The sequence below is a fragment of the Oncorhynchus mykiss genome, chromosome 4 (assembly GCF_057628025.1).
Source record: "Oncorhynchus mykiss isolate SJ-2025 chromosome 4, ASM5762802v1, whole genome shotgun sequence".
NCBI classification, from domain to species: Eukaryota; Metazoa; Chordata; class Actinopteri; order Salmoniformes; family Salmonidae; genus Oncorhynchus; species Oncorhynchus mykiss.
In genome coordinates this window covers 50,082,836-50,227,014 of record NC_143025.1, presented here as the reverse complement: position 1 = coordinate 50,227,014, position 144,179 = coordinate 50,082,836, and the positions used below count along the sequence as shown (strand labels likewise).

At 42.7% G+C, this 144,179-nt stretch overlaps 1 protein-coding gene across 25 annotated transcripts; it reads left to right on the top strand.

The window, feature by feature from the left end:
* Window positions 1-24,458: 24,458 nt before the first annotated feature.
* On the top strand, window positions 24,459-122,292 carry LOC110521963 (ephrin type-B receptor 3). 25 transcript variants are annotated; one of them, XR_016495311.1, is made up of 16 exons: window positions 24,459-25,095; window positions 75,152-75,216; window positions 78,939-79,644; window positions 84,509-84,664; window positions 86,516-86,851; window positions 90,620-90,744; window positions 92,259-92,421; window positions 94,518-94,626; window positions 96,126-96,178; window positions 96,872-97,501; window positions 98,955-99,202; window positions 99,990-100,205; window positions 101,767-101,916; window positions 102,317-102,516; window positions 107,762-107,917; window positions 118,217-122,292. XR_016495311.1 is itself a non-coding variant. In XM_021599978.3 (16 exons), the coding sequence occupies exons 1-16, from the start codon at window positions 25,032-25,034 to the stop codon at window positions 118,323-118,325; spliced, it is 2,979 nt and encodes a 992-aa protein (XP_021455653.1). In that variant the 5' UTR covers window positions 24,459-25,031; the 3' UTR covers window positions 118,326-122,292. The 25 variants fall into 25 exon arrangements, 22 of the variants coding, with proteins under 22 accessions (XP_021455653.1, XP_036831365.2, XP_021455652.1 ...); XR_016495310.1 differs by having other exon boundaries at window positions 96,872-97,417; window positions 118,217-118,568; XM_021599978.3 differs by having other exon boundaries at window positions 97,295-97,417.
* Window positions 122,293-144,179: the final 21,887 nt, after the last annotated feature.

Here is a 144,179-nt window from a genome sequence, read left to right as displayed (position 1 = left end):
AATGGCCTCTCTGAAGAGCTCAGTGAATTTCAACGTGGCACCATCATAGGATGCCAGCTTTCCAACAAGCCAGCTCGGCAAATTTCTGCCCTGCTAGAACTACCCCGGTAAACTGTAAGTGCTGTTAAAGTGAAGTGGAAACGTCTAGGAGCAACAACGGCTCAGCTGTGAAGTAGTAGGCCACACAAGCTCGCAGAACAGGACCGCCGAGTGCTGAAGCATGTAGCGCATAAAAATCGCTTCTCCTCGGTTGCAACACTCACTACCGAGTTCCAAACTGCCTCTGGACTTTAATGAAATGGATTTCCATGGCTGAGCAGCCGCACACAAGCCTAAGATCACCATGCGCAATGCCAAGCATCGGCTTGAGTGGTGAAAACGTTGCTGCATTGGACTGTGGAGCAGTGGAAATGCGTTCTCTGGAGTGTTGAATCACACTTCACGATCTTGCAGTCCGACGGACGAATCTGCGTTTAGTGGATGCCATGAGAACGCTATCTGCCGCAATGCATAGTGCACACAGTAAAGTTTGGTGGTGGAGGTATAATGGTCTGGGGCTGTTTTTCAGGGTTCAGGCTAGGCCCCTTAGTTCTAGTGAAGGGAAATCTTAACGGTACAGCATACAATGACATTCTAGACAATTCTGTGCTTCCAACTTTGTGGCAACAGTTTGGGGATGGCCCTTTCCTGTTTCAGCATGACAATGCCCGTGCGCACAAAGCAAGCTCCATACAGAAATGGTTTGTTTGGATTGGTGTGGAAGACCTTGACTTGCCTGCACAGAGCCATGACCTCAATCCCATCGAACACCATTGGGATGAATTGTAACACCAACTGTGAGCCAGGTCTAATCGTCCAACATCAGTGCCTGACATCACTAATGCTCTTGTGGCTGAATGGAAGCAAGTCCCCCCAGCAATGTTCCAATATCTAGTGGAAAGCCTTCCCAGAAAAGTGGAGGCTGTTATAGCAGCAAAGGGAGGACCAACTCCATATTAATGCGCATGAGGAGGTGGTGTCCACATACTCTTGGTCATGTAGTGCATGTTTCCCGTTATAAATCAGACCAATTGTGAAACTGTGCGCCCGTGAACGAGCATTATAACTCCACCTGAAAAACGCCCATCATTCACCTTTCATGCTGTCAATAATACCCTTATTTGCTGTATACTTTGGGAATATTGGAATTTGGCCAAGACGGTATCTAAGGAAATAGCAATGCATGGCAAACTTGATCAAATGTCTTTGGAGGGGTTGGCAGAATGTTTTCTTTTGCGGTGACATTTGCTGTATCTGACCTTGTCTGACAGACAAAAACAATTGCACATTGTTGTGGACCTGTAAACAGATTGTTTGAATTCAATAATGTTTAGCATTTCCTTTTTCCCGAACCTAAATATGCTGCAAATTCTGAAACATTGTTAACTCAAATTATATTTTTAACTAGCCTACAGTAGGCCTATTTAAAGTGGTAGCCTACACACCTTAATAATGCAAAAGATCAACTACCTTTTTGACGGTATGTTATAATCCATGCTCCCTTTCAAAAGCAATCACTTTAAATTATAATACCCAATAGGCACAATGAGAGATGAGCATGGACATTTGTTGTATGGTTACTTCGGGAATATGAACTCATCATGGCCAGAAAAAGTGATGAATTTATTCTGAAATGGTTATGATACTGTATATGTATTATGTTTATAAATTAAATATTGTATACTCAAGAAAGTTGACATTACTGTTTTCAGATGCAGTAGCCTACAAACGTCAATGTTAAGGTAAACTGTCTGTTCTACCGTTAAACTGCGCTTCAGATGGCGTCAAATACAGCAAAGGACTTGAAATAGCTTATCTACAGTATTTACTACAGTGAAGTGGGTCCAATTAAATGAGAGATGGGGCTATCCTAACTTGTAGGCCTATTGGCTATTTCGTGAATTTAAGACCATGACAGTCAGAAAAGGTGAGGAATGTATTCTGCAATGATCATGGAAATTGAATAAATAATAGGAAATATTCATTTAAAATGCAATGATAAAATACATTTATTTTTGTTACTCTTAGCTACCCAACACCTCTCCTCCGGACCGTACCCCTCCCACTCCACGAGGTACTGAAGGTACCGTTGTGGAATGGGTAAGGGATGTAGCTTACCTCTGGGCAGGTGTCTAGGAGCCTTACACTGGGCACACACCGAGTAGGAGGAAACATAAACCCTCACGTCCCGAGCCAAGGTGGGCCACCAATACATCCCAGATAGACAGCCCACCGTCCGACCGATCCCTGGATGACCAGAGGAGGGTGACATGATGGCCCAATAGATCAACTGGTCACGGACAGCAGATGGAAAGTACTGAAGTCTGACGGGACACTGGGAGGAGCGGGCTCAGTTTGCAACGCCCGCTCAATGTCTGCATCAACTCCCACACGAGCGGCGCTACCAGGCAGGAGGCTGTGAGAATGGGAGTCTGATCCATTGGCCGCTCCTCTGTGTCATACAGCCGGGACAGTGCATCTGCCTTAACATTCTGTGAACCTGGTCTGTGGGACAGGGTAAACACAAAACGTGTAAAGAACATGGCCCACCTTGCCTGACAAGGATTCAGTCTCCTAGCTGCCCGGATGTACTCCAGGGTGCTGTGGTCAGTCCGGGTGTTTAGCCCCCTCAAGCCAATGCCCCCACACCTTCAAAGCCTTAACCACAACCAACAGCTCCCGGTCCCCCACATCATAGTCCGCTCTGCCGGGCTGAGCTTCTTCGAGAAGAAAGCACAGGGGAGGAGCTTCGGTGGCATGCCCAAGCGCAGAGAGAGGACTGCTCCGATCCCAGCTTCTGACGCGTCCACCTCCACTATGAATGCCAAAGAGGGATCAGGATGGGCCAGCATGGGAGCCGAGGTAAACAGAGCTCTCAGCTGCCCAAAAGCCCTGTCCATCTCAACCGACTGCTGCAGACGTACAGGACCCCCCTTCAGCAGCGAGGTAATGGGAGCAGCCACCTGGCCAAAACCCCGGATAAATCTCCGTTATTAATTGGCAAAAACCCTAAAACCCAATTACGCATGGCTGCTATGCGGTCACTCTCCATCTCCACCCCTGATGTGGAAATGCGATACCTTAGGAAGGAGTTGGACTGTTGAGAGAACGGGCATTTCTCAGCCTTGACGTACAGGTCATGCTCCAACAGTCGTCCAAGTACCTTGCGCACTAGGGACACATGCTCGGCGCGTGTAGCGGAGTAAATCAGAATGTCATCGATATACACCACTGCCCGTGCAGGTCCCTGAAAATCTTGTCTAAGAAGGATTGGAAGACTGATGGAACATTTATCAACCCGTACGGCATGACAAGGTACTCATAATGCCCTGAGGTGGTACTAAACGCCGTCTTCCACTCGTCTCCCTCTCAGATACGCACCAGATTGTACGCACTCCTGAGATCCAGTTTAGTGAAGAAGCGCACCCCGTGCATTGACTCAAACGTCATGATTTGATTGAGACCTCTATAATCAATGCACGGGCGCAGACCTCCATCATACACAAAAAATAAACTTGAGGAGTCCGGTGAAGTGGAGGACCGAATGTACCCCTGACGCAGGGATTCGGAGACATATGTCTCCATAGCCACCATCTCCGCTTGCGACAGGGGATACACATGACTCCTGGGAAGTACAGCGTCTACCAGGAGATTTATCGCACAATCCCCCCGTCGATGAGGGGGTAATTGAGTCGCCTTCTTCTTACAGAAGGTGAGTGCCAAATTGGGGGAATGCGCACGGTGGAGACCTGGTCTGGACTTTCCACCGTGGTAGCACCAACGGAAATCCCGAGCACTCTCGCGACCACCCCGTGAGAACCCTCTGTTCCCAGGAAATGGTTGGGTTATGACGAGCCAACCAGGGAAGCCCTAGTACCACAGGAAACGCAGGAGAGTCAATGAGAAAGAGACTGATTCTCTCATCGTGACCCCCCTGCGTCTCCATGGCCAGGGGGATGGTGGCCTCCCTGATTAGCCCACACCCTATTGGTCGACTATCCAGAGCGTGAACCAGAAAAGGTCTATCCACAGGAATAATGGGAATCCCTAAACTAAGTGCTAACGCTCTGTCATTAAAATTCCCAGCTGCGCCTGAATCGACGAGCCCCTTATGCTGGGAATGCGGGGAGAACTCAGAGAAACAAACAGGTACAAACAGGTGGACAACAGAGGACTCTGGATGAGGGTGGTGCATACTCACCTGGGGTGACGTCAGAGTGCCCTGCCTGCTGCCTCGACTCCCAGAGGGACCAACCCGGCACGACCAGTAGTGTGCCCTCTGCGGCCACAGATGGTGCACGTGAAGGCCCCTCCTCCAGCCTCTCTACACGCAGCCCCTCCCAACTCCATGGGCACCGGAGCGGGAGTGCTGGGAGATGGAACCGACAGAGCCCCCTCAGGACGTCCACAGATGACCAGCAGGTTATCCAACCGGATGGACATATCCACCAGTTGGTCAAAGGTGGTGGTGGCATCCTTGAAGGTCAACTCCCGTCGGACGTCCTCACATAAGCTGCATCGATAGTGGTCGATGAGGGCCCTGTCGTTCCATCCTGCTCTGGCGGCCAAGGTCCAGAACTCCAGTGCTAAATCCTGTGCGCTCCTCGTCCCCTGCCTCAAATGGAAGAGTATTTCACCCGCCGCTCTACCTTCGGGCGGATGGTCAAAGACGGGTAAACAGTTAAACTCCTCGAAGTGGTCCAATGCCATGTCTTCCTCTCCGCACACGGCTTTTGCCCACTCCAGATCTCTCCCCGAGAGGCAATAGACGAGGGCGGATACTCTCTCCCTACCTGAGGGAGCTCGGTGAACAGTGGCCAGGTATAGGTCCAGTTGTAAAAGGAACCCTTGGCACTGTGCTGCTGTCCCATCATACTCCCTGGGAAGGGAGAGACGTATTCCACTGGAGCTCGATCCGGACGGGACGGGTAGAGATAACCCCGGTTGAGCTGGTCGAGGCGCTGGAGAGACCTCCTGTCTCTCCCAGTGGTCCATGGTCTGGACAACGCGATCCATCATGGCATCGAGATGATATAGCATAGCTGCGTGTTCCTGGACGAGTTCCTCGACTCCGGGGTACCTGCTCCTGCTGACTCCATGGTAGGTGTAGGATTCTTTTAGGATTTTGTATTGGAGGTGAAGTCAGGAGAGCAGAGTGTAGTGAACAGGTGCACTTTTCATTCCAGTCAAAATGACAGCACAAAGTAACATAAAATATGCCCAAAGCACAGAACATAGACAAAAAGTAATGCTCGTAACAATATCCACAATATCATAGACACGTAACACAAACAATCCTACACAAAGACATGATGGGGAACAGAGGAATAAATACATATGAATTCATTGGGGAATGAAAACCAGGTGTGCAGAGAACAAGAGAAAACAAATGGATACATGAAAAATGGAGTGGCGATGGCTAGAATGCCGGTGACGTCGACCGCCGAACGCCGCCCAAACAAGGAGTGGAGCCAACTTCGTCGGAAGTCGTGACACTACCTGTTTTTTTTTGTTATGAATAAGAGTGTCGTCATATATTCCTGCACAGGGTATATTCTGGTACTAGGCTACTTTTGTCTTCTTGCAATGCAACACCTTAACCACTAGAAATTGTGCGTACGCATGGTCTAAAATTTGCGGGAGGATAAGCACATTCTCACGTAGAGTTCAGTTTTTATAAATTCCAACTTTGCATGAAAAGTGGCGCACTCAGAATTGTTGTTGAAGGAGGTGGGCCTACAACCAAACATTCTGAATAAATCATATAAATAAATAAAGTTAGTGTGGGGAGCAATAAACTTGTGTGAGAAACAATACTTGTGCATTTCATATCTAGCATATAGTCATCATTATTGTACTTTTGGAATGGTTTTAGAATGATTTACTAAACTGTTCTCTTTTCCTGGATATCTATGCACTTGACGGTTTACACTTTAAATTAGCATCCCCAGAGGTGGGTAGATATACAGAAAGACGGATGGACTACCCTGGTGTAAATACAGTACAAAACAAGTTGGTCCGATTACAAAGATTGGGTCATATTGTTTTATTAACCCATTTACTCTGTTTGTGTAAAAAGAAAGTTTACTTTACTTTTGAACAGTTGTTTTTGTTGAAAATGCACATTAATCATAATTTCTGTCAATGTATCCGATTTAACTAGCCAACAAATGTTTAGGTATTAAGAAGCTAATAAGTTATAACAAAGTTATTATTATCATAGTTAACTGATATGATAACACATGATATGATATTGATTATGGTTGCTCTCTTTTCTGATACCAGAGGTATCAACAGATACAACAGATTGGCTGTCGTTGATGTTGGTGAGAGATTGTGTGTGCATAGCCTCCAGCAGAACTAGTTTCACTCCCACACCCAAATATTGAAGATATCATCAATGATGATACTGTAGGTGTACTGTAGGTTCATGTTGGATCTTTTAGACGAAGCACGACTTTGTCTGAAAACAACATTAGTCTTTCTTTCAAACGCTCCAGACTTATCCTGATGTATTTTGGCTGTGCACTTGTACCAATATATTTAGAGGTGCTATCTTTAATAGGTACTATTAGGGGAAAATCTGATAACTTTCCCACAATGAAGATTCCCGGAATCAGGAGGGAATAAACCAGGATTTATGTAAAATTTTGCAACGCTAGGTACTATTCAATCATCATATTGTCACGACTTCTGCCGAAGTCGTTGCCTTTCCTTCTTCGGGTGGTGCTCGGCGGTCGACGAGCACCGCCCGAGTGGAATTTCAGGAGTGGAAATGGAGAGCGACCGCATTACAGCCGTGCGTAATTGGCCGACTCCAACCACGGTAAAGGAGGTGCAGCGTTTTTTAGTGTTTTCCAATTACTACCGGAGGTTTATCTGGGGTTTTGGTCAGATTGCTGCTCCCATTACCTCACTGCTAATGGGGGGCCCGGTGCGCTTGCAATGGTCAGCAGAGGCGAACAGGGCTTTTGGACACCTGAAGACTCTGTTACCTCGGTACCTGTGTTGGCTCATCCGGATCCCTCTTTGCCATTCATAGTGGAGGTGGACGCATCCGAAGCTGGGATAGGAGCAGTGCTCTCTCAGCGTTCGGATGTGCCACTGAAGCTTCGCCCCTGCGCTTTCTTTTCGAAGAAGCTCAGCACGGCAGAGCGAAACTATGATGTGGGGGACCGGGAGCTGTTAGCTGTCGTAAAAGCCTTGAAGGCGTGGAGGCATTGGCTTGAGGGGGCTAAACACCCTTTTCTCATCTGGACTGACCACCGCAATCTGGAGTACATCCGGCAGACGAAGAGACTGAATCCTCGCCAGGCAAGGTGGGCCATGTTTTTCCCTCGTTTTTTGTTTACTCTTTCTTACAGACCAGGCTCCCAGAACGTCAAGGCAGATGCATTGGCTTGAGGGGGCTAAACACCCTTTTCTCATCTGGACTGACCACCGCAATCTGGAGTACATCCGGCAGACGAAGAGACTGAATCCTCGCCAGGCAAGGTGGGCCATGTTTTTCCCTCGTTTTTTGTTTACTCTTTCTTACAGACCAGGCTCCCAGAACGTCAAGGCAGATGCATTGGCTTGAGGGGGCTAAACACCCTTTTCTCATCTGGACTGACCACCGCAATCTGGAGTACATCCGGCAGACGAAGAGACTGAATCCTCGCCAGGCAAGGTGGGCCATGTTTTTCCCTCGTTTTTTGTTTACTCTTTCTTACAGACCAGGCTCCCAGAACGTCAAGGCAGATGCATTGTCTCGGCTGTATGACACAGAGGAGCGGTCCATGGATCCCACTCCTATACTCCCAGCTTCGTGTTTGGTGGCGCCAGTAGTGTGGGAGCTGGACACGGACATTGAGCGGGCGTCACGTGCAGAGCCCTCTCCCCCTGATTGTCCAGCCGTTCGTCTGTATCTTCCGTCTGCTGTCCTCGACCGATTGATCTATTGGGCTCACACGTCACCATCCTCTGGTCATCCTGGGATAGGTCGGACGATGCACTGTCTTGATGGGAGGTACTGGTGGCCCACTTTAGCTAAGGACGTGAGGATTTATGTTTCCTCCTGTTCGGTGTGTGCCCAGTGCACGGCTCCTAGACAACTGCCCAGAGGTAAGCTACAACCTTTACCCGTTCCTCTACGGCCGTGGTCGCACCTGTCGGTGGATTTTTTGACTGATCTTCCACCTTCACAGGGTTACACCACGATCGGTTTTCGAAGTCCTGTCGTGTCCTCCCTTTGCCCGGTCTCCCTACGGCCTTACAAACTGCAGAGGCCCTGTTTACCCACGTTTTCCGGGACTATGGGGTGCCTGAGGATATAGTGTCTGATCGGGGTCCCCAGTTCACATCAAGGGTCTGGAAGGCGTTCATGGAACGTCTGGGGATCTCGGTTAATCTTACCTCAGGTTTTCACCCCGAGAGTAATGGGCAGGTGGAGAGATTTAACCAGGATGTGGGTAGGTTTCTGCGGTCCTATTGCCAGGACCGGCCGGGGGAGTGGGCGAAGTTCGTGCCCTGGGCCATCTCAGATGGCCCAGAACTCGCTACGTCACTTCTCCACTAACCTTACTCATTTTCAATGTGTATTAGGGTATCAGCCGGTTCTGGCTCCTTGGCATCAGAGTCAGACCGAGGCTCCTGCAGTGGACAATTGGTTTCGGCGCGCTGAGGAAACCTGGGAGGCAGCCCACGTCCACCTTCAGCGCGCCACAAGGCGGCCCCTTTGTTCGCACCAGGAGACAGGGTCTGGCTCTCGAACCGAAACCTGCCCCTCCGCCTGCTCTGCCGGAAGCTGGGTCCGCGGTTTGTTGGGCCGTTCTCCTGAGGAGAGGTATTGAGGTATTTTATAGGTTACAACTAACCACTAATTACCATATTAACCCCTTGTTCCATGTGCCTCTCCTCAGGCGTGGCTGGCCCGCTCCAGGAGGCTGAAGTGCGTGATGTTCCTCCGCCTCCTCTAGACATCAAGGTGGTCCCGGCGTACTCTGTTCGATCCATTTTGAATTCGAGACGTCGGGCGAGGGGCCTTCAGTACCTCATGGACTGGGAGGGGTACGGGCCGGAAGAGAGATGATGGGTTCCGGTGGAGGATGTGTTAGATCCTTCCATGTTAAAAGAATTCCACTGTCTCCATCCGGATCGCCCTGCACCTCGCCCTCCGGGTCGTCCCCGAGGCCGGTGTCGACGCGCGGCTGGAGCCGTAAGTCAGAGGGGGGTACTGTCACGACTTCTGCCGAAGTCGTTGCCTCTCCTTGTTCGGGCGGTGCTCGGCGGTCGACGTCACCGGTCTTCTAGCCATCATCGATCCATCTTTCATTTTCCATTGGTTTTGTCTTGTCTTCCCACACACCTGTTTTCAATCCCATCCATTACCTGTTGTGTATTTAACCATCTGTTTCCCCTCATGTCTTTGTCAGAGATTGTTTATTGTCAGTGTAGTGTTATTTGTATAGATGCGGGATGGGTCTTCGTACCATTATTTGTTTATATTCATTTTTTTCTTATTAGTGTTATGGAGCATGTTACTTGGACATTTATTAAAAGACTCCATTTTACACTCTGTTTGACTCTCCTGCGCCTGACTTCTTTGCCACCTATACACACATCTCTGACACATATAGTTTTCCCCTGTTCAGGCTGAAAATCAAATCAAATCAAATTTTATTTGTCACATACACATGGTTAGCAGATGTTAATGCGAGTGTAGCGAAATGCTTGTGCTTCTAGTTCCGACAATGCAGTAATAACCAACAAGTAATCTAGCTAACAATTCCAAAACTACTACCTTATAGACACAAGTGTAAGGGGATAAAGAATATGTACATAAAGATATATGAATGAGTGATGGTACAGAGCGGCATAGGCAAGATACAGTAGATGGTATTGAGTGCAGTAAATACATATGAGATGAGTATGTAAACAAAGTGGCATAGTTAAAGTGGCTAGTGATACATGTATTACATAAAGATGCAGTAGATGATATAGAGTACAGTATATACATATACATATGAGATGAATAATGTAGGGTATGTAACATATTAGGTAGCATTGTTTAAAGTGGCTAGTGATATATTTTACATAATTTCCCATCAATTCCCATTATTAAAGTGGCTGGAGTTGAGTCAGTGTGTTGGCAGCAGCCACTCAATGTTAGTGGTGGCTGTTTAACAGTCTGATGGCCTTGAGATAGAAGCTGTTTTTCAGTCTCTCGGTCCCAGCTTTGATGCACCTGTACTGACCTCGCCTTCTGGATGATAGCGGGGTGAACAGGCAGTGGCTCGGGTGGTTGTTGTCCTTGATGATCTTTATGGCCTTCCTGTGACATCGGGTGGTGTAGGTGTCCTGGAGGGCAGGTAGTTTGCCCCCGGTGATGCGTTGTGCAGACCTCACTACCCTCTGGAGAGCCTTACGGTTGTGGGCAAAGCAGTTGCCGTACCAGGCGGTGATACAGCCCGACAGGATGCTCTCGATTGTGCATCTGTAGACGTTTGTGAGTGCTTTAGGTGACAAGCCGAATTTCTTCAGCCTCCTGAGGTTGAAGAGGCGCTGCTGCGCCTTCTTCACGATGCTGTCTGTGTGGGTGGACCAATTCAGTTTGTCTGTGATGTGTACGCCGAGGAACTTAAAACTTACTACCCTCTCCACTACTGTTCCATCAATGTGGATAGGGGGGTGTTCCCTCTGCTGTTTCCTGAAGTCCACAATCATCTCCTTAGTTTTGTTGACATTGAGTGTGAGGTTATTTTCCTGACACCACACTCCGAGGGCCCTCACCTCCTCCCTGTAGGCCGTCTCGTCGTTGTTGGTAATCAAGCCTACCACTGTTGTGTCGTCCGCAAACTTGATGATTGAGTTGGAGGCGTGCGTGGCCACGCAGTCGTGGGTGAATAGGGAGTGCAGGAGAGGGCTCAGAACGCACCCTTGTGGGGCCCCAGTGTTGAGGATCTGCGGGTGGAAATGTTGTTGCCTACCCTCACCACCTGGGGGCGGCCGGTCAGGAAGTCCAGTACCCAGTTGCACAGGGCGGGGGTCGAGACCCAGGTTCTCGAGCTTGATGACGAGCTTGGAGGGCACTATGGTGTTAAATGCCGAGCTGTAGTCGATGAACAGCATTCTCACATAGGTATTCCTCTTGTCCAGATGGGTTAGGGCAGTGTGCAGTGTGGTTGAGATTGCATCGTCTGTGGACCTATTTGGGCGGTAAGCAAATTGTAGTGGGTCTAGGGTGTCAGGTAGGATGGAGGTGATATGGTCCTTAACTAGTCTCTCAAAGCACTTCATGATGACGGAAGTGAGTGCTACGGGGCGGTAGTCGTTTAGCTCAGTTACCTTAGCTTTCTTGGGAACAGGAACAATGGTGGCCCTCTTGAAGCATGTGGGAACAACAGACTGGGATAGGGATTGATTGAATATGTCCGTAAACACACCAGCCAGCTGGTCTGCGCATGCTCTGAGGGCGCGGCTGGGGATGCCGTCTTGGCCTGCAGCCTTGCGAGGGTTGACACGTTTAAATGTTTTCCTCACGTCGGCTGCAGTGAAGGAGAGTCTGCATGTTTTAGTTGCCGGCCGTGTCAGTGGCACTGTATTGTCCTCAAAGCAGGCAAAAAAGTTATTTAGTCTGCCTGGGAGCAAGACATCCTGGTCCGTGAAGGGGCTGGTTTTCTTTTTTGTAATCTGTGATTGACTGTAGACCCTGCCACATACCTCTTGTGTCTGAGCCGTTGAATTGAGATTCTACTTTGTCTCTATACTGACGCTTAGCTTGTTTGATTGCCTTGCGGAGGGAATAGTTACACTGTTTGTATTCGGTCATGTTTCCGGTCACCTTGCCCTGATTAAAAGCAGTGGTTCGGGCTTTCAGTTTCACGCGAATGCTGCCATTAATCCACGGTTTCTGGTTTGGGAATGTTTTAATCGTTGCTATGGGAACGACATCTTCAACGCACGTTCTAATGAACTCACACACCGAATCAGCGTATTCGTCAATGTTGTTGTCTCACGCAATACGAAACATATCCCAGTCCACATGATGGAAGCAGTCTTGGAGTGTGGAGTCAGATTGGTCGGACCAGCGTTGAACAGACCTCAGCGCGGGAGCTTCTTGTTTTAGTTTCTGTCTGTAGGCAGGGATCAACAAAATTGAGTCGTGGTCAGCTTTTCCGAAATGAGGGCGGGGCAGGGCCTTATATGCGTCGCGGAAGTTAGAATAGCAGTGATCCAAGGTTTTCCAGCCCTGGTTGCGCAATCGATATGCTGATAAAATTTAGGGAGTCTTGTTTTCAGATTAGCCTTGTTAAAATCCCCAGCTACAATGAGTGCAGCCTCCGGATAAATGGATTCCAGTTTGCAAAGAGTAAAATAAAGTTTGTTCAGAGCCATCGATGTGTCTGCTTGGGGGGGAATATACACGGCTGTGATTATAATCGAAGAGAATTCCCTTGGTAGATACTGCGGTCGACATTTGATTGTGAGGCATTCTAATGTTATGATCACACCACGTCACGTTAACCATGAAGCATACGCCCCCGCCCCTCTTCTTACCAGAAAGATGTTTGTTTCTGTCTGCGCGATGCGTGGAGAAACCAGCTGGCTGCACCGATTCCGATAGCGTCTCTCCAGTGAGCCATGTTTCCGTGAAGCAAAGAACGTTACAGTCTCTGATGTCCCTCTGGAATGCTACCCTTGCTCGGATTTCATCAACCTTGTTGTCAAGAGACTGGACATTTCTTCTCGCCTTCTCTGGAGTCTGACCAGAAGACCGCTCCGTTTCCCCCTTTTACGAAGTCGTTTTTTTGGGTCGCCGGCTGGGATCCATTCCATTGTCCTGGGTGAAAGGCAGAACACAGGATCCGCTTCGCGAAAGTCATATTCTTGGTCGTACTGATGGTGAGTTGACGCTGCTCTTATGTTCAGTAGTTCTTCTCGACTGTATGTAATGAAACCTAAGATGACCTGGGGTACCAATGTAAGAAATAACACGTAAAAAAACAAAAAACTCACTTCCCATCCCTTAGTGCAATAGTATAACACAGAAATAGTGAATGAACTTCCCTTGTACTTATGACTGGCTTTACCTGTAGTGTGTCGGTGCTAAACATGATAACTACTTCTTATAGGGAGTTCTGTATATCCTGTCTGGTAGACTAAGATGATGAGGACACACTCATGCAAACACACACCTTTCCCAATATCTCCAGGTGTCCGAACAGTTTCACTGCTGACCACATAATACGTCATCCAGCATCTAGGTTTTCCATTATGTGTAATACTGGGTCAGGATATGGGTGGTTTGATCATATACAGAGGGTAACAGCAGGGAAGCCATGTTGAGAAAGTAGCTCTGCTCAAATTCAAACCATGCACTTTTGTGGTTTGGTGCATCGTTGTGACGACTGTAGGGGTTCTACAGTATTGAGGTATTTCTGAAAAACCTTTTGATGACTCCCATCACCCCCTGACCTAACTAATAACACCCAGACACAGAAAATCACACAACACACCTCAATTCAATGCATTCAATGCCATTTTACGTCCAAAACACTTATCGACCACAATGACTTCACTTTTCTATAATGCAGTAATAATGGAGTGATAACCATACCATCACAATTCCTTTGATGCATTTCGAAATGGTATTGAATTCCCTCTGGCCTCCTTAAGAAGCTATTTCCCCAGCGGGATGAGAGAGTTGTTGACATTGACCTCCCGTGACCTACAGTAGAGAGAGCATTGCCACCGTGCCGCGGCTACCGTGGTCTCTCGGGGGTAAAAAACTGCTGTGAGATTGTGTCTGCAGCTGGACATATGGAGATCACAGGAGGTCACATGTGGAGGTCAAAGGTCAGCCCAGGAGCCTGGGTAAAGGGAAGTGGAGAGGACTGCGAGGAAGAGGATGCTCTGTTGACGTTTTGTTTGGACACTTTGAACAATGTTATCTATCATGCTGTTGGTCTGCAGCCAGTAATTATTTATTCAACCTTTGATATCGGTCAAGTGACGAGTGGAGCTGCATCCAAACCTGCCCAGCAACCAGTTGGAATTTCACCTCAGAAATCTTCGACAGTGTTGGAGTTGTTTCCACGAAACAGTGGTTATTAAGTTTAGATTAGATGTTTTTCTCAGGTGTTCGACATTGTGTGAAGTAATAGACTCGTGAATGATGGAAACATTGAGGGATATTTATGAATCAAGAAACGATTGTGTTGGCACCGAGCAAACGTAAGATATTTCAAACACGGTTAAGGATGTTAACCCGGAATATACATCTGAAACTAAAGGCAGGCAGGCATACCACGGGAGCAGGGAATAGATCATACTTTGAGAGACCGTGCATTTACAATGCCAAATTCACACAAACTCCCCATCAGTACAAAGGGGCAGTCCAGTCAAAAACATAATTTACTGTTTTTTCCAAAGATATTTCCACATTAATATATTTTTGGAAAATGCGCCTGGAATTTCAGCCTGTTCAGGTGGGATGGAGTTTTTGGCCCACAGCATGACATCACAATCAGATCTGACTATTCTGACCAATGACCAGCCATCTTCATTTGTATATGCATCCTCCTACTTTGAAGGGGTAAGTGGAGTATGCTTTAGAGTTTAGACAATCGTATCTGCAAAACAGGGCTGTGTATGTAAATATATTTTTTAAATGATCAACACGCCCACACGATCAGACTGCACATTTCAATGGAAAAAGAAGGCTCAGGGAAATAAATTATAAAAAATACAATTTTTATGAAACACAGTGATTTATTGGACATACGGTAATGATTTAAAAATACATTGAAAAAGACTGCATGGAGAAAAAAAAGATTAATGGAGAAAGATTAATGGATAAAGAGTCTCTGAAGCGTAGAGTACCATTTCTACTAGCCAAGCAACCTGCCTTACCCTCCCAGCCACTCGAGACAGGCCAGCCCTAATACTGTTAATAATACGCTCTGAAAGAGATGGAGGGAGAGAGAAAGATGGAGAGTGAGTGATTTAAGGAGGAAGAGTTTGATAGTGTCTGAGAAAGTGAGGGTGTGTGTGTGTGTGTGTGTGTGTGTGTGTGTGTGTGTGTGTGTGTGTGTGTGTGTGTGTGTGTGCGTGTGTGTGTGTACTTGTCTGTCTGTTAAGTAGTGTCAGACTGGGAGACACTTAGAGATTGTGTACGAGAGAGATTGAATGGATCAGTGAAAGTGAATGATAGCATGTGTGGTGTATATGTGTCTTGGGAAGAGAGTTAGAGAGTAATAGAATCAATCATATCGCTATCCTCTCCTAGGGTAGGTCGTGAGTATTTTGAGGGGTGATTCAGCAGAGGGAGTTGGTGGGGGCAGAAAGGAGATGCTGATTTACGGTGGGGAATAGTGGGGGTGGGAGGAGGTTGGTCCAGCGAGACAAGGAGTGGGGCCTCTGTGATTCAGCCCTAAGTGCCTGGCTGCTGGGGGAGACCCAGGGATTAGACGCCCCGTGAAACGCTCACTGTCCCTCTCTCCCTTTTTCTCTCCCCTTCCTCAGACTAAAATTCAGGCTCAAAGTCTCTCTGAGATTTTCCAGAACCCCCGCCCCCACCCGCCGCCCAACACACACTAACCCACACACCCACACACATGAGCCCAACCAAGCCACTCCTTATGTTCTGAGAGGAAAGCGATCCACTCACATCCACATCGTATTAGTGCTGCCATTAAACAGTCCAGGCTGACCGAGGGAGGGGAAAGCGGAGTTGGGAGGAATGGGGTTTCTGGGATTGGAAGGGGAAGGTTGAAGGCAAGAGACTGGAAGGAGTGGAGGTGGAGATGTTGGAGGGGTTTTGAGGGGGAGCGTGTAAGCTTGAAAAATTTCCATATGGCAAAAAAATGTCTGCCACTTTACTTATTGAGTTTCTAATGCACACCAGGTGCGGGGGTGGCATTCTTGGCGGAGTCACTCGGCAGACCCCTTTACAAAGAGGTTAATATCGCTGCTTTACGAAAAACAGACCCTTTAAAATAAACTATTATATAACCTTGGCTATATATCGTTTCACTGTTGCCATTCATAGCCCCAAAAAAACTGAGTCAACGTGGACCCAAATAACAACACAAATCTTTAAAAAAACAGCTAGAAAAATAAACCTGACTATAATAGTTTTCGTAAAACCGACTGAAGTTGTAAAGTTCAGGGCGACCGATTTATTAAGTCGGACTTTCCGTTCATACAAACAGCCCTCTGGAGTATGGGTTTATACGCAACCCATATTTATGGTTTAAGACACTTATTTATTTACGTCAGCAAGAATTCAAGTTCAGGCCTCCCCAGTAAGAGTTTTAATCCTTGTAATCATGGGCAGAGTGCACAGAGTCTTTGCACTGATCTATAGGATTCCTTTAAGGGCACAACATATTCACTCTTTGAGACTTTCCAACAACAGGCCATACTTTTAAAGAGCCCACTTACACCCAAAGTATTTCTCTCTCTGGTCCCTATAGTAGTCTCTACCCCCCTTCCCATAGTCTTATCCCCTTTCCCACAGGCAAGGTTAGCGTTCGAGATGTAAACGTGAACAACACCGGTGGTAACAGTGAACCAGCTATCCCCTCCTTTGCCCCCTAATGAAGACCAGGAGACTCAAGGCTAGCAATATGGTTTTGGCTACAACTGAGACAATCTCCTTTTAAAGCCTCTACAGATCCTCTTACGCAAGTCCCAAGCAGTTATAAACAGATATTCTTTCAAAGAGACGTTGTAGTTTATTGGAAGTCATTGTGGAATTCAGACATATGAACAAATTGTTTGTGTTTTATAACATATAAAATATTCCTAGCCTACAGATCAGACTGCATTAGCTACAGTTGTCAATACCGTTTCTCTTTAATGTTACAGTGTAACATTGTTTTCTTTGTGTCCAAAGCTCTCCAAAACAAAAGGCACAATCAGATGAATTTCTGCTCTTCCATTGTCATTCCAATGAATTCTGCAATATGTAACTTTTTTGGTGACCTGACCAAATTCACACAGAAATGTGAGTTATAGATCTGTAATTTTCATTGAAAGAACATCTAAGAAGTGGTAGAGCTGTTGTATGTGCGCTATTACTATGCTTCTTGTTCTTAAGTTTAGTTTTTGCAGCTTTCAGTTTTGGTTTTGTACACCAGCTTCAAACGGATAATTTTTAAATATATTTTTACCCCCTTTTTCGTCATATCCAAATGGTAGTTACTGTCTTATCCAATCGTTGCAACTCCTGTACGAACTCGGGAGAGGCGAAGGTCGAAAGCTGTGCGTCCTCCAAAGCACAAGCCTGCCAAGCCACACTGCTTCTTGACACAATGCACACTTAACCCGGAAGCCAGCCCACCAATGTGTCGGAGGAAACACCATACACCTGGCTGCCGTGTCAGCGTGCATGTGCCCGGCCCACCACAGGAGTTGCTAGATTGCGATGCGACAAAGACATCCCAGCTGGTCAAACCCTCCCCAAACCCGGATAACACTGGGCCAATTGTGAATCACCTCATGGGTCTCCCGGTTGCGGTCGGCTGCAACACACTCCGGTATCGAACCAGGATCTGTAGCTAGCACTGCGTTGCTGTGCCTTACACCGCTGCACCACTCGGGAGGCCATTGTATTTTACGATTATAACATGTCACATTGTCCGATGCTTCCAAATTAAAATATTGATATGAACCTGGCCAGATTGTTTGATTTGCTTCAGTTCTGTAATCACATTCTGCAATTGGCTTGCGAGGCTATGTCAACTGCAGCGGTGTATTTGATCTGCGCATGTGCCACCAGCACAAGCCTCACTCTATGCTTATGCACGAGTGAAGTGAGTTTGGAAAAACTGAAAGTTTTCATCTTAGAAATAGTTTTCACATACAAACGTTATATGTCCAAACTCAGAATCAAATAGGCTTCCACAAAATAATATGGTTGCTGTGGTAGAACATTTATTTTGATTGGCAATTTTGTGCATTTATCATTATTAGGAAATCGTTCTTATTGCACAGCATGTAGGCTAAATGTTTAAATCAAACTATAATATTAATCTGACTATTCTCAATAATCATATTATTGTGTGCATACTTATTGTCAGCCGTGTTCCTATTGGTCAGTCATAGAGATCGGCTCGTAACACGCCACACACTACACGATAAAGGCAAAATAATTCTGACACTGCTAGAACTTTGTTTGAGCTTACGACCGACCGCACGTATCGGTACTTCATCTGCAGACTTTATACCCTGTCACACTGAACGAGCCAAGATGTCCAACAATTGTTTACGACCTAAGAATTTGCCCATGACCTAGAAATGTAGTCTGGGACTGCAAAATTGTGGCATAAGACGGTTAAAATCGTATAGTCTGCAAAGGCCTTCGTGTAAAATATATTTCACAGCGGTTTAGATGATACAATGATTCTCTACACTATACTTGCTTGTTTAGTCACATAAACTGAACTATCTGAGTTTTGCAAACAGGAAATGGCAGAGCAATTTCTGCGTAGTGCACCTATAATTATACATATCCATTGGTTCTTGAAGAATATAACTTTTTTATTGATATAATTTATGCATGAGTTTAGGACAAGTGTTTTATTATATCAGAAGACAAAATGGTTGTTGCACTATTTGATATGTTTTCTGTCTTTATGAGTCATTCTATACAAACAATCCAGAGTTTCAAAACATTTCTTAAAAACTATCAAGTTGACCGTATAAACTGTCAGTCTTTGTAACCATAGCTCTGTTTATGAGAATGGTCAAAATTCCAGTCCCGTCCCTCAGCTTTACCAAATCAAGTAGCGGGATGCTTTTGGGCTGAAACACAAACTTCTGATTGTGACTTTAAAATTACGTGACTTAAAATTATTACTCAAGAAAGCACTGGGACAAGGTTGCCATAATTAGGAAACATAGCCAACAGCTACACAAATAAATACATTTACTTTGGAGTAAAACATTATTTTACAATATAGCAAACAATTTAAATTTAACAACCTCTCCCTCAACGTGATCAAGACAAAGGAGATGATTGTGGACTACCAACAAACTAACATGGTCCAAACACACCAAGACAGTTGTGAAGAGGGCACGGTAATGCCTATTCCCCCTCAGGAGACTGAAAGAATTTGGCATGGGTCCTCAGATACTCAAAATATTATACAGCTGTACCATCGAGAGCCTGGTATGGCAACTGCTTGGCCTGTGACCGCAAGGTAATACAGAGGGTGGTGTGTATGGCCTATTACATAGCTAGGGCCAAGCTCCCTGCAATCCAGGACCTCTTTACCAGGTGGTGTCAGAGGAAGGCCCAAAAAATTGCCAAATACTAGTCATAGACTGTTCTCTCTGTTACCGCATGGCAAGCGGTACCGGAGTGCCAAGTCTAGGTCCAAAAGGCTTCTTAACAGCTTCTACCCCCAGGCCATAAGACTCCTGAACAGCTAATCAAATGGCTACCTGGACTATTTGCATTGCCCCTACCTCCCCACTCCCATTTTTACGCTGCTGTTACTCTCTGTTTATTATCCATGCATAGTCACTTTACCTCTACCTACAGTACATGTACATATTACCTAGACTAACCGGTGCCCCCTAACATTGACTCTGTACCGGTACCACCTGTCTTGAAGGAGTTCCCACATATGCTGAGGACTTGTTGGCTGCGTTTCCTTCACTCTGCTGTCCAACATATCCCAAACCATTTAAATTGGGTTGAGGTCAGGTGAATGTGGAGGCCAGGTCATCTGATGCACCACTCCATCACTCCCCGTCTTGGTCAAATAGCCCTTACACAGCCCGGAGGTGTGTTGGGTCATTGTCCTGTTGAAAAAGAAATGATAGTCCCACTAAGCGCAAACCAGATGGGATGGCGTATCACTGCAGAATGCTATGGTAGCCATGCTGGTTACGTGTGTCTTGAATTCTAAATAAATCACTGGCAGTGTCACCAGCAATGCACCCCCATACCATCACACCTCCTCCTCCACGCTTCATGGTGGGAACCACACATGCAGAAATAATCCATTCACCTACTCTGTGTCTCACAAAGTCACGGGGTTGGAACCAAACATCTCAAATTTGGACTCATCAGACCAAAGGACAGATTTCCACCAGCCTATTGTCCGTTGCTCGTGTTTCTTGGACCAAGCGAGTCTCTTATTATTATTGATGTCCTTTAGTAGTGGTGTCTTTGCAGCAATTTGACCATGAATGCCTGATTCACGCAGTCTCATCTGAACAGTTGATGTTCAGATGTGTCTGTTTCATGAACTCTGTGAAGCATTTAATTTGGACCGATATTTCTGAAGCTGGTAACTCTAATGAACTTATCCTTTGCAGCAGAGGTAACTCTGGGTCTTCCTGTCCTGTGGCAGTCCTCATGAGATCCAGTTTCATCATAGTGCTTGATGGTTTTTGTGGCTGCACTTCAAAGTTCTTGAAATGTTCTGCATTGACTGACCTTCATGTCTTAAATTAATGATGGGCTGTTCTTTCTCTTTGCTTATTTGAGCTGTTCTTGCCTTATGAGCTGTTCTTGCCACATTTGAATTTCACCAAATAGGGCCATCTTCTGTATACCAACCCTACCCAGTCACAACACAACTGGTTGGCTCAAATGAATTAATTCCACAAATTAACTTTTAACAAGTGAATGTCCGACCTAAGAAATGTTAATTGAAATGCATTCCAGGTGACTACCTCATGAACCTGGTTGAGAGTTTGCAAGCTGTCATCAAGGCAAAGGGTGGCTTCTTTGACAACCTCAAATATAAATTATATTTAGATTTATTTAACACTTTTGTGGTTACTACATGATTCCATATGTGTTGTGTCATAGTTTTGATGTCTTCACTATTATTCTACATTGTAGAAAATAGTAAAATAAAGAAAAACCCATAAATGAGTAGGTGTGTCCAAACTTTTGACTGGTACTGTAGGTAAAAAGAAAATATATAAGAGCAAGCTTTTTTTTCTTCATGATTTTGATCCCAGAGAGAGATGTAGTAGATGGTATAGAATACAGTATTTACTGTACATATGAGATGAGTAGTGTAGGGTATGTAAACATTATATAAAGTGGCATTGTTTAAAGCGACCAAAAAGTATGACTACAATGACTAGCCTACTACACTTCATGTTTCACCACAAAACTCAATACAAAAGTTGTATCAATCAACTCAATCTAATCAAGTGAAAAAGCTCTAGGAGATGCTGTAAAATCAACTGGCGTACAGAACAGTCAGTTGAGCCAGACTTTGGTGTTCTCCAAGCTATTCTTAACTCCTGACGGAGGTGTGACAGTGGACACCTGAGGAACGGAGAGTAACCCCTGATATTTGGAGTGCTTAACCCCAGTGTCAATAAAAACACTGAGACATCAAACACTGCAGCGAGCCCAGCCAGCGACCATACAGACAACAACACTCTGCCTTACTTTGATCTTCGACCCTTACACCTCTCAGGAACAACAAGCTCTCACAGTCTCACTGCAGAATTAGAAGTTTTTACATGTTTCTCCAAACGTCAAATTTTGAAGTTGCTCCACGGGTTAAGGTTTTGGATTGGGTTATAACATTAAGTTTAGGCACTCTTTTCAAATGGTTAAGGTAAGGGTTAAGGTTTGGGATAGGATTAAAAAAACATTTTTTTTAAATGAGTGTCCACCACTTGGATCAAACATTCAACCAGTCATGGGATTACGCTAATCCGACACCCCGTCCACAATGCTTTATCAAAACCCAAGCCTACTTGATGGTAATAGTGCTGCTCACTGTTGCCCCTGGTGGCCAGTTTTGAAGGCATTTCTCAACATCATCAGGACATGGATAGACATCCAATTTCGAAGTTCACTCTTGAGCGATCTGCCTGCTCAGGAAATGACAGTCAAGCCTTGCTTGGGCCTTCAGCTGTGCACTCAGTCTCAAGAGACGAGCTGAATTTCGACTTCAATTCACACGCTTTTTGTTTAAATACCAAACATATAATTAGCTAATTATATTTTATTTGCTTGATCTAGGCTACAGTAACTGGTCAACAATCAAGATAATCCCTATCTATTTTGAGTGACCAGCCATAGCTGATAGGTCTACTCCATGTTGGACATTTTTCTCATCTGTATTTATTTATTTTCTTAGATATTATACAAACTGTAAAGCCAAATCATGAATATATTATTGGCCATTCTATTTTCTAGTATCTTTATTGAGCCTATTTTTTTATTATTATTGTGAAAACAATCCAATGCCTCTCAAAACTATTGGGAAAATGTCAATCAATACCATTTTGGTATTGCAAAAAGCTAGCAACAATAGGCTTCATGAGATAAACTTAATATCTCAACCTAATTTATGTATACATGGTTAGTGAAGTAGGCTATTAGTTTTGCATAACTTTGAAGAACTGCCACTCCGGTACAAAATGTAAGTCTTAGTCCAGTTAACATTGGCTTTATCCTCCATTCTTGTCTCCACTGACACCGGGCCATTATCAAGACCCTGCGGCGGCGTTCCTGGGTTAGAGGAAGCCGGAGAAGACGAGGCAAGGGCCAGATCTGGAACCAAGTTTTGGGATGGAGAGGAAACCACCCTTGTGAAGCCATTACTCTCGCTCCTGAAGTCATCACTGAAATATATATTTTTTAAATACATAAATATATATATAAGGCTTTTTTATCTACTTGAGTGGTGTAGACCTATCTCATTTCGGCCTTAATCATTTCCGATATGGCCTATGTCTCAAAAACAAACTAGGCCTATGGATTTGTTTTTTTATGGATTTTTTCCCATGATAATATCTTACTGCTAAATAATAGTTACGCATATATAAATAGAAGGTCTAACATGCAATAAATCAATGTAAAATTTTGCTAACTTTAGGCTCCTCGAATAAAATAGTATTAGTAGTCGTTCAAGGAACTTTCCTATATTGAGGGGCAGGAGGAGTTACATCCGCAGTTGTGCACCATTTTTGGACCGCTAAAATGTAATTTTAATCAAAGCATTCTCAAGCACAATAAAATGTTATTGCAGAGGCTAGACATAGGTCTATGGTTAACTTTAACACCTTAACTTCCGTTTTGCATGCATTTAATGTATCAGGCTACCACTCGAAGTAGTGTATTTCATAATTATGAACAAACGTATTAATAACAAAATACAATTTAGATTTTTTTTCTTCTCTAATTCGAAGACAGAAGGGCTCATCATTGGCATTGGCATAATGTTCAACTATTTTGTATAGGTTATTGTTACCTATTAATGAAAATGAATGACACAATTATGCAATAAAAGCACCTTAAACGCTGTAAATTTGAGGCAACGGCACTAAAAGATACTCATCCCAGATTGCTATTTTCTTTGGTTTTCAAAAGAAAGAGAAACCTCTATTCCAGGTTTATTGAAGAAGAAGAAAAATCGCCATGTGCTCATTGTCATAGCCTACTGACTGTTCTTCAAATGTGCCTTCTCAATATGCCAATGAAGATTAGAGGCTAAAGCAACAATAGTGATTCACTAAACTATACGGTACAGTTTGTAAGCTTTTTAGATGTCTTCATATTAATTTACAACAGAACTGGAGTTTTCATCCATGTGCTTCAAGTGTGTAGCCTAATTATTGTTCTCAGTAAACTACAGCGAATCAAAATGCAACTTTTTGTTTTATATTCCGCATATTATAATTTGTATTTCTTCAGAAACCGAGATTCTGAAAGTGTAGGTCTGTACACTGGGTGCGAATTGCACACAATTATACTTACAGAAAATCCCAGTGTTCATTGGGCTTAGCATTTTGATAACACACAATGTCCATTGAAAACCCTGAATATTCGACTCTGTTTTAGACACATAATTGTTGCAAAAGCTGAAAATTATTTCATCAAAAAGAAAATAATCAGATACTCCGTAGTGTTGCATTAAATCGACCACTATAACATGAGTATCCCGCAGGGGGCGCTCTGTCCGCGCTGAAACGCCTGATCTGGGATTCCGAGAAAGGCAGTGGCCCTGGAGCATCAGTTTAACAAGCTGGTTGTGGGGGTGTGACCGTATAAGAGACTGACAGCTGCTTTAACTGTAACCCCTCCTCCTACTCTCTCTCTCTCTCTCTCTCTTCTCTCTTCTCTCTCTCTCTCTCTCTCTCTCTCTCTCTCTCTCTCTCTCTCTCTCTCTCTCTCTCTCTCTCTCTCTCTCTCTCTCTCTCTCTCTCTCTCTCTCTCTCTCTCTCTCTCTCTCTCTCTCTCTCTCTCTCTCTCTCTCTCTCTCTCTCTCTCTCTCTTCTCTCTCTCTCTCTCTCTCTCTCTCTCTCTCTCTCTCTCTCTCTCTCTCTCTCTCTCTCTCTCTCTCTCTCTCTCTCTCTCTCTCTCTCTCTCTCTCTCTCTCTCTCTTCTCTCTCTCTCTCTCTCTCTCTCTCTCTCTCTCTCTCTCTCTCTCTCTCTCTCTCTCTCTCTCTCTCTCTCTCTCTACACACCGAGCGGAGTATAAGCTTTCTCCAGCCACGCCGATAATTCGCTCAGGGACATTTCTACAATATATTAACCAAGGTTTTCGGGAAAAACACTTGATCATATAAACGGGTAGGCTAAACTACAGACATAGCTGGACTGCATTATGGTATTAATACAAGAAGTGTGGAAATATCAAACGTCTTGACTTCAAAAAGTATTTGGATTATTCCCGACGGACCCGGTGAAACGGATTTACATTTCCCTGCGTAATCATAACAGCAAACATAATCGGGATATTTACTGAATGGTTGTTGGGATTGACAAATGCGAAGTTCACGGGTTGAACAACTTTTGCCCTTTCCCGTTTCTTGCATAAACCCATTGAAAATTATTGAAAAGGAGAGGGCTCCTAGATTGCACAAAGCTTCTCATACCTCCTTCATATTGATATTTATCTTGTTGGTTGGGTTTGGGTGCCAGACGCGGTTAGACTGGGTGCGTGGAGCTTCGGAACACCGAATTGTAATTCCTCCCTCCCTCTCTCCCCTGGGTTTATGTCCGGACTGACCGCTTTATGACAATGGATTACTTTCTGGTTTTATGCAGCCTCTTGCTTGCCATGGCGTCAGCTGTTGAAGGTAAGACACATTCATATTTTTTGTGGTTTATTATTGTTTATGATTTTCGTTAAGACCCTGTTCGCCCTGGGTTTTAACGCCGAAGCTCTCATGAGGTCCGCCAATGGGCTACAGCAGTGCGCATTGGTAGTAGCCGAATCAGAGTAACACAAGTTTATCCCTCGTCGACCTATAACTCTCTTATTTATATTTTAGCATTTTAAACGATTTATTTTTATCAGGCTCTGAGAGAACATTTTGAACAGATATGAACTCGCTTCCACAGATAGCTTTGCGCAACGGCAGACAACCCCAAACAACCCCAAGCCGATATTCAATACACATTTGTAATGCTCAACAGTCGTATCATTTCAAGAATTGTTGTGTATTTTTCCGCTTAAGATCACTCATTCTTCTTGATGCTTGCTTTTTCATTCTTACCCTAAGGATATTAGCGCAACACTAGCCTATATCTCAACAGGGAGTCGGAGATCTATGTAGGTTGCAGCTCCGCGGGTATGCAGCGCAATTGGTGCCCCAGACATTAAAATGTATTCTGGTATTTTGGAAGGTTCATCATTGCATAAAATAGTGGATCAGTTTGACAAGAAGCCTATCAAGTAATTACGTTTTTAGCAGATTTGGCTTTCAAACCATTACATCAAGGTGTAGCCTAAATGTAGCTATATTTGCTATTGAATTATGATTAATTGCAAGCCAAGCGTTTGAGTCATTGTAAATTGGGATAATACACTATTTGTCTACACAATTACTGTGAAATATATTTTAATTTCATTCGTTAATATGTAGAGCAATTTTAGCGAAAGTAGTACACTTTTTCTGTCAAGCAGCAAACATATGAAAACAAAAAGCTTTTTATTGCCTAACAGTGGACCATTTATTCATTGGTGTAGAATGGGGAAACAGATCTGGCACACAGTGGGTTTGAATGGGCCTACAGTTTGTAGGCTATTGCCGTAGCAAGGCGGCTTGTAGGCTACCCGGCTGGCATGTGTTACTGTTGCCACTATAAAAGTAGGACAGTGTGCCATAGTTTTTACTAAATGGCGCTCTCCCACAGCTTTCTTGTCTACTTTCATGACTTGTCAATACATTTTCAACTCCTTTGAATTTACACTGATAAAATAAGCTTTCTACGGTGTTGAACTTCGATTATACTTGAGAGTGAAACCGAATAGCATGCACTGTTTTATGATTCTTGGGATTATTTGATTACGAGCGAGCCTTGACCCAATTTCAGATCGTAATATAAAATTACATTATAATTGTGCGGGATTATAACATTATCATATTTAGACAGTGTTTTAAACAATCGGTTGTTCTGTTGTATTCAAAGTCGTCCTTTGAAGTTGTGGTAAAGTGAAGTAGGCTATAGCGTGGGTCAAAATAATGTAGGCCTACACGGTTTATCTGATAAACGTTGTTGTTTCATTGGTGCCCGCAATCATTCTGCATAAAGTAGACTATAGACCAATTTATGTCAAAAAGAAGCGGTAAATTATGAATTGGTTGGTATGTGCACTGAAATCCACATATTCACCCAGCCTATGTAGACTATATTAGGCCTGATATTACACTGATACGAGGTAGCATTCAAGATATGCCTAGTGGGAAGCACTCATTTTGAGTGGTGTGTCAGGCTATATAACGGCACCGAAATGATGGGTGCAGCTTTTGAAATCAAATGTTCAAATCAAATTGTATTAGTCACATGCGCCGAATTCGCAGGTATTCACCTTACTGTGAAATGCTTACTTACGAGCCCCTAACCAACAATGCAGTTAAAAAAAAATACAGATAAGAATAAGAGATAAAGTAACAAGTAATTAAAAGAACAACAGTAAAATAACAATAGTGAGACTATATACAAGGGGGTACCGGCAGAGGTAATATGTACATTTAGGTAAAGTTATTCAAGTGACTATGCATAGATGGTAACAACAGAGAGTAGCAGTGGTGTAAAAGAGGGGAGCAATGCAAATAGTCATTTTTTGGCTGAAGTTGATGTATGTCGTTAGAACAACCTATTTCCACCATAAGTGCTGCCATACATTTCTCTTCGCTGACCTGGTTCTGGGTTTAGCTAAGCGTTTAAAATGGGCAGGTGATTTATGACATGCGCTGGAGACTTTTCTGAGAGGGAGCATACTATATGGGGATTTCGGGAGAAGCGACCGCCCGGGGAACAATACACGACCACACGGAGCGTCTGGTCTGACCAGGAACTATAAACGAGAGAATGCCCATATTTTACCCAATTTACAGCAGCTACTAACAACGGACAAGTTAAAAGTAACATTGCACCGTTTTGGAGAAAACTTTTCCCATAGCCTATTGAAAAGAAAACACCTTTAGAATTTTTGCATTATAGGTCATGTTTTTTCGTATGCTCAGCATCCACGTTCACGATTCCGTTGAATATGTTAAATTATTCATGAAACATATTCCTGATTAATTAAATAATTTGATACCCCCATAGGTCTATTGTGTGACCTAATTCTGGACACATGAACTACGCCTAAACATCATAGTGTGACCATGTGACTTAATCTTTTGCTTAGCAAAAATGAACCATGGATATTGTGGCAATAGCCTAGTATTCTAGGCCTATTGGGCGTTTTTACGCACTATGGTTGGCTTTAAAATTGCCTTGACTTCAAGTTAATGTTGTTTGTAGTTGTTTGAAATGTTGTACTTGAAATACTTTGAAAACAAAGCCAAAGTCTCATCTTGTTAAAGCCTCACGAGGCCTACTGTACTGTACATGGCTACATAGATAAAGTGGCCAACAACCGGGAGTTGTTTGAATGAAGCACTGTGGCTATCGGTTTTCTCAGAGCTCCATCGGAGACATAACTTGTCCCGATGACATTTTAGTGCACTGGGGGATTCGTTAATCTCTTTCCCCATTGTAAATTATGTTTATGATAGAGGTTTAAGATAGAGGCAGAAGCAGATATGTTAGCGGTGCACACAGCACACACAACAACATCTATCACGATTCGCAGGCAATCTGGAACCGCGTTTACCCACTTTGACGTGTATTTAATTTCACTTATAGGTCCCATCCTTCACTTTGCAGCCTATTGTTTTTCTAGGGAAAGGATAATCATTTTCAATTCAAGCACGTTGAACTTCGTTTTTCCATTAGCCCACCCTCCCTCCTCAGTTCATGAATTCCCAGACAGTGCATAAACTAACCTCATAGCACCAGTGTTTTGAAAGCCGTGCAATTGACTGGGACAGGCTTGATTTACCATTGTCGCTGCTTGCACGTTTGTAGATTGGCCTACAGGTGCAAACCGTATCAAGTTTATTTTGTATGGATTTCCCCCAACTAAAGTGCTGATTATTTGCTTTGATGAGTTTTTCACCATATTTAGCCCATGCCCATGGCATAATCGTTCTGTCTCGTAGCGTTGCTATTTATGTTTGGTTGTGGTGTGCGTCAATCGGCGGCGAGCCTCGTACACACCAGCTTGTGCTTTTATGCTGGGCCCAAGATCACACCTCTGCAGGCCTAATTTCCTGTCCTTAATTTGCAGTTGGCGAATCTCTCACTCTTTCTCTCTCTCAAATCAATTCAAAGTCTCTCTCTCTCTCTCTCTCTCTCTCTCTCTCTCTCAGCCAGGTTTAATCCTTCTCTCTTCAATGTGCCTAGAAGGCTCTTCATCAGCATTATTATTGCTTGACCCATTTTGTTCGGCACACTTGTTCTGTGTTAAATAAGGGAAGCCTTACCCAGCTTTTTTTAGAACATGCTATTCTGTTTGAATGAACTAGGATTTTTGTTAACTTTTTACTGACCCTGTAGTGCGTCCAGAGAGATCCATTTCTGAGCGCCCACCTCAGAGAATCCATGTTACATAGGCCAATGCATTCAAAGGCAAATGCTCATCAAACGTCGTTAGGGATCATAATGGGCATTATTGAATGGACAAAATAAATGATTAGGACTAAGGTTAAAAACTGTTATAACCAAATCCTCTTAGGGGCCGAGGGGGAAATTGGACGGCAGAATTTGTAAAACAATTCACAATAAGCCGCAACTAGCACTTTCAATATGGCTTGACTTTGCGTTAATACTTTGAAAAAACTGTTGTAGGCCATGGTGGCCTAAGAAAATGCCTCTTGGGTTGCATGCTGTGGTGAACTATTGTAGGTAATAATTGTTTAAACTTCCCTATAGCCAGAGTGTCGCAATCGATGTGGCTATATTGATTTAGGACAACCGCGCCGCTTAGGCCTTTAACCGGATAATCAAGAGAGTGATGCAAGATATTGGCTTCCTTCCTATTGTCTGTGAACCAAATGGCTGCGACTTTTGACCAGTTGAATATCCCTGGCCTTACAATCTATTGGAGGGCAGGTCTTTATTGCAGAGTAGTCCACAGGATGAAACGTTGAAGTGCACCAATTAAGGCAATTTCTTAACAGGCGGTTGGAATCAAATGGTCTGGCGGATAGAGGGGATGAGTGTGCCAATCTAATTGCCACGTAGGCCACTCTGCGTGAGCGAGACAGCACGATGGCGATGAGCGCATATAGGCTTTTACATTTTGCATGATTTTTGACTTTTTGAATTACATGGGTGAAAATATATTTGAATAATTTCAGTTTTTAGTATAGAATGATTGATTACAAAAAGCCTAGTTTATTTATGAAGTCTAGGGTTTTCATAAATTGATAGCATTAAGGTTTATTAATATACAGTTATGGTCTCTGTTTTCCATTCCGTGAATTATAGTTGTAGCCTATTTTATGATCTAATTTTGTTTATTGAACGTGTTCTTTTCATGTAGAGTTTGGCCATTATTAAAAATACAGTACTCTGTTGTTAGAGTATTATTAATGCATAACAAATAATTGTGTAGGTATATTTTTCCATGTGAATGTTTTTTTTCTGTCAAGAATAATATGAAATATTATCAAATTCAAATTCAAATTCAAAAGCAATGTAATTAAGTAAACAATTTAATCCAAATTTGTTGGATTTTAGAGTAATTGAGCACTTATAATCTAAGGCAATAATATTAGGAATGATAGTGGTGATGATGATACTTATAATAGTAGTATAATTATTGTAAAACTACAATGTTATGATTCCATCATTATAATCTAATTTATTCTCACAATTGTCAAATCATGATTCAGCCTGGAATTGTGAATCAATTGTGACTTTACAACTGTCAAATCCTCCATAAGAGAAGAATGACAACTGGAAAACAGTGGCATCTTCCACACTGACACGGTATAGGTTAGATAGGGCCCCATTGAGTTGAAGGTCACATGCTAAGGAGAGGCCATGTTGAACAGATGTTCAGTGTCTTTGGTTCAGATTGGCGTAAGGAGCTCAGATGGGGTTTGGTTGGTGGGGGGCTGTGGCTGTGCAGCGAGAGAGAGAGCTGACAGGCTTATTGATGCTATGGGACTCAGGAGTGCTTATGTGAATGGTCACATCCCACTGGGAACAGACGTCAATTCAACATCTATTCCACGTTGGTTCAAAATTGTTTCAGCCAGTGGGATGTGAATGCTGATGGTACGGTCACGTAGCACATGAACGTTTGCTCACATATCCATATACAACATTTGCACACCAGGAACTTCTATGTCATAGAAGAAAACTAGGTGACGTTTTTGGATGGACAATATGGACAGTGGGTCTATTAGGGTTTTGGATGCCATAAAGACAGAATATTCTGGGTGGATTTATTGTGCTGTGAAGTGAATGGCTGGCTAATTAACGTATAAGTGGTTGGTTGCAGACCTTCGTGTGTGTTTGTGTGTGTGTGTGTGCTTATGGAGATCCCCCTTTCTTCCTCTAAAGGGCTGTCCTGCAGCTGATGAAGGGTCTTGTCGAATAGAAGGTCTTTGACACCCGCTCCTGAGAGCGTGGGGAGCAAATGTGTGGGCCTGCCCACTGCCAAATTCCCACTGGTGCAGCCAGCCGAGCGGAACGAGGGAGAGGAGGGAGACAAAAAAAGATGGGGATTGAAAGAAAGAGAAGAAGAGAGAGAGAGAGAGAGAGGGGACTTGCACTCCGCCTGGAGAGAGCGAGATGGGTGGCTGTGGCACGGCTTTAGGGCCATGTCTTATATCACAGTGCCAACTGCCGAAGCCAACAGAGACAGCTCAAGCCACCTAAACAAAGTCACATGATGGCAGCTGGCGTTAGGGTAGTAGCGCCACTCCTTTACCTCTTTAGTCACTGTCAAAGTCAGAAGGTGCTTTCCAATCTGACGTCTAGAATAAGGAATCGTGTCGTCTATATTTCGTGACATTTCTATCTGCATCGTTCCACAACGTTTGCCTGCTGAACGTGGCTCTGTTAGGCCCCAGTGTGTTTTCTTCTGCTGCAACTGAGGACCTACGCCTTTTGACCTTCTGTCGGTTCGAAACAACGAAGTCACTGCATCTTAACCAAGCCAGTATTTTTATTCAGTAACAATGGCTTCCCAAACAAAATCAAACCTTTGGGGCCATGCTTGTTTGAATAAAAATGGAATTAAGGATGAAAAAGGAAACAAGTGGTGATGTGTATTTATTGTACAGGGAAATATGCATGCACAGCCACTCATGCCTGTCGACACACATAAACACTCATGCAAGGATACAAACAGACAAGCCAATAGCGCTGAAGGGTGCTTGAGCATCACTCGACGCCAGCTAGCAGTTCAGGGCCAATGTGCTATTCACATGTAGGTCGGGGGCGCTCGGGGGAGAAGACGAACACACTTTATGAGCATGCCATGGTCATTACTCTGCCGAGAGTCACTTGACGAGAGCCGAGCTGACTTCTCCTTCTGCAATGCACAGTGGTTTGATCCGTTTCAGCCCCCCCCCCCCCCCCCCCCCCACATTTTTTACGAGCTACAGGCTCTTGTAGCCAATTTTGCTGATAGAGCAGAAAGGGATCTTTGATATTTGTCTTTTCAAAAACACAGTCACATCTGTCCGCCGTTCCAAAATTGAGTGCCTGGAGGAAAAAGCTATCACCTGGTTTCAGCTTCGCAAGTCTTGTTAAAATGTAAGAGAAAGAAGAAAAGGGGCCAACTCTAAGATATTTTTAACATATTGAAATAGTTTAATGTAAGCTTTAGCTCCAGACACTTGGTTGTATTTTGGATACATTTTTAAAGACTGGCCACACATTTAGCTACTTTTCAAAATGACTGCCATAAAGAGAAGGTGTGATGATAGGGGATCATGGAGGCACTGACTGAAGTCGTGGTTAGTGCGCTAGGTGTGAACGTCCACTTTGATTAATGGAACTAGATGTGTGAAGCGAGTGTGCATTGTGTGTGAATGGTGGTGTGTGTTCAATGTGCCTGTGTGTCTTCATGGCGTGGGAGTCGAGAGTTACAGTTGGCACTAAAACTCCATCCGAGTTAAAACACCCAGCTCCACCTGCTCCCAATCTACACTTCAAACAACACACACTGCTAAAAGGAAGCTTCTTCTCATGAATGGGTGCAGACTTTACCATACCCCCTATTACCACTTACCAATGTTGACAGTACTCACTCTTAATGACTTAAGCAGGGTTTCTCAACGTGATGCAGCTTGCATAGAATGTACGATAGTCGAGAGTGACTGTCACACCCTGGCCATAGAGAGGCCTTTTATTCTCTATTTTGGTTAGGCCAGGGTGTGACTAGGGTGGGCATTCTATGTCCTTTTTCTTTGTTTTTGTATTTCTTTGTTTTTGGCCGGGTATGGTTCTCAATCAGGGACAGCTGTCTGTCGTTTTCTCTGATTGAGAACCATACTTAGGAAGCTCTTGCCCACATGGGTTTTGTGGGTAGTTGCTTTCTGTTTTTGTGTCTGCACCAGACAGAACTGTTTCGGTTGTTCTCTTTGTTGTTTTGTTAATCAGTGTTCAGTTCCATTATTAAAATGACGAACACGTACCACGCTGCGCTTTGGTCCTCACCTTCTTCCACCATTGGCCGTTACAGTGACGATAATCCTCACACTCCCCACTATGACCTCCTGAAGGTTTTGTCTGTGGGAAGAGTTCCGCTAACCTTTGCATTGAATGCTAAAGACGGGGCATTGAACGTTCAATGCCCTATGCTCTTTTAAATACATGAATAAGCATACCAAGTTAGGGGACAAAGACAAAAATGCAGTGAGGCATCTTTCGTCTTTACGTGCATCCGGTGCACTAAAAGACGAAATGCCTTGGTGTTGAGTTGAGGCAGACATTGTTTTACTGCCTAGCCAATCTGACACTTCTCCATTTGGGGAGATGGGACTGAGGGAGCTGTGAAGTGTGTGTGTTTCTCTGACTGTTTGGTCTTTGTCTCTGAGTGTGTGTGTGTGTGACCATAGTGTATTTTCCAGTGGTGGAAAAAGTACTCAATTGTCATACCAGAGTAAAAGTATAGATACGTTAATAGAAAGTTACTCAAGTAAAAGTCAGTCAGTAAAATACTACTTGAGTAAAAGTCTAAAAGTATTTTGTTTTAAATATACTTGATTATCAAAAGTAAATGTAATTCTAAAAATATTCTTAATTAAGTATCAAAAGTAAAAGTATAAATCATTTCAAATTCCTTATTTTAAGCAAAGCAGACGGCACCCTTTTCTTGTTTTTAAAATTTAAGAATAGCCAGGAGCGCACTCCAACACTCAGACATTAGTTACAAAAGATGCATTTGTGTTTAGTGAGTGCGCCAGAACATACGCAGTAGGGATGACGTAGTGTTCTCTTGATAAGTGCGTAGATTTCACTATTTTTCTTTTCTGCTAAGCATTCAAAATGTAACTAGCACTTTGGGTTGCCAGGGAAAAATTTATGGAATAAAACGTGCAATATTTTCTTTAGGAATGTAGTGAAGTAAAAGTAGTCAAAAATGTAAATAGTAAAGTAAAGTACCCAAAAAAACGACTTAAGTAAAAATAATTTACACCACTGGTATTTTCAGTGGCGGAAGCCCCTGTGCGGGGCACAGAGTGCTGTCCCCCACGGGGCTATTGAGAGAACATTATCTATTATAGGGGAATGAGATGCTTTATGGAAAGGGGGATGGATACCTAGTCAGTTGTCCAACTGAATGTATTCAACTGAAATGTGTCTTCTGCATTTATCCCAACCACTCTGAATCGGAGAGGTGCGGGGGGCTGCCTAAATCGACATCCACGTCTTTGGTGCCCGGTGAACAGTGGGTTAACCACCTTGCTCAGGGGTAGAACCACAGATTTTTACCTTTATGCAATCCAAGGCAATAGGTTTAATATATAAATCTAAGGACCCCCATCTGTAGTTGGGCTTCCGAGTGGCACAGCAGTCTAAGGCACTGCATGTCACCCTGGTTCGATCCTGGGCTGGATCACAACCGGCTGTGGGAGTCCACAGGGTAATGCACAATTGGCCCAGCGTCATCCGGGTTTGTCCGGGGTAGGTCGTCATTGTAAAATACAATTTATTTCTTAACCGACTTGCCTAGTTGAATAAAGGTTAAATAAAAATAGCCTTATAGGAGATGTCTTGTCATTGTGATTTGTTTATATATTCATGTTTCCTCTGTAGATTGTTTATCTACAGCAAGCTTTAATCATGTAGCGAATGAGTGTCCTTGTCAAGTGTTTGTGAAGATATATTTTTGAAGGATTCAATCTTGGCGTACCATTTGAAATAATTACATTTCTGAGCGTGTTTTGATCAAACCTGATGTGACTTTTATTATTATCATTGGCAGATGTTCTAATACCTGCAAGGGGTTTGAAACATGCAGACAGTTGAAAGACCCCTGCTGGACCCACTGGAATATGGTGCTTGATGAGATGGAGATAGACATAGACAGTAGAGAGAGTGATAAAAACACGATATCTACTTTTATCTAGTTAAGATGAAACCATATGGTGACTAAACCACCACACCAGCTCACAGATATGGTGTATCAAAGCCTTTTGATCTATAGGCATGGGTCCAGCAGATAGCTACATCTGCAAAGTGACATATCTCAGCCAGGCAGTGAGAGTGTTCACCCAGAGCAGCCCTTTTCTACAGGGATTATCCACAAACCCCCTGCCTTGCGAGAAGCCTCCCATACTGGGTGCGAGATGTATGATTGCAGGGTTGAGCTTCGCGCTCTGGTTCTCCGCTGAGCCGCAGTCGAAGGCTTATCAGTTACTGAAGCTGAACCTGAACCGAGAGAGAGAAAGAGAGCAACAGAGAAATAAAGAGAGTGAGAGAGAGGCAGAGAGAAAGCCACTTGGTTCAGTGTTGGCAAGACAGTTAATTTAAAAAGGTGTTGAAAGTGTTGACAATGCGGGACAGTGTGACCCATGTGAGATTTGGGGGGAGCTGTGGTAAAATGAATGAGGAAGAGGGGGTGAGGAAGGAAAGGTAAAGGGGGTGGAAGGTGGTGGTGGTGGGCTCTGGGAAGGTGTGAGCATCAGAGAAGGGAGATTGTATTTCCTACCTTGGACCAGTGTTACATATCTACTATATCCTCTCATCTTCAATTAGACTAGCTTAATCCAGTTTTTACCTGGGAAGAAAGATCCAGATTTCTTTCTTTCTTTCTTTCTTTCTTTCTTTCTTTCTTTCTTTCTTTCTTTCTTTCTTTCTTTCTTTCTTTCTTTCTTTCTTTCTTTCTTTCCCTCTCTCCATTTCTCTTTCTCTCTCTCACTCACCACCCAGGTTACCAGATGAAAAGTATGGGCTGTGATGCAGGCTGGAAGGAATCCGCGGTTGTTTTTAATGAATCTGACAAAGCAACCAAGTGCCGATCAATGGCAACATTGTGCCACAAGACAGCATCTCTGACCATGTCTGAGAGACAGAGACACTGCAAGAGAGATAGAAGGAGAGAAATAGATAGAGAGACTGCAAGATAATCAGCTGTGTAGTGCTAGGGCAAAAATTCAAATGGCATTGTTTGCTTTTGCTCAACCGTTTATGAGATTATACTGTCCAATAACTTTTATTGTCGCTTAATTCCAGGAACTATAGGGCTGTATATCTTCTGTGATGATTTAGCGCGTGAACAGAACTCCACGGGTTTATCCACGGGCAGCCGTTTAGGCCCTGAGTTTGTAACTGGGTAGACAGAGTGGCGCTGTGGTTTGCCAAAGAGGAAGACCGAAAGGTTCACCGGTCCTCATTCAAACAGGTCGATTTTTAAACAAACCGGAGACAATGCCTCCCGTTCTCTCCTCTGTTTACTTTCTCTTTCTTCACCTCCGTCACTCTTTCATTTTGTCCTTTCCCACCCTTTACTGTACCCCTGATTCCCATCCTTTAATAGTTTGGTTCTAATTGTAGTAATATTTTCCCTTCCCGTTATCTGCCAGCCTTGTGATATAGAAATCCCAAAAGCTAGGAGACAGGGATATTAACTGCCCCATGGTCCTTTGATGTGTCCACTTGTTGATAAGGGCTGAAAGTCAGATGACTCACTTCCTCTATTGAAGTGGAAAGAGGAGTCTGCGGTTCTCTGCCTCGTTCTGTGACATTGTTTCCCATGAACACGAAATGATGGCGACTGTATGCAAAAAATGCAGTTTGAGTTCAAGCACCGACACTTACATGACATGTTTGCAATGGCATTCTCTTTCAACCTGTCCCCATCGCCCTTGGCTTCTCCAAGAACAGGTTCCTCAGTTGTCAGACATCACAAAAAGAGAGATTAGTACAAATGGAGGAAAACACACAAGGTTTTCAATGGGCTGTAATTCAATCTGTTGCTGTAGGGTGTCAGAGGGTGCCTAAGTGCGAGGCACGTGAGGTGTAGCAGGTTTTCAATACCCGGTAGAATGGTGAATAGTGTGAAAACAATCACCAGGGACAGGAAAGCGAGCAGGAACACACAGCAGAGTCAAATAACCCCCGACCAGATGGGAATGGTCAGTGAACAAGGGGGTTGATGTTTATACCATTGGTGTCAGAAGACGGATCTGAAAACATTAACCCCAAAGACACTTTTGCCCTCTCTGAATCCCTATGGGACCGGGGGCTAAAAGTGTGGTGATGATTAGAGATTCAATTTAGCTCTCCATCAATCAATGCTGGAGGGAGGAAGGTGAGTGCTGTTGATAGCCCAGCCTCTTAATACCAGACTGGGTTGGTCTCTTGGGAGTAGGCGTTTTTTCTGCTTTGCTAATTAAGCGGCAAAGCTGCCACTGCACTTACTTATTAATGAATCTTCGCTTCGATCGTTGCTGGAGACCGCGAGGTAACTCGACTCTAAACCCTAATTAGTCCATCACTAATGGCTGAGTTTCTCGACGATCCATACATTCTAAACATCTACCGTCAGCCGGAACATGCCATCGCACTTCTGACCTTTACTTCTGGTCTTGTGTTGCTTGTTTGAGAGCAAATTTGAGAATTTTACCCTCATGGAACTTTATTTCCATCTGGACACCCATATTGAATGGAGTCGTATGCAGGTACTTTTTGAGTAGGTACTTTAATTTAGTTTAAGCTACAGTATTTAATCCCCTCTCCCAGATCCTCCTCTTAGTGTGCTTGGTGTCATTTGACTACAAACCTCAAGAGAGATCAAATGGATGAGGTGTCACACCCTTTGATTTCCTCCACAGCATAAGTGCTAACAGGGAAAGTCAGGATGTGGCACAAACATTCTCCCATCTCATTTCCACACTTTGTTTGTGATGCTCATTCATAGACGAGCAGGTTGAAAAAATCATGCACCCCTGACAATGCGGGTCAATAAGATGTCACACGCACAAACCACGTCAGTCAACCAAAACTTTACCCCCACGCAGACTAGCTAAGTTTGCCTAGTTTTGGTGGTGGTGGTGACATCACTGCTCAGGGACAGTGAGTGCGTCCGTCTATCCATCGCAGCCTTGTATGGTGTGGCTTTTAGAGCTATAAACGCAGGTTCTGAGTCAGATTTACAGGCCCCTGTGCTTTGGGCCTCAATATTTCATCCCCACTCTTAGTGGTTCTTTGTGGTTCAGGGTCAGGTCTAGTCTACGTCCCAAATGCCACCATGTTCCCTATATAGTGCACTACATTTGACAAGACCCCAACAGAAAGTAGTGCCCTACATGGAGAATAGGGTGCCATTTGGGAAGCTACCTATGACTAATCAGGCAGGGGTTGATCCACGCCCTGTGGTCTGGACTGACTCGGCCAGTCCCAAACGAACCCCACGTAACCCAGACCATCAAGAGCTCTCATATATATGTTTTCGTGTGTGTGTCTAAGGTAGATGGCAACTACAGTATGTGTGTGTTCATTGAATTAGGTTGCATATTTTGTCTGGCATATAGGTAGGTATAGTACATTTAGAATACTTTATTTGAGTTAACCAGGCAAGTCACATTGAGATGAACATCTCTGTTTCAAGAAAGCAGTCTTGTATTTGAATAGCCAATTCATTTATAGCCAATTCATTTGTCATAGTTCTTATAGCTCTCAGCTGTGGTCACAGAAATAGCTGAAAGCTATAACTGAATGATGAGGCAAGTCATCAGAATATGATCTTTATTAATTTGCCTGTTGGCTTTGCCATGGGCAGTGTTTTGGGGTCACAGTGAGGCAGAAGGGTAAAATATTGGAAGTCAACATTATAGCATGAAACTCACTGCCGATAGACTGCCGATAGACTTTGTATCACAGTGGGAGGCCGTTCCTTTTCTTGAAAGACTCAGTAGCAACAAACCTACCGATTCTACTTGTAGAATCGCAATGTTTGTCAGTGGCCAACCACTTGACTTTGAGCCAATTAGAGAGCATGAACCCCCACATGGGGGAGCTAACAAAAAAAGGATAATCGGGCATTTTCTCCATATAGCCATGGGATGATCCAGTCTCACTTCATATGCAATGAAGGTAGCCAAGTGCACAGATACAATGATACAATGCACACAATACTAAATACTTCCCTCAAGCTTATTGACCACTGTAGCTATTATTGACATTATAATTAAGTCACAATGGATTAGCTAGTTTCCATGAAACAGCTGCCTGTGTTAGCTGCCGGGTTAGTGCAGTGTCCTTAGCTAGCTAGCTAGGTTGTTCTAGCTAGCAAATATGCTAACGTTAGCTAGCTAGCTAAATATTTGGCTATGGGCTGGCACTGGCAGTAATATATTAGTAGTAGTATATACTGTACATATGAGATGAGTAATGTGAGATATGTAAACATTCTTCAAGTGGCGTTAATAAAGTGACTAGTGTTACGTTTATTTAAAGTGGCCAATGATATCAAGTCTGTAGGTAGGCAGCTACCTCTCTGTGCTAGTGGAGGCTGTTTATCAATCTGATGGCCTTGAAATAGAAGCTGTTGTTTAATCTCTCTGTCCCAGCTTTGATGCACCTGTACTGACCTTGCCTTCTGGATGGAAGCGGGGTGAACAGGTACTGGCTAGGGTGGTTATTGTCCCTGATTATCTTTTTTGCCTTCCTGTGACATCTGGTGTTGTAGGTGTCCTGGAGGGCAGGTAGTTTGACCCCAGCGATGTTTTGTGCAGCCCGCTCCACCCTCTGGAGAGCCCTGCAGGTGTGGGTGGTGCAGTTGCCGTACCAGGCGGTGATACAGCCCGATTGTGCACCTGTAAAAGTTAGTGAGGGTTTTTGGTGACAAGCCACATTTTTTCAGCCTCCTGAGGTTGAAGAGGCCATGTTGCGCATTCTTCACCACACTGTCTGTGTGCGTGGATCATTTCAGTTTGTCGATGATATGTTCACCGAGGATCTTAAAACTTTCCACCTTCTCCACTGCTGTCCCGTCGATGTGGATAAGGGGGTGCTCCCTTTGTTTCCTGAAGTCCACGATCATCTCTTTTGTTTTGCTGACATTGAGTGAGAGGTTATTTTCCTGAAACCACTCTCCGAGGGCCCTCACCTCCTCCCTGTAGACTGTGTCGTCGTTGTTGGTAACTAAGCCTGCCACTGTAGTGTCGTCTGCAAACTTGATGATTGAGTTGGATGCGTGCTTGGCCACGGGCGTGCTTGGCCATGGGTGAACAAGGAGTACAGGAGAGGGCTGAGAACACACCCTTGTGAGGATCAGCGAAGTGGAGATGTTGTTTCCTACCTTTACCACCTGGGGGCGGGCCGTCAGGAAGTTCAGGACCCAGTTGTACAGGGCGGGGTCGAGATCCAGGGTCTCAACCTTAATGATGAGTTTGGAGGGTACAATGGTGTTGAATGAACATCATTCTTCCTGTCCAGATGGGATAGGGCAGTGTGCAGTGTGATGGCGATTACATAATCTGTGGACCTGTTGGGGTGGCATTGGAGTGGTTCTAGGGTGACAGGTAGAGTGGATGTGATATGATCCTCGACTAGTCTCTCAAAGCACTTCATGATGACAGAAGTGAGTACTACGGGGAGATAGTCATTTAGTTCAGTTACCTTACTATGGGGATTACTACAGTATGGAATATGGAGAGTGAATTAAATTGTTTCTTCATCATCTTGCTAGGTAGTTATGTAGCTGTGGCCATCAGGCTAGTAACAACAAGGGCTTTCTACAAAATAGCATCATTAGCAAAGTAGCTTCAAAATCTAGACAATTAGCAATATGCACAGATATGCATTGCCAAACAACGCTACTGCCACCTTCTGGTTTGGAGTATTTTAACAAGGCTGAGTGGCTGACGATTTCCAAGGTCTTTGCTGTGTGAACACAAATGAGATTGACTGCCGACACTGTTCAGAGCTGCTAAGTACTGTCGGCAGGTAAACGTTTGGCAATCTTACCGGTGTGTCTGAGTTTTAATGGGTGGTAAAACATTAGAAGTGAATAACTTGAATGCTGGTGCGCATTGTCGAATATTAAAGAAGTCTCGAGATATTGCTCGCCTGACATAGAGTACTTTATGAAAACCTGTAGACCACACTATAGACCAAGAGAATTCTCATCCATATTATTCGTAGCCGTCTATTTACCACCACAGATCGATGCTGGCACTAAGACCGCACTCAACCAACTCTAAATTTTTACCAGCATGTCACATGTGCAACCAGAGGAAAAAAAACTCTATACCACCTTTAGTCCACACACAGAAATGCATACAAAGCTCTCCCCCGCCCTCCATTTGGCAAATCTGACCGTAAGTATATCCTCCTGATTCCTGCTTACAAGCAAAAACTAAATCAGGAAGTACCAGTGATTTGCTCAATACGGAAGTGGTTAGATGATGCGGATGCTACGCTACAGGATTGTTTTGCTAGCACACACTGGAATATGTTCCGGGATTCATCTAATGGAATTGAGGATTATACTACCTCAGTCATCAGCTTCATCAATAAGTGCATCCACTACGTCGTCCAAACAGTGACAGTACGTAAATTACATATCCCAAAAAGAAGCCATGGATTTCAGGCAACATCCGCACCGAGCTAAGTCTTGAGCTGCCGCTTTCAAGGATCGGGACACTAATCCGGACGCCTATAAGAAATCCCACTATGCCCTCAGACGAACCATCAAACAAGCAAAGCGTCAATACAGGATTTAGATTGAATTCTACTACACCGGCACTAATGCTCATTGGATGTGTCAGGGCTTGAAAACTATTATGGACTACAAAGGGAAACCCAGATGCGAGCTGCCCAGTGACGTGAGCATACCAGACATTCACAAAGCCGCAGGGCCAGATGGATTACCAGGACGTGTACTCAAAGTATGCACGGACCAACTGGCAAGTGTCTTCACTGACATTTTCAAACTCTCCCGGAATGAGTCTGTAGTACTTACGTGTTTCAAGCAGACCAACATAGTCCCTGTGCCCAAGGAAGCGAAGGTAACCTGCCTAAATGATTACCGCCCTGTATCACTCATGTCAGTAGCCATGAGGTGCTTTGAAAGGCTGGTCATGGCTCACATCAACAGCATCCTCCCGGATACCAGAGACCCACTCCAATTCGCATACGGCCCCAACAGATCCACAGTTGATAAATCTCAATCGCACTCCACACTGCCCTTTCCCACCTGGACAAAAGGAACACCTATGTGAGAATGCTGTTCATTGACTACAGCTCAGCGTTCAACACCATAGTGGCCACGAAGCTCATCACTAAGCCAAGGACCCTGGGACTAAACACCTCCCTCTGCAACTGGATCCTGGACTTCCTGATGGGCCGTGCCCAGGTGGTAAGTTTATGCAACAACACGTCTGCCATGCTGATCCTCAACACTGGGGCCCCTCAGAGGTGTGTACCCCTCCTGTACTCCCTGTTCACCCACGACTGTGTGGCAAAACACGACTCCAACACAATCATTAAGTTTGCTGACGACATAACAGTGGTAGGCCTGATCAACGACAACAATGAGACAGCCTATAGGGAGGAGGTCAGAGAACTGGCCCTCAATGTGAGCAAGACAAAGGAGCTGATAGTGGACTACAAGAAAAGGCGGGCCAAACAGGCCCCCATTAACACAGGCCCCCATCAACAGGGCTGTAGTGGACCTTGTCGATAGTTTCAAGTTCCTTGGTGTCCACATTACCAACAATCTATCATGGTCCAAGCACACCAAAACAGTTGTGAAGAGGGCACGACCAAACCTTTTCTCCCTCAGGAGAAAGATTTGGCATGGGTCCCCAGATCCTCAAAAAGTTTTACAGTTGCACCATCAAGAGCATCCTGATCAGTTGCATAACCTCCTGGTATGGCAACTGCTACAGAGGGTAGTGCGTACGGCCTAGTACATCACTGGGGCCAAGCTTCCTGCAATCCAGAAGCTATATAATAGGCGGTGTCAGAGGAAAGCCCATAAAATTGTCATAGACTGTTTTCTCTGCTACCGCATAGCAAGCGGTACCGGAGTGCCAAGTCTCGGACCAAAACGTCTCCTTAAAAGCTTCTACCCAATGGCCATAAGACTGCTGAACAACCAATCAAATGGCCACCGGACCACCCGCACCCCCTCGCTGCTTATTATCTATGTATAGTCACTTCACCCCTACCTACATGTACAAATTACCTCTAACCTGTACCCCCCACACACTGACTCAGTACCAGTACCCCCTGCATATAGCCCTGTTGTTGTTATGTTATTGTGTTACTTTTTAGTATTTTTTACTATTGTTTATTTGGTAAATATTTTCTTAACTCTTCTTGAACTGCACTGTTGGTTAAGGGCTTGTAGGTAAGCATTTCACGGTCTACACTTATATTCGGTGCATGTGACAAATAAAGTTTGATTTGATGACAGGTACATGGGTGTGGTCAAAAGGTCTGTAATTATGACTGTCACCACCAAACGAGAATCTAAGGTATGCATGTTTTTATGTGTTAAAGAGAGAGAGATTTTTTAGAAAGATACCTCTGATCAAACCTAAACCAGTTTAATCTTTCTCGCTCACCAAGAGCTCTTATTAACCCTATTTTTTTGTCAGGGTTACGTAACCCTTTGTCCTCCTCCATCCCCGAGTGTATATTATTGAGTGTGTGTGGGTGAGTCAGTCTATCCACTCTCACATCCCGTACCATCACCCAGTGCGATTGGCAGCCTACCAGGCAATATTGACTCAACAACTTGAAGTGAGCTGTCAAAACAGTTCATGTATAGATCAGCAATCAACTCTGGGTGGATATAAAATGACATTTCCAGTCCTTTGACATCTGTTATTTATCCCTCGAGCCATATAGCCACAGTTGCTCCCTCTGTCCCTTTTATCTCCCTCCCTCACTCCCCCTCTGCGTCCCTGCTGCACGTTGGCCTCTATTGCCCTCAATCACACTAGCCGCTAGATAGACTGGTACAGGCTTCATAGGATGTTTGCCTCCTGGGCTACACATACCACAGGAGGTTGGTGGCACCTTAATTGGGGAGGACGGATTCATGGTAATGGCTGGAGCGGAATGAGTGGAATGGTATCAAATACATTGTTTCCAGGTGGTTGCCATTTGCTTTGTTTCAGTCATTATTATGAGTCATCCTCCCCTCAGCAGCCTTCACTGACACACACACACACACACACACACACACACACACACACACACACACACACACACACACACACACACACACACACACACACACACACACAGAACCAGGGGCGTCATGCACCCCAAAAAATCTGACCGGGGCAGAAAGTACTTGAGGATGGCTGGGAGGTGGGCCCGGGTCCACGAGAGGGCTAAAGGGCGTTTAGCCCACACAATTCAAACTTTAGTTGATTAATTTTATGTCCTTACATAAAATAAGTTATCAAATAAGTTAAAAAATGATTGAGTAACAGGTTGGCCCCCCCCAAAAAATCTGGATCCCTGCTTCACTGTGTTCATGTGTGTAGGCAGCCTGGTCTGATAGACTAGACATAACATAGTAAATGTAAATCTGGGACTCTCAAATGAGTATGATATGTTACGTTTGGTATGATTACATAAGACATAAGGTTACTTAAAGGTGCAATATGCAGAAACCGCTCTGCCATTTCCTGGTTGCTAAAATTGAAATAGTTTGTCTTACTTCAGTTTATGTGACAAAACAATCAGTCATGGGGGGAGAATAATTGTACCATCTAAACCACTGTGAAATATATTTTCCATATCCCAAAATATTATATTTTCATCTGTTTCAAGCTGGTGTACAAAACCGAAAGTGAAAGATGCAGAAACTAAATTTAAGAACGGGAAGGATAAAACTTGTGCCTATAGAACAGATCTACCACTTCTTAGACTTGCTTTCAATGAGAATGACAGGTCTATAGCTCGATATTTCTATGTGAATTGGACAAGTCACCCCCCAAAATTATATATTGCAGCAGTAAGTCTAAAACATATTGTGCCTTTTGCAAATTCATAACATAGTGTATTTAGCAAATTCAGAACATATCATACAAATTGGAATTCATAACATATCATATAAAAATTGATGAGGAACATTCTCAGATTAATACATACTATATGATAGCTAGCAGCATACCACCCTGCATCCCACTGCTGGCTTGCTTCTGAAGTAAAGCGGGGTTTGTCCTGGTCGGTTCCTAGATGGGAGACCAGATGCTGCTGGAAGTGGTGTTGGAGGGCCAGTAGGAGGCATTCTTTCCTCAGGTCTAAATTCCGGTGTAGGGTGCTGTCTATTGGCTGGGACGTTAAACCGGTGTCCTTTTTCTATGTGGACACTAAAGATCCCATGGTACTTATCGTAAGAGTAGTGGTGTTAACCCTGGTGTCCTGGTTAAATTCCCAAGCTGTCCATCATACCACGGTCACCGAATCGTCCCCAGTTTACAATTGGCTCATTCATACCCCTCTTCTCCCCTGTAACTATTCCCCAGGTCCTTGCTGTAAATGAGAATGTGTTCTCAAGTCAACTTACCTGGTAAAATAACATATCATACTAAATGGAGGGTTTCGGATTTAAATACAAAATGCTCTGAGACCAGGTTGCAGCCGGGGTGCTATAGAAATCCAATGGGCGGTTACGTATGACTCCTTTGGGTTTCCATAAAAAAAGCGGGAAAAAACACTTCTCATCTCTGTGGTAGGTTAGGTGAATAATGTAACAAGCCGCTGCCTGTAATAGTTGATTTTGATTTAAAAGGGCAGGGTCATGTTTACAGTTGAAACTGCTTCACTCTTAGCTGTAAAAAGCTTTAGCCTTAGCCTATTTAGCCTTCTAACTGGAAGAATGTTATTGATAGTACTAAAGTATTTGCTAGGCATGCATCAAGCAAAGAGCATTTGAAATGCACTGCACTGTGGAAATAAAAACTAGTTTGAAGTGCTATGGGAAGATTGGTGTCAACACTTGTTAATGATGGGCAGGTGGCAAGAAATCGCATGTATTTGTCGCCGATTGTCCCTTTTGGGACGTCCACAGCTACATGCGATAATTCACATTCCAATTTGACAAACGTGTTCAGTCAGCACAGAATAAGCATGCTACACCCGAGGAAAGCTCAGCTAAACCAACTTGCATTTGAGGGGGATCTTGCAAGGAGATTTTAGAGACAATGGAATTATTGATTACTCTGGAAATTTCACAGAGCATCAAGGAATCTGCTAATCTTTTGAAAAGGTAATATTGAAACAATTTTGCTGTTTTTTTTATCAAATCTTGCTTTAGTGTGTAGGGCGCTGCCCATGGTGCTTATAGAGCGCAGCAATATTTTGTGCCATTGAACCTGTCACTTCTTGATCAAAAGCATTTTTTGAACTTTTTTGTTTATTAGGGTATAGCGTGATATAAGCATAATTCAATTAAGTTCCAATGCAATAACCCAAATTACATCTGTTGGTATAGCTACATATCCATATGTTTCATCATAGAAAGGCTACATTCTATTATGGTTTTCTTGGTAGCTTATAGGTTTTCATTGCAGTAAGTGGAACTTTACGTATTGGAAATGTGTTTATGGTAGGCTGGCATTGCTTAATTGATTATGCGGGTAGAATTTGTTTCACATAAGTGTGTTTTACCATATCACAACGTGAGCAAGCGGCATGATTTTCCATGTTTGAAGCAGGCCTGCATAGGCCTTTTCATTTGGAAAGACAGCTGTGCATGGCGGCATCTCACTGGAGTAGTGTGTCAGCTATGTTTTGGTTATTTGATCTCCATTTGCTTTGTGTTTACTTTTAATGTAACGAGCCTAAATATAAATTGTTTCATGCCTTTATCGATCATATATTTTGTTTACTAGGACATCTACTCTGTACCGCTGTTTTGTTCTGTTTGCATTCGTTCACATTCACAGTTGCCGTTATTCTAATCCAAACTTTAGAATACCAAACTTTAGAATATTCTACTTTCAGCATTTAGTTTGCATTATTTTGGTAATACAGCTGTGTGTACAGTGCATTTACATAGACTGTTTGTAATAAGGTTGCCCATCGCAACGGCATTGCTGTAGAGGGATGTCCCTTGTGCTGATACAGAGCAACAGAGATAGGCTACAGAGTCTCTGCATTTTAACATTATGTTTGTTAGGGTATAGGGTGATTATATAAGCAGAGTTCAAAATAATTCCAGTGCAAGAACCCCCAAAAATGTGCCCCCTTTGCGATGTCAACAGCCCCCTTAGTCACTTATTCTGGCACCGGGCCGGAAGTTGCATTTTTCAAAACCCCAGAACAGCTTTTTCCTGCAATCTAGAGCATAACCATAATTGTTAATTCTATGTTAAAAATATGTATATTTCTCTGCACGTCTAAGCATACCTCTTGAGCTGTCTGTATTTTTTTTCAAATAAACAAAATATGCTTCTCGGCATCTCTACTCAAATCTGGTTAAAATATAAAATTTACTCATCTGGAATGCCAGCATCCGGGAGTCACCTCTTCACTGTTGATGTTGAGACTGGTGTTTTGCGGATACTATTTAATGAAGTTGCCAGTTGAGGACTTGCGAGGCATCTGTTTCTCAAACTAGACACTCTAATGTACTTGTCCTCTTGCTCAGTTGTGCATCGGGGCCTCCCACTCCTCTTTATATTCTGGTTAGAGCCTGTTTGCGCTGATCTGTGAAGGGAGTAGTACACAGCGTTCTACGAGACCTTCAGTTTCCTGCCAATTTCTCGCCTCTTTACTGCTTTTCTAGCATATTTGCAAAAGGGGTTTCTAAGGATCTTTTGCTTATCAATTGCTGATAATGGGCCTCTGTATGCCTATGTCGATATTTCATAAAAAATCTGCCGTTTCCAGCTACAATAGTAATTTACAACATTAACAATGTCTACACTGTATTTCTGATCAATTTCATGTTATTTTAACGGACAAAAAAAAAGAGCTTTTCTTTCGAAAACAAGGACATTTCTAAGTGACCCCAAACTTTTGAATGCTAGTGTGTATTTTTAAAACAGGGCAAATCTGAGGGAGACCGTATGGGCATGACACCTCTGCACATGATCACCTCTGCTGTTTGACTGCTATAATGCTTCAGCTCGGTTATTCTGGCATGTTGATGGTGTGGTCTCCAGATGACACACACTTGCAGGCACACCACAGGAGGCTGCTGAGGGGTGGACAGCTCTTTATAATGACTGGAACAGAGTAAATGGAGTGGCATCAAACACATGGAAACCAGAGTATGTGGTGTGCATTCATGTGTGTTTCATCTGGAGGCTTCACCATCAACATGCCAGAGCATGAGCGTGCCCAATTTGAAGAGCATGAAGCGAGATTCGCAAAGGCTGGAGCGTCGGCCTTCCCGCCCGATCCAATTTTGCTCCAGTAGCGCTCCAGTTACGCTCACTTCACCAGTTCAGGGCATGCCCGACTCATCATTAATTTGTAGTCTACTTGTGTGCTGTTATAGCCCCTTGCTTTTAGCTACTGTCATGGAGTTTGCTAAATATTGTCATAAAGAAACTGATAAAACACACAGGTGCTAAATCAAGGTGACTTACAAAGATGAGGACCAAGAACAAGAGAGGGAGTGTGATGATGTAGTGTCAACAACTTGAGAATCATTGTGGAATCTGAAAAGACTCGTATCGCAAAGGCATGATGGTGTACTTACTATGTGCACACGCTAAACGAAAGGAACAAGGTGGGTAGATAACTAAGTGTGTATTTGTAAACTAAAAATTATAAACTTTTAGTTTATTTTTGTTATATTATTTATACAATGGGCCATCATTGATTTTGTCCCAATAAGCCTGGCATATTCCCACGTTCAAGGAGCTTTCCGTTTTGATTGGGTTATTTAGCTTAAAAACTTTAGACCTACCTATAGAAAAGTAATACATTCCCAGTGACTCTGCACGTGTGGAGAGGATATTCTCTCCAGGCACCATCGCATTTGTATTTAATTCTAAGTAAATCACAGCCTATATGTGCAATTTATAGACTATAACGATTTAATACAACGAAATGTTGTTTAAATGCTGAACACTTTATGTTCCTTTTCGTTCCTTCTTAGGCTCCCTTTCTGGCTCCTGACCCATTTAGAGTGTTTTTATGATGTTTAATATGACATGCAGACTATTTGAAATGATGTGTGCTTCTTACATTCACCTTGTCATGTTTATTCAAATACTTTTCATTCAAAACCATATGGTTTGGGAGTCACAAAATCGATGGGTGTTGGTTAAATTGTGATTTTAATGAAGGGAGCGAATTTGGAGCGTCTGTTTTTATTTCTACGAGCACTGAGTGGTTTTTAGTGGAGCGATTGGAAAGTACATGGAGCACCGGAGCGGTGTACAAGCACCTCTCCATGAGCGATGAGCGGGATTTCCAACTGCTCAACACCACTCACCTCCACTCACATGCTCTGATATGTTGGATGTATTTGATATCATTCTACTGATTCGGCTTCAGCCATTACCAAGAGCCCGTCAACCCAATTAAGGTGCCACCAACCTCCTGTGATGTGTACACACACACACACACACACAAACTGGACACACTTAACTCACTCCAATCCTGCCCAGGCTGGATCATCTGTCTATCAGCACATAAATCAATGGGGCCTAGCCACCTGGGCTTCTGTGGGGGGGGGGGTAACAGTAGTACCCTTCTTCCTAACCACCAGCTTTACACGTCAGTGAGGGGTGAATAATACATTAGCCAGCATGGCCTGTTCCTTCTACTGCTGAAAGGAAGGGAAGAAAAAGTGAGAGAGATTGTAAAAAGAGTGGGAGAGCGGGGGGAGCGAGAGGGGGGGAAGTAGAGGGAGACATCTCCAGTATCTGCCCCCTCTTCTTTTACATCCAACCCAGGAGATCCCTTCCTGCTTTGCAACCTGTTTGCCTACAATATGTCCCCGCTTAATTCAGATATATGGTATGGGACCATACTGTATGGAAGCTGTCCCAGCTAAACAACAGCACCAGTCCTTGGATATATGAGATGGGGAGTGATGCATACATCAACTCTGGTTCAGTTGACTCACTTGATCTGAGGGAAGTTGCTGGCAGTGGTCTCTTCTTGTGGGTCAACAGTTACAAGTGACACACCCATCCACCTCAGTTTTAATGGCAAATTGTTCAGACAGTGTTCCAGTCAGCTAGATTGTGACTGACCGCCTTGACACAACAGCAAAATAGATTGTTCTGTTCAATGTCCTCTACCTTTATTGTACTCTAAATATCCCAATTCATGTTGTGATGTTCAAAAGAATACAAGATAATAATTAATGACACCATTCAAACCAATGAGGTTCGGAACTTGAAAGCCAATTATCTCATCTTTTTGCAGATAGAACCTTATAGTCCCAAGCTTTCGATTAGTTAGGAGCCGAGACAGACAGACAAACACAGACAGACCGTCCTGTACTCCCTGTTCACCCACGACTGCATGGCCAGGCATGACTCCAAAACCATCATTAAGTTTGCAGACGACACAACAGTGATCACTGACAACGACCAGACAGCCAATAGGGAGGAGGTCAGAGACCTGGCGGTGCCAGAATAACAACCTATCCCTCAACGTAACCAAGACCAAGGAGATGATTGTGGACTATAGGAAAAGGAGGACTGAGCACGCCCCCATTCTCATTGACGGGGCCGTAGTGGAGCAGGTTGAGAGCTTCAAGTTCCTTGGTGTCCACATCAACAACAAACAAGAATAGTCCAAACACACCAAGACAGTCGTGAGACGGCACGACAAAGCCTATTCCCCCTCAGGAAACTAAAACGATTTGACATGGGTCCTGAGATCCGCAAAAGGTTCTACAGCTGCAACATCGAGAGCATCCTGACTGGTTGCATCACTGCCTGGTACTGCAATTGCTCGGCCTCTGAACGCAAGGCACTACAGAGGGTAGTGCGTACGGCCCAGTACATCACTGGGGCTAAGCTGCCTGCCATCCAGGACCTCTACACCAGGCGGTGTCAGAGGAAGGCCTTAAAAATTGTCAAAGAACCCAGCCACCACAGTCATAGACTGTTCTCTCTACTACCGCATGGCAAGCGGTACTGGAGTCACAAGTCTAGGACAAAAAGGCTTCCCAAAAGTTTTTACCCCCAAGCCATACGACTCCTGATCAGGTAATCAAATGGCTACTCGGACTATTTGCATTGTGTGCCCCCCCAACCCCTCTTTTTACGCTGCTGCTACTCTCTGTTTATCAAATATGCATAGTCACTTTAACTATATATTCATGTACATACTACCTCAATTGGGCCAACAAACCAGTGCTCCTGCACATTGGCTAACCGGGCTATCTGCATTGTGTCCTGCCACCCACCACCTGCCAACCCCTCTTTTACGCTACTGCTACTCTCTGTTCATCATATATGCATAGTCACTTTAACCATATCTACATGTACATACTACCTCAATCAGCCTGACCAACAGTGTCTTTACATAGCCTCGCTACTTTTATAGCCTCGCTACTGTATATAGCCTGTCGTCTTACTGTTGTTTAATTTCTTTACTTACCTATTGTTCACCTAATACCTTTTTTGCACTATTGGTTAGAGCCTGTTTTCGGCGCACGTGACAAATAAACGTTGATTTGAGACAGACAGACAGACAGACAGACAGACAGACAGACAGACATCATCCCACGCATACACAGCCAAGTTCTCTCAAAGGACACAGAGAAAGATTTGAGTCAGTGTGTCTGTTCTGGCTCCCTAAGTGCTGTGTGATTTATTCGTCCTCATTTGCTGTCACGGGCCCCTAGCTATCTCTGTGTCGTGGCGATGCACCAGAGCGATGTAACTTAAACATTGCAGTGATCATTCCAGATGCATCGTTATTTACGAGCAAACTTTTTAAGTGTTTCTCAAACAAGCACGTAGAGAGAACGTTCACTAAGTGTGTCTTTAGACAATGTGTCGATACTAATAAGATCAAAAGGATATTGCACACTGCTCTCGGATCAGCTTTCTCCATTCAAATGTACATGAGAATTACTCCACAATGCTGACGACAGATCAGCTCCTAGAGTGATATTACCACCCATGGCTGCAAGTAGGCTATTGAGGTGGCTTATTATGCTTACCCAATAATAATGCACTAAATCACAGATTGTGCACATTATTGCGCACATGTTGTCACACATTCATGAAATACATTGAGGCAGAAAATTGCAGACAGTAGCCTAGTCGCAAAATAGAACTCTATTGATTACAAAATGATTGAAATAGCCTATATATGCAGTCATCTACATTTTCATTTGAAGCATAATTGTATCCTTCAATTGTTTGAAACAATTGGAAATACTTTGGCAAATATGTATTTGTAATTATCGGAGGTCACAGTCAGACAGACACCTAGACTAAATATCTTGATTCTATTTTTAATGGCATTTTTTTCTCTGAATTAAGTGACGTGGAAGGGCAAAAAAGTATCTAAACATGCACTTTGGCTGCTCTACGAGTGGTCTGGATCACTCGTAGATGTGTTTTTTTAGGAGCCACGTTACTAATGAAAATACATCGTCCGATGGTTCTAATGATGATCTTAACGCAATGAAGGCTCTGTAAAGGAGGTCCAAACCAGATAGAGAGTAGAGACTGAAAATGGTTCGTTGGTAAATTATTCTGTCTGCTCCCTCTCTCTCTCTCTCTCTCTCTCTCTCTCTCTCTCTCCCTGCCCCCCTCGCTCTCCCTGTTCCTCTCATTATCTCTTTCTATCTCTCCCCCTCTCTGTCTTTCTATTTCCCTCTTTCTCCCTGTCCCTCTCTCCCTCTCTGGGTTTCTGGCACTTTAGCGATGGGCCTCAGAGCTAAAGAGGCAAAGCCCATTCGGAAAGGTCTAACGAGTCAAGTTATTACAGCAACCAAGTGTGAGATTAATTAACTGAGTGGCGATTAGGAATAGAGCAGACAAGATCTCCTAAAAGTAATGCTGGGGAACGCTAGAAACAAATCAACGTGATTTATCTCGCAGAGCCATTTGGGAGAAGAAAAACAAAATAACCATAAATAATAATGATCTTCCCTCCTCTGAAAGTTAATGATGCCAAATGGAAAATACATTTTTTTTGCCAACAAAAAGTTCTCAAAAAGACGGAAATAAATATATAAATCCCTCATAATTAACCCGCAGCTGTTTGCCATCATAAGCCATTAAGTATATAAATAAATTACAAACGTAGAAAGAGAGAGAGAGAGAGAAGGGGAGAGAGAGATAACATGGGCATAAAACCAACTGAAAGGGGTGGAAGGGGGTGTTGAATCTCAGGTTGGTTAGCTGGCAATACACCCCAAGGGAGGACCTGGAAAGAGAGGGAGGAGTGCCATGCGTGAAGGAGAGAGAAGGAGTGAGAGGCAGAAAGGGAGAAGAGGAAAGGAGATGCCAGGAACCCTGCTTAGGTTTGTTTAATCAAACAATGCACACAATGTATATATAGACTCCCCCTTTTTCTACTGTGTTATTGACTTGTTAATTGTTTACTCTATGTGTAACTCTGTGTTGTCTGTTCACACTGCTATGCCTTATCTTGGCCAGGTCGCAGTTGCAAATGAGAACTTGTTCTCAACTAGCCTACCTGGTTAAAGGTGAAATAAAAAAAATAAAAATAAAAAAAAACAAGTTGTGTGCGTGTCAGGTGTCTGTAACACAAATTCTGTAGAGCATGTGATGTATGCCTCTAAGTGTGTGTGTATGGTTACCTGTGTGTATGTGTCTGCCTGCCTGTGCGTGTCAGCCTTCTTAGCCGACTGTGTGTATGCGTGCACATAGGTGTGAATGTACGTGTGTGCGTGTGTTTCAGAGCATGTGTCAGCAGCCAGCAACACAGCCCTAACGCCTTGACCCGGCTGGCTGCGTTCCTGCCGCTAACTGCCCTAACCTTGCTTTTGTTGTTGTGCTCCTGACCTGAATGGGTAATGAGTGAGCAGGTAAACACAAGCTCTCTCTCACATTTAATTCTATGAATGTTGCACCCAAGAAGAGATTTCTGTTCTGTGACTTTGAGTGACTCTCTCTTGCAATGTATGAGCCTAAAACGTGGCTGGCTGGCTGGCTGGCTGGCTGGCTGGCTGGCTGGCTCTCTCTCTCTCTCTCTCTCTCTCTCTCTCTCTCTCTCTCTCTCTCCTCTCTCTCTCTCTCTCTCTCTCTCTCTCTTCTCTCTCTCTCTCTCTCTCTCTCTCTCTCTCTCTCTCTCTCTCTCTCTCTCTCTCTCTCTCTCTCTCTCTCTCTCTCTCTCTCTCTCTCTCTCCTCTCTCTCTCTCTCTCTCTCTCTCTCTCTCTCTCTCTCTCTCTCTCTCTCTCTCTCTCTCTCTCTCTCTCTCTCTCCTCTCTCTCTCTCTCTCTCTCTCTCTCTCTCTCTCTCTCTCTCTCTCTCTCTCTCTCTCTCTCTCTCTCTCTCTCTCTCTCTCTCTCTCTCTCTCTCTCTCTCTCTCTCTCTCTCTCTCTCTCTCTCTCTCTCTCTCTCTCTCTCTCTCTCTCTCTCTCTCTCTCTCTCTCTCTCTCTCTCTCTCTCTCTCTCTCTCTCTCTCTCTCTCTCTCTCTCTCTCTCTCTCTCTCTCTCTCTCTCTCTCTCTCTCTCTCTCTCTCTCTCTCTCTCTCTCCCCCCAAGGAGCTTTATTGGCATGTGAAATGAACAGTAAACATTACACACAGAAATTCCAAAAGAATAAAGACATTACAAATGTGATATTATGTATATATACAGTTGTACGGTGTACAAAAAGGAAAATAAATAAACAAATCCTTAAGTTTGGGTCAGTCACAGTGGTCAGGTATTTTGCCACTGTGTACTCTCTGTTTAGGGCCAAATAGCATTCTAGTGTGCTGTTTTTTTGTTAATTCTTTACAATGTGTCAAGTAATTATCATTTTGTTTTCTCATGATTTGGTTGGGTCTAATTGGGTCTCCTCTGGTTGGGTCTCTCTCTCTCTCTGTTGTTTCTCTCTCTTTAATGATCTTAACGTGAGAAGCCAGTCGAGCTCTGGCTAGCTAGCTCACCCCGAGGCTATCGCCTCTCCTGGAGCTCCTTAGCAGCCTGTTTGAAAAGAAAGGGATAGAAATACAGAGAAAGAAACATGTATAATTACTCATCTATTACACTGTGGTAAAGCTGGACCAATTAGGATTGCTTTTTTATTCTTCCCTATCCCAGGTCATGAGGACATACCTCGAAAATTAACATCGCTCACGGGTGATCATTGACTCAAAGATTTGCTGGCACGTCTTAATAAATCAACGTCAGTTGCACGGATAGTCTCATAGTTCCTCCTTAAAAGCTTGAGAGCCCATGCATTTCACATTCTGGTCTTTTTTGTTTTGTTTATGTTTCTCAAGAGGGATGCCAAACCAGAGGAAAAATAAAATAAAGACATGTTAAAACCTCAAGGGTTTTGAGCTGTCCATGGTATATTTTCGACCATTATAAAGTCATTGAAAGCCACTGGCATGTGGAAAATGTGAAACCACCACATCACGGCTGTCCACTGCAGACAACTGCAGACAACCAGCTGTTTATAGAAATGTTGAAGCAGCGATCGCTAATTAGATTGAACACAATCATTACACAGTACTTTACAAGTGGACTGTAAAGACTGTAAGACAATCCGATATGTAGGCATGATGGCTATATCAAAAGCTGATACTCATAACGGCAGTTATAAATAAAGACTCAATAGCTATTCATACAGAACAGTTAAGCTGGAAGTTAAGCCCTCTTTTTTAATTTAGAGCCAGTCCCCATTCAGACTCGCTGCTTTTCTTTTATACCTGGACCAGCTCCGGAATGTTCTGTGTTAAGCTACACAGAGGACAAGCAGGATTTTGTCATTGTGTGGACAAGCCTGTATCGGTGCGTGTTTGTATGTGTGTGCGAGTGTGTATAAATTGGGGCACATGTACTGTATCAGGGATGGCCGTCATCTATGTGTGGGTACGAGTGTGTACGTGCTCTCATGTGATAGCAGCACACTGTTTGTTGTGCAATTTGCTGACTCACAAACCAGTTGGAACCTCGCATTAGCATGGGAAGTAACCTTCACAGACAGAGCATGTCAGACTATGTCCCAAGTTCTCCCTGCGCAAGCAGAAGGATGGTGTGTGTGTGTGTGTGTGTGTGTGTGTGTGTGCATGCATGTCCAGTGTGTGTGTTCTCAATAGAGACTGCCATACATATGAGAGAGAAAGCTTCAAGTTTCTCAGCGTAGACATCATTGACGATCAGAAATGGTCCACCCATTACAAACAGCGTGGTGAAGAAGGTGCAACAGCGCCTCTTCAACCTCAGGAGGCTGAAGAAAATTGTCTTGGCCCATTAGACCCTCACAAACCTTTACAGATGCATATTTGAGAGCATCCTGTCAGGCTGCATCACCGTCTGGTATGGCAACTGCACCGCCCGCAACCGCAGGGCTCTCCAGAGGGTGGTGCGGTCTGCCCAACGCATCACCGGGGGCACACTGCCTGCATTCCAGGACACCTACAGCACCCGATGTCACAGGAAGGCCATAAAGATCATCAAATACACCAACCATCCGAGCCATGGCCTGTTCACCCCGCTATCATCCAGATGGCGAGGTCAGTACAGGTGCATCAAAGCTGTGAAAAACAGCTTCTATCTCAAGGCCATCAGATTGTTAAATAGCCATCACTAGTCGGCTACCACCCGGTGACTCAAACCTGCACCTTAGAGGCTGTTGTCCTATATACATAGACATGGAATCACTGGTCACTTTAATAATGTTTACATATTGCTTTACTCATTTAATATGTATATACTGAATTCTATTCTACTGTATTTTACTCTATGCCACTCTGACATTGCTCGTCCTAATATTTATATATTTCTTAATTCCATTATTTTACTTTTGCATTTGTGTGTATTGTTGTGAACTGTTAAATATTACTGCACTTTTGGAGCTAGGAACACAAGCATTTTGCTACACCCGCAAAAACATCAGCTAAATATGTATATGTGACCAATAACATTTGATTTGAATTTATTTGAGAGGGAGACAAGCCAGGGTCAATACAACCACACAAACAGTCTGTGTTCCCCATTCCCCTAGGATAGCCGTGGTGCAATCTGCTATCATATTTTCATATATTTTGTCTGGGACCCATCCAGGCTAACTGTTAATACTGCTGCTGTAGTCCATATAATGAATGTTTTGTCGGGTTAGCAGAGCATTTTTATTTTTTATTTAACCTTTAACCTTTATTTATTCAGTCAAGAACAAATGCTAATTTACAATGACGGTCTACCAAAAGGCAAAAGGCCTCCTGTGGGGACGGGGGCTGGAATTAAAAATAAAAATGTAGGACATAACACACATCACGTCAAGTGAAACACCACAACACTACATAAAGAGAGACCTAAAGACACCAACACAGCATGGCAGGAACACGTGACAACACAGCATGGTAGCAACACAACATGATAACAACATGGTAGCAACACAACATCGCAGCAGCACAACATGATAGCAAAACATGCTACAAACATTATTGGGCACAGACAAAAGCACAAAGGGCAAGAAGATAGAAACAAGTATACATCACGCGAAGCAACCACGAGTGTCTTGATTGCTAATTTTTTTAAATGTATTTAACCTTTATTTAACTAGGCAAGTCAGTTAAGAACAAATTCTTATTTACAATGACGGCCTACCCCGGCCAAACCCTAACCCTAACGCTGGGCCAATTGTGCCCCGCACTATGGGACTCACAATCACAGCCGGTTATGATACAGCCTGGAATCGAACCATTGTCTGTAGTGATGCCTCTGGCTCTGAGATGCAGTGCCTTAGATCGCTGCGCCACTCAGGAGCCACCCTTTGAATGAAGAGATGGGGATAAAACTGTCCAGTTTGAGTGTTTTTTGCAGCTCGTTCAAGTCGCTAGCTGCAGCGCACCGCATAAGCAGAGAGCAATCTAGGAGAAGATTGAAGAGGAGAGGGCGATGGTTCTCTGGGCGGCTGCAGACTGCAGTAGAAGACCACACTGATCGGAGAGAACGTTAAACACTAACACTCAAGGCCACCTCGCCACCAACCTCCGCTGTCGTAATGAAAGGAACACAGAGATAGGGGAATAGGGGAGTCTCTCTCTCTCTCTCTCTCTCTCTCTCTCTCTCTCTGAGTATTCTGGTGGCTTGTTTTTTATATTCTTCCCTCAATCTCCACCTACCTCTTTCTCTTGGCTCCCTTCTTCTTTGCCTTCTAGTAAACTAAATGCCTTTAATGTGTTTTTTTCACAGCCACACCCTACACTGGGCAATACATTGAATGCAGCTTTATATGGCTCATGTAGTGGTTTTAAAATGTCACATAGGCTTATTCAGCTTAGTGATAGATAAATATATATATATATATATATATATATATATATATATACAGTTAAAGTCGGAAGTTTACATACACTTAGGTTGGGGTCATTAAAACTTGTTTTTCAACCACTCCACAAATTTCTTGTTAACAAACTATAGTTTTGTCAAGTCGGGTTAGGACATCTACTTTGTGCATGACAAGTACATTTTACAACAATTGATTACAGACAGATTATTTAACTTATAATTCACTGTATCACAATTCCAGTGGGTCAGAAGTTTACATATACTAAGTTGACTGTGCCTTTAAATAGCTTGGAATATTCCAGAAAATGATGTCATGGCTTTAGAAGCTTCTGATTGACATCATTTTCTTGCTAATTGACATAATTTGAGTTAATTGGAGGTTTATCTGTTAATTAATTTCCAGGCCTACCTTCAAACTCAGTGCCTCTTTGCTTGACATTATGGGAAAATAAATCAGCCAAGACCTCAGAAAAAAAAATTGTAGACCACAAGTCTCGTTCGTACATCCTTGGGAGCAATTTCCAAATGCCTGAAGGTACCAGGTTCATCTGTACAAACAATAGTACGCAGGTATAAACAACATGGGACAACGCAGCCGTCATAACGCTCAGGAAGGAGACTCCTTCTGTCTCCTAGAGATGAACAGACTTTGGTACGAAAAGCGCAAATCAATCTCAGAACCACAGCAAAGGACCTTGTGAAGATGCTGGAGGAAAAAGGTACCAAAGTATCTAAATCCATAGTAAAACGAGTCCTATATCGACCTAACCTGAAAGGCTGCACAGCAAGGAAGAAGCCACTGCTCCAAAACCGTGAGAAAAAGCCAGACTAAGGTTTGCAACTGCACATGAGGGCAAAGATCGTACTTTTTGGAGAAATGTTCTCTGTTCTGATGAAACAAAAATATAACTATTTTGCCATAATGACCATCGTTATGTTTGGAGGAAAAAGGAGGAGGCTTGCAAGCCGAAGAACACCACCCCAACTGTGAAGCATGGGGTGACAGCAACATGTTGTGGTGGTGCTTTGCTGCTTGAGGGACTGGTGCAATTCACAAAATAGATGGCAACATGAGGAAGGAAAATGATGTGGATATATTGAAGCAACATCTCAAGACATCAGTCAGGAAGTTAAAGCTTGGTCTCAAATGGGTCTTCCAAATGAACAATGACCCCAAGCATACCTCCAAATTTGTGGCCAACTTGCTTAACTTCTTATGGCTGCAGTGGCAATATTGAGTAGCTTGTATGAAAAGGTGCCCATTGTAAATGGCCAGCTCCTCAGTCTCAGTTACTAATATATGCATATTATTATTAGTATTGGATAGAAAACACTCTAAAGTTTCCAAAACTGTCAAAATATTGTCTGTGAGTATAACAGAACTGATATTGCAGGCGAAACCCTGAGGAAAATCAAAACAGGAGGTGGCTTCTATTTTGAATACTCCATGTTCCATAGCCTGCCTCGGCTCCATTTAAAGGGATATCAACCAGATTCCTTTTCCCATCGCTTCCTCAAGGTGTCAACAGTCGTCAGACATAGTTTCAGACTTTTATTTTGAAAAATGAGCCAGAACGATAACATCTCATCAAGTGGTCGCATGAGTTTTTTGCTTTTCCCTCTCATACTGAACAAGACATTTGCGGTTGATATATTATTGATTCTATATTTTAAAAACAACCTGAGGATTGATTATAAAAAACGTTTGACATGTTTCTGTGGACATTATGGAAACTATTTGGAATTTGGAATTTCTCTTTCTTGTGGATTTCTGAACATAACGTGCCAAACAAACAGAGGTATTTTGGATATAAAAATTATCTTTATGGAACAAAAGGAACAATTGTTGTGTAACTGGGAGTCTCGAAGATCATCAAAGGTAAATTATTAATTTGATTGCTTTTCTGATTTTCGTGACCAAGCTACCTGATGCTAAGTGTACTTAATGTTTTGTCGTGCGATCGATAAACTTACACAAACGCTTGGATTGCTTTTGCTGTAAAGCATAATTTCAAAATCTGACACGACAGGTGGATTAACAAAAGGCTAAGTTGTGTTTTCCTATATTGCACTTGTGATTTCATAAATATTTTTTGTAATATTCATTGAATGTAGCGCTATGCTATTCAGCGGTTGTTGATGACAATTATCCCGTTAACGGGATTGCAGCCATAACAAGTTAAGGACAACAAAGTCAAGGTATTGGAGTGGCCATCACAAAGCCCTGACCTCAATCCTATAGAACATTTGTAGGCAGAACTGAAAAAGTGTGTGCGAGCATGGAGGCCTACAAACCTGACTCAGTTACACCAGCTCTGTCAGGTGGAATGGGCCAAAATTCACCCAACTTATTGTGGGATGCTTGTGGAAGAATACCGAAAACGTTTGACGCAAAGGCAATGCTACCAAATACTAATTGAGTGTATGTTAACTTCTGACCCACTGGGAATGTGATGAAAGAAATCAAATCTGAAATAAATTGTTCTCTCAACTATTATTCTGACATTTCACATTCAGGGCATTCTTAAGAGGATTAAATGTCAGGAATTGTGAAAACTGAGTTTAAATGTATTTGGCTAAGGTGTAACTTCCGACTTCAACTGTATATAAACTCAACAAAAAATAAACATCCTCTCATTGTCAACTGTGATTATTTTCAGCAAACTTAACATGTGTAAATATTTGTATGAACATAACAAGATTCAACAACTGAGACATAAAATGAACAAGTTCCACAGACATGTGACTAACAGAATTGGAATAACGTGTCCCTGAACAAAGGGGGGGTCAAAATACAGCAGGCCTACAAGCCCTCAGTCCAGCCTCTCTCAACCTATTGCGGACAGTCTGAGCACTAATGGAGGGATTGTGCATTCCTGGTGTAACTCGGGCAGTTGTTGCCATCCGGTACCTGTCCCGCAGGTGTGATGTTAGGATGTACTGATCCTGTGCAGGTGTTGTTACACGTGGTCTGCCACTGCGAGGACGATCAGCTGTCTGTCCTGTCTCCCTGTAGCACTGTTTTAGGCTTCTCACAGTACGGACATTGCAATTTAATGCCCTGGCCACATCTGCGCTCCTCATGCCTCCTTGCAGCATGCCTATATATATATATATATACAGTGCCTTGCGAAAGTATTCGGCCCCCTTGAACTTTGCGACCTTTTGCCACATTTCAGGCTTCAACATAAAGATATAAAACTGTATTTTTTTGTGAAGAATCAACAACAAGTGGGACACAATCATGAAGTGGAACGACATTTATTGGATATTTCAAACTTTTTTAACAAATCAAAAACTGAAAAATTGGGCGTGCAAAATTATTCAGCCCCCTTTACTTTCAGTGCAGCAAACTCTCTCCAGAAGTTCAGTGAGGATCTCTGAATGATCCAATGTTGACCTAAATGACTAATGATGATAAATACAATCCACCTGTGTGTAATCAAGTCTCCGTATAAATGCACCTGCACTGTGATAGTCTCAGAGGTCCGTCAAAAACGCAGAGAGCATCATGAAGAACAAGGAACACACCAGGCAGGTCCGAGATACTGCTGTGAAGAAGTTTAAAGCCGGATTTGGATACAAAAAGATTTCCCAAGCTTTAAACATCCCAAGGAGCACTGTGCAAGCGATAATATTGAAATGGAAGGAGTATCAGACCACTGCAAATCTACCAAGACCTGGCCGTCCCTCTAAACTTTCAGCTCATACAAGGAGAAGACTGATCAGAGATGCAGCCAAGAGGCCCATGATCACTCTGGATGAACTGCAGAGATCTACAGCTGAAGTGGGAGACTCTGTCCATAGGACAACAATCAGTCGTATATTGCACAAATCTGGCCTTTATGGAAGAGTGGCAAGAAGAAAGCCATTTCTTAAAGATATCCATAAAAAGTGTTGTTTAATGTTTGCCACAAGCCACCTGGGAGACACACCAAACATGTGGAAGAAGGTGCTCTGGTCAGATGAAACCAAAATGGAACTTTTTGGCAACAATGCAAAACGTTATGTTTGGCGTAAAAGCAACACAGCTGAACACACCATCCCCACTGTCAAACATGGTGGTGGCAGCATCATGGTTTGGGCCTGCTTTTCTTCAGCAGGAACAGGGAAGATGGTTAAAATTGATGGGAAGATGGATGGAGCCAAATACAGGACCATTCTGGAAGAAAACCTGATGGAGTCTGCAAAAGACCTGAGACTGGGACGGAGATTTGTCTTCCAACAAGACAATGATCCAAAACATAAAGCAAAATCTACAATGGAATGGTTCAAAAATAAACATATCCAGGTGTTAGAATGGCCAAGTCAAAGTCCAGACCTGAATCCAATCGAGAATCTGTGGAAAGAACTGAAAACTGCTGTTCACAAATGCTCTCCATCCAACCTCACTGAGCTCGAGCTGTTTTGCAAGGAGGAATGGGAAAAAATGTCAGTCTCTCGATGTGCAAAACTGATAGAGACATACCCCAAGCGATTTACAGCTGCAATCGCAGCAAAAGGTGGCGCTACAAAGTATTAACTTAAGGGGGCTGAATAATTTTGCACGTCCAATTTTTCAGTTTTTGATTTGTTAAAAAAGTTTGAAATATCCAATAAATGTCGTTCCACTTCATGATTGTGTCCCACTTGTTGTTGATTCTTCACAAAATGATACAGTTTTATATCTTTATGTTTGAGGCCTGAAATGTGGCAAAAGGTCGCAAAGTTCAAGGGGGCCGAATACTTTCGCAAGGCACTGTATTAGATAGACAGATAACTACTGTTCAGAGACAATCTGAAAAGAAATACACAATTTCCGTATAAGATTTGTAGGACAAATTCTTATTTCACACTGGTCACTTTAGTGTTTGCCACTGCAAATCTACCAAGACCTGGCCGTCCCTCTAAACTTTCAGCTCATACAAGGAGAAGACTGATCAGAGATGCAGCCAAGAGGCCCATGATCACTCTGGATGAACTGCAGAGATCTACAGCTGAGGTGGGAGACTCTGTCCATAGGACAACAATCAGTCGTATATTGCACAAATCTGGCCTTTATGGAAGAGTGGCAAGAAGAAAGCCATTTCTTAAAGATATCCATAAAAAGTGTTGTTTAATGTTTGCCACAAGCCACCTGGGAGACACACCAAACATGTGGAAGAAGGTGCTCTGGTCAGATGAAACCAAAATGGAACTTTTTGGCAACAATGCAAAACGTTATGTTTGGCGTAAAAGCAACACAGCTGAACACACCATCCCCACTGTCAAACATGGTGGTGGCAGCATCATGGTTTGGGCCTGCTTTTCTTCAGCAGGGACAGGGAAGATGGTTAAAATTGATGTGCAAAACTGATAGAGACATACCCCAAGCGATTTACAGCTGCAATCGCAGCAAAAGGTGGCGCTACAAAGTATTAACTTAAGGGGGCTGAATAATTTTGCACGTCCAATTTTCCAGTTTTTGATTTGTTAAAAAAGTTTGAAATATCCAATAAATGTCGTTCCACTTCATGATTGTGTCCCACTTGTTGTTGATTCTTCACAAAATGATACAGTTTTATATATTTATGTTTGAGGCCTGAAATGTGGCAAAAGGTCGCAAAGTTCAAGGGGGCCGAATACTTTCGCAAGGCACTGTATTAGATAGACAGATAACTACTGTTCAGAGACAATCTGAAAAGAAATACACAATTTCCGTATAAGATTTGTAGGACAAATTCTTATTTCACACTGGTCACTTTAGTGTTTGCATTTAGCCTACAACATGTCTTGGGACTTCTGGAAGCACAGCCCCATCCAGCAAAGTGTAATAGAACATGTAGAGCACACAAAGGTGGTTTCTACACAACTCCCACTCTCTGCCCTGCGTCCACTCCAGATGCATACCACACACCCTCTCTTGCGCCCTTCAAACTACACCAGGTAGTGGTTTGAGTGACAACTCGATCCAAACCTCCACATGCCCAACTCTTGGCTCACCGCTTCCTGCCACTGTAGCCATCCCAAAGTGAATGCACAAGCTGCATTTTGAATGCCTTCAAGGACCAATGCATGCTGTTTCTGGGAAGGGGCCTTTGCAGGTTCGCCCACACTAGTTTACTGACGCCGCCCTCAGGGTACCATACATAGGTAGCAATATGCTGCGCAACCGCTTTGAGAAGCTATGTACAGTAGGTACCTGCAGTTTTCAGATCCAAATTCAACAAATGAAACGGAAAAATTGCACAACGTAAGCTGTGTGGTACGAGGTGAGACTTAACAATTTGTTCTTTTATTTGAATTTTTTTATTTACAATGACGGCCTACACTGGCCAAACCCGGACGAAGCTGGAACGATTGTGCACCGCCCTAAGGGACTCACAAACACGGCCGGTTGTGATACAACCTGGAATCGAACCAGGGTGTCTGTAGTGATGCCTCAAGCACTGAGATGCAGTGCCTTAGACCGCTGCGCGACTCGGGAGCCCGAGACTTGGGGCAGACACATTCCATGGAAACGTAGGCTCCCATCACTGGTGTGCTTTCCCTCTTCCTCTTTCTGTTCCTCCTCCTCTACCTCTCAATGTTCCGTTCACTCTCCTCTCGCTCCACTCCTCCCTCCTCACTCCACATCTCTATCACTCCAATCATCTCTAATTCGTCTTCCTCCCTGCCTTCTGCAGCTGGGCCTTGACTTTCCACATCACTTCCCTCACTTTCACTGACCTAGAGGAACAGAGTGACAGAGAGAGAGTGACAGAGAGAGAGAGAGAGAGAGTGACAGAGAGAGAGAGAGAGAGAGAGAGAGAGAGACACAGACAGACAGACGGACGGACGGACGGACGGACGGACAGACAGACAGACAGACACACACAGTACAGTTGAAGTCAGAAGTTTACAATAACTTAGGTTGGAGTTATTAAAACTCATTTTTCAACGACTCCACAATTTTCTTGTAAACAAACTATAGTTTTGGCAAGTCGGTTAGGACATCTACTTTGTGCATGACACAAGTACTTTTTCCAACAATTGTTTACAGACAGATTATTTCATTTACAATTCACTGTATCACAATTCCAGTGGGTCAGACGTTTACATACACTAAGTTGACTGTGCCTTTAAACAGCTCATCATGTTGTGGGTGGTGCTTTCCTGCAGGAGGGACTGGTGCACTTCACAAAATAGATGGCATCATGAGGCGAGAAAATGATGTGGATATGTTGAAGCAACATCTCAAGACATCAGTCAAGAATTTAAAGCTTGGTCGCAAATGGGTCTTCCAAATGGACAATGACCCCAAGCATAAAGCAAAGTTGTGGCCAAATGGCTTAAGGACACCAAAGTCAAGGTATTGGAGTGGCCATCACAAGGCCCTGACCTCAATCCCATAGAAAGTTTGTTGGCAGAACTGAAAAAATGTGTGTGAGCATGGAGGCCTACAAATCTGACTCAGTTGCACCAGCTCTGTCAGGAGGAATGGGCCAAAATTCACCCAACTTATTGTGGGAAGCTTGTGGAAGGCTACCCAAAACATTTGACCCAGGTTAAACAATTTACTCAATTACCAAATACTAATTGATTGTATGTAAACTTCTGACCCACTGGGAATGTGATGAAAGAAATAAAAGCTGAAATAAATCATTCTCTCAACTATTATTCTGACATTTCACATTCTTAAAATAAAGTGGTGATCCTAACTGACGTAAGACATGGAATTTTTACTAGGATTAAATGTCAGGAATTGTGAAACTGAATTTAAAAGTACTTGGCTAAGGTGTATGTAAACTTCCGAATTCAACTGTATGTGTTATTTCACAGTGTTGATGTTTTCACTATTTTTCAGAAATTAGAAAATAGTAAAAATAAAGAAAAACCCTTGAATGAGTAGGTGTGTCCAAACTTTTGACTGGTATTGTATGTTTTTTTAGACTAATGGGTATTCAGACATCATGGAGCACACAGAAAGACAATCATAAATATGCTCATAGATGACCAGCAGAGTTAGATTATAACCGTAAAGGCTATATATGGTATACACACCTCAAGACCCATGGTTAGATTACTTAGTTAGCTGGTTGTCTTTGTAGGGAGGGAGTGAGATGATCAAGTGACAGCGTCGCGAGCAAAGCACAATGTTGTGGCCTTCACTTAACTCTCGTTCTCTTGCCTGACAGACAACTACAGAGTTAGATAATTAGTTACAAAGCTGGGACAGTTTCCAAATGAATAGCACCGGTAAAAACAGGACAAAACAAGCAACTGGCCATTTAAACAAATTTCACAGCAACTGAACATCATTTGAGCTCCACTGTGGGGGCTTCTACCATAACACGACAGCTAAGCAAGCTGTCAAATAATAGGAAAACGAGGCAGTATATAGCCTATGAATATCTGTAACTAGCAAACATGACAAACCATAACCTAAATCCAACAGATAAATATGAATTACTCTCATCTCTATTTCGTGGCTAGTTAGCTGGTTGTCTGTATGGCTAAATTAGTGCAAGTGACAGCTTGACATTTCCTGAGCACAGCACACATTTATAGCCACACAACTTTTATACCTAGCTATCCTGACAGCCAAACCTGACAGCCAAGCTTTGACGGCCGCTATGTGTATTAAAAGGTTAATGAAAGAGAGAAATGTTGTTTGGAGTAGGGGAATGGCTGTGGGAATGGGTACCAAAGTCAGTGATGTTAAAAAGGTATGGTAGAGAGGATTGAAAGCTGGGTAATGGCCAGTTTGATATTATGGAGCATGCAGCACGTGGCTATTTTCAGTATCATGGAGGGCTTTTTATAGGATTTCGGAACGTGTACCTGAGAATGAGTGTGTGAGCTTGTCTGTCGCAATTATGGAGTAGTATGAATCAATCAAAACACAGGGGTTGTGGTTACTGTATGTTTAAATATGAATCATAATCCTGGTCTCGTAGCCTGAAGGTAGTGTGAGTTTAGACTTAGCTCAACTAACAGCTGTACAGACACACACACACTTGTGGCCACACACACACACATACACACACACAGCTCTCAGATCTCCATTTCCATATGCAGATGCTATGGGCAAGGGTAAACTTCTACCTTGGTTTTTTCAACCCAGGCAGTTGAGTCATTGCTAAGAATATCAGATTATAGAATCAAACAGACATACTGGCAGACGGAGACTACTTGAAAACAACTCCCACACCGATTTGAAGATTGATTGATGACTAGACTAAATACAGCACTGTGTTCATGTTTGCTGAAATGGAAAATGTGTGCAATTACTAGATTGAAGTAGTAAGACAAACATTATCTCTGAAGAAGTTTTAAAAAGTAAAGAAAAATTAATGCAGGAAAAGTTTAATTGGGTAAAGTGGACTGAAACCCTTTTAAAGGATTGGTTCACTATTTTTGAACCAAGTCTCTATTTTTTATGTAAATTGTATGTTAATGAAGGGTCCAGAAAATATTTTAGCAATTTTACTTGGTTTTGAGAAACTTCCTCCACCCGCAATTGCTCGTTCTGCAGTATGGTGTCTACGGAAAAACATGAACAAAGGCTCCAAAACACCCAAATACATCCTTAGAAACGGCAAAGCACTCAATATAGTGATGCAGATGTTGTACACGTGAAATTGTGTAATATTGAACAACGTCATATTCCATTATGTGCGACTCGAGGGGTTTCCCATACCAGCTGTGCTGTGAGGGCTACACGGAAAAGCAGCACGAGCAACATGGAGAAGCAGCACAGCTGGTAGTGGAAACTGCAGATCAAGCAATGAGGAAGTTTTGTTTCTCAACACGAAGTGAAATCACAAAAAAAGTGTCTGGACCCTTCTAGAACATGCATTTACATCAAAATAGAAATTTGGTAAAAAAAAAATGTGAACTCATCTTTTAAGATCTGGTCCAGTGGAAAGAACTCTTGTCTTTTTTAGAAAGAAAGTTTTATCCCAAGTCCCTCAGAAATCCAAGCCAATGTGTGATTTCCTGTAAGTAGAGCCCAATACATGGTGGATCTAGATGATTTGAAATCACATGGTCTGAATGTCATAAATCAGTTTGGGGTTGAGGATGACTACATCGCAGAGCAGGGGGGGGTTCGGTGTGTGCTTGCGCAGCCCTACAGCGTAACGTCATACGGTGAAACATGGCCATAAAAGCAGTTAGTCTTCTCTTAGACATGTTAGCCTCTCCTTAGACAAGACCTGAACACTATCATTAAAGTCCCGTCATCATACTGTCAGCATCAGCAGTACTACTCACAAACATGAGCACACACACACACACACACACACACACACACACACACACACACACACACACACACACACACCTGGTTTGCAGACAGCCGCCCTAGGGGCTACCTGTTCGTCAGATCCTCTCTGCTCTGTAATTGCAGGCCGTAGTGAAAGAAAAGGGGGAGTGTGGAGAGGGGGGCTGAGAGAGAGAGAAAGAAAGAATGGCAGAGAATACAAAAGAGACCATTCCACTGGCAATACAGGAACTAGTACAGACTTCATGAGCTTTTGAAAGCACGCACGCACACATTCTCCAAAAATCCACACACCAACAGAGGAATGTTGTGCTTGAGTCAGTCTTTCCCTTTTCAGCTGTTTCAGTTTGAGAACAAGCCATGTCTGAGACTACTTCACCAACGTGATCAAATCACCAGTCTTCATTTTAACTCCCAATGGCCACGGCTCCTCTCCCTACATGATGCCTACATGAACTCAGACCCCCATTCATTCCCTACACTCCCTTTGACGCGAACAAACATGAAGGACTTTGCTTCTATCCCGTTATCTACTTTACCGTTGCCATCGCTGTCTAGGCTGCCAAAGAAATTAAATGTATTAATCACATTTTATCGTAATCACCACACTGCCACCATTTATTTAACGCTGCATAAAAATGGATAGCCAAACAAGCAATGAGGCAACAGTCAGAGGAACCTTTAACACTATTAAGTCTGCAATCCATTTGATAAGCCAAGTAAATGTGGGGGCCAACAAACTGTGTGGCCTCTGAAGACTGTGTTCATTAGTGTAGCCCTACAGTGAGAGAGCTCATTTGCCCAGCATTGACAGTGGAACCCTGTTAGTACACAGAGGCAAGCGCTCTGTGACAGCCATTGTGGCATGAGTGACAGCAAGTGGCGAGAGTGAGAGTAGGGGGGCTATGGGCGAGGTGCCATGGGAGGTGGGGTGATTTTGGGGGAATAGTGGGGTGGGTAGAAGGGGGTCTTTTGAGGGAATTCCACAGAGGGCAACAGGGGGAACACCACAGCCACCTACATCGAGCCCGTCAACCAATTACCAAAGCAGGGGGGCTCAGCACAAAACAGGGGTCCCCTCCTAATCATGGCACTCTCCTGCAGTACAAAGGGAGAGAGGCTGCCTGCCCCATTCAAATTTAAATAGGATTTTTCCTCTCTTTCTCTCTTTTTCCTCTCTCTCTGCTGCACCCCTCTCCTATTGGCTTGATAAAAGCAGCGGTAACAAAAGCAGCCTACAAAGCAATTTGGCTAATATAGCACTAATACGTTTAACGTTGGGGATCCTCTGGTTATTGTTGACACATTTCACTTTTTTGGGGCTAAACAGAGCTGAAGTGTTTGGCGACGGTGCAGGCTTGACCTTTGTTGAAGTCGAGTTGTCATGCGCCGGTGTGTTTCTCTGGAATGACACAACAAAGGAGCTCAGAAGAGAGAAAAACGATAATTAACTGGCAAAAGAGAAAGACTCGAGACAGAAACGCTGAAGTCTGTGTTCAACGGTGTTTGTTGAAAAAAATAAAAAATAATCGTCAAAATTTTGCAGGCAACTGTGGTGTAGTTGCTGAAAATTTGCTAATTAGAGAATTTGCTACTTAGCATCAGTGTAACTAAACTAACACAACATTTATCATTCAGGAAGTCACTGAAACACCAACAAATATCCATTGACATTCCCTACCAAATTAGAAAATATCTCCTCCCGTAACTGAACTGTTGAGAGGTCAACTGTAAAACAAAAATTTGTAGGTACTAGCAACACACTACTAGATAATCCCTCACCTGTCTGCTCTTCCTAGCCTTAGAGATAGGTTTGGCCTATGAAACGAGCACACATTCTTCTGGCCCAATAATGGTGCTTTTGCCTTCCCTCTTCCCCTTTCTTATTTTTTTGAGATGCCTGGTTGTTTGAACAAATAAATATTTGAAGAGGCTTGTAACCCTGTGTGCTGTGTGCTGTGTGTGTGTGTGTGTATATTTGTGTGTTTTTTCAGACTCAATAGGAATGAGTGTTTCAATGGCTGCCCATGTTATTAGGCCTGCTCTGTCATTAGGGGATTAGAGTATATGGGCCGGCCTTGTCGGGTAGTCTGTATGTGTGTGTGTGTGCCTGCCTGCAAGCCTGTATTTTAATGTGTGTGTGTGTGTGTGTGCGTGTGCGTGCGGAACAGTTTAACTTTAGTCCGTCAGACAACTGACACCCACGAAGCATCGTTACCCATCGCTCCACAAAAGGTATCAGTGCGAGTGACGTCACCGACTGAAACGCTATTAGCGAGCACCACTGCTAACTAGCTAGCCATTTCACATCGGTTACAGTGCGTGCGTGCTTACCTGTCAGCCGGCCTGTATGTTAATATATGTGTGTGCGTGTGTGTGTGTGTGCGTGTGTGTGTGTGTGTGTGCGTGTGCGTGTGCGTGTGCGTGTGCGTGTGCGTGTGTGTGTGTTTTTGTGATGTCTGTCTATGTCATCCATGTTTCACAGTGTTTATATTCTCTATGTATGAACCAGGGTCAGTGAGTCATGTTTATATCATCGCTTTTGAGTCACTCCTCCTCCCCACCTCTCCCTCACTGTACACATTGCTGATCTAGGTAGGGTAGAGCTAACCTACATTGGAAATTACACTTTTATTCAGCAATCCCCTATGACTCCAGTACAGTATAGGATCTTCCAGTACAGTATAGGCGGTTGGAATACATCTACCTCTGGCCAGACTTACTGTACCATCCATCATTAAACAGTCAACAGATCTAAAACTTCACATTCTGTATGAACAAAGTAAATAAAGAGATATAGAAAGAGATGTAGAGAGAGAGAGAGAATGACAGAGAGAAAGAGAAATAAAGGGATGTAAAAAAAGAGAGGTAGAGAAAGAGAGATGGATGGATGGATTAAAAGCATACATTTGCATGTCAGTTTGGCTGCTATCCCATTGCCAACGGCCCCAGTCTATGTAGTACACTGCTTTATGACACCGCCTTTTATAGCTTTACTCTATCAATGTTTTCCCTCTGTCTGACCCTCAAGCTTTACTCTCTCTGATTGTGGTGTCCCATAGTAAAACTTCAAAAGGACATTTGGAAGGTTAAAATGGGCTAAAAAGGTGATATGATGGAAAAAAAAACTTTTGAGCTATGTATGTTTGTTTCTTTCAAGAGCTGTCTGTCAGTTTTTTTTGTTCAGGGATTTAAGAGCTCTCTTGCCTAGCATGTTAGTCGTTTTAGCTCTCTGTGTATCCTTTTTTTTGTTGCCATGGCCCAATAAGAAGGGAAAAAATTAGGTTTTGTCTTATATTTTGTATGGAAAACATTTCTGTCGAGTTCATAGTGATTGCATTGCAGTTCCATAGTGAAGATGGACTCGGTGTGTGCCCTCTTGCTGGCCTTTTGGGAAGTGATGACGATCCGGTTTATGATGGGGTCATTGTGGCATTGCTCTGCCCAATTGACTCAGCATTGCCTCTTCATTGCTGGGCACAATGAGGGGGCTTTGCCGTAGTATATACTGTTTACACACCGGCCGAGAGCTCAAACAAAACAGAAAGTTGCAGAACCTACTGGCTAGGCCACTGCATGCTCATACACTCCTTTCTTGAGTGTTCCATAGTTAACACTGAGTCAGGCCTTCCTTGCACTGTCTCTCTGTGTGTGTGTCACACACTGTCATTATCAGTGAAGTTAGCAGTAATGTAGGGTGTACATGGTCTGTTTTAATAGACTAGGTACTATAGTAGCTTTACACTGTATACTTTTGTACCTCATCATCTCCCTGTGTGGTTGCTTGATTCTAAGTGGTCTGACAATAACACTGTAATGTATGAGTCAGATGGGGAAGTCCTAAGCAAAGAGGATCCACACATACTATCATGTACACACTGACACTTTCTCTCAGATGCTATCACTCAAACCTAACAGGGTGACATAAATGGGATGTTTCTGCAAAAGAAAGAGATACTACAAAGCTAGTCTGACTGACAGAGAGAGGTCTTTGTGTTCGATGCGGTCGAGAATATCTGCGTTTGTCAGCATAAGTGTTTCAACGCAGGAATTTGCAGTCGGAAAAGGAGATTACATGTAGCTCCCTTTTTCATGTCATACTGTATGTCCTGTCAATTCACCTGGAACACTTGAAACAGACTGAAAGAGAGAGAGAAAGAGAGAACGAATTGGAGAGGGCACTAGAACAGTCTACAGCACACGGCCTCACCCTACTAGAATCTCAAGTCAAATGTCTACTGTTTGCTGATCATCTGGTGCTTCTGTCCCCAACCAAGGAGGGCCTACAGCAGCACCTAGATATTTTATTTGTGCCTTACAAAGATTTATTGTCAGACCCCGGGCCCTGACAGTAAATCTCAGTAAGAGAAAAATAATGGTGTTCCAAAAAAGGTCCAGTTGCCCGGACCTCAAATACAAATTCCATCTACACACTTTTGCCCAAGAGCACACAGAAAACTATCCATACCTCAGCCTAAACATCAGCACCACACATAACTTCCACAAAGCTGTGAACGATCTGAAAGACAAGGCAAGAAGGGCCTTCTACACCATCAAATGGAACATAAAATTCAACATACCAATTACAATTTGGCAAAAAATACTTGAATCAGTTATAGAACCCATTGCCATTTATGGTTGTGATGTCTGGGGTCCGCTCATGTACCAAGAATTCATAAAATGGGACAAACACCAAATTGAGACTGCATGCAGAATTCTGCAAAAATATCCTCAATGTAAAACACCAAATAATGCATGCAGAGCAGAATTAGGCTGATACCCGCTAATTATCAAAATACAGAAAAGTTAAATTCTACAACCACCTAAAAGGAAGCGATTCCCAAACTTTCCATAAAAACACATCACCTACAGAGAGTTGAACCTGGAGAAGCGTCAAGTTGGTCCTGGGGCTCTGTGGAGTCTGTTTGTGAACAGAGCCTCAGGACCAACTTGACGCTTCTCCAGGTTCACCTCTCTGTAGGTGATGGTTTTGTTATGGAAGGTTTGGGAATCGCTTCCTATTAGGTGGTTGTAGAATTTAACGCTCTTTTCTGTATTTTGATAATTAGCAGGTATCAGGACAGCAATACAATTAGAACCAACATGAGAAAACAAAAAGATAATTACTTGACACACTGGAAAGAATTAACAAAAACTGAGCGAACCAAAATGTTATTTGGCCCTAAACAGAGAGCACACAGTGGCAGAATACCTGGCCAAAGGAAGGCCTTTGTGGACCCAAAATTAAGGAAAACTTTATTTTTTCCCTTTTGTACTGTAACTATTTGCATATCATTACAACACTGTATATAGACATAATTTACATTTGAAATGTCTCTATTCCTTTGGAACACAAGTTTCCCATGCCATTATAGCAATTTGGATTGAAATGGAATTTAATTGAGAGAGAAAGGAGAGAGGATAGAGAGAGAGAAGAAAAGCTCTCAAGGAAAAGGAAGGCCTTTGTGGAAAAAAGGTACTGTACATCTTTCCATTTTATGCCAATGCAAACATTGGCTCACTTTTGGTATCGCACAATTCCATGATCTTTACCGTCTTGTAGGACAGCAGAGTGGTAGGATAATAACACATGCAGTTGCTTAGTACTGCTTCCCAAGTGCCAGGTAATAAAATAGCTAATTTATAGTGTTCCCCTCCCCACACACTCTCTTCTCTCTCTCTCACACAGCGAGACTGTTTGCCTAGGCAATGGAAAGAGGGAACAGTAGGATGACAGGGTGGGAGAAATAGAAAAGAGTGAAAGGGGATTGGCTGGTTTTTAAAACGCGAGGGAAATTTAAGTATATTGACCTTTCTTCTGGGTGAAGAGGTTTCCTTTTGTGCTACCGGGGGTTTATGACACCCTTATCCATGCCTTCTATTCAAGTTATGTACAGTATCTGGGGCTCCCGAGTGGCACAGCGGTCTAAGGTACTGCATCTCAGTGCTAGAGGCATATCAAAACCGGCCGTGATTGGAGACCCATCGGGCGGCGCACAATTGGCCCAGCGCCTTCCGGGTTAATGTTTGACCGGGGTAGGCCATCGTAAATAAGAATTTGTTCTTAACTGACTTGCCTAGTTAAATAAAGGTTAAATAAATAAACCAAGGGGCAGCAGCGTAGCCTAGTGGTTAGAGCGAAAAGGTTGCAAGATCGAATCCCCAAGCTGACCTGGTACAAATCTGTCGTTCTGCCCATAGGCAGTTAACCCACTGATCCTAGGCAGTCATTGGAAATAAGAATTTGTTCTTAACTGACTTGCCTAGTTAAATAAATAAAAAAGTGTGTGTGTGTCCTCATCTGCACATGCTTAAGAAGTGGAATAGTCTCTCAATGACACTCATGGTTGTTTCCTGGCCCTGAAAAAACATGTCTAATTAAATTAGTAAAATGAGCAATAAAACATCACCCACTTAGATGTCTTGTTCCTCCACAGTTTTTTCACGCTAAATATATTTTTTATTCAAGTTTAGCAGCTTACTGAACGGTAGTAACCATCTTAATATCTATCTCCTTAATATCTTGTCCTCTCCTTGGACAAGGTAGTTAGCTGGATTCAGCTTACTTTGGTCATGCCTACTGGGGGAATTCATTATGGCAGATTACTTCAGAAGGAACTGCTATTTTTATGATGCCGTTATCTTGGTAACTGTTGAAGGTTTACTTGATTTCGTCTGTGTTAGTTCCTCTTTCGCTAAAGTATTTGTCTCCTTTTGTCTGTTTACAGAAACATTAATGGACACCAAGTGGGCCACAACAGAACTAGCCTGGGCCGCACATCCTGAAACTGGGGTAAATTGTTGGTGCGTGTGTGTGTGTGTGTGTGTGTGTGTGTGTGTGTGTGTGTGTGTGTGTTTGATCGCACATGTGTGTCTCTCTGTGTTTCAGTGTATGTGTGTGTATGTATGCACGTGTGTCTATGTAAAGTTTTTTATTTTTTATTTAACTGCCTAACAAAACATTCATTATAGTGACTCCAGCAGCAGTATTAACAGAGAAGAGAGAAGGTATGTGAGAAGGTACACGTCCAGGTCTGAGTCACTGTCTCTCTTTCACATTCTCTGTGTAGGGAGGCTACCTCTTCTTGCTTCGTACATTAGTCTGTTACAGAGCTGTGTGTGTGGACGTAGGAAGACAAACACAGATATAGACTGAGCGGCATCTCCTCTCCACATGACAATAACAGGCCTGAAGGGTCTAGAGGCAAACACACCAGTGTGATGCAGCGTGGTGCTGCTAGGGTCTGATACAAATTGACCTATGTTTGTGTATGTGTGATAGACAGTATCGCCCCATACCATTCTGCCCAAGATACGGAAGCGTGTGTATGTGTGTGCAATGTGTGCGTAAAGTGAGCTGTATGTGTGTGTGTTCTTGTATTGTATGTCTGTTTATGTCTGCGTCTGGATTTTTCTCGTCTGTGTCTGTGTCTGTGCACGCGTGCACATTGGGCATGCCATTTCTCCCCAAACAGATGGCCGTTGAAGGGGGAATTCCAAGCTCTAGCGGAGTAAATGGCTCTCCCTGGGATCAGTGTGTAGCCTCCAGGGGGTTTCACAGAAACCGATAACAAGGTGTTGCTAGCGACCAACCAGCCTGTAGCCTAGAGCATGTCAAATCAAATCATATTTTATTTGTCACATACACATGGTTAGCAGATGTTAATGCGAGTGTAGCGAAATGCTTGTGCTTCTAGTTCCGACAATGCAGTAATAACCAACGAGTAATCTAACCTAACAATTCCACAACTACTACCTTATACACATAAGTGTAAAGGGATAAAGAATATGTACATAAAGATATATGAATGAGTGATGGTACAGAACGGCATAGGCAAGATGCAGTAGATGGTATCGAGTACAGTATATACAGTGTATACAGTGTATATAAACAGTGTATCCCTTATTATGCAGCATGTAGTGTGTAGCATGCAGGAGCCCACAGCTCTAATGACTGTTATTAGCATGGTTCTATTAGCAGACCACACATGGGCTTACAGGCTGGTAAATGCTAGGGACATGTTAACTTTGCTACACACTAAGCTTTGAGGAAACTAGTGTGACAACTAGCATTTATGGCTAATCTTTGACTATGTGTTATCTAGCTGCCTTGGTTGGTATGCAGGTCTGGAAGAAGGCCTGAGTCCTCACATCCCCCTCACATCCTCTGTTCCGGCTGCACCAAGGTCCCAGTGAATCTGAAAGTAAAATGTAGAGCCTTTGACTGTAAAGGACAAAAGGAAAAAGGAGTTGACTTGTAAAGCTTGCATAACTATTCATCTTGTTCCAAATTGATGCCAAAGAATTTGACCCTCTTTCACACAACCTACTTAATTCATTCAGGTTTGGTAAGCAGGGCTGGCGTGAAGTGTCCGCATCTGTGCTGTACGTGTGTCCCATGGGGTTGACCTCCACACACACACACACGCATGCACACACACACACACACACACAATCTCCCTCTTGCCCACTGGGCAATGTATTACACTGAACTAAATACCCATTCACACTTCATGCATTCTCTTGTCCCATTGACCTGGCTGGTGATTATTGATTCCCCGACGGCCTCGACTCCAGCAGATAGCTCACAAATGAATGCCTTCTCTGGGCCTGATCCTCAGCTAAGCCCCCTCTCTCCACAGGTCTAGAGGGTCCTGCTGGATGAATAGCCTGCCTCCGCTACATCCATATTAGGCCCCTAATTAAGAGTCTTCAGCCTCGGAGAGAAAACTTTCATTCTTTTCTGTCTTTCTAGTCAAATGTGGCTCTTGTACATGTTCCAAAGACTGCCGTTACTGTTGTTGTCCACTATTGAGATATTGCCTAAGAGTTGACTCTGAGTTGATTTTTAGCAAATTATATTCTTAGCTAAATATTTTAGTATTCAGTAGTAGTAGCCATAAAACATAAAAGACACCTTTTATAGGGTTCTTTGATCAGAACACTAACGGTTCTTCTTCACTGAACCAAAATGGTCCCATATATTTTTTAATTTTTTTACATATTTATTTCACCTTTATTTAACCAGGTAGTCTAGTTGAGAACAAGTTCTCATTTACAGTATATAGATCCCTGCATGGTGCAAGTTCATTATGTATTATGGCTACTACTATCAAATCGTATTATGTATTATGGCTACTACTATTAAATAGTAATGTATTTAGCTAAGAATATAATTTAATAAACAATTAAATAATGCACAAAATAATACCAGCATAGGTTTAGAATTTCCTGTCATTATATGCAACGTAGTTTTGAAATATGAACTGGTGGCCAGGGAGGCATCTCTTTGTGTGAATGATAGCACGCGTCAACTCTGGCTGACTTCTTTACAGTGCAATACAAACAGCAAACCTCACACATACAGTGTGTGGCGGCAGGTAGCCTGGTGGTTAGAGCGTTGGGCCAGTAACAGCCTAGGAACCCACTATCTAAATAAAGGTAAAAAAAATGAATACATTTGAGATGAGCACAGATTCAAGCTACAGTGTAGGAGGAAGCCCAGGGTATGGGATGACATTCTCTAGTACTAAGCATGTTTCCATTTGGCCCAACTTGAACGGACTGTTTTGTTTCGATTGACGTTATCGTTCTAAACATCCTCAGCCAAGTGGAGCCATGTATTGAGAAACACATTAAGTTAAACCTGGATACCATAAAAAAAAACAGACCATTTATGTATTTTCTGTATATAACACTTTATAAATTTGCCAATTTGCATACATATTTTCATTTAATGAAACCCGTAATCAGAGCTTTGCCTCAGTAATTTATGTATTTGTCTCCCAACTGTGAGAGATAAAGAAGTAGGAAGGAAAGAGAGAAAAGGTTACACGTTTCTTTTCGCAAGCTGTAGAGGACGATGCGATCGTAGCTCCGTAATTGAAGGGTAATTGCTTGTGAAGCGATGCAGCGACTACAACGAACCTGGAGAATGAGGTAAACAACCAGTGCTGTTCAGTTGGGACGCACCCGGGTTGACACTCCACCGTAATTGTGATGAATTCGCCGTCCCTTGTTTCCTGACTCATCACCGTGGTAACCAGAGATGAAAGGCCGCGGTGCGGGTGGAAAAGGCCCTCGACTTAACAGCGCCGATCGGGGTGTAATTGAAAAGGCACAAACAGATTTTTTTTCTTCATTCATCTGTCCGTTCCTAATGCCTAACGCCTCACCTAATTTCTCTCTCCGAATTGGGTTATTGTACTTAGTATCTGAGGCCAGAACAGAGCACTGTACATCATGTTATGTGCCTCACAAACCCTGGATGTGTTGTGTACTGCTGCTTTCATCCACACCTAAGGCTTATACCAACAGACTAGAGATGGATACATTTAACACACTCCTTACATCATTCCTTAGCTATCATGTGTGTGTGAGAGTGTGTATGTGTGCCAATGTGTTTAAGAATGCATACATTATAAGACATTTTACCTTTGTTTGACCCTAACACTCACTCATCTCTCTCTCATTCCCTCTCTCTCCCTCTCTTCTTCCCTCTTTCTCCATCCACAGTGGGAGGAGGTGAGTGGCTACGACGATGCAATGAACCCCATCCGGACGTACCAGGTGTGCAACGTGCGGGAGAGCAATCAGAACAACTGGCTGCGCAGTGACTTCATCCCACGCAAAGATGTCCTCCGAGTCTACGTGGAGATGAAGTTCACAGTGCGCGACTGCAACAGCATCCCCAACATCCCCGGCTCCTGCAAGGAGACCTTCAACCTTTTCTACTATGAGTCCGACTCAGACTCGGCCACGGCGACAAGTCCATTCTGGATGGAGAACCCCTATGTGAAGGTGGACACCATCGCACCCGATGAGAGTTTCTCCATGTTGGAGTCGGGAAGGGTGAACACGAAAGTGCGGAGCTTCGGACCTCTATCCAAGGTTGGGTTTTACCTGGCATTCCAGGACCTGGGGGCTTGTATGTCATTGATATCTGTCCGGGTCTTCTATAAGAAGTGCTCAACTACCATTGCGAACTTCGCCATGTTCCCCGAGACGGCCACAGGGGCCGAGGCCACGTCGCTGGTCATCGCGCCAGGGACATGCGTCTCTAACGCTCTCGAGGTGTCTGTGCCTCTCAAGCTATACTGCAATGGGGACGGCGAGTGGATGGTTCCTGTTGGCTCGTGCACCTGTGCAAATGGGTTTGAGCCCGCCATGAAGGACACCCAGTGTCAGGGTGAGTGTGACATCAAGGACACACAATGTCAGGGTGAGTTTTTTCCCTTTGGACGGCATCCATTTTGTGCCAAATGCATCCAGATACTGTACATTTACACCCAACTATCATGAAACAGCGAGAAACACAACACAACACATAATATAGTCAGTGGCACTCTCTCAACTGAGCCTCTACTCTCCTGACCTCAAACCTCCTGACCTCAGACAGTGAGTTGATGAATAAATAAAATGCGTGGGCGCTGCTGTAAGTAACCTATATGACACTGGAGCAAACTGGAGAGATCTAGGAGGGCCATAACAGGTGCACAGAAGTCCAGAACAAGGTGAATTAAAACAGCAGGGGGAAGGGGAGTAGTGGAACGTTGGAGAGCAGGGGAGATGAGAGGTAGGCCACTGTCAGTTATCGTTTGGCACGGCTGATTGTGAAGCATGGTGTGCAAATGTGTAAAAAAACACACAGGCCTGTACTTCATACCACCCTGCTAACAGAAAGAGGAGAGGGATGAGAGATTCAGGAAAGAGATCAAAAAAGGTAGAACATGTGAAGTAGGGAAGGGGGCTTAGGGATCTTGAAGTCTAAGAAGAACAGAAACGGAGCTAGCTCCCTATATGGCGTTGAATGGAGGTTATTGAATGTGTGCCCACCTTTAATGGAGAGTGGGCACAGTAAATCTAGTGGCAGGTGTGTGGTTAAAAACTCCTCTGGCAGCTCAAGGGCAAAGCCTTGGCGACTGGGCCTAAAAAAACTCTCTAAACAAGTCGACCGGAAACCACAGGGGATAAATCTCCCTGCCGTGTCTTTTCTTACCCTCCTTCTCTCTCTCTTTTTCCCTCTATAGTATCTATCTATCGCTCTCTCTTCCAAGCCATTGCTCTCTCTCTCTCTGCCAACCTCTGTCTTTTTTTCTCTCTGACTTTCTCTGTATTTCTACCTGAAAATCTCTCTCTCTCTCTCTCTCTCTCTCTCTCTCTCTCTCTCTCTCTCTCTCTCTCTCTCTCTCTCTCTCTCTCTCTCTCTCTCTCTCTCTCTCTCTCTCTCTCTCTCTCTCTCTCTCTCTCTCTCTCTCTCTCTCTCTCTCTCTCTCTCTCTCTCTCTCTCTCTCTTTATCCTCCCCCTCTTTCCTTCTTTATGTATTCCCCTTCCTCCCTTCCTTTATCTAAAGCTTTCATTAATGCCCCACCAGGGCACGGTGAGGACATCCACATGAATATTAATCAATCAATACCCTTTTTTTCTCTTTTCCTTCCCTACCGCTCCATATTTTTAAACCCACTCATTTTTTGCTTCCTCACTTCCAATTTCAGCACACATCCTAATCAGTTCCTTAAGCCCTTTGCTCTGCATAAGAGGGTAAGAGACAGAGAGAGGGAGAGAGAGAGGGAAGGAAAGAGAGAAAGAAAACAGAGAGAGATGGGAAGTGAGAGAGAGGAGGGAGAGATCTGCAAAAAAAAGAGCCTGCAGGATTAGTATTTTTCTGCCTTTTCCTCCTCATCCTCCCTTCTCCCCCTCCACTCTCCCCCTCTTCGCCCTGTCAGGAGTGGTGCTCGAAGGGGAGGGAAGATGAAAGCAAAGGGGGATGACTTCTTACCTCACTGGAAGCGATTGATCAGCACTTTCAATCATTCACACATACCAACTTACCTCGTTTAAAGCTGCAATATGCAGATATTCCAATGGTTCACCTAATTTCAGTTCATGTGAATCATTTACCATCTAAACTGTTGTGGTTATTGAAATATATTTTCAATATACTCTCTCTCTCTCTCTCTCTCTCTCTCTCTCTCTCTCTCTCTCTCTTGGTTATTGAAAATATATTTTCAATAACCAAAAATATTGTATTTTCAACTTGTTTGAAGCTGGTGTACAAAACTGAAAGTAAAAGACGCAAAAACAAAACTTAAACACGGAAAGCATTGAAATAGCGCACACAGAAGATATCTATCGCTTCTCACATGCTGACCAAACTGCGCGCAAGTTGATTTGGTCTACCCACACCAGACGCGATCAGGACACGCAGGTTGAAATATCAAAACAACCTCTGAACCAACGATATATATTTGGGGACAGGTCAAAAAGCATTTAACATGTATGGCAATTTAGCTAGCTTGCTGTTGCTAGCTAATTTGTCATGGGATATAAACATTGGGTTGTTATTTTACCTGAAATGCAAGGTCCTCTACTCTGGCAATTAATCCACAGATAAAATGGTAAACGTTTTTTTTCTAGTAATCTCTCCTTCTTCTTCTTCTGCTTCTTCTTTTTCTTTGGAATTTATATGGTGGTTGGCAACCAACTTTAAGGTGCATTACCACTACCGACGGGATCTGGAGTGTGGACATCAGTTCATCTTTCAATCACCCACATGGGTATATGCTCCTAAAAACCAATGTAGAGATGGCCGTGGGTATATGCTCCTAAAAACCAATGAGGAGATGGGAGAGGCGGGACCTGCAGTTCATCAAGCATCACAAATAGAACCAAGTTCTATTTTAGCGCCTGGTCACGTAGTTGCTTGTTGACGAGCACGAGCAGTGTGGGTGCAATGATTGAATAACATGTATCTGTAAATTTACTTTGCAACGCTCATGCACGCAACGCAAGCGGTGTGGTCAGCATGTTAGACTTGCTTTCAATGACAATGACAGCTCTATAATTCACATTTTTATATATATATATTTTTATTTCACCTTTATTTAAACAGGTAGGCCAGTTGAGAACAAGTTCTCCCTTACAACTGCGACCTGGCCAAGAGAAAGCAAAGCAGTCCGACACAAACAACACAGAGTTACACATGGAATAAACAAACATACAGTCAATAACACAATAGAACATTCTATATCGAGTGTGTGCAAATGAGGTAAGATAAGGGAGGTAAGGCAATAAATAGGCCATAGTGGCGAAATAATTAAAATTTTGCAATTAAACACTGGAGTGATAGATGTGCAGAAGATGAACGTGCAAGTAGAGATAGTGGGGGGCAAAGGAACAAAAAAGAAATAACAGTATGGGGATGAGGTAGTTGGATGGGCTATTTACAGATGGGCTATGTACAGGTGAAGTGATTTGTGAGCTGCTCTGACAGCTGGTGCTTAAAGTTAGAGAGGGAGTTATGAGTCTCCGGGTTCAGTGATTTTTGCAATTCGTTCCAGTCATTGGCAGCCGAGAACTGTAAGGAAAGGCGGCCAAAGGAGGAATTTGATCAGGTTGCAGGTTTAAAGAGGAAGCTTTAGTTGGGATAGTGCCCCATCAAACTTGAATATTCGCCTTTTCAAATTCTCATTGACCGAAATATATATATTTTTAACAGGACAATATGATAGAATATGATACGCATTGTAACTTCATAGTGACCTTGAAAAAAGTATTTGCATAGTTGCAAAGTTCACAACCACAACTAGCATGTTCACCACCATGACTAAGAAGACAAATGTTATTTGAGGTAAAAATGTTATCATGCCAGGATGTTAGCTCTTTCTGTTGATGTGGGTGTCTGATTAATGGTGGAAGAACAAACACACTCAGTGTTAATGCACACCACTCAGCAGCTAATGCGGCTTTGTACCAATATTATACCTTCACACACAGCGAAACGGTGACACATGTGACAAGAACCAGTCCCACAGTGCTACCACTGACCTCATTTCTAAATGATACTTTCCACAGGAAGCAAACAAACCCAGTAGCAACACAGCAATGAACAGTTTGAACCAAAACCAAGCAACCTTGACATTGACGAGTGAGTTAGCGGCATAGCGGGTCATGCTAAGCAACTTTGTTGTCTCACCTTCCATTTTTTTATTAACATACCCACCTCCATTCACCTTTTAACGAGACAGTTTAGTGAGAGATAAATAGATAGAGACGGCTGGAATGTTCCGGATCAGTGCCATCTACTGCCTATGCTATGCTTCCCTGTCCTGCATGCTTGCTCATAACTTATCAGTAATAAACTTCTAAACAGGCCCTGTAAAAATTGATAGGGAGTCTACAAAGGGCACCGGTCGACAATGTTATAACTACACATCAAAGAAACTATGCGCTCTCTGCTTGAGGCGTTATTTATTGATTTATTTTATGTATTAATGTTTTACTTTTACCATTTAGCATTGAGAACAAATTTTCTCTATGACAGATATTTTATCCATTAGTGTTGCAGTAAATTGGATTGATTTGAAAAAAAGGAAGAGGATAGGCACACTTTTGAGAAAAGCTTCTTAGTATTGAGAGCATGTTACGGTGAAGTGAAGGCTGTTCCCAAGTGTCATGGAAGTGTGTGTGTGTGTGTGTGTGTGTGTGTGTGTGCTTGCTTGTGCAAGTGTGCATATGTGTGTATGCAAGCATGCATATTTGTGTGTGTACGCCTGTGTGCATGCATATGTGTGTGTGTGCATACATTTGTGTGTGTATCAGGGATAAGAGAAGGAGTTCAGAGGAAGGCTTCACGCTAGTGTGTGTGTTTGTTCTGAGGGGTGTGTTAGTAATTTGGGATGACAGTGTGTGCATCTGTGCGCAGGTTTATGCAAAGGACTGCGTGTTTCTTAAAATGCCCTCTTCCTGTAATGTTGCTGGGGGATGTGTTCTCCAGAGAGGCGGAAAAAAGGAAAACAAAAACAAACAAACACACACACACGGCAGTGAGAGCTGTCAATCTTATCGGAAGCCATAGTTTATCACAGACGCTCAGAGTGAGTGCCAAGACAATGTGCACACACACACACCGGCACATGCAAATGCAAATACAAACAACTACAACCTAGCTTTACACAGGTACAATTTTGCTATTCTTGAGATTCAAATGAGTGCTTTCATTCACCTGTGTTAATCTTTTAATCTCCACCTTTTCTGTGTAGTTCCTGGCTTTTGGACTCACTCCTTTGATCTCTTTCTTTCTCAGCTTGCAGCCCGGGCACGTTCAAATCCAAACAGGGTGAGGGCTTCTGTACTCCCTGCCCACCAAACAGCCGGACCAGCTCTGGAGCAGCTAGCTTGTGCTCCTGCAGAAACGGCTACTATCGCTCAGACACAGACTCACCTGACAATGCCTGCACCAGTACGTTTTTTTCTCATTTAGTTGCTGTCTTGCATACACACAAACAAACAACACACATTACAATATGCTATCACACCAAGGGCCTGGATATACGCTGAGGTTGTGGGTATTGTTGTGTGTTCACTTTTGCAGACATTAAGCCATTCCCGACCTCTTTCAAGACACTCAAAAAACGATTAATTTCTCGCTGGACTATGACCTTCACTCACTACCTTTATCAGCACTCTCTGAAGGGCCTGAGAACATTCCCACGTGTACAACAAACACAGCCACTCTCCCAATGTTTTCCAAGTGCTATCCCAACGTTATCATTGCCTTTTGCACACCGTAGCCTATCCGCCTGTGCAGCTGCCACCTCTCACTGGCAGAGTGTAGGAATGTATCTAGTGGATGTGTCTTAGTTAAGAGCAAAGAGAGCACACATACACACACACACAGGGAGAAATCCTTTCACTTGTGGTGAACAGAGGGCCTATTTTCTCTTGTTGTTAGGAGGTTTGTTTGATTCTTCCACAGAGCAGGGAGAGATAAGGCCACAATAATTGGATAACAATTGCTACGCCGCTGCCAAGAGTCTCTCTTGTCCCTCTTAGCTGTTTCCACAAGCACACATATTCATGCAAGCTCACAGGAGTGCACAGGCAGGCGTGCACGTAAGTGATGCGCGGGTCAGCTGTTTGTTCGACTGCACCCGCCCGCAATTGCTAATAACCCATTCGCAACCGCCGGACTATAAGTGATAATGTGAAAATCTGAGGCCCGCAACCGACCCTGACCTGCTAATATAGAAAATGTGCTCTAGGCTACAGTCAGATACGGTGGAAGGTTTTTTTGACAGGGGTTGCAGGATTTTTTTTGCCTGATTTATATATGTTTCTGCATATCATTTCTAACATTTTGGTAGACTATTTGTTAGTCTATAATTAGATATATGTAGCTTCTCTTCTGTCATTATATGTTGCCCTAGAAGAGTAATTAAACCCTTGCTCACCAGAATAACATCATAAATAGAGAGAATGAATGCTTTAATGTAGTTGATTGTAAAGTTCTCTGTTAGTGATTTGCTGTGCAAGATGTCCAAATGACATCTGTTTGACCGGATGTAAAGTAACAGAAATCTATGACAACGACACAACATGTTTCTGAAAAGATTTCAGTTTGTATTGGATGCATATGTTATGTGGTTGAAATACTGTCAGCTGTTATGATGCTGTTTAAGATAGCACCTCTGCAGATGATATCTAACAGCGTATTTGCATTCTCTCAAGTTGCTGAAAGAAAGAAATCATATTTCTCCACTCCTGTTCCCGAGCAAAATGTTTCCCTACGTTTGATTTATCATTTTACCGTAAGAAATCCTTAATTCTGCAGGAGTTAATATTATGTATATGTGAGATTTCAGTTTCCATTTAACTCATCTGAACAGTAGGTTACAGTTCCCTTGATGTGCCATAGACCTATTTGAAGTCCCCGACTGGGACTGTTGAATTTGTATAGCGCCTAAAAATCTTCACATATAACATAGCTAGCACCACTTCACCAAAGCTTTCCCAAACATTACTTTCTGGCCCTCCCTTCTTTTTGTTTTCAACTCTCTTATTGAATTAAACTCCGGCATTGTCCTTTTTGTGGATCCACTTTTTTCTGCCCGTTCCCAACAGCATTTGGCCTGTATGCTTGAAATAGAATCTATTAGATTCTACTCCCTGTTCTAAATATATTTCATGTCCTGTTGAATTGTTCAATATTGTTGCTTTGTCAATCCTTCTGTCATGCCAATAAAACATATTTGAATTTAAATGAATTGACACTGTTTTCTTCATTTTTTCTTCTTCTTTCCTTCCCCCACAGCCATCCCCTCTGCGCCGCGCAGCGTCATCTCCAACGTCAATGAGACCTCCCTGGTCCTGGAGTGGAGTGAGCCACGCGACTCTGGCGGTCGAGGTGACATCTTTTACAACATCATCTGCAAGAAGTGCCTGCCTGAGCGTGGCATGTGCTCGCGCTGCGATGACAATGTGGACATCTCGCCGCGCCACCTGGGCCTGACACAGCGTCGTGTGGCGGTCCGCAACCTGCAGGCACACACCCAGTACAGCTTTGAGATCCAGGCTGTCAACGGCGTGTCGAATAAGAGCCCATACACGCCGCAGTTCTCCGCCGTCAACATTACCACCAACCAGGCTGGTAGGTAAAACCATGGCTAGTCCATAGGATCGAATAAAACTTTATTGTTCCATTGTGAAACGGACAGTTGTCTTTTGAATGTCTTGTGTTGTTCCTAACCTAAAAGATAAGGCACATGTACAGATTGAGAATGAATGGAAGTTAAACATGTTCAGCTGCAGAACAGCGTTTGAAGTAGGTTAGCGGTGCTCAAGGGCACAATGGCAGTGTGCTACAATCGGTGATGTTTACGATAGGGTGAAGCATCTTTCAATAATAGATGATGTTTGCTTCAAGGAAAAATAGATAGTGATTTACAGCAACAAGGCAGGTAAAAACAGACATTTGTTCAGATACATTTCCTCTGCATGTAGGTGTGGGTTACATACAATATATGTATTTTAAGTGAAGATTGAGAAGAAAAACATTTGAATGAGATTTACAGAAGGACAATTTCACACGCCCACAGCGCTCGACACACACCACCGCAAATAGCAATAGCGAGGCAGTGCTGCTTGTATGGCTAGGCATTGAACCGACACTGTTCTGCCCACAATGATCAACCCACTGTCAACCCACAGCATCTTCAGTAACTAGGCCACCATAGTAATCTGCACCACCAAGCCCGATGCAATCTGCCTTTGGTTTGCTGAATGGAGCTTGTGTGTGGATGTCTATATTGTGTATTGTTGTGTAGTTTTCCCTGCTGTATGCCTATATAGACTGGGTTTGGGTCTGGGTCTCTGTTTTGAGTTTACCCTTATGTAGGCCTATAGCTGGGGTTTATTTGTTGGTTTTTGATTTGAGTTTCCCTTGCAATAAGCCTTTTAGCTGGGGTTTTGCGTTTCTATGTAGAGTTTGCTCAATCTGCTTGTAGTTGGGGTTGTGTGTTGGTTTCTGTGTGGAGTTTTCCCTGGTGTAGGCCAATAGCCAGGGATTGTGTATATCTTCTGATATATAGCTGGGGTTTGTGTATGGGTCTCTATGTAGTGTCTGCTCTTTAGACAGGCTCAGACAGACCCTAGGATTATCCCTCTCCGCAGCCATCCTCAAAGCCTCACGAAAGGAATGGGAATGGCCCACTGTTTGTGCCTGGGGCTCCGGTGGGGATTCCGTAGTCCCCCATTGTTGCGCAAGGGTCGGGCACCGGGTGCCACACGGGTGACAGGCATAGACGCCAGAGCAATGGAGCAAACGGAGCAGCTGCAGACCCACTCTCAAAATATGGGTGCAAACGTGTAACGTGAAGCCCATTGTCACTCGTATTTGCTGAGCGAAAATGTAATGTGCATGTGTTGCACCCAGATGCAAACTTGACAACATTGTCCAAAAACTCCACATGGCAGCTGGGGGTGGACCACAATGTGTTGTCTCTGGGAAATTGGTATAATTGGCAAAAGTGGGCATGTAAGTAATCCATACCAAAACCCTCAAGTACGTCGTAACTAACTCACTTACAAAACTCAGTTTTGGACGAGACTGACTTTATGACCAACATTTTCCTATTTACACTTTGTCGTCAATTTTGACAATAGACTCAATGTTTCTGACTCATATTGATGCCAGATAGGCCATTCTTAAGAGAGAAGTTGTGTATTGCCTTCAGTTGCTTTTAAACATTTTCATGGTGACAGCGCTTCAAACAATGGCGCCAAAAAAAATGCAGGTCTGAGGAAAATTGGAACATTATTATGCTTGCTGAGACAACACCTTTGTTATTTCTCATACTTTTTATGATTATTATGTTTCTTCACAAGTTGTTGTCAAATATGTAGCCTACTCACTGTGGTATGTTGTTGAAATGGCCACTATTAAACAGAATGACAATTTGAAAATTATTTATAGTAGCCTTGTCTTGTAACTGCAGGCTACAGATTTGTTCAAATGTAAAACCCTCTTATTTTCTCTCATCTTAAAAATTCAAGATTCTCCAGGTAGGCTACAGTAGGACTTGTGTAGGATATGCATGTAGTGCTTTTCTTTGTTTCTATTAATCAAATCAAAATTAATCAAAATCACTACACAATAACATATGCAGGCTGTATATGAGTAACTAAATTTTTTTTGTATGTACTCCAGTTTGCATTTTCAAGTTGATAGTTCTTGTTCAGTACCCTACTAGATAATTGCCATATTGAGAAAATATTTATTTTACATTTAAAAAATAATAAAAGTTCACATTTTTTATTGTACAAAATTATTGTGATCACGTTACTTCTGACAAAAAGAAAAGGAAAACCTAACAATTTAACAATGCTTTTTCTCAACCAATTACAACATTCAAATTCAAATCCTTATTGGGTAAAACAATATTATTCCTCCCATTTTCGATTTCATTTCCTCATTGTCATGCGTTATCCTGGCCACATTCTTAACAGTTTGGCTTGTCAATCAATCACTGTGGGTGGGGAAGGAGTAGGATGTTTGTGAGTCACATGGTTGGGAGGGTTTCAGACCAGTCAATGAATTATTGGAGGTGGGATTTTCAGGGAAGTGGGTAGATTAGTAAACTAGTCATTAAAACAATTTTTCAATATAAATTGTGTAAAAAAACCTAAGAAAAATTGTTGTGTTCTGTCAAATAATATGTATTCCACATATTAAGAAACAGTATAGAATTGCAGGAAAATGTATTAAAAAAATATACTGATCCCCTCCTGCCACCCTCTCCCCTCCAAGCTTTTGCACCCCCACTTTCACACAATGCACCCCCTAGGAGGAGTGTAGGTCAGGGGGGAGCAGCATTGGGGAAGGAGAGACACCACCCAGATGAGATTATCCTTAGATTCCCTACCATTCTCGCCACTCTCCGCATTCACCTTTTAAAACCCAAAATAAATAGAGGCGATAAGCCGTGTGAGGCCCGCCATGGTTACTGGTTACTCCCCAGTGACTCGGCCAGGAGGAGGTTCCCAGTGACCTGGGGAGTTTGCCCAGGGATTATTGTCTATGGGGAGAGGTTTGAGATTTTCAGGGAGGAATGGATGGCTGGTGGTAGGCTACTACATGGGGATGGAGCTTTGGGTTAGGGAAGAAAGGGAGAAAGAGTGGAGGGAGTGAGAGAGAGGGAGGTGGTGGTGACAATGACAAGGAGAAACAAAGGTTCAAAGTACCGGATTTGGGGATTAGAAACTGAAGGGGGGTGGGGGGGGGGGGGGGGGGGGGGGGGGCGAAGAGGAGAATACTAGGAGTAAAAGCGACAGATGAAACTGGGGAAGAGAATCATTAAGAGGGGGGACATTTTTGAGCATACTTAAGAAGGACTGAAGTGACAATGGATGTTAAATAAAAGCGAATGATAGGGTAGGAACTAGGGAGGTGAGGATGGATCAGGCCTGGACATGCCTAGAGAGAAAGGAAGAGAGTGAGAGACAGACTGCTGTGTGTAGTCATATACAGGTCACAAGTAAAAGAGTGGGTTGAGAAATGAACCTGATGTGGGTGAGGTCATGTATTTGTGCGTGTGTGCACGTGCATGTGTGTGTGCCGCACAGGGTGTGTATTGGATCTTACAAATACTAAGCGCCACCATTTTGTTGATTGATTCCCTCGTTGCTGAGAAAGAATCACAGATCCCTTGTCTGGAAAAGGAACAGCAGAGCTATAGGGAGAGATAGTGGCTGGCTGCATAGCTTAACAAGTATAGCAAGCACATCACAAAGCCCTGCAAAGCATCAATATGCTTAGGCTTGTGGGGATAAAGCAAGATATACAAAGGGTGTAAAGCTCCAAAAACACACAATACTGAATTAAAGTGCATATTTCCTTCCCTCTACCCCTCTCTTACAGCTCCATCTGCAGTACCCACAGTTCACCTGATGGGGGCCACAGCGAGCACCATGAGTCTTTCCTGGCTGCCCCCTGAAAAACCCAATGGAATTATTCTGGATTACGAGATTAAGTACCATGAGAAGGTAAGCAACAATGTAAATCAACGCTTCTTAATTCCACATCCTATTTCACAAGTCTTATTTCTGCGTCTGTTGCATGCTGTAATAATATTGCCCCGTAGGAAATAATTCAACACCACAACAATAACAACAACATTTATGACAAAGTCTTAATCCCGTCACTCTGTCCGCTGGGCGTTTAGTTGATCCTTCCTGCCTTTATTCCTTCTTCCCCTCCCAATTCCTGTTTACCCCCCTCATGCAAATATTCGAAAATCTTTATAAAAACATTTTGCTACTTGAGTTCTGTTTCTATCAAATTGACTTGTTGATGATAAAAGGCTGTGGGTGATGACATAGTGGGCATAAAAATTATTTTGGAGTTACATTCCCATGTAATTAATAAAACATTTCATTTTTTCTCAAATTTTTAACTCTACTGGTGATTTTGTCAAAATAAATGTTGCATTATATAGTGAATGTGCCCACTCCGGTCTTGGCACGTGCGCTCTAACCAACAGCGTGCAGATACAGTGCGGGTTGGCTACCTACTGTACATGATGAGATTATTATTGATAAAAGCAATATCATTTTTATTTGTCGAACTGCAGCCAATTATCGATAATTTTGTCACCAAAATAAGACCCTCTATATACATTGGAAAAGAAGCAAGCTCAGTAACATGCACTTTCACCACCCTGTGGAAGTTCATCATAACCTAATTGTATATAACTGCATGCTTTCCCGAGCCATAGTGGGAGGACCACACACCATATCCTGTTATTAAAGTTTACAAATGGAATGTTAACTGACAGATTTACTGTTTCCATCAGGCCTGACGTGATATGTTTTATTTGACATGGACTTTACTTGCATAATTTATTACATTTTCTATTTCACCTTTATTTAACCAGGGAGGCCAGTTGAGAAAAAGTTCTCATTTACTACTGATCTGGCCAAGATAAAGCAAAGCAGTGCGAGAAAAACAGCAACACAGAGTTACACATAAACAAACATACAGTCAATAACACAAAATAAAATAAAAATAGAATCTATGTACAGTGTGTGCAAATGTAGAAGAGTAGGGAGGTAAGGCAATAAATAGGCCATAGAGGCGAAAATAATTACAACTTAGCATTAATATTGGAGTGATAGATGTGCAGATGATAATGTGCATGTAGAGATACTGGGATGCGAAAGAGCAAGAAGGTAAGTAATAATATGGGGATGAGGTGTGCTATTTACAGATTGGCTGTGTAAAGGTACAGTGATCGGTAAAAAAAGGTTGGATGGAATACCTGGTTAGTGTCTCTTTCTATGTTTGTTGTGGTGTTGTACCCACCGATAAAAGCTCTCCATCTATTCTCGCCTCGCGCTGCCTCTCGCCATCTGTACAGTGAGATTTGTTGGACACGGCATGTGCCACAAAGCGGGTGGAGGGAAGGCGATGAATATGGATGATATGATTGAGGGGATGTTGTGTGATTAGTATATTTTTAAGCATTTCTTAACCCTTCTCTGTGCGTTTGGTTTGGCAGGACCAGGGTGAGGCCATCGCCCACACCATGACAGCCCAAAGGAGCTCTGCCCGCATCGAGGGGCTCAAGACGGGCACGCACTATGTGGTCCAGGTCCGGGCCCGCACAGTGGCTGGGTACGGCCGCTATAGCAGCCCCGCCGACTTCAGCACCAACCTAAAAAGTATGAATTAATTAACTTTTTTTCTCCCCATGTGCGGAAATTGGGGTTTGTCAAACAGTCTAAGACACATACAGGGACGACATTGACACAAGCATGCATCAGAATACTACTGAAATTCTCACATGCTGTAAAAAAGGTACACATCTCTTGTGGTTGCTATGGTGACTCACAACTTGGTAGCAGCACGGTGCTTGCAACACTAGGTTGTGGGTTTGCTTCGTGCGAGGGCCACATATAGCCTGTTGTATAAGTGTTCATTGTAAATCACTTTTGGATTAGCCTCTAGCGACGAGCAATCCCGTATCCGGGAGCGTAATCATAGCCTCAAGCTCATTACCATAACACAACGTTTCCTATTCATGAAAATCGCAAATGAAATAAATATATTGAAACACAAGCTTAGCCTTTTGTTAACAACACTGTCATCTCAGATTTTCAAAATATGCTTTTCAACCAAAGCTACACAAGCATTTGGTAAGAGTATTGATAGCCTAGCATAGCATTAAGCCTAGCATTCAGCAGGCAACATTTTCACAAAAACAAGAAAAGCATTCAAATAAAATAATTTACCTTTGAAAAACTTAGGGTTTGTTTTCAATGACGAGTAGTTAGATAGCAAATGTTCATTTTTTCCAAAAATATTATTTGTGTAGACGAAATAGCTCCGTTTTGTTTATCACGTTTGGCTAAGAAAAATACCGGAAAATGCAGTCACTTACAACGCCAAACTTTTTTCCAAATTAGCTCCATAATATTGACAGAAACATGGCAAACGTTGTTTAGAATCAATCCTCAAGGTGTTTTTCACATATCTATTCGATAATCTATCAGTGGTGGCAGCTGGCTTCTCATCAGAAACAAATGGAAAAATACTGCAGCTGGAGATTACGCAATAATTGCAACGGAGGACACCAAGCGACCACCTGGTAGATGTAGTCTCTTATGGTCAATCTTCCAATGATATGCCTACAAATACGTCACAATGTTGTAGACACCTTGGGGAAAACGTGGAAAACGTAAGCTGACTCCTAGCTCCTCCACAGCCATATAAGGAGTCATTCCCATGAGGCGGTTTCAAAAAATGTGGCACTTCCTGATTGGATTTTTATCTGGGTTTCGCCTGTAACATCAGTTCTGTGGCACTCACAGACAATATCTTTGCAGTTTTGGAAACGTCAGAGTGTTTTCTTTCCAAAGCTGTCAATTATATGCATAGTCGAGCATCTTTTCGAGACAAAATATCTTGTTTAAAACGGGAACGTTTTTCATCCCAAAATTAAAAGAGCGCCCCCTATATCGAACTGACCATATTACATCACTTTCTTCCTACCTCCACTTCCTTACCCTGTGCCCCTGCTTATAAATATGTAGAGGCTCAAAAGCCTTACAAAAGGTTTATACTTCTTTAGGCTTATCATTGAAATAATAAACCTTTGGTGCCTCATTTATGACGATGTCTCCCATTATTTGACTGTCATTCCAATTTATATTAGAGCCAGTTAGGCTAGAGTACTGTATCGTGAATCTAAAGGTTTAATCTGACAAACTGACAATAGCCTTTCCATTTTCACTGATGCAGAGTGGTTAACACAAGTGCATGCCTGTCTTTACGTAAGCATATGGTTTCAAGGAGTAGGTGTAGGAGTGGTTTCTAGGAGTAGCTGAAGTGTAGGAGTTGAAAGCCTATACAGATGTAGGATCTTAATTTCATCACCCTGTTGCAGGAATGTTTTTACTTGGAGTTTATTTGAGGTTTAAAAAGGCTTCTGAAGTTTGTAATTTCCACTTTGAAATTTCTGACTTGATTTACCCTTAGGAAAAATGTATCAACCCCTGCAAAAATGTTCACTAATAATAATCCCCATAATAATAAAAAATTCCTGTTGTAGCAGGATTATTGTCCTGCTGTACCAAACTGTCTCAAATCATTCTATACAGGTGGGAGATGCACGCATACATCACAAGGACAAAGTGATGTCGGGAGTTCGCCTAGTCTGAGGGTGTGAGGGCCGTGTGGGTGTAGTGTGTATGTATTTATGTGATAGTGGTGACAGGTACCTATGGGTAACCCTGACCTCTAACCTCTTGACCTCTAGGTGACCCCGAGAAGTCTCTTCAGGAGCAGCTGCCCCTTATTGTTGGTTCTGCCACCGCAAGTCTAGTCTTCATTATCGCTGTCGCCGTCATTGCCATCGTCTGCCTCAGGTGAGAATAAACATAGTCGATACTACCCAGTGAACACATTGTTGTTTAGATAACGTTGAAAAAGTGTCTACGTCCGACATTGAAGCCACGCTCATTATCAAAAGCAGTTGACCAAGCTCACACAATAATAGCTGACAATAAGCCGTACTTCAGTTTGTGGATGAAACAATGTTAGCATAGCAATGTTAGCAAGTGATAAAACCGCATATTTATGGTAAATCCTGGCATATTTGATTTACAGATTGAAACACCCACACAAAAACTAAATGGAAATGTCAACTTTTGAATGTGTTTACGTCCTTAAACACACAACAGAAAGACAGGGACACCCTGCACTGGCTACCACCTAAGAGTTTTGCGAGTAGGAGATTAGCTCTATCCAGTGGATAGTCCATACAGATTTCACTCCCAATCCCTCGCTAGGCTATCCCATGAAACAGAGCATGAGCTTCAGCTGCTAGAAGCTAATAGGCCTGCATTCATGGCCTTGTCATCGAGTTCCCGGGTATATGCACTCGGACGCTGCCCGTCCGAAAAACCTGGACACGGCCCATCCCTATTGATTCCTATTCACTTGTAGGATATTTGTCCATTTAACTTTAATATCCATTCAGTTCTTGTAAAAGCCTGGCCGTGGTCTTTCAACTCTACTGTACTCATATGCCACTGGGAGTCTGCAAGTTGGCGAAGCATACAAGTTTGATACCCTCCCTTTTGGCGACTGGTTGGCACTCATCCGCCTCTCGCAGTGACATGGTTCACTGTGAGCCGACCGTTCTGACAGGCCCAGGCCCTGTCAGGCTAAATAGTCTCTTTCTTTCTCTTAGCTTAGCTCGCTAGCATCTGCCACGAGAGAAGAAAAAAAAGAAGGAAAACTCAGAGGCTCCTTGGCATATTCCGTAACTGCATTTGAATTGGAAATGAGATGCAAATCACCGGCGGGTATTATTGCCCCGGTTACTGGTTAGACAACAAAGGAACCACATTAACATGTAATTTCAACAACCCCACCCCCTTCGCCCTGTCATAGCCATCTCCCCTGCATTAATGGACTGATACTGAAGAAATAAGAGAAAGAGGAGGATGAACAGAATAAATAAGGGGGGATTGGGAGTGAACAGTGTATTAGTCTGAACCAGCGTGCAGGAGGGAGTGTTAAGCTGGGTGTTGATGAAGACAGCTGAGGATGCCATTGGATGAGGCTTTGTCCTTCACTTCTCGAGTTGAGCCATTATGTTTTCTCTCAGCTGCCATTTCAGACATAAACAGAGTCCTACTTTTGCTGTCCAATATATTATCTTATTTTGTAGTTTTACCTGAAATTCTCAATTTCTTAGTTTCAAATATAAAGATATCGTAGTGAGCAGCAATACAGTGGTATTCTCTATTTCTAATGACACGGCATTGCCGAAATCATCTCCACTCAATCCTGCTCCATTGAGTATTGCACCATACAGTACTTGACTGACTTTGTGTTTTTACTCTGGTTTGCCCCACAGGAAGCAGAGGAATGGCTCCGAGTCAGAGTACACAGAGAAACTGCAGCAGTACAGTAAGTCTCTACTGCCTGTCCTCCATTATAAGCTTTCCACATGATCCATATTCTAACAGCTAGACTTCTAAGTCAGCTAGACTTAGTCCCTACATCTAACAGTATACCCACACACTACATGTCAAAAGCCAGTTATATCACAAGAATCCTATTTCCACATTATGTGTCAAAATATGGTTTATGTCATTTAACAGGCACAGATTATATAGGCAGCATTGGTACACTCTTAGGAAAAAAAGCTGCTGTCTAGAACCTAACCGGCTGAACCCATACTCTGTTTTGAATTTTTTGAAATTTCACCTTTATTTAACCAGGTAGGCCAGTTGAGAACAAGTTCTCATTTACAACTGCAACCTGGCCGAGATAAAGCTTGGTGTCATAAGAAGGAATTCCCCTCGACCACGCTCACAAATTGGGGAAAACAAACATTCTTTCCTATTGACCCCCATTGTAAAAAAAAACAATGAAAGGGGCATGAGGGAATCCCTACAATATTACGTTTTTCTAAGTAGTGAGAACGCTTGGAAGCAGGAAATGTTCAAAAGTAATCTTTTAGACATGTACTTTCTTAAATGTAATTTTGTAAATGAGGAAAACAAGCAGACAACAAGAAAACTGCATTGTATAAAAGGTGACATTTTTGCTGTGAGTCAATTGGGTAATCAAGATAACCAAGGGTTGTTTTCCCCACAGGCGGGCGGGCCGCAGTGTTCTATTTAATACCTACTGAGACGACGGAAGAACCCTTTGAAGAAACCTTTTGGGTTCCATGTAGAGGACTCTACATGGATCTCAAAAGGGTTCTACCTGAAACCAACAAAGGGTTCTACCTGGAACCAAAAAGGGTTCACCTCTGGGGACAGCCGAAGATCCCTTTTGGAACCCATTTTTCTGAGAGAGTAGTGGTTTTGGATCTCATTGGTGTTATTCCTCGACTGTAACATCTTATGTTAATGCACCCAATATCATTAGAAGCAAAGCTATCATTACAACACGTAGGCCGCCTTCATGCATTTAATTGATTAACAATCAATGCTGTACATATAATTTTGAATGGTAATTTCTGCTTGACTGCCTTGATTCATGTGATTATTTCCGCTATTGAATCCCCTATAGTCACACCTGGAATGAAGGTCTATATTGACCCCTTCACCTACGAGGACCCCAATGAGGCCATCCGCGAGTTTGCCAAGGAGATCGACATCTCCTGCGTGAAGATCGAGGAAGTCATTGGCGCAGGTAACCAACAAAAGCTCCTGAGCTACAGGGGGAAGAATGCTAGTCACCTCCAGGCCATACCGTTAGAGGACTTCACGCCAAGCGGTACATTCACTCAATTCATCGTCCCAATCTCCCCCCCTTAAACCATCCCCGCCTCCCCTCGTGCTTCCCCCCTCCATCCACCCAGCACTAGCAGCCCCCCTAATCACAAATATTCATTTACACCTTTGCAAAAAATGTTGTGTGCCCTAATTCGCTTCACTCACAACTGTAGCTCCCCCTTAGGTTGGCACCTAAGTGCCTTTAATGATTGCTACCTCCTTTCCCCACTTTTTGTCTCTTTGTTTTAATAAACCTTTAACCTCTAAGAACTGCCCATTCCTGGTCCCGGAGATGTGCTCTGCAGTAGGAAGTTATTTTGTTTGTTCAACTGTCATTAATCAGTCCCTTTAATTGATTAGCCCCCTACTTGAATCTACCTGACTTAATCGTCATCTAGGAGAGTTGATTGGCTATTCAATAAGCTAGAACAGCAGCCTTCCAGGGCCAGGACATTCATCTCTAAACTCCATCCCCCTCTGTAAGAGTCTTGAGGGCCACTATTAAAGGGGGCCACTCCAAAGTCCCTTTGACCCTTGACCACATCACTTATTGTGGTCATCCTTCCTGTTTACTTCTTCCTGTCCTTCCTGTTTACACCCTTGCTCCATCCCTCCGCCCCTTTTTGATGTACTAGTTAGAGTTAAAATCTTGATATTTTGAAATATTAGTAATACTTTTGCTAAAAAGCTGCAGGACTGTTGTCGACTCAGATTTAGCCATGTATCTGAGTCGACTGAAGACTTGTGGTGATGGGAATTTGGATTTTGAGGTGTATGTCGCCTGCAGCTGAGTCCCCTCTGCTCTACTACCACTACCACAGCTTAACATCTACTGCTGCTACTTGAACCCGTTGCTTCCAAGCCTTCGCCTTTAGTGACAATCCTCAAACCCTGTTGCCCCTCCCCTTTACCCTCCCCCGTTCCCTCACTTCCCTTGTTTCCGTCTCTCGCACACACACTCTCTCTCTCACACACTCTCGCACCCGCTTGGCGTGTTAGGACCTAAACGCAAAGCCTCCACGAACCCCAAGCTTCACTCGCCTCCAGCCTCTTCTTCCGCCCCTGCCCCTAACTCCTCTGAATCCTAATCTCCCCAACCACCCCTCTACCCCATGTATATCTCTAGCCTTCCACCTCTACACTCTCTTATCAAGCTTTACCACCACCCCCAAACTACCCACGCTAACCCACTCTTCCCTACGTTTTTAGTTCTCCCTCGGCCATCCCTCACTCTCACCTTTCATCCCCCCCTTTTCTCTGCCATTCCTAGCCACCGTACACTGCCCGAGCCCCTCTCTCTCGCAGTCTCCCGCTTCCCTTCCCTGACTCCTTGGTTCTAACCAGTAAACTGTCCCTCTCCCCTCTCTCCCCCACTCTCCTCCACTTTTTCTATCCTTTCTCTCTTCCCCCCTCCGTCTCTCTCTCTCGCTGTCTCCCATTCCTCGCTCTCACAGGAGAGTTTGGGGAGGTGTGTCGCGGGCGTTGCAAGCTACCCGGCCGACGTGAGATCATTGTAGCTATCAAGACACTCAAGGTGGGCTACACTGACCGGCAGAGGCGGGACTTCCTGAGTGAAGCAAGCATCATGGGACAGTTCGACCACCCCAACATCATTCGACTGGAGGGCGTGGTCACCAAGAGCCGGCCAGTCATGATCGTCACAGAGTTTATGGAGAACGGGGCGCTAGACTCTTTCTTGAGGGTAGGAGAACCTGTGGAACATACACACACACACACAGTACAAAATAATAATAATTTGATGGGTGCACACACACACACACACACACACACACAAGGATATGTTTAGAATTAGCAAATTATTTGAAACATTGCGCTCAGGGTTTGGCAAAAACCAAACCAACTAATTTCACAGTTGCTAACATTACACACCACCTACTGTAACCCCAAACATGTTTTCATAATAACAAAGGCCTACCTTGCTGTCAATCTCTGGACTAAATCCATTGAACATGCACTATATAAAAACAGCCAGAGAATTGATACTCTTGAAAACACATAAATGTGTATCTGTAATCATCTCATCATCTGCCAAAGTACCCAAACATGTACCTAACCCCTGTCTGTTGTCAGTATCTTACAAATGTGCCGCTCCTCTCGCAATCTCCGACATTTACAGAGATTTCACTAGCCTATGAATCACTGCCTCGCCCTCATATTAAACATTGTCTGACACTGAGAAGGAGAGAGAGAGAGCGGAAGATAGAGAGAGAGAGAGATGGAAGGAAGGAAGGAAGGAAGGAAGGGTTGAAAGAGGGTAGAGAGAAATGGGTGAAACAGAAGACAAGGGAGCAACAGAAGGAGAGCTAGATGGGAGACAGGTGGAAATAAGAAAGAGAGTGAGAGAGAAACCATGAGAGAGCAAGAGAGGTAGGAATGGAAGTATGTTAAACAGTTAAGCTAAATATTGAATATAGATTATAGTATAATGCTTGCTTATATTTCTCTTTCTATCTCTCTGTCTTTGCCAGCTCAACGACGGGCAGTTCACAGTGATCCAGCTTGTGGGGATGCTGCGTGGCATCGCGGCGGGCATGAAGTATCTGTCTGATATGAACTACGTCCACCGGGACCTGGCTGCACGCAACATCCTGGTCAACAGCAACCTGGTGTGTAAGGTGTCTGACTTCGGCCTGTCGCGCTTCCTCGAAGATGACGCCACGGATCCCACCTACACCAGCTCACTGGTTAGTGTGTAGGACACTTTGGTCGTGTGTGTATGCATGTGTGTGTGGGCATCTACACTGCATGACCAAAAGTATGTGGACAGCTGCTCGTCAAACATCTCATTCCAAAGCATGGACGCTAATATTGAGCTGGTCCCCTCTCTGCTGCTATAACAGCCTACACTCTTCTGGGAAGATGTTGGAACATTGCTGCGGGTACTTGCGTCCATTTAGCCACTAGAGCATTAGTGAGGTCGGGCACAAATGTAGGCCTGTTCGCAGTCGGCGTTCCAATTCATCCCAAAGGTGTTCGATGGGTTTGAGGTCAGTGCAGGCCAGTCAAGTTCTTCCACACCGATCTCGACAAACCCTTTCTGTATGGACCTAGCTTTGTCCACTGGGGCATTGTCATGCTGAAACAAGAAAGGGCCTTCCCCAAACTGTTGCCACAAAGTTGGAAGCATTTGTCAAGAATGTCATTGTATGCTGTAGCATTAAGATTTACCTTCACTGGAACGAAGGGGCCTAGCACAAACCATAAAAAACAGCCCCAGACCATTATTACTTCTCCACCAAACTTTACAGTTGGCACTATACATTTGGGCACGGAGCGCTCTCCTCGCGTCCGCCGGACTGCCACATGGTGAAGCGTGATTCATCACTCCAGAGAATGTGTTTCCACTGCTCCGGATTCCAACGGCGGCAAGCTTTATACCACTCCAGCCAACGCTTGGCATTACACATGGTAATCTTAGGCTTGTGTGTGGCTGCTCGGCCATGGAAACCCATTTCATGAAGCTCCCGACGAACCGTTATTGCGCTGACAGAGGCAGTCTGGAACACGTTAGTGAGTGTTGCAACCAAGGACAGACGATTTTTATGCACAATGCGCTTCAGCACTCAGCGGTCCCGTTCTGTGAGCTTGTGAGGCCTACCACTTCACGGCTGAACCCTTGTTGCTCCTAGACGTTTCCACTTCACAATAACAGGGCTTACAGTTGACCGGGGCAGCTCTAGCAGGGCAGAAATTTGACAAACTGACTTTTTGGAAAATCGGCAACCTATGACGGTGCCATGTTGAAAATCACTGAGCTCTTCATGAAGGCCATTCTACTGCCAATGTTTGGCTATGGAGATTGCATGGCTGTGTGCTCAATTTTCATACACTTGTCAGCAACTGGTGTGGCTGAAATAGCCGAATCCACACATTTCAAGGGGTGTCCACATACTTTTGTATGTACAGTATAGTGTATGTCAAGTCTTGAATGAATGGTAATAAATTGGTTTGTTTCAATTTTTCGTCACTGTGTTCTTTTTTGCTTTTTATTTTTTATTCTATCACAAATTGTACTGTACATTCAATATGAATCACAATGAACTTGTTGTTCAGGGTTTTGTTTGTTTATGTGTGTATGTGTATGGTATTTGTGTACCTCAGTTTTACCTGGCATCTTATCATAATCAAACGTGTCTCAACCAGTGTAAGTTTGTCTCACCCTCTCTTCCCTCTGTATGTGTGTAACTCTGTGTGTGACTCCATCCCCAGTATTTCACTCTCACCTACTCATTCGCATATCCACAGGGAGGCAAGATTCCTATTCGCTGGACGGCCCCCGAAGCCATCGCCTACAGGAAGTTCACCTCGGCCAGTGATGTATGGAGCTACGGCATCGTCATGTGGGAAGTGATGTCGTACGGAGAGCGGCCATATTGGGACATGAGCAACCAGGACGTGAGTGGAACTTGCTTTTATTTACTTTACTGGACTTGACTTTGTTTAAGTTGACTTAGTTTGACATTCAACGTTCCCGAAAAACACTGTCACATCATCAAGTTGTCACTCTCCTTCTCTGACTCCTCCTTTTTCCTAACTGGTTCCCCTTCCCTTTTCTCTCTCCCCCCTGCCCCCTTCTCATGCTCTTTTTTATCTTCCCCCTCCCTCCCTCTCCCTGTCTTTTGACTCTTCTTATCTTGACTCTAAACCCCCCTTCTCTCCCCAGTCATCACCCTGTTTCTTATCCTTTTCTTGTCTGATAATTCAAAACCATATTCCCTAGATTTGATCTCTATTTTTTTTCATCTAGGTCTGATTCTATCCCACTTGCCAATCTAACTCTTATCCAACCTTCCAGGTGATAAATGCCGTGGAGCAGGACTACCGGCTGCCCCCGCCCATGGACTGCCCCACAGCGCTGCACCAGCTCATGCTCGACTGCTGGGTCAAGGAAAGGAACCTTCGGCCTAAATTCTCCCAGATCGTTGCAACGCTGGACAAGCTCATCCGCAACGCTGCCAGCCTCAAGGTGGTCACCAGCAACACGCAATCTTCTGGGTAAGCCTATAAACTGTCAGACAGTCTGGCCCATCTCAGCCAAGGTAGCAGCTACTTTAATCTGGTGCTGGTTGCAAAATCCCCAAATTCACAGATTTTCTAGAATAACCATAACCCGGTTATCCTTTCTGATCTCCCCATCCCGGATCCGGGATCGTGAATACAGACTCAAGCTCATTACCATAACGCAACGTTAACTATTCATGAAAATCGCAAATGAAATGAAATAAATATGCTAGCTCTCAAGCTTAGCCTTTTGTTAACAACACTGTCATCTCAGATTTTCAAAATATGCTTCTCAACCATTGCAAAACAAGCATTTGTGTAACAGTATTGATGGCTAACGTAGCATTTAGCATTAGCATTCAGCTGGCAACATTTACACAAAAAAACAGAAAAGCATTCAAATAAAATAATTTACCTTTGAAGAACTTCAGATGTTTTCAATGAGGAGACTCTCAGATAGCAAATGTTCAGTTTTTCCTGAAAGATTATTTGTTTAGGACAAATCGCTCCGTTTTCTGCGTCACGTTTAGCTATGAAAAAACCCCTGTATCCAGGATTGTGTAAATCTATCAGCAAGCTCATTAGCATAACACAACGTTAACTATTCATGAAAATCGCAAATGAAATGAAATAAATATGCCATCTCTCAAGCTTAGCCTTTTGTAAACAACACTGTCATCTCAGATTTTCAAAATATGCTTCTCAACCATAGGAAAACAATAATTTGTGTAAAAGTAGCTAGCTAGCGTTAGCATTTAGCATTAGCATTTAGCGTTAGCATTAGCATCCAGCACGCAACATTTCAACAAAAACATAAAAGCCTTCAAATAAAATCATTTACCTTTGAAGAACTTCAGATGTTTTCAATGAGGAGACTCTCAGTTAGATAGCAGATGCTCCGTTTTTCCAAAAAGATTCTTTGTGTATTAGAAATAGCTCCGTTTTGTACATCACATTTGGCTACCAAAAAAACCCGAAAATTCAGTCCTCAAAACGCGAACTTTTTTCCAAATTAACTCCATAATATCGACTGAAAACATGGCAAACGTTGTTTAGAATCAATCCTCAAGGTGTTTTTCACATATCTCTTCGATGATATATCGTTCGTGGAAGTGTGCTTTCTCTCCTGAATCCCAGGAGAAAATGCCCGCACCTGAAGATTACGCACAAATTTAGACAAAGGACACCGGGCGGACCCCTGGAAAATGTAGTCTCTTATGGCCAATCTTCCAATGATATGCCTACAAATACGTCACAATGCTGCCGACATCTTGGGGAAACGGCAGAAGGTCTAAGCTTATTCCTGTCGCATTCACAGCCATATAAGGAGACATTAGAAAACAGAGCTTCAGAAATTCTGCTCATTTCCTGTTTCACGTATCATCTTGGTTTCGCCTGTAGAATGAGTTCTGGGGCACTTACAGACAAAATCTTTGCAGATTCTGAAACTTCAGAGTGTTTTCTTTCCAAAACTGTCAAGAATATGCATAGTCGAGTATCTTTTCATGACAAAATATCGCGCTTAAAACGGGAACGTTTTTTATCCAAAAATGAAATAGCGCCCCTAGAGATGCAACTGGTTATCTTCCCACCTAGATTTCTAGAAAACCTGGGAATTTTGCTAAAGTTTGGACACAACTACTCATTTACTCATACATTGTAGAATAATAGTGAAAAACATCAAAACTATGAAATAACACAAAAGTATAAAGTAACCAAAAAAGTGTTAAACAAATCCAAATATATTTTAGATTCTTCAAAGTAGCCACCCTTTGCCTTTTTCCACACTCTTGGCATTCTCTCCACCAACTTCACCTGGAATGATTTTCCAACCATCTTGAAGGAATTCCCACATTTGCTGAGTACTTGTTGGCTGCTTTTTCTTCACTCTGCGGTACAACTCATCCCAAACCATCTCAAATGGGTTGAGGTCGATTGACTGTGTAGGCCGGGTCATCTGACGTAGCACTCTATCACTCTCCATCTTGGTCAAATAGCCCTTACACAGCCTGGAGGTGTGTTTTGGGTCATTGTCTTGTTGAAAAACAAAATATGAGATGACGTATCATTGCAGAATGCTGTGGTAGCCATGTTGGTTAAGTGTGCCTTGAACTCTAAATAAATCACTGACAGTGTCACCAACAAAGCACCCCGATACCATCACACCTCCTCCTCCATGGTTTCACGTTGAGAATTACATATGCAGAGATCATCCGTTCACCTACTCTGCGTCTCACAAAGACAAGATAGTTCTTGTCAAATAAGGACTCATCAGACCAGTGGACAGATTTCCACCGGTCTAATGTCCACTGCTCGTGTTTCTTGGCCCAAGCAAGTCGCTTGTTCTTATTGGTGTCCTTTAGTTGTTTCTTTGCAGTAATTCGCCCATGAAGGCCTGATTCACCCGTTCTCTTCTAAACTGTTGATGTTGAGATGTCTGTTACTTGAACTCTGTGAAGCATTTATTTGGGCTGCAATTTCTGAGGCCGATAACTCTAATGAACTTATCCTCTGCAGCAGAGGTAACTCTAGGTCTTACTTTCCTTTGGCGGTCTTCATGAGAGACAGTTTTGTCATAGCGCTTGATGGGTTTTGCGACTGCACTTGAAGAAACTTCAAATGTTCCGGATTGACTTACCTTCATGTCTTTAAAGTAATGATGGTCTGTCGTTTCTCTTTGCTTATTTGAACTGTTCTTACCATAATATGAACTTGGTCTTTTACCAAATAGCGCTATCTTCTGTATACTACCCCTACCTTGTCACAACACTACTGAATGGCTCAAACACATTAAAGAAAGAAATTCCACAGATTACCTTTTTACAGGGCACACCTGTTAATTGAAATGAGAGAATGCCAAGAGTGTGCAAAGCTGTCATCAAGGCACAGGGTGGCTACTTTGAAGAGTCTTAAATATAAAATATGTTTTGATTTGTTCATCACTTTTGTGATTACTACATGATTCCATATGTGTTATTTCATAGTTTACATCTACAATGTAGAAAATAATAAAAATAAAGAAAAACCCTGTAATGAGTAGGTGTGTTCAAACTTTTGACAGGTACAATATAGTGTATGAATGTATGTTTTTATGTATGTGATGGATTACATTATAGAGAATAGGAAGAAATATATATCTCTGAAATGGGTTTCTTTGGTTTTCTGTCTATTGCAATACAGTATGTTCCCTGGACTAGGGTTTAGTAGTGACGGTGCCATTTTTTATCTGTGACTGTGGTACTGGAGTCACCCGAGTCATGCCGACAACGATAACACTTTTCACTGAAAAAATATAATTTTCCAAATTGACTTATTGACTTGCATGAGAGTCAGTGTCTCAGCAATGCCTACAGTGCATAGTACTTCCTATAGCTAAAACATTAAGCCACCAAACAACTGGCCAGGGTTGTCAATGCAAATGTGGAATTACCGTTGCTCAATAAAGCACTCAAGGCATCCATAGCTCCTACAAGGAAGTTCTTAGAGCAATGGTTTCACATATTTAGTGATATCCTCATGCTACATTCCTCTGTAGTTTTCATGGAAAGAGCCCAAAGGGGGAAGAGGGTGAGGAGGAATAGGGGGTGATTCCATCGGGGATCTGGAGCTATGGCGATGGCTGGGAAGATTAAATCAGATTAATTAGCCAGTATTTAGCTAGATTAAGAGTGAGGCGAAAAGACGATTTGAATTCTTTGCAAAAAATATTTTCAATTGGCCAGTGGAGAGGTGTGCCCCCCGCCGAGCCTAATGGCGAAAGAGTGAGTGAGAGATGAGCTGCCATGACGTCCAGCTATTAGTGCTTTGTAGGTTAGCGGTAGCTAGGCTAACTTTTGTCACTGGTTTGGGAGTCGTGTTATAGTTTATACAATACAAGTGGAGGTGTCCTCCTGTCATGCGCGAGTGAGTGTGTGGTACGTGTGTGTGGTGTGTGTGCGGGGGGTGGCGGCGATGTGCGGTCAGGTGTGTCTGTCTGCCTCATAATGCATACCCATGTAGCCTGACACGGAAAAATCCAATGATCTGTGTCTTTCACCACTCACACTGAAGACAAACAAAAAAACGTTTACCAAAAACCATGAGGAAACCGTCACAACACCTTTGCCCGTTGGGCTCCAGTTTGGGAGTATCCACTCAGGTGACTGCTCCTCATAACATGAGACATACGGTCTTAGTGGCCTCTCCCAGTGCCTTTGGCGTCCTTTGACTTCTAGCCTGATTCCACATCCTCTGTTTTGGCTGTCTTTCCACTGACCATAAGGAGTTGGCAAGATAGCACAAACAGATCTGGGATCAGGCTAGACACCTTCCACTTCAGTACGAGACTCCAGAAAGGGGCTAACAATGCTCTATTAAGAGGGAACTGTGTCTGATGGTTGATGGTGGCTAGCCCAAACCCTCAGGGCACTGAAGCGCAGGCCTTGTTAAAGAGCACTCCTCCTATCCCTCTGCAGCAGTCAACCCTTCAATGGAGCCTCTGTATTGACTCTTATTAACTCGCTCCCTCTCTTTTTTCTATCCACCTTTGATTGTGAATCTAATGTCATCAAAAGACGACAAGGATCAACAGAGCAGAGAGCGGTCAGAGAGAGAGCTAGACAGAGACAGAGGTTCTCTTTCTCCTATTTCTTCCCCCTTTTTTCTTTCTGTCCTTTTCTCCCCCACCTTCCTTCGTTCACCCTAGCTCTCCCTCTCTTTTCAAACTTCCACTGCTGTTTATTAAAACTGCAAGGTGGCCCCCCTAAATATGACATCAATCAGGGGTGGTTGGGTTTTTTGGAGAGTCCAAGGGCCTCGTTGGGTGTCTGCAGGTGTATGCATACACACACGTGCACAGACACACACACACACACACACACACACACACACACACACACACACACACACACACACACAGGTTGACAGTCCACAAATATCTCCACGCTGTCCAAGAGATTCTTGAGGAAATGTCTTTCCACTTTCACCGTATTGTGTTGTTTGCACACCTTTTGCCTCTTTAGCATTGGTCATCATGCCAAAGAGACACACACACACATGCCCGGCCAAGCCAGTCTCCAACGGTAGCCAAAGGTGGTTACGTCAGGCGACGGAGGCGATTAACCCTTGACCCTACAAGGGCAGCGAGGGAGGGAGTGAGGTGGCGTTTTGGGGGTTTGGGAGTGAGGTTTCATTGGTGCTGGAGGCGAGGCATGACCTTAACCCTCTCTCTTTTGTCTCACTCTCCTCCTCCCTCCTGTAGGGCATCGCAGCCTCTGCTCGACCGATGCGTCCCTGACTACACCACCTTCACCACCGTGGGAGACTGGCTGGATGCCATCAAGATGAGCCGCTATCGCGACAACTTCCTCAATGCCGGCTTTGCCTCCTTCGATCTCGTGGCCCAGATGACAGCAGAGTGAGTGAAGAATGAGTCGATTCCGATTAATTATATTTGGTTTAGTTGAGTTCAAATGGCTTCATTGAGACATGAGTTGGTTCACTTGCAAATTGGTTTGTTTCAGCTCAAATGACCCCATTGATGTGGCAAGATAGCAGGGTGATTGGGTGAATCGAGGAATAGTCAATTCAAATGAATCAAACTCAATTCAGGTTAGTTCAGTTCAAAAGGCCTCATTGATATGGCAAGAGTGACTTGTTATGGTGAGTGACTTAAGCGGTGAGTGACTTAGGCGGTGGGTCGTGGCAAGCTTTCTTTCTTCTTTAGTTTTCAAGATGATCGATTTCTGTCGAGGGTGGAACTGGTTTTTTTTATACATATAATATACATATGTATATTAATTTCTTCTGAACACATTTCTGTTTGTTGGCAATGTCAAAAATTCAATATATAGGCTACTGTATCAATCAATCATGCCATCACACAACATATGAGACATTCATGCTTTGAAATGCAATTAATAATTTTTGTTTTTAAATTAAACAGCAAAGGGAGCTTTTGAATAATTAGCCTAAACAATAAATAAACTGCAATTCATTAATGTTTTTAGTTTGCTGTAATAAAGGCTTTATATTTTCTTCCTTTAGAACAGACTCTCTGTTACCCTTATTTATTTAGTTTTGTTTACACTGTTAATATTGGTCAGAAAAATAAATAAAAAATGTGCCCGCTACCCTAGTGAGGTTTAAAGTATCAGACAAGCTCAGTGCATATGTAGTTGGTTTTATTCAAACACATAGGGTTTCTGTCTATATATGGAAAAATAAGTTGAAACATTTCAACCAATCGATTTGTCAAAAGAATAGGATGACTCTCGATCGACCAAGATTTGTTTTTGTCAGGGACAGCCCTAGTAGGCTACGCCATATTTATTGGCTAATATACCTGTGCAGCTGTCATTTTTGAACCTCCATTGTAGCATAAATGACACAAACACATTTATCTACATGCTTTTATTTGGGTTTCTGTTAAATCATATGATTTAATGTTAATTTAAGCCTGCAGCTAACTTGAAATGAGACAATCTCGCCAAAACATAATTCAACATTTTATTCACTGACAGTGATGAAATACTAGCTTCCTGAGCAGGCGCATTGATGTTGATAGTATTAGCTGGCTAGGCTAGTCAACTGTAACATTGGCTAGTTTTCAATAAATTGTCTAAAAGGTCAATGTGCATTCAAAAACTAATAATTATCTTATTTAGTCTTTGGTAGTTAATGTTAGTTCATCTTAACACACCGACACTGTTTTTCCATCTTAGATAGAAGCAGGCCATTAGCTGCCTTTATCACGAGGCATATGTACAGGAGTTCTGATTGGTTCTAGGTTGAGCAAATTTGCCTGAGCAGACAGTGTTGAAATATATACGCAACATTTCAACTGTTGGTCCCATGTTTCATGAGCTGAAATCAAGATCCCAGAAATCCATAGATTAGGATCTAATTCATTCATTTCAATTGACTGATTTCCTTATATGAACTGTATCTCAGTAGAATCGTTGAAATTATTACATTCTGCATTTATATTTTTGTTCAGAATACATTTTCTGAAGAAAATGTGCAAGAATTGAAGGTGGCAACAAGTTTGACATTAATCATAAGAATATTGTCATGTGCAAAACAATCTGCCCCTCCCTCGACGTACAGTAGATCGATCCACTTCACTGTTTTTGGCGTCGGCCCACCTTGTTGTTTGGAAATAGTCAATTTTAATCAACCAAATAGAATTAACCTCAGGTGAATTCAAACAGCCTCATTGTAGACATGATGTCTACGTGAGTAGACATCCTTAGGGTGCCAATGAGAGCATGGCCCTTGAAATCTACATGACTGGAGACATTCAAATTGCATTTAAATATTCACTCACAGAGGCCCAGTTCTCACACAGCGTTGTTCTCCAGAGTTAGTAACACTACAAATTGAGTCGCTTTGGGAATAATGGTGGCTGCAGTTGTTACTGTTATCATTGTATGTGATTGGAAAGGAAAGGAAAAGGGTCAGTTGTACAACTAGTGAGAGACCATTCGGGATAAGGGTCCACAAACACTAATTGACCCTGAAGTGAAAACACAATAAGAGAAAAAGCACTTCTCCCTCATCCTGGAGAGACTTGAAGGACACTACATACACTCCTCCATAGTGCACGTTACCTCACGACACCTTCCCTTCCAGCAATAATAACCTAGAGTTGACACAGAACTGGGTCGTGTTCATTAGGAAACAAAATGTTAAAAGGTTTTGCAACGCGAAATGAAAAGGAACGTTTATCATTGGACAAGTCCTGGTAGTCCCTCCCTGTTTCAGTCAATTTTCTTTCATTTGGGGCCTAATGAACATGACCAACGTTTTCAGAGCCAGCTTGGCACGTTATTTATATAACAGTTATTTATATAACAGGAAATGTGTGTCATAGAAGTCATGGAAACGGGGCCAGTTGTGATCAAATAAAATAATTATGATAATAATGATCAGTGTATCATCCTCGTTAGGTGGATAATAGGGGATTTGTTTCAATTTGGCATGCCGACAAGTGTGCTGTACAGTGGCTCTCTCCTGCTCTTAATGGCAGGTAATTCCTCTAATGGCTTGCATTTATGATCATTTTATCCCCCGTTGCTGGAGTGATGAGGGATTGTAATGGAAACAAAAACACAATTGATTTCATTTAGGAAAAATCGTTTGTGTCAAATCAAAATAAAATTAGATTTAATTTGTCGTGTACACACTTTACAGCAGGTACAAAAGGTGCAGCGAAATGCTTATGTGCTAGCTCCCTCAACATCAATAATAACAATAAAAGTCTCAAGTCCAAAATACGTAGTAAAAGTAATAGAAGAGGTTGTGTGTGTGTGTGTGTGTGTGTGTGTGTGTGTGTGTGTGTGTGTGTCTGTGTGCAAAAGCAGAGGACAACAGAGACATGCAGACTTGCAAAGGGCATGGTGTCGGTGTACAAGGTTGAATTTAGGTGTGTCTTTGTCTGTGTGAACGGAGAGGATCCAGAGAGGCGCTGGGCTCTCGTGGTTTGCTAATCGTTCCCCCAGATGCCGACCGTGGTTTGCTCTCTCCTTCGTTATCGGCAAGGGAAAAACAAACAAAAGAGCGGAAAAGAGAGTCCTTGTGATATTATTCCTAACAATCCAGTACATGAGGCCTTAGTGTTAAACTAACACCGCTGAGACGATTAGATTACACCGTCTATCTGACTGCCGCCAAACAGGTGCTACAGCTTTTTTCATAGCTGCCATTCTTTAATAAGGCTGCTGTGTGGGTGTCATTTTCATATTTTCATATCCCCCATTGCTTCTCGCATTTTGGCGTGAACTCTCTCTGTTCTCTTTTGAACTATGAAGACAGTTTGAGAAACTGTTAAAAGACAAGTTAACCTGGGTGACTGCTATAAGATTGATTGATTGATTGAAAGGATGGATTACTGTTCTCTTCCAGTCTTGTCTTTCAAGACAGCTTTGTCATCTAACTGACTGTGTAAGACTAGACGAATCACCATCAAATGACCTACCAGTTGACTCACTGACTGGCAGTCTAGTCTGTTATATGAATGTCATTGGCTACTAACTGATTGTTCTTTGACTGACATAATTACTAACTTATTTTATTTTCTCGATCACTGACTAGTTGACACACTGACTTACATTCTGTTGCAGAAATAACCGATTGGCTACTGACAGAATGTTCCATGACTGACTTCCTCACTTGCTTGGTTTTCTCAATAACTAACTTGTTTTCTCGACTGACAGGTTGTTTGGCTGGCTGGCTGGCAGATTGGTTTTAGTGATGTGAAAAGCACCAGCTGGCCCACAGTGGCATAAAGCACTGTTAAAATATTAACCTCCCTTCCCCATTACTATTTTCCTCCTCTCGTCCACCTGCCAGGATATTGAAGTATTTTACATCTGGCCCAGGTATCAGTGCACTGAGGAGTGTCACCATTTTGTTGACATGACTCAAGTGTAACCGATGTGAAATGGCTAGCTAGTTAGCGTGGTGCGCGCTAATAGCGTTTCAATCGGTGACGTCACTTGCTCATCGACATTGAAGTAGTTGTTCCCCTTGCTCCACAAGGGCCGCGGCGATGGGTAACAATGCTTCGTGGGAGGCAGCTGTTGATGTGGGCAGTGGGTCCCTGGTTCAAGCCCAGGTAGGGGCAAGGAGAGGGACGAAAGCTATACTGTTACATGGATGCTGTTGACTGGTTGCTGCGGAAAATGAGGAGGTCAAAAAGGGGGTGAGTGTAACCGACGTGAAATGGTTAGCGGGGTGCACCATAATAGCTTTTCAATTGGGGATGTCACTCGCTCTGAGCCCTTGACGTAGTTGTTCCCCTTGCTCTGCGAGGGCCGTAGCTTTTGTGGAGCGATGGGTAACGATGCTTCGAGGGTGGCTGTGTGCAGAGGGTCCCTGGTTCATGCCCAGGTAGGGGCGAGGAGAGTGACAGAAGCTATACTGTTACACAAGGAAGCCATTTTATTGGTGTACACAGATAACTGCGGTCTGCAATTGTTTCCACAAGGGCAAACTGTATTTGTTCTCATTTAAACCTACTGGCATATGTCAATCAAATGTAATCAATCAAATGTATTTATAAAGCCCTTTTTGCATCAGCAGATGTCACAAAGTGCTGATACAGAAACCCAGCCTAAAACCCCACACAGCAAGCAACAGAGATGTAGAAGCATGGTAGCTAGGAAAAACTCCTTAGAAAGGCAGGAACCTAGGAAGAAATTTGGAGAGGAATCAGGCTCTGAGGGGTGAACATTCCTCTTCTAGCTGTGCCGGGTGGAGGTATAAGAGTACATGGTCATTAAGGCCAGATCATTCTTCAAGATCTTCAAACATTCATAGATAACCAGCACGGTCAAATAATAATAGTCACAGTGGTTGTAGAGGGTGCAGCAGGACGGCACCTCAGGAGTAAATGTCAGTTGGCTTTTCATAGTCGAGCATTCAGAGGTCGAGACAGCGGGTGCGGTAGAGGGAGAGAAAGGAGTGAGAGACGAAAACAGCAGGTCCGTGACAAGGTAGCACATCCGGTGAACATGTCAGGGTACCATAGCCGCAGGCAGAACATTTGAGTTGGAGAAGCAGCACAACCAGGTGGACTGGGGACCACCAGGAGTCATCAGGCCAGGTAGTCCTGAGGCATGGTCCTAGGGCTCAGAGCCCCAGGGAGAGGAGGAAGAGAGAGAGAATTAGAGGGAGCATACTTAAGTTCACACTGGAAACCTGGTAAGACAAGATAATTTCACCAGATAGGACAGACTGACCCTAGCCCCCCAGGGCATAGATACTGGAGGCTGAGACAGAGGGAGGTCGATAGAAACTGCGGCCCCGTCCGACGATACCCCCGAACAGGACCAACCAGGCAGGATATAACCCCACCCATTTTGCCCAAGCACAGCCCCCAAACCACTAGAGGGATATCAACAGACCACCAACTGAGACAGGGCTGAGTATAGCCCACCAAGATCTCCTCCACTACACATGCCTCGCAAGACTGGACAGGAAGATCACGTCAGTGACTCAACCCACTCAAGTCGAGTATAGAGCAAAAAAGCCTGGCATGACGTGACGCACCCCTCCTAGAGATGGCATGGAAGAGCACCAGTAAGCCACTGACTTAGCCCTCGTAATAGGGGTAGAGGCAGAGAATCCCAGTGGAGAGAGGGGAACTGGCCAGGCAGAGACATCAGGGACGGTTCGTCACTCCAGTGCCTTTCCATTCCCCTTCACACCCCTGGGCCAGACTACACTCAATCATAGGACCTACTGAAGAGACAAGTCTTCAGTGAAGACTTAAAGGTTGAGACCGAGTCTGCGTCTCTCACATAGATAGGCAGACCATTCCATAAAAAGCCCTGCCTCCAGCTGTTTGCTTAGAAATTCTAGGGAGAATAAGGAGGCCTGCATCTTGTGACCGTAGTGTACGTGTAGGTATGTACAGCAGGACCAAATCGTAGAGTCCATGTAATGCCCTATGGGAGGGTCGAATAAATTAAGGTGTGGCGGAGGTGCGTATACAGATATGCCATATTCTGACATTGACTTTATTCCCTAATAATTCCACCACCATTACGAGTGAGTAAACCATGAATAAATTCTTGCGAACCTAACTGTTCCAAGTGGAAAAAACACTTTTTTCCAATATAAATAACAGCATTCTCCAAGCACTGCAATGTACAACTTGATAATAACTTTTGATAAGAGCTTGGTAAATGAGTAATCCGTTTGGATAAAGGAATTGTAAATATAAATGACATTTGCTCTATATCTATTTTACATTATAATCTCTGGAGACAAATGTGAAACCAGTCATAAGGCAGCAAACTGAAGCATATCAACTTTCCCACAGTAAAGTTTATGAAATGCTATGCCATTACGCTGAATTTAAATTGTACTCCCTTTTAACTTGCAGGGATGGGCATTCTTGAATGTTTTAATTAATGGCTACCCCGATGTTCTCTGTCTCCTATTTCTATCATGCTAAATATTAGCCACTGTCAGTATCGACCGTCATTAGGCCTAATAACCACATGTATTAAACTGCCAATTTACTGTTAGTTACTGTTGGTATAGCCTATATTATCATTCCATTTAATTACATTGTTTTGTTTACCTTAATTTTCTTCCTCTGTCAACACGTCACTAATTAAATCATTATGGAGTGGAACGCAGACCAAGCCACAAACGTTTGAACCTGATGCATGGCGCAATACTTGGGCGTGTCATCACACGCCACATGGTTAGTCCAGGCAATAGACAAGGGTATAGCCTACTATTGTACAATATTCTCCCTATAATATTTCTACAGTGGCTTCAGAAATAATTCATACCCTTTGACTTATTCCACATGTTATGTTAATAAAACCTGAATTAAAAATGGATTTAAAAAAATAATATCTACACACAAATGTTTTTTGAAATGTCATATTTCTGTATTTCATTTCCAATAAATATCTAATTTACATAAGTATTCACACCACTGAGTCAATACATTTTAGGCAGCAATTACAGCTGTGAGTATTTCTAGGTAAGTCATCTGGACTGTACAATTATTAAAACATGTATTCAAGCTCTGTCAAGTTGGTTGTTGCTAGACAATGATCACCCCCCCCCCCCCACTCACGAACATTCAATGTCATCTTGGTAAGCAACTCCAGTGTATACATTGTGCCTCATGATATAGGTTATTAGCCTGCTGAAAGGATGAATTTGCCTCCCAGTGTCTGTTGGAAAGCTGACAACCAGGTTTTCCTCTAGGATTTTGCCTGTGCTTAGCTCTATTCCATGTATTTTTATCCTAAAGAACTCCCTAGATGTTGCCGATGACAAGCATTCCCATAACATGATGCAGCCACCACCATGCTTGAAAATATGAAGAGTGGTACGTTGTGATGTGTTGGATTTGCCCCAAATATAACACTTTGTATTCAGGACATAAAGTTCATGTCTTTGCCACATTTTCTTCCCAGTTTTACTTTAGTCCCTTATTGCAAACAGGATGTGGCAGGGTAGCCTAGTGGTTAGAGCGTTGGACTAGTAACCAAAAGGTTGCAAGTTCATATCCCTGAGCTGACAAGGAACACATCAGTCCTTCTGCCACTAGGCCGTCATTGAAAATAAGATTTAGTTTTTAACTGAATTGCCTAGTTACGTAAATAAAGGAAAAATAAAATGCATGTTTTGGAGTATTTTTATTCTGTACAGGCTTCCTTCTTTTCACTCTGTCATTTATGTTAGTATAGTGGAGTAACTACAATGTTAATGATCCATCCTCCGTTTTGTCCTATCACAGCCATTAAACTCTGTAACTGTTTTAAAGTCACCATGGTGAAATCCCTGAGTAGTTTCCTTCTTCACCGGCAAATCAAATTTGATTTGTCACGTGCCGAATAACTCCCTACATGTTGCAGATGAAATGCTCGTTTACGAGCCCTTCCCAACAATGTAGAGTAAAACTTTTAATAAAAAATAGTAACAGAAGAGGGAATATAATTAAATGCACAAGAATGGAGCTATTTACAGGGAGTACCAGTATCAGATCAATGTGCAACTGAGTTAGGAAGGGTGCCTGTATCTTTGTAGTGACTGGGTGTGTTGATACACCATCCAAAGTTAAATTAATAACTTCACCATGCTCAAAGGGATATTCAATGTCTGCTTTTTTTCAACCTTTTTTTCAACTTAAAAAAAAAAAAAAATTCCCCAATATGTGCCCTTCTTTGTGAGGCATTGGAAAACTCCCTGGTCTTTTGTGGTTGAAACTGTGGTTAAAATTCACTGTCTCAACTGAGGGACCTTATAGATACAATTATCTGTGGGGTAAAGAGATGAGGTAATCATGTTAAACATTATTATTGCATATGGAGTGAGTCCTTGCAGGTTATTATGTGAAATGTTAAGCTTTTTTTTTACTTCGGAATTTATTTAGGCTTGCCAAAACAAAGGGGTTGAATACTTATTGGTTCTGTACTTTTCATTTTTACTTAATTTGTAAAAATGTCTAAAAACATAATTCCACTTTGACATTATGGGGTATTGTGCGTAGACCAGAAATACAAAAACTCAATTTAATCAATTTTATGTTCAGGCTGTAACACAATAAAATGTGGAAAAAGTAAATGGTGTGAATACTTTCTGAAGGCAATGTATGTACACAAAACTTCCAACATTACCATGCGTTGAAGAACTGAATGTGGCAATTTCAGAATTAATTAAACCACTGTTTCCTTTCTTTCATACGTAAAGGAGACGAATATGCATATATTTTCACATCAAATCAAATTTGATTAGTGACATGCGCCGAATACAACAGGTTCACCTTACAGTGAAATGCTTACTTATGAGCCCCTAACCAACAATTCAGTTTAAAAAAACAGATAAGAATAAGAGATAAAAGTAACAAGTAATTAAAGAGCAGCAGTGAAATAACAATAGCGAGACTATATACAGGGGGGTACCGATACAGAGTCAATGTGCGGGGGGCACTGGTTATTTGAGGTAGGATGTACATGTAGGTAGAGTTATTAAAGTGACTATACATAGATGACAACAGAGAGTAGCAGTGGTGTAAAGAAGGGGTGAGAGGGGGGGGCGCTCTGCAAATAGTCTGGGTAGCATTGACTAGATGTTCAGGAGTCTTATGGCTTGGGGGTAGAAGCTGTTTAGAAGCCTTTTGGACCTAGACTTGGTGCACCGGTACCGCTTGCAGTGCGGTAGCAGAAAGAACAGTCTATGACTAGGGTGGCTGGAGTCTTTGACAATTTTTTGGGCCTTCCTCTAACACTGCCTGCTATAGAGGTCCTGGATAGAAGCTTGGCCCCGGTGATGTACTAGGCCTTTCGTAGTGCCTTGTGGTCGGAGGCCGAGCAGTTGCCATACCATGCAGTGATGCAACCACTGCTCTCGATGGTGCAGCTGTAGAATCTTTTGAGGGTCTAAGGACCCATGCCAAATCTTTTCAGTCTCCTGAGGGGGAATAGGTTTTGTTGTGCCCTCTTCACAACTGTCTTGGTGTGCTTGGACCATGTTAGTCTGTTGGTGATGTGGACACCAAGGAACTTGAAGCTCTCAACCTGCTACACTGCAGCCCCGTCGATGAGAATGGGGGTGTGCTCGGTCCTCTTTTTCCTGTAGTCCACAATCATCTCCTTTGTCTTGATCACGTTGAGGGAGAGGTTGTTGTCCTGGCCAAGTCTCTGACTTCCTCCTTATAGGCTGTCTCGTCGTTGTCGGTGATCAGGCCTACCACTGTTGTGTCATCTGTAAATTTAATGATGGTTTTGGAGTCGTGCCTGGCCTTGCAGTCATGAGTGAACAGGGAGTACAGGAGGGGACTGAGCACGCACCCCTGAGCGAGAGCCAATATTTAACCCATTCTCTTAATATATTCTAGTCTGTCGAAAAAAAATCTAACTTAAAGCTACACCGTATTCAAAGGGGTGCCTATTGAATGAAAACTCCACAAGAAAAATCTGTTGGCCAGCAAGTGTGAGGGTTTTCAGCAAGATGAATGACATTTATTCAGAGTGTGCAAGGTAGCCACACCTGTAGAGCGCGTTACGTGTCTGAATACCAAATACTGAGAAGTGAGTAGGAAAGGCGTGCTTAGGACTCCCTGTCTACATCTTATAATTAGGGCCCAATGTTTTCCTGACCAGAACAATTATTTGGATTCAAGTAGACCTATTTTTGTTTATGCCTGACCTCTCTCTCTCTCTCTCTCTCTCTCTCTTCTCAGAGACCTTCTTCGGATAGGAGTGACATTGGCTGGCCACCAGAAGAAGATTCTAGGCAGCATTCAGGACATGAGACTACAGATGAACCAAACACTGCCTGTCCAGGTCTGAGATGGACCAACAGACAGACAGAATGGGGAGGAACTGTGCCAGAGAAAGAGCCAATAGGAAACCCTAGCTGCCTGACCATCTCTGCCAATCAGACGAGAACAAAACTGGCTTGCAGTGCCTCGAACTTGTGTTTTTCTTATTTTTCTTCCACGCCAACATTTTATGTTTCTGTGTTCCACATTATTAGTCCAATGTTTTTCCATCCGATAAGACTTTAAACAGGATTATTTTGTAAAAAAGAAATGTCTATAGACAAGACAGAGAACCCATAACCCATGCGTGCCTCACTTGTTTCAGTGTGGGGTGATGTTTGCATGCGTGCGCGTGTGTTTGTGAGGTTGGCCAGGACTTAAACCCTCCCCTCCCACCTCTTGTATCCTGAACGTAGTCTTCCTCCTGTGAAAATCTATCTCCTTGAACCTTGACCCTACCCCAACATCTGTCGGAAAGCCCCCTGACGGACATTACAGTTGTAAAAGGATGAACACGGAGTATAAAGTGTTTCAAAAAGCAGGAAACGTGAACGAGCGTTTGCACACAAAAAAAGTTTGGACACCAAGATGATAAATGAAAACGATATAAATTGTTTTATTGTTGGTGTGTGTGTTATTCGCCATCTTCATATTGAAGGTGTATTATTATGTACGTTGGGCACATGCCTAAGAAGGACATGGAGGAAGAGGGCAAATCAGCGGGTCACAGAGGTCAAATGAGAGCTGCTTAGCTGGAGCTGGCCACATTAGTTTGGCTTAACCAGGTATGGAACCAACCTTTTTCTAAAACCTGGGGGAACTCACACTCAGGATGTTCTCAAAGTTTGGGACCATTGGTTCATTTTGTCTCATCAATTGTGTTTTTCTTACTATAAGAATTGCTGTTAATTTGTTTACATGAGCCTTCCATTTATGTTTTTCTGTTCCATCACTTCGGGGAGATTTGTGTTTCAAGATGGCTGGTCAGAGCTAAGTAGTCCTGTTGGATGCTTTGTGTGATGGGGGAGGGAGGAGTTAGGTGAGAACTGTGGCAACTCAATACAAAGAACGACCAGCCTTTTGTGTGTGCTTGTGTTTGTGCGTGAGTATGTATGTGTGTTTGTGTGTATGCGAATGTATGAGTGTAACAAAATACTGTACAATACAGCTTCAGCTACATCACCACCATGGAGAATTAACGCATGAACTGAACAGTGACAAGAAGCAACAATTATATCGGAAACAATTACGCTATATTCTGTGGACAACTGTTAACATTTTTTTTATTGAAATCCAAACATTTGGAAATATATATGCATCGTACAAAACTAAGGGCAACCACGAAAGACACCGTAACTTTCTTTTTACTAATACCTGGATAAATAATGTATCTAAAACTTTAGCTAAATTTCTATACTTCCACCCAGTGTATTTATTTTTCTCCCCACTTGGACAAGAGGCCATTTGAACTGTGGACTTATTCTAAAGAACAATCAAGAGGAAACGAAAAGACCCAAGAGGATTCGGCAAATTATTGATTATTATAAAAATGTGCATATAAAATTGGATAATGTATTTTTGTTGTTGTTCTAAACAGCCTGTAATGTTTTGTAACAAAAAACAAGATAAATAACATGAAAACAAAATGCTATTTGAGAAACTGGGAAAGTGTTGTTGTGAGATGTCGTTTGATTCTGAGTGAAATGAGCAGATAGCGAGGGATTGAAGATGAATAGAATGAGAGAGAGAGAATGTGAGGAAGGGAAAGGTAGAGAGAAGTTAGGGACAGCTGCAATGATATTAGCATTTCAAGGGGTAAACCGTGGTTAGACCACGAGGGGTATACACTCTGCACCAACAACCTCCCTCTCCTTTCAAGTGTATGTTTCCGTGTGTTAGTGGGTATGTTGAGCTTGTGTTTCAGGTCAAATTGTATTGGTGACCGCCAAGACTGGATCTTTAGCTGTACCATTCCTTCTCTCAATCATCTGTAAAGAAGATTATATTGTGTAGCCATGTGAACTTGTCAGTAGTTGTCTTCCATGCACCTTTATCCAAATGAAACTTCCTGACACAGTTGACACACCCAATGGTCGATGGAGATTTTATTGAAAAGTGTGTTTGTACATCTCAATATTGTCCGTTACCCCCACTGTATAGCTCTGTGACAGAGACCATTCTTAAACCGATGGGTCTGTAGACGGAGCTCCGTCAAGGGCTCAGTGTGTGCACCTCCGTGATTGGGCCATGGTCCACTTTTTTCAGAGAAGTGGCCCCTTGGACCCGGTTTGTCAGACTGATTAATGCAGTGGCCAATCTGCTGCTCCGAGGGATACATTCACAGTCCAGCGCAGACATACGGATGGACGGCCTATGATTATCTGTATTTATTTCCTGTTCAGGCTGCAATCATTCTGTCTAGACTCTGCGGCTCTGCCTGATTAGTACAGTGCGGGGACCAACAACCTTGGCCTGGAGACAGGCAGCAATCTGGAGCGCTCATTGTAAATGATAGCAGCTGCATCCCCTAGGATGTACCATCAGTGTTATAGTAGGAGGGGAGAGGGGATGGGGGCTGAAGGATGGGATGAACCACCTGTATTAGGTAGAGTGGTACTTGCAGTGCTGGTCCCCACAGATTATTTTCCAGAAAGTTTCTGTTGTCTACCGTGCATCAAGTCGTGCAATATTACTCTTTTAGATTTCTTTTGAAACCTCTGAAGCCATCAAGGATATTATGCAAAAATGTGTTCCTTATTTTGATTTCATTTAATCTTCTTTTAAAATAGAGGCATTTCCAGTTCAATAAGTCCCATGTAAGGGCTTACTAACCCAAAAAAGTTGCACTGTACGATAATGATAGTGGTAACAACAATAATGCTCTAAAAGTGAGGTGAGGTACAAATGCTACATCAGCTAGGACAATGACTTAATAGAACTCGGTTGATGAATGTGAACAATGGAGAAGGCTGAATACAATCAGATGTTTGACATGCCCATTCATGAAAAATGGCAGCTCAGCGCTAGGTTGAACTATTGATTTGTTGCAGAAGCTGTGCTAGGTCTTGAATTTGCTTTGGGGGAAAAAAAAGCTGAATGAGTGATGAGCTCTGATGCTGCAGCTACATATCTTAAAATGACTAAATGCTTTGCACATCAACTCTGAACATATTGTTGGAACAAATAGATTTTTCACACTGTAGGGAGATGTTCCTAACAGATGTTTCATACTTAGGACCTTGAATTGTCAAGAGTTGACGATTGTTCATCAATCTGTGTTTTTGTAATCATATCTTACACACCAGTATCTCTGCTTAGCGCTGACATGTGAATGGAGTGTGTGTGTGTGTGTGTGTGTGTGTGTGTGTGTGTGTGTGTGTGTGTGTGTGTGTGTGTGTGTGTGTGTGTGTGTGTGTGTGTGTGTGTGTGTGTGTGTGTGTGTGTGTGGATATAGGTGCTAGTATTATAATTTTCTACTGAACCAATCCAGTCCGCACACTATACATTTATGGTAGACACAGTATCTCTCTGTGCCAATCACCCCATCTCTCTGAAAGTATACAGAGTTAACACTCGCCTCACATTCCTCTACCTATCCCCTAATCCTTCCACACTCCACCCCATCTAAGCCCACGACTTTTAACCCCTAACATTTTCCGGTATAATATTTTTCAGAAATGTTTTTCTTCATCTGTCACTGTTTTATATACATATATATATATACAAAAATTAAACAAACTCACTTAATATGCCTGTCTTCTCTTCACTTTCCAAATACATATCGAAAAAAGTGAGATGTTTACAAGTGTTGTATATGTATAGTGAGAGGAAAAGGAAGAAACCTTTGAGATTTGCAGTTATTTTGTTCCTCTTTGAAAGCATTGAGATATATTTAATGATGGTGCAGACAAAACAACAAATTGATTAAAAAAAATGCATTCTTGTAGAAATATTTCTAAAATACCCTTTTGCAATTAAATGATTTATCAGTCTGAGTCTTTTGAGTGGTGTGATGAATTTGTATACACATTTCATACATTCATAGGCCTATATTATATTTTACAAGTAACAAACTATCAACATGATTTATTCATTTTCACAGTCTTCATTTTCTCTTATCAGAATAAATACCAAGACAAATACAAAGTTACATCTTTACAGTTATAACAACGTTTAAGAAACCATAACGTAGACTGAAAGACAGTTCTAAAAAAATCTGATAGGAAATTAAAGACATTTCCGACTGTTGTTTACTTAACGAAATTGACATATTTCAGACAATTGATGCGCTGTCAATGTTCTGCTGAAAGCACCTCTTCAGGACATTATATAAACACAGTCCTAGCACTTAGGTTTTCAAAATAGTCTTACTTAATACTTGCAACAGCACCTTCATTTAAGACAGTGATCTCGACAAAAACAAACAAGCCCCATTCCCAGCCTTAACTTTTGTAATTGTTTTTAATGTACCGTATTCCAAACATGTTTTTTTATTCCCTTCCCACTCACCTTCCACCAGTTCTTGCTATCCACCTTAAAGGCCACATTATTCTCGTTCTCCTTAAAAACAGCTTGAAGACTTTTATGTCCAACAACAGTCTGTTAACCTCTCTGGGATCGTTCGGGATGCTAGCGTCCCACTTCGCCAACAGCCAGTGAAACTGCAGGGCGCCAAATTCAAAACAACAGAAATCTCATAATTACAATTCCTCAACCATACAAGTATTTTACACCATTTTAAAGATTCTTGTTAATCCAACCACAGTGTCCGATTTCAAAAAGGCTTTTTGGTGAAAGCAGAACATATCATTATGTTAGGTCAGCAACTAGTCACAGAAAGCATTCAGCCATTTTACGACCAAAGAGAGGTGTCACAAAAAGCAGAAATATAGATAAAATAAATCACACACCTTTGACGATCTTCATCAGATGAAACTCCCAGGACTCAATGTTACACAATACATGTATGTTTTGTTCGATCAAGTTAATTTTATATCCAAAAACCTCAGTTTACATTGGCGCCATGTTCATAAATGCCTCCAAAACATCCAGAGAAATTGCAGAGAGCCACATCAAATAACAGAAATACTCATCATAAACTTTGATGAAAGATACATGTTTTACATAGAATCAAATATAAACTTGTTCTTAATGCAACCACTGTGTCAGATTTCAAAAAAGATTTATGGCAAAAGCACAATATTCAATAATCTGAGAACAGGTTCAGCCACAAAAGCAAGCCATACAGTTACCCAACAAATTGTGGAGTCAACAAAAGTCATAAATAGCATTATAAATCTTCATTTACCTTTGCTGATCGTCGTCGGAATGCACTCCCAGGACTCCCACTTCCACAAGAAATGTTTGTTTTGTTTGATTACGTCCATATTTATGTCCAAATACATCCGTTTTGTTTGCGTGTTTAGTTCACTATTCCAAAGGCACAATGTGAGAGCGCAAAATCCAGACGAAAAGTCAAAAGAGTTCCATTACAGTTTGTAGAAACATGTCAAACACTGTTTACAATCAATCCTTAGGGTCTTTTTATGATAAATCTTCAATAATATTCCAACCGGACAATAGCGTATTCATTACAGAGGAAAAAGAAGGAACGGTGACCGCGCAGTAAATAACTGATTGGCCTCATTCTAGTCCAATTGTTGAAACAGCTCTTATTAGACACCCTTCCACAATAGAAGCCTCAAAGCACTTTCTAAAGACTGTTGACATCTGCTGGAAGCCTTGGGAAGTAGACACAGTATAGACACAGTATATTGGATAGGCAATCACTTAAATGAAACTACAAACCTCAGATTTCCCACTTCCTGGTTGGATTTGTCTCAGGTTTTCGCCTGCCATATGAGTTCATATGAGTGTTATACTCGCAGACATCATTCAAACAGTTTTAGAAACTTCAGAGAGTGTTCTATCCAATACTACTATTAATATCCATATATTAGCATCTGGGACAGAGTAGCAGGCAGTTTACTCTGGGCACCTTATTCATCCAAGCTATTCAATACTGCCCCCCTGTCACCAAGAAGTTAAATTGCCTGTAATACCATCTTTCATCTGTATCAATATGGGCAAGGTTATAGCCTTCTTCTAAATGTTTTTTTTCTTCCCCTCATCAATCTACACACAATACCTCATAATGACAAAGCAGAAATAGTTTAAAAAAAATGTTTCTGCTAATTTATTTAACCTTTCTAGGCAAGGGGTTCCGCTGAAAAGGCAGCACGCGAAATTCAAAAATATTTTTTTGAAATGTGTAACTTTCACACATTAACAAGTCCAATACAGCAAATGAAAGATGAACATCTTGTCAATCTACCCATCGTGTCCGATTTCAAAATTGCTTTACAGCGAAAGCACAACATATGATTATGTTAGGTCAGAGTAAAGTCACAAAAACACACAGCCATTTTCCAGCTAAAGATAGGAGTCGCAAAAAGCAGAACTACAGATAAAATTAATCACTAACCTTTGATGATCTTCATCAAATGACACTCATAGGACATCATGTTACACAATACATGTATATTTTTTTCGATAATGTGCATATTTATATCCCAAAATCTCAGTTTACATTGGCTCGTTACGTGCAGTAATGTTTTGATTCCAAAACATCCGGTGATTTTGCAGAAATACTAATAATAAACATTGATAAAAGATGCAAGTGTTGTTCACAGAATTAAAGATAGACTTATCCTCTATGCAACCGCTGTGTCAGATTTCATTAAACTTTACGGAAAAAGCATAATCTGAGAACGGAGCCCAGAACCCAAAACAGCCAGAGGAATATTCGCCATTTTGGCGTCAACGGAAGCTAGAAAAAACACAAACAATTACTGATTTGTTCCATAAAGTTCCATAAAGCCCATCATTTAGCCACTTGTTGTTAGCGTGTTCAGCCCAGTAATCCATCTCCATGAGGCGCGAGCACTTCCTTCAGACAAAAACTCAGTCCGTTGAAACAAGTCAAATTATGTATACAATCAATCTTTAGGATGTTTTTAACATAACTCATCAATAAGGTTCCAACCGGAGAATTTCATTGTCTGAAGAAAAGCATTGGAACGAGAGCAAACTCTGTCGGGAGCACGTGTCATGAGACCGAGTCTCTCTGCCAGACCACTCACTCAAAGAGCTATGATGAGCCCCTCCTTTATAGTAGAATCGTCAAACCAGTTTCCAAAGACGGTGACATCTAGTGGAAGCCCTAGGAAGTGCATCCTCATTCATATCTCACTAGGATTTCAATAGGCACTGTTTTGAAAATTGATTTCTCACTTCCTGTTTGGATTTCTTCTCAGGTTTTTGCCTGCCATATGAGTTCTGTTATACTCATACGCATCATTCAAACAGTTTTAGAAACTTCTGAGTGTTTTCCATCCAATACTAATAATACTATACATACATTAGCATCTGGGACAGAGTAGGAGGCAGTTCAGTCTGGGAACGCTATATTCATCCAAAAGCGAAAATGCTGCCCCCTATCCCAAAAAGGTTAAAAAAAATACTCAGGACTTTGTTGAAGCACCTTTGGCAGCGATTATAGCCTCAAGTCTTCTTGGGTATGATGCTACAAGCTTGGCACACCGGTATTTGGTGAGTTTATTCCATTCTTCTCTGCAGATCCTCTCAAGCTCAGTCAGGTAGGATGGGGAGCGCTGCTTCACAGCTATTTTCAGGTCTCTTCAGAAATGTTTGATCGGGTTCAAGTCTAGGCTCTGGGTGGGCCACTCAAGGACATTCAGAGACTTGTCCCAAAGCCACTTCTGCGTTATCTTGGCTGTGTGCTTAGGGTTGTTGTCCTGTTGGAAGGTTGAACCCTGGAGCAGGTTTTTGCATCAAAGATCTCTCTGTACTTTTCTCTGTTCAGCTTCCATCCTGACTAGTCTCCCAGTCCCTGCCGCTGAAAGACATCTCCAAAGCACCACCATGCTTCACCGTAGGGATGGTTCCAGGTTTCAAATCAAAATCAAATCAAATGTATTTGTCACATACACATGGTTAGCAGATGTTAATGCAAGTGTAGCGAAATGCTTGTGCTTCTAGTTCCGACAATGCAGTAATAGCCAACAAGTAATCTAACCTAACAATTCCAAAACTACTACCTTATACACACATGTGTAAAGGGATAAAGAATATGTACATAAAGATATATGATTGAGTGATGGTACAGAACGGCATAGGCAAGATGCAGTAGATGGTGTCGAGTACAGTATATACATATGAGATGAGTAATGTAGGGTATGTAAACAAAGTAGCATAGTTTAAAGTGGATAGTGATACATGTATTACATAAAGATGCAGTAGATGATATTGAGGACAGTATATACATATACGATGAATAATGTAGTGTATGTGAACATTAAATTAAGTAGCATTGTTTAAAGTGGCTACTGATATATTTTCCATCAATTTCCATCAATCCCTATTATTGAAGTGGCTGGAGTTGAGTCAGTGTGTTTGCAGCAGCCACTCAATGTTAGTGGTGGCTGTTTAACAGTCTGATGGCCTTGAGATAGAAGCTGTTTTTCAGTCTCTCGGTCCCTGCTTTGATGCACCTGTACTGACCTCACCTTCTGGATGATAGCGGGATGAACAGGCAGTGGCTCGGGTGGTTGTTGTCCTTGATGATCTTTATGGCCTTCCTGTGACATCCGGTGGTGTAGGTGTCCTGGAGGGCAGGTAGTTTGCCCCCAGTGATGCGTTGTGCAGACCTCACTACCCTCTGGAGAGCCTTTTGGTTGTGGGCGGAGCAGTTGCCGTACCAGGCACAAAGAAGTTTGTGAGTGCTTTTGGTGACAAGCCAAATTTCTTCAGCCTCCTGAGGTTGAAGAGGCGCTGCTGCGCCTTCTTCACGATGCAGTCTGTCTGGGTGGACCGATTTAGTTTGTCTGTGATGTGTACACCGAGGAACTTAAAACTTACTACCCTCTCCACTACTGTCCCATCGATGTGGATAGGGGGGTGCTCCCTCTGTTGTTTCCTGAAGTCCACAATCATCTCCTTAGTTTTGTTGACATTGAGTGTGAGGTTATTTTCCTGACACCACACTCCGAGGGCCCTCACCTCCTCCCTGTAGGCCGTCTCGTCGTTGTTGGTAATCAAGCCTACCACTGTAGTCTCGTCCGCAAACTTGGTGATTGAGTTGGAGGCGTGCATGGCCACGCAGTCGTGGCTGAACAGGGAGTACAGGAGAGGGCTCAGAACGCACCCTTGTGGGGCCCCAGTGTTCAGGATCAGCGGGGTGGAGATGTTGTTACCTTCCAACTCTAGAACTCTGTCAGTGTGACAATTGGGTTCTTGGTCACCTCCCTGACCAAGGCCCTTCTCTCCCTATTGCTCAGTTTGGCCGTGCGGCCAGCTCTAGGAAGAGTCTTGGTGCTTCCAAACTTCTTTCATTTAAGAATGATGGAGGCTACTGTGTTCTTGGGGACCTTCAATGCTGCAGACATTTGTTGGTACCCTTCCCCAGATTTGTGCCTTTACACAATCCTGTTTCAGAGCTCTACGGACAATTATTTTCACCTCATGGCTTAATTTTTGCTCTGTTGGCTATGGTACCTTATATAGACAGGTGTGTGCCTTTCCAAATCATGTCCAATCAATTGAATTTACCACAGGTGGACTCTAATCAAGTTGTTGAAACATCAAGATGATCAATGGAAACAGGAGGCACCTGAGCTCAATTTCGAGTCTCATTGCAAAGGTTATGAATACTTATGTACATAAGGTATTTCAGTTTTACATTTTTAATAAATGTGCAAAAATGTCCAGAAATCTGTTTTCACTGTATCATTATGGGGTAATGTGTGTAGGTAGTTGAGTATTTTTTTTTTTATCATCCATTTTACATTAATTAAGGCTGTAACCGTAAGAAAATGTGGAAAAAGTCAAGGGGTCTGAATAATTTCCGAAGCCACTGTATATGTGTGTGTGTACGGTGTACATATTAGGACAGCCTCAGTACAACTTATTTCAATTTCTGCAGAACTTGTACTATGGTAATAGCTCAATAGTATATATAGCTCAATAGTTCAGCTGGTATGGACCAGTATCCAGAATCCTCATAAAGTAGAATGTGAAATCTTATTTCATATCTAATTATTAAGATACTAAATTGCATTATGGAAGTAATAGAACAAAAATTGCAGAAACAGTGACATTTTACTGACCCCTGACTCTAAATTTCTAATACACTGAAAGACCTATAATTCTGAAGTGCCTTCAGAAAGTATTCATACCTCTTCACGTATTCCACATTTTGTTGTGTTACAGCCTAAATTAAAAAGGGAATCAATATAAAATAAATTCACACTCATCTACGCATAATATCCCATAATGACAAAATGAAAATAAATATCTAAGTTACATAAGTATTCACACCCCTGAGTCAATACATGCTAGAATCACCTTAGGAAGCGATACAGGTCTGAGTCTTTGTGTGAAAGTCTCCAACAGCTTTGCACAACTTGATTGTACAATATTTGCCCATTATTCTTGTTAAAATTATTCAAGCTCTGTCAAATTGATTGTTGATCATAGCTAGAAAACAAGTTTTGCCACAGATTTTCAAGCAAAAGTCGAAACTGTAACTCGGCCACTCAGGCACATTCAAGTTCTTCTTGGTAAGCAACTCCGTCCTGCCGAAAGGCGAATTTGCCTCTCAGTGCCTGTTGGAAAGCAGATTGAACCAGATTTTCCTCTAGGATTATGCCTGTGCTTAGCTCCATTCTGTTTATTTTTATAATGAAAAACTCCTCAGTCCTGAAGTATTACAACCATATCCATAACATGATGCAGCCACCACTATGCTTGAAGAAATGGAGAGTGGTACTCAGTAATGTGTTTTATTGGATTTGCCCCAAACATAACACTTTGTATTCAGGACAAAAAGTTAATTGCTTTGCCACATTTTTGCAATATAACTTTAGTACCTTTTTGCAAACATGATGCATGTTTTGGAATTTTTGTATTCCGTACAGGCTTCTTTCTTTTCACTCTGTCAATTAGGTTAGCATTGTCTAGTAACCAGGTTGTTGATCCATTTTAAGTTGCTATTAAACTCAGTAACTATTCCAAAGCCATCATTGGCCTCATGGTGAAATCCTTGAGCAATTGCCTTCCTCTATTGAAACTGAATTAGGAAGGATGGCTGTTATATTTGTAGTGACTGTGTGTATTGATTCACCTTCCAAAGTGCATTTAATATCTTCACCATGCTGAAAGGGATATTCCGTGTCTGCTTTGTTAAAAATCCAGAATTATGCAACTTTTTCTGTGACTTATTAAGTGTAAGGTATGACGCTGGAGAAGAGAAGCAGGTACGGGGAGTCAACATTTAGTCAGAACAGACATGAAAACAGAACTGGAACAGTGTCAGAACCGGGTAAAACACAGACGTAAGACAATCAATGCAGTAGCAGAGAGCAGAGCTGTGTAACTGGGGAGGTAATAAACAGGTGATTGAGTCCAGGTGAGTCCAATAATTTGCTGATGCACGTGACGAGGGAATTGCAGGGCAGCCTGGCGCCCTCGAGCACGAGGGGGAAAGAGCAGGAGCAGGCATGACAGTAACCCCCCCCCCCCTCCCCTCTAGTGGCGCCACCTGGGGTCCCACCTGGGCGCGCCCAATGGGCTGGCTGAGGCACGGGCGCTGGACAAACCCAGCTGGGCGTAAAATCCTGACGAACTGGCAGTGGCGTGGGAGCCGGGCGAGCTGGCTGAGGCATAGGAGCCTGATGATTCGGCTGAGGCGTAGCAGCCTGGCGAGCCGGCTGGGCGTAAAAATCTGACGATCCTGCTGAGAGCTGGTATGGGCGCCTTCTGAGCCAACTGGGGCAAAGAAACTTCCCGAGCCAGCTAGGACATGGAAGCCTGATCATCCAGCTAAGGCACCCCCGGTTCCATCGGCGGCAAACCCCGGACCCGACTTCACCACCAACCGAACCGCCAGCACTCCCCGATGCTTCATTTGATGGCTGCTGCATTCTGTAAGGAATGACACTGGAGAAGAGAAGCACGTACGGGGAGTCAACATTTAATCGGAACAGACATGAAAACAAGACAGGAACAGCGTCAGAACCGGGTAAAACACAGACGTAAGACAATCAATGCAGCAGCGGGGAACAGAGCTGGGGAACTGACAAATATAGGAGAGGTAATAAACAGGTGATTGAGTCCAGGTGAGTCCAATAATTTGCTGATGCGTGTGACGAGGGAATGCAGGTGTGTGTAATGATGGTGGCAGGAGTGTGTAATGCAGGGCAGCCAGGCGCCCTCGAGCGCCAGGGGGGAAGAGCGGGAGCAGGCATGACAATTAAGCACATTTTTTACTCTTGAAGTTATTTAGCAATGTCATAACAAAAGGCGTTAAATACTTATTGACTCAAGACATTTTAAATTCAGTCTATAACACTTTGTTTTGAGAAAGTCAAGGAGAGTGAATACTTTCTGAAGGTACTGCATATCCATTATATACCATATATATTATATCTACATACAAATAGTAATCAGTAGTACATTTACCATAATAGTATGTTTATCTTCAGCACTGTGTGTTTTAACCATTCACTTCTGGCCAGAAATGGTCTACTGAGCTGTAAAGATGCTGAAAGAAGCAGTCCTGGCTTACTTCGGACAGTGAGATGCTGACGAAAACACATTCTCCTGGAAGGGAAACTCGAGTTAGGTCACACTTTATTTGGATAGTCCACCTGTAAATACAGATGGCCATACTATCAACAAACTATCTGTTGATAAGCAACTGCTTGCTACGGTTGCGGTTAGGGTTAGAATAAGGGTTAGGACTAGGGTTAAGTTTAGGGTTAGAATAAGGGTTAAGGGTAAGGGTTAGTGCTAGGGTAGGGGTTTGTAGAAAGTTAGTTGAAATGTTACTGGTAGTCTGTAAATAGCCCATCTGATCTGTAGATGCTCTACAGACTATACAAATGAAGTGTTACCGATTAGGCAAGGTGTTAGCTTGAAGCACGACACTTCCATCATGATGTGAAAAATAAGTTGAACCTGGAAGAACTGTCCGAGATTCCATGAGTTGTCTACTCACTCCTCTACAAAGCTGAATTCAATATTTAATCTTCACTCTCAACAATACCAATGTGGAAACTTCTAAAACAACGGGTCTGTATTTCAACCACTTCCGTCACACAAACTATGTGTCTACTCCTTATATCATGCTATAAACCTATGAGAAGCTAATTTGTGTTTTTCAAGATAAAAAAAAAACATGCACTCATTATGTACTACACCTCCTCCCTCTCTTCCTCTCATTCTTTCTCATTTTCTCCCCATCCAATTAAAAGGGAAATCGGCGTCTGGGTAGAGCAGATATTTTTTGACACACACCGCTAGATGCGCTCTGAGAAGTCTCAACAGAGGATTATTGGGTTTCTGTTGCAGTAGCAGAAAATATTTCGTTCTCAGATAAGAATGCTGGAGGAGAGCAGCACGCCAACCTCAACTCAATACTTTTATGTTGCCATTTTTTCTACCGTTCACTTTAGATTATATTTTCACTTGGGCCACCCGCCATACAGTACCAGTTAAAAGCTTGGACACTCATTCAAGGGTTTCTCTTTATTTTTACTATTTTCAACATTGTAGAATAATAGTGAAGATATCAAAACTATGAAATATCGCACATGGAATCATGTAGTAATCAAAAAAGGGTTAAACAAATCAAAATATATTTTTAATTTGAGATTCTTCAAAGTAGCCACCCTTTGACTTGATGACAGCTTTGCGCACATTTGGCATTCTCTCAACCAGCTTCATGAAGTGTAATATACCACCAGGAATGCATTTCAATTAACAGGTGTGACTTGTTAAAAGTAAAAATTATGGAATTCTTTGCTTCTTCATGCATTTGAGCCAATCAGTTGTGTTGTTTTATTTTATTTATTTCACCTTTATTTAACCAGGTAGGCAAGTTGAGAACAAGTTCTCATTTACAACTGCGACCGGGCCAAGATAAAGCAAAGCAGTTCGACACATACAACAACACAGAGTTACACATGGAGTAAAACAAACATACTGAAACACGTCTATATACGATGTGAGCAAATGAGGTGAGATAAGGGAGGTAAAGACAAAAAAAGGCCATGGTGGCAAAGTACATACAATATAGCAAGTAAAAAACTGGAATGGTAGATTTGCAGTGGAAGAATGTGATGAGGTAGGGGTGGTATACAGAAGATAGCCCTACTTGGTAAAAGACCAAGTCCATATTATGGCAAGAACAGCTCAAATAAGCAAAGAGAAATTACAGTCCAACATTACTTTAAGGCATGAAGGTCAGTCAATCCGGAAAATTTAAAGAACTTTGAAAGTTTATTCTAGTGCAGTCGCAAAAACCAACAAGCACTACGATGAAACTGGCTCTCATGAGGACGGCCACAGGAAAGGAAAACCCAGAGGTTTCTCTACTGCAGGGGATAAGTTACCAGCCTCAGAAATTGCAGCCCAAATAAATACTTCAGAGTTCAAGTAACAGACACATCTCAACATCAACTGTACAGAGGAGACTGCAGGAATCAGGCCTTCATGGTCAAATTGCTGCAAAGAAACCACTACTAAAGGACCCCAAAATGAAGAAGAGACTTGCTTGGGCCAAGAAACATGAGCAGTGGACATTAGAGTGGTGGAAATCTGTCCTTTGGTTTGATGAGTCCAAATTTGAGGTTTTTGGATCCAACCACCGTGTCTTTGTGACATGCAGAGTAGGCGAATGGATGATCTCTGCACGTGTAGTTCCCACCGTGAAGCATGGAGGAGGAGGTGTGATAGTGTGGGCGTGATTTGCTGGTGGCGCAGTCTGTGATTTATTTAGAATTCAATGCGCCCTTAACCAGCATGGCTACCACAGCATTCTGCAGCGATACGCCGTCCCATCTGGTTTGCCCTTCGTGGAACTATAATTAGTTTTTAAACAGGACAATGAACCAAAACACACCTCCAGGCTGTGTAAGGGCTATTTGACGAAGAAGGAGAGTGATGGAGTGCTTCATCATTTAACCTGGACTCCACAATCACCTGACCTTAAACCAATTGAGATTGTGTTGGATGATTTGGACCTCAGAGTGAAGGAAAAGCAGCCAACAAATGCTCAGCATATGTGGGAACTCCTTAAAGACTATTGGAAAAGCATTCCTCGTGAAGCTGGTTGAGAGAATGTCAAGATTGTGCAAAGCTGTGTCGAGGCAAAGGGTGGCTATAATATATTTTTGGTTATTACATGATTCCATATGTGTTTTTTTTATAGTTTTGATGACTTCACTATTATTCTAAAATGTAGAAAATAGTAAAAATAAGGAACTGTTACTGTATATTAGGGCAGCGGAATTCAGGGAAAACAGGCCCGGTATTGTTTACTATCTTTTAATTTGGTATTGTAACCAGCTGCTGTCAGTCTGGTTTGTGAGCACCATGACATTACAACACGTTAACCGTTGTTCAAAAAAAGACAAGTTGAACCAGAACCAAATACCTACACTGAAGCAGAACGAGGATGTACGGTAGACAGCCAGCATTACTTTAGGAAAGCACTCCCAACGTACAGTATGACATTTCAATATGAGGTATATGGGCCAGTGCCAACATGAGGTACTGTAGACATTCCTATGGCTAATGATATGGTGCTACCCCACTCGGCACAAACGAGTTGAATCAAGGTTGTTTCAACGTAATTTGTCAATGTATTGTGATGTGAAATCTTCGTCAAAGTACAGTATTGTGATGTGGTTTTGTAAAAAGTCCATTTCAACCACAGGTATGTTTTTCAACATAGACAAACCTTAAATAGCCACAGGCAGTAGTGGTACTGAGGGTGCAGCAGTACCCCTTGATAAATCACAATAAAAAATGGAAAAATATATCGGAAGCTTTGGGACAGGTCATCTGGATACTGAACAGCCAATAAATTGGCAGATGCAAACAGTTTATCATATTTAGTGGACAACATTTCTTGAAGGCTCAAACAAATGAAGCGGTTTGAGATTTTGGTCATACTGGTGAACCAGCGTTTGAGTTGTGTGATTGCAATATCAAGAGTCCCTTATCTCTGGAATAGCTTCACATGCATCATGCAGACTCATTTTAAATAGTGTGCAGCGCAATGTGTGCAGCTCAGTTCATAATGTCTCAGGAAAGGCCTGTAGGGCCTGTAGGGCCCGCAACCTGGACCTACAGGCCATGGTGAAAATATTTGCATACAAAAATGCAAGGTGACGCAGTCACATACTGTAGCTACTACAGGCCTCTACAGAGAAAGAGAGAGACAAATACAGACACTTAGAGGATTTTTTCTAACAGAAAGAGTGAGAAAAAGAGACAGAGAGAGAAGCAGCAAGGAGGACTTCAGAAGACCTTGAGGAGTTTCAAGTTGGATTTAATTTAATTTACCTTGATTGCAGCCAATTTGTGTAAGCTATTAGCCAGACAAAACCTGCTGAGCTCAACGATAAATAGTGGCTCAAAATATCCTCAAGCCGACTACTTTATTCCTCATTGTTAAGCTATTTGATGTGTAATGTATATAAACATTTATAAAATGCAGTTACCCCTGTGCTTGGGAAAAATGTCCCTTTTCTAAAAACAACATTTCATTAAATAAAATAAGTGTCAACGGTAGCCAATTATTTCCTTTCATAGTTTGTAAGCATGATCATCATCCACATACCTAATTTTTACCTCTTAGCTTTTTTATGTCAGCAATTGGACATTGTTCTAAGGGGGGGGCTTGTTACCCCCCCTTAGCCTATTACCGAAATTTCCACATTGAAATCACGTGGTGTGCCCAGTGGGACGTTAATTATATAGATTGTTTCTGGCATATTTCATCAACATACTTCTTACTGTATGTCATAATGAGATGGAGAATTATTGAGATGTCAATAAAGATGAATTGCTTATCCCCTGGTTGCTTCGATGGCATTTGCATAAATCTTGTGCGAGGGAGCGGATATCTCTCTGTCTTTGGTGTGTGTATGATCATGCTTCGTGTTGATCCTCTTTTCGACCGAACACACAGCGTGTTTGTGCGTTACATCCTCCTTCCCCTCGCCGCAAAGCCCTCTCTCCTGTATTCTCTTTTTCCCTTAAGACTCTCTTCCTCCCACTCCCTCTCTCTCGCTCCCTCTAGTTGTTCATCCTTTCCAATTTCGTCTGGTATAATCCCTTTCTTTCTCTTTTGCTTGGTGTGACTAATTGGCCAAATCTGTACTGTGACATGGGGACCTGACATAATTGCTGGACAAATAGCGTAGCGTTTAGCATTGAACCTGTCGGAGCTAAGCTGTGCACAGACACCAACCGACTGGACAGCCTTAATTACAGCTTCGCAGCTGCAACTTGCTAATTGGCAATGACTTCGAACAAAGAATGGGCTAAGAGTGTGAGTGTGTATGTGTTAGAGACCAAAAAAGTGTGTGTGAAAAATAGAGTGTTTGTTTGTGTGTGTGTGTGTGTGTGCACTTGCACAGGGGATGCTGGTAGACAGAGGCCTATGAAATCTCCAAACATGCTACAGCAGAAACCTAAGCCAAGACCAGAGAGGAAATATGCACACTACTGATCCAACAGGGAAATTTGCCCACAGTGTGAGAACATTTGGGTCTAATTGCTTTTCCAATGGTCATCTGTTAGATGTCAGCGTATGAATCGCATGAAAACAAATCATAGGTCTTATCATTTTATTATTTAGTATGTCATTATGCTATCTGTCCTGTACCTGACAACAGTAAACGGTATAGGAAGGGTAGGTGCCGAGCATTTATTACATGCCTGCCTGATTTGCGATTATCCTTTCTTTATTCATGATCTGTCATAAAGCCAGTATGCTTTTAATACATGCATCCCCCTATGATTATGACGGAAATTAAAGAATGCTCCTCTCTACAGCCCTGTAAAGGTGTCAGTGACAATAAAGCTGTATGTGTTAGCCTGCTAAACCCATACAAAATGCCCTCAGAACAGCCTCAATTTGTCAGAGCATGGACTCTACAAGTTGTCAAAAGCATTCCAGAGATGCTGGCCTATGTTGACTCCAATGCTTACCACAGTTTTGAAGTTGGCTGAAGTTATTTTTGGAGATGGCCATTCATTATACACTGAAAAACCCAGCAGCGTTGCAGTCGTTGTTTTTATAGGAGGGGGGTGGGGGGTGGATCAGCTTTAACATTGCTAATAGATTGGGGCTTCTATCAATGTCATTTTCTGCAAAATTTCCAATCCCCCATATATATATTTTTTTATTAACGTATATATATATATATATATATATATATATATATATATATATACCGATCAAATGATCGGTATAAATGCATGTAAAACATACTGTGTCTGTAAATTAATATAGTATATATAAGCTAGAAGTAGAAGCCTAAGTGTTGTTTTCTATTAGTTTACTACAGTTAGTAGAGGGGTGGTAGGTTTAGGGGAAAGTAATAAAGGGGAATATATATATATATACTGTGTCTGTAAATTAATATAGTATATATAAGCTAGAAGTAGAAGCCTAAGTGTTGTTGTCTATTAGTTTACTACAGTTAGTAGAGGGGTGGTAGGTTTAGGGGAAAGTAATAAAGGGGAATATATATATTCCCCTTTATTACTTTCCCCTAAACCTACCACCCCTCTACTAACTGTAGTAAACTAATAGACAACAACACTTAGGCTTCTACTTCTAGCTTATATATACTATATTAATTTACAGACACAGTATGTTTTACATGCATTTATACCGATCATTTGATCAACTGAATTAATCATGATTATTTTTACAAAAATCAAAAAAAAAACAGGTTTTTATCTTGCCCTAAAATAAAATGTTTTAGATACACAGATTGTGTATGTGAACAATAGCCATTTGAGACGTTAGAGAGGAGAATAAACACACCCTGGCCACATATTTCTATTTAACTGAGATGTATATCACATTCAATTTGTCTGACTAGTCTAACAAAGAGTAAATCTTGGCCATTGAAGAACAATGAACAGGATCTGATATACTGTATATCAGCCATAGATATCTGTGGAAATTATGATCCATTATATTCTGGACCCTTAGTGACAGTCATATGCTCACATCGAAAATCTGTAAAATGTAGATTTGTTTTTAACCTTTATTTAACTAGGCAAGTCAGTTAAGAACAAATTCGTATTCACAATGACAGCCTACCAGGGAACAGTGGGTTAACGGTCTTGTTGAGTTGCAGACCGACAGATACTTACCTTGTCAGCTCCAGTTTTCAATCCAGCAACCGGTTGCTTCCTGGCCCAATGCTCTAACCACTAGGCTACCTGCCCCAAACATCAAAAGAGACCATCTATCAAACCTGGCATGTGTGTTATTTTGTTACACAGGAATATATACATATTAAATACATTTTACGGACACAGTATATTTTACATTAGTTACCTTTTTTTGGTTTTAGTCCCACCCTTCAGCTCCCCTCAACCACTCCCATCTGTCTCAGAAAACCATCCAGATATTTTTCAACTGTGCTGTGATGTTTCACAAAACTTCTTGACACACTCAAACCGGTGCGCCTGGCACCTACTACCAAAGGCCCGTATATCTTTTGTCTTGCCCATTCACAATCTGAATGGCAAACATACACAATCCATGTCTAAATTGTCTCAAGGCTTAAAAATCCTTCTTTAACTTGTCTCCTCACCTTCTTCTACAGTGATCCTGTAGATTTAAGTGACATCAATAAGGGATCATAGCTTTCACCTGGTCAGTCTATACCATGGAAAGAGAAGGTGTTCATAATTTTTTATACACTCAGTGTATAAGATATGCATCTTCATTGGTTTCATCTTGTCAAATAAACATTTCTCCAATAGAAACCAAGTCTGCGGCGGTCTCCTTCATTCAAAGTAACATCACAAGGGATTATTCGATCCCAAAACCCCTCAAAATATTTTAACCCCCTGCTTGTCTTCTCTCCAAAGTGGGCACCAAATATTCGCTGTCCCCAGAACAAGTGACACATTGTTGGGTGTTTTGGTGCAGCTGCGGGGTCCTTCTCTCTCTCTCTGATGGATCACCATCGATGGTGGGTATCCCTGCCAAGGACAAATATTCCACAAGATTATGGGCGTGCACAGAGATGCTTGAAATTCACTACCAAAGCTTTCAATCAACAGTCGAATGACAGAACACTTTATGTAAAAATCTGGCATAGGATGTATATTTGCGAGATGAACTCCACAAACATAATATGGGACGTGTTTCAATAGGACTACACAAAAAAAGAGATAAATCACATGCTGCAGCATGAAACCTCATTGACGTTGGGCCTGCCAAGCTGGTGAATAGAACACACACAGAAACCCAAGCCACACAAGATAGTCCTCAAGATAGTGAAGCACACTCGCTGATACACCCTGCTGAGCTAACGTCCTCACAAGAGAGGAACAGACGTCTCTTGGGCGTCTCTTGTGTTCTGTCTGTCTGTCTACTCGTCTGGGTAAAAATGTAACTGTTTACATTGTGGAATCTGGGTGGCGTAGTCATTATCAGACTAACCAAAATGCATATGAGCTCCTTAAGGAGATCCACAATCCTAATATATTTACGGTATTCCACAAATCTTTGACTTTAAGGCTCATGTCGGACATTGGGTCGAACGAACTGTCATTCAATCGATTCGAGGTAAATATGGAAGATTATCTTTTAATTAACAAATTGACCTGCGTACCTTGAGCCTCTTCCCACAGTACACCACCGGGGGAGTTGAACATGAAGATGAAGAAAAAAACGAGATTGAACACACATGAATGATAATTCCTCCTTTTACATACACAATTATGAAAGATAACAACCCGCAAAGCATATTTTAGTGACTATTTCCTAGACTGCAGATTCCACACATTCCCTTCTCTCCCATTTTGTCCATTGAGGATAATTAATAGCCTGTGCTTTATATCAATGAAAGACGGTCATGACATTGCTGAGTGTAGATCTTTTTTTTTCTTTATAAGTGCCAGCAGTAGGCTCCGTGGGAGGGGCTATCTCATTAGCTGTCTGTCAATATTTATCAGTCTTAATCAGAAGTGTGGCAGGTCCGATGTGATTACTTCCTCGGTGAGAAAGCAATCATGCTGCGTCCTCCTCGGCGTCCTTGATATGGCAGGAACAAAAGGTCTGCCATAGGACAGAAGTGGGAGAAGGTAGTGATAAACATAAAAATAGAATATAAACAGCAGTATCCTGGAAGCAAATCCCTCGGTTTGTCTTTATCTGTCCTGACTACAAACAGAGTGGACAGTATGAAGTGCCTCAGAATCTGAACCGTTGAAATAATGAAAATAATAATTATTTGTGTTTTCTGGTGCACCTGGGGGATATTAATCATGTTGATATGTGACAGGATGCCAATCTTTAGTATTTGGACTTAAAATGTAGTTACATTACCAAAATAATGTATTCTCGATGTCATCTTGATTTTTACCTGGTAAAATAAGAGCTGAATTAAGAACTACTGGACCTACACCAACAATGGTTTTCATTAATACAATCTATAATTTGCATAACTTTGTTAGTTATTGACAATTGTCAACATAATTCATGGAAATAATTGTACAATATCGAATGCATACATTAGCTCGATCATCGTTCTATATGGGGGGATGAAATGGTTAATATCATTCTCTATCCAAAGCGGATGAACCATAATGTATTTCAATTGGAGACATTAATTCAACTACTTTATGTTGAGCTATCTGTCATAGCCTCTAACAATTTATCCACTGATGAACTTGTCATGTAGCATACTTCCATGTATCCCCTGCTCTCACTTCCCTCTCCACCCTCGAAGAGGTTCCTAGTGAAGCCACCTAATGCCAGGTGACAGGTGGACAAAGGTAAGGGCAATGGGGGGTCATTGATAATGTGTGAGAGGCTGGCCATGTTAGGTCTGGTGTTTCACCGTTATTTTTGTTGCTTTCATTTCTTTACAGACGCTACTACAATGGATTTGGCGAGCTTGTGATTAGCACCAGTGTCAGCTAGGCAAAGTTGGCACAGATGAATTTGATTGGACAAAAGTGACCGAGCTGTGACCCTGCCCGCGGCTAGACTGTGACATCATTGCGGATGGGGTCACTCAAAGGACAGAATGATTTGCATGATGGGAAATATTTCCGGAGGGTGGGGGGGCAGATTAAGAGGGAGGGCGAGAATGTAGAACATAGGGTAAACATAGAAAACAATCCATTTTCCTGTGAAACTTGGTTCTGACATTTTTGCAATAGTTTGTGTTTCTAAACTCTGATTAACCCTTGTGTAGTATTAACATTCTGTCCCCTTGTCCTAAGGGTAAATAATGACCCGCCTTCACTAATCCCCTAACATAAAGCATCTTAATTGAATTTTAAACCACAAATCTATTTTGCATGAAGAAACAACCTGTCATTCATCACAAACTTTGTGAATATATATTCGATAATATATCAACCGAGTGTATAGCTTTTTCCAAAACAGCGGGAGGAACAATGGCCGTTTTACTCAATTGCGCACCAACTCCCCACCTCTCCACTTACGCAATGTGATCCTTCACGCTCATTTTTCAAAATAAAAGCCTGAAACTATGTCTAAAGACTGTTGACACCTTAGGGAAGCCACAGAAAAAGGAATATGGTTGATATCCCTTTAAATGGGCAATAGGGATGCATAAGAGCAGAGGGATTTCAAAAACAGGGGCACTTCCTGATTGGATTTTCCTCAGGTTTTAGCCTGCAATATCAGTTCTCTTTAACTCACAGACAAAATGTTGACCGTTTTCGAAACGTTAGAGTGTTTTCTATCCTAATCTGTCAATTATATGCATATTCTAGCATCTGGTCCTAAGAAATAGGCCGTTTACTTTGGGAACGTTATTTTTCCAAACATAAAAATAGTGCCCCCTAGCTTCAAGAGGTTATTAACACCAGGACATTAGCATACTTTATATAATGTTGCACACTCACTAATCACATAGTATTCCGTACATAAGTTAAGGCCATGCAACCTGAGTTAAAACCTGAGTGAGGTGCACATGTACAGTACATAAACAGATGCATTTGCCATATATTTATGTGGTGGATACTTGATACGGTCACATTATATTGTTGTAGTATGTCACAAAATCATGTTACTACCACACATATCAATGTTAGCTAGCAAGCCAGCCATCGAACTTCAGCTGCCTAGCTAACAGCAAGATTTAACTAGCAATACAAACCGATTGTCATAGCTAGCTAAAGTTCACCAAATAGGTTCAATGTTAGCTATTTAACGATCCGAAATGGCATTCTGAGAAAACATCACAATTTTTTAACATTTTATAAATCAGGGACTTACTCATCATCTGTTTCATTTTCAGTCAGAGAGAGTCAATATGGCACGATCGTCCTCCAGAAATTAGTCCATCACAACTTTTTCCGACTGACCTTTGTTGATAGCGCCTGATAAATTCAGGGCAGGAATGTTATTGAGAGCAAAAACAAAGATTTTGCAGTTCTCCATGGCTAACATTATATATTTTGAAAAAAACTGCAGTTGAAAGGATTATCTACGCCTAACGAGCAGCTAATTTTATAGACACAAGTTGCTACACAGCAGACCAATCCAAACTCATCTCTCAGCATGTCCAGCCCACTCATTATCTCAAGTTCACATGTTCGAGAAGGCATTTCTGCCAAAACAAAACTGTTTTTATGCTCAAATGGCTCTCCTGTGAAGTCATGACTTGTGACACAGGCCTAGTTTCCTGAATGAATGAGAGTCATCTAATATGCTGTAATAGAAAAAAGGCCATGCTCATGAAAAAAAGTGTCCTCCCTCATCCTAAACAACACTGACCGCCACTGGCTGCTACTGTTTATTATCTATCATGTTGCGTAGTCACTTTTCCTATATGTACATACAGTATATACCTCAATTGCCTTGTACCCCTGCACATTGACTCTGTACTGGTACCCCGTGTATATAGCCAAGTTACTCATTGTGTATGTATTCCTCATTATATAATTTTTCTATATTTTTATCTCTGCATTGTTGGGAAGGGCCTGTAAGTAAGCCTTTCACTCTTAGTCTACACCTTGATTTGGTTTTATTTGTCTAATAAGTAATTTACTGCCTGGTGAAGTCAGCAGGCTGTCAAAAACTTCATCCAATCAAAATAAGCATCATAGTGTACGAATATATATATATAAAAGGAAAATCAATTTTTTTAACACTTTGGATTGATTTGGGGGGCTGTGACATAATGACACTTCTCTAGATGCTGTTACCATGATCTTTTTTTGTTCATGGCACCCAGACTTGGACTCTTCAAAGATTACTGTCTTCCCAGTCATTGATCACCCTGTTAGCACGGAGTAACATCCTGGGGGGTGGGGGGCAGCAGTATGGCTCAAACGATCGCTACCTCCGCTGGGGGTCAAATCACTATCCTCTGCATATTGAAGCAAATGCAATTTTGCTCCGTTTGGGCTCTGCTGCTCTCCCGCTGCTTCAGGGAGGCCACTGATCTGAGCCTAAACCAGCCAGCCAGGCAGCTGCCGTCCTGGACCTTAGGACACATTTGTACAAATGGGGAAGCATCCATATGAGTTATACAAGTAAAAATAATAATCTCAACAAATCTGGCAATCCCTGCATGCCCCTTAAAAATCTATTTTTTGTTGTAACAAAACCATTTATTTTCTTGGGCAACACAAAAGACATACATTTAGACAACAAAATGTCACAGTTTTCTTATAGCCATTTCTAGGCCCAGTATTGCCACTTGACAACTTGGCTGGGAGATTTGGCCTCCTTGGTTATGAATATATCAGTTCAGTTCTGCTTCACCGCAAGCTAACAGGCTAACTCACTAACAGGCTAATAGCCACCACACTATGAGGCAGTAGAGTATGTCCACCACACCAGCTATTAAATAAACTATAAAAACTATTTAAACTTCCCCCTGCACACAAACTTCAATTTGCAGCCAATAAGTTAATTCAAATTAAGGCCAAACTGAAGGGGTTCAAAAACCATATTCCAACTTTCACAAGGTTAAATGTTATTTTTTTATGCATACAAACTAAGCACCCCATCAGATTCAAATGACTTTTCTACAAAGCAACCCAAATAGCCTTCCCTCCCTATAGCAATTAGGTGACCAAACCCTTTCTGAAAGGTTCCTGAACCCATTCGGTGCTCAGATTGAAAGCTATTCATCACAGCTAGCAACTCTGTCACTGCACATGGTGTACGGTGCAATTGAGCCCGTCTGCACAATGTAGGGCACTTAGAGATCTGAGGCGAAACATAATGGTCTGTATCTTTATTTTTTGTGCAATGCAAGTGTGAAAGGCCTTTTAGCTTGTGTGTGACAAATACACAGCACCTATAAACAATCCACAGGCCACTTGAATAATGGCATACAGCTTTGCATCATTTAAAAAAATATATTTCACCTTTATTTAACCAGGTAGGCCAGCTGAGTTCTCATTCAAAACTGTGACAAAACAACAACACAGAGTTACACATTAACAAACGTACAAATGTACAACACAAAATAAAATAAAAAATAGAAAGAATCTATGTACCGTGTGTGCAAATGTAGAAGAGTAATTAAAAAATATATATATACAATTTAGCATTAAAACTGGAGTGATATACAGTGCCTTGCGAAAGTATTCGGCCCCCTTGAACTTTGCGACCTTTTGCCACATTTCAGGCTTCAAACATAAAGATATAAAACTGTGGGACACAATCATGAAGTGGAACGACATTTATTGGATATTTCAAACTTTTTTAACAAATCAAAAACTGAAAAATTGGGCGTGCAAAATTATTCAGCCCCTTTACTTT

Excerpts from the sequence above, each read along its gene's own strand:
- LOC110521963 (XM_021599973.3), top strand. The coding sequence starts at position 25,032 with ATGACAATGGATTACTTTCTGGTTTTATGCAGCCTCTTGCTTGCCATG. Across the intron at positions 79,645-84,508 it reads CAAGGACACACAATGTCAGG|CTTGCAGCCCGGGCACGTTC; the intron begins GTGAGTTTTTTC and ends TTTCTTTCTCAG. Across the intron at positions 84,665-86,515 it reads ACCTGACAATGCCTGCACCA|CCATCCCCTCTGCGCCGCGC; the intron begins GTACGTTTTTTT and ends CTTCCCCCACAG.